The following is a 105,798-nucleotide window of genomic DNA, read 5'->3' as shown; positions in this document are numbered from 1 at the left end:
GTCTCCACACAGGTATGTTTAATTTGAAACGACGCTCGGCCAACCTGCAGCCCCACGCAGCGGGCACACTGCTCGCAGCAGGCTAAGCTCACCCAACAGCCAATCGGCACCACAAGGGAAGTTTTCCCTTGGCTCCCCCCTCCCTGCTCCTGCCCAGGCTCTTCCACAGCTCATCTCATCCTCTGCGATGGGATCCACGATATATACCTGGGGAAGTTCACAGCCGAGGCTCATTTTTCCCTGGACATCTGAAGCTTTATTGATTTTAAGGCTGGATTTGGGGAAATTCCAGTGTGGTTCCAACACAACAGCCAACACCATCCGGTCAGTTAACATTCAAGAGGATTGCTCTGTGCGTCTTCCTTAAAGCAGTTATTTACACACGAGTGCATATGCAAACTCTTAGATGCCGAACAGATGAAAACATCTGATGTTTACTAAGTATTGACTTTTTTTTTTTTTAAGGTAACAGGAGCAGTACTAAGCTATCAGCTTTCAAACAGGAAGTCCTGATCAAGATTGCAACCAGAGTGTTCTACTTGCTACTCCCTGCATTACCACCGTTCTCTTGAAAAAAGTACGTTTTTAACAATATTAAGAACATGATTAAAAATCAAAAACTAGACCACTTAGATCATGAGTGATCGTGAGTTGTCATAGTCAATACAGGAGCTACAGAAACATCCTTTCAAAATCAAGATTTATTTGGCTTTTGTTTGGTGATCACAGACACTATAAACAATTTTACCATTGTTTTTATTCACACATTTTTTTAAATCTAAAAACTATAATTCTGGGTTTTTTTCTAAGACCATTTCAAATATTTTCCGTTTGATCTCTGCAGACAAGCTGTCCTTTAAAACTGGATGTGAAGTTCCAGTATCTCAAATACTGACATAATAAGTTACATCTGCCACGCAGAAACTTTTGCTTAAGTCAGTATTTAAAGATATAATAAAAGCTTCCAATCTTTTGCATCACAGCTACAAAGTTGTTGGAAAAAAATAAAGCTGCAACTACCAAAAATAACTTTGTCACAGATATACATCACCCAGCGAGAAATCCAACACTAGGGAGCAGTTTTATTAGATAAGCAATTCTACTGATGGTACAACCATAGATAAAGATAAATAACTAAAAATGTTAAGACATTCTCAACATATCATTATGAATTCCAAAGTCTGATCTGTGTTATGCTTCATTTAATAGGATAGAAAAAAACGTCCCTCACAGTCTATGGAACGTGAAGCCTAATCAAGGCTTCAAAGCCCTCTCCTTAATGTAACATGCCATTAATTTCTGGTTTCATAGAAAACAGACAACCAGTACATGATTTTACCACTTTAAAAAAGCATTTACACTTATCTAAATATGTAAAAAAATGGGTTGGGTTGGGATTCTCTCCTTTTTAAAAATGTGTTTTCTAGAACTACTAAAAAACTTGCATTTACAAAATAGTTGATAAAAAATATTCCTCTGAATTGTACAAGAAGAAAGGTATAAGGACCACCAATTAAAGACTTCGTACCAGATGTTACTCAGACTTAGCTTCTTTCTCTACTGCTGCATCAGATGCTGGGGTCTGAAAAGGAGAGACAAAACCAGAACACTTCAATGCAGAAAGTTTCTAAGTGACTCAGCCTCTTAGTGTGTAGTATTTTTAATGCACAACTTAGTTAACTTGACATACAGAACAACCATTACTTGTTTCTACACACTATGCTTTACAGTCTTAATAAATTGGTGTCATGATCTGCTTATTTCTCTTGGATAATGACCTACTAAAACCAAGCTGTCTTGAAAAGGCTTCTATCTCCCCAGATGCATCCATATGAATTTCAGAATGTTGCTGTTGTTCCTTCTCAGTACACACTGCAAAGATTTGTTTTTTTTAAGAACAAAGCCCATTTCAATGACTAGTGACTTTACGACAGGAAAAGGGAGCTTTTTAACCTACTAAGTTAAAATCCCTGCATATAGGGTGTTTAGAAAAGACACTATAGATGTACTTCATGCATTTAAATTTCAGCGCAACACTGTTAACATATTCTCAAATCTTACCATGTTTTAAAGTAACCAAGACTTAGAAACACAGTGCTGCATTAAATTAAACATAATTTTGTAAAAATACATCCAGTGAAACTGAACTGTAGGAGCAGAGCTGTACTGTTTTTCAAGTCAAGTCTCTATATGCTGTACCTCAACTTCAGAAAAAGTTCATACAAACTTAATTGATTAAAATCGCAACTCCACTTGTATCGGAAAACTCCCTGCATTTGCAAGGCAGGTTAAAACAAGGAACATACGTATAACAAGGAATAACATACGTATTAACATAAAAAATATCCTTAATTATTCCAAAGCTTTGCAGCAGCAAGAGCAGAACAGATGCTTTAATCTCAGCAGTACCCAAACAGGAACCCCAACACCCGTTCAGTCTTTACCGCCACCTGGGGGAAGCTTTTGAAGGATGAAGGAGGGAAGCCATTTCCATTCGCAGGCATTAAGTCTCAGCGAGTGTCACCAGAAGTCCTCACTACACTTTCACCAGATCATAGATTAACAAAGGCATCCCTGACGCTACCGTCATGATGGAAAACAGTAACGTCCAACAGGACAGACTATACCTCTGCCTTTTCCAGACTTAGGTGTGACATGAAACGCGCAATTTTGGCTGGCGTGACCAACATGAGACCAGCATGAAGATGTGCCACAGCAGTCATCATCCACTCCTCGTGAATTTACATCATCCCTGCACTAGTGTACTAAATAGACCCAGCTGAGAAATATTGCCAAACTTAACTTTCACTGCCATTGATGAAATACTACATGCACAAATTAAAAGACCAAATTATGCGATAAAAAGTTAAGAAACTGATGGAAAGTTAAGCCAACTAAAGAATTCCTGGTTCTAGCACAACTTTTTCACAAAGATCACACTGTAATCTTGCAAATGAAAAAAACATTACTCCAAAGTTGTCTTGTACACTGAAGTGTATCTTGTATCTTCCTCACCCACAAAAACCCATTATCTACCTAAAACCCAAATACTCTTTTCCTCTACTTGAAGATCTACCTGCACACTGATAGATCAGTGTGATAGAATTCAGACAGACATTTTTTCTATCTCAAAAAAAATTACTTTTGAATGCAACAACCAGACAGGAAGCATGAATCACATTTAAATTAAAAAATCATCTGACTATCTGATCAGCAAACTCCGCTGAACTAATTAAAATGAGTGAGGCATTCAATATTGCAGAAACCTGAGATTAATTCTGGGCCTGCTACCACGTGAAAACTTGCGTTTCATCCAGTTGTTCACAGCTGCCCTAGTAAGAGGCACTGCTTCTCCCTACAGATCTTGTCCTAAATTTAAAAATTAATTATGTCCACATCCCAGAAAAAGAATACGGTGTGGAGAATGTTTTAAGCTGGATGATCAGTGACTCCAAAAACTTCATCAACACAACCATTTTAGCACAGTATTACAGCCAAGACTGATTTGGTACCTTCACTTCTTCAGCAACAACAACTGTTAGTAATTCTTGCACTTTCTCTTCCATCCCTGCACCAGCCTGTCCCTTCTACCAGGGGGTAGACTATGATTCCTATAAATGCCATCTCAGCTTTGGTTAAGTCATTTCAACTTTGGGTTTTCAGTGAAAACTGTTTGCAGTCCCATGAAAATTAGTACTGCATTTGTCAAAAAACTTTTGCAGCAAGAAGGAACCTCTCTTCCAGTAACAGCAGACTAAAACCCAAACCAAACCCTCCGAAGGCAGACACATCCCCCTGACACCCAGAGCAATATCGCTTCTGTACACCCTATATGTATTATTTTGCCAAGACCTACCCGCAGGGAAAACAGCCCCTCTCTGAAGGACATTATCCTGTATCGGAACTTTGGTTAAAATTCTCACCTGTTTCCTTATTTTCAGGGATTGTTATCACATCACTGAAACTCTTTTCGGCGCAACTAGAATTTTCCAGGTACATCTACTAACATTTCAATAGCCTACATCCTTCTTCTGGCAGAAATAGATTCTATTATAAGTACTGCTTATGTTTCTGATAGATATTTGGATAGTCCGGTACAGTAAGTTATCTAGCTGCTTTGCCCCAAGGAATACAGACAACTTTACCTCCTCACTTTTAGCTTCCCCATTTTCTGCAGGAACGTTGTCCTTTGTCTGTTCTTGGTTTGTCTCTTCTGTCTGTTTTCCTTTAGGCCCCCTTTTCCCCTTTGATTGAGCTTTCTTGTCCTCAGATTTATCCTACAATGAAATAAATTTCCAGTAAGCGAATTCCTATGACGTATTAGGTAAACTTATAAAATAATAAAACCCACACAAAACCCAAGGTGGACTTGATAAACAGCAAGAGCTACTACCAACAATCAATGAGCTAATACATAGTTCAACTACCAAAAAAGTTTTCCAAACTACATATAGGCAAACAATCAGTTTCAGATAGCGTCTCAAAATGAGAGAATCAAACTGGGATAAGAAGGTAACTAGATTCTAGTGACCAGACAGAGAAATTTGTAATACATGATTTAACCTTGTGGCACATAAAAAAAATAATAATGCAGTCCTTCCACTTTGTAAATACAAAACACTTCAAACTGTTTTTTTCCTCTTCTATTGATAGGTGGGAATTTCAATAACAACCTAAATAAACGTATCACCTAGAAGTAACATTTTCGGTGCTCCTGTGCTAGTATTTCAGTCACATCCTCTGTACCCAAATGATTCCTGTTAAACGGGCAGGGGAAAACTATTTGTTCAAGAGATACTTTCATATGAATATGTAGTACATCCTCCCAGGCATTCCTTACAGCAACCAAATGCTAAAGTTTGCTTGTCCTCCAGCTGATCCCCCTACTTACAAATTTATTCTATCAATTCAGAATTACATAAATGCACTGATTTTGACATCATCCGTCAAACATTACTTAATGATACTAACAAAAATGTTCAATAAATGACAAACTGTAACACTTTTTCTGGGTAGGTAGAATGTGAATAAATGATAAGAGAACGTAATGCATTTATACCTCTAAGCAGAGGAGCAGTACACTGATATGCCTTAAAATGTGTCTAATCTCATCAGAAATATTGTGTGCATTTCATAAGTATATTCTTCATATTGTGTCCTAATTTGTTGTCTCTGACCTAAAATTCACTCCAAGAAATAAAGCTCTCATTTTTCTGTATTTTAAGTACTGTAGAAATGTGTTTACCAGTCAGATCACTATTAGAAACCATTTGATCAGAAGTATTCCATACTATCTTCACTCCAAGCATTCATTCTTCCTTATAAAAACCATGCAACCTCCTTACTTCACACACGCAACTTTTTAATAGCTACGTGAATACATTTCGTATTTTACATGAACGCTCATATAAAATACTGTCTTCATGAAAACACGGTTTTGTCAACCACTTGCACCTATTGAGCAAAAGTTCTAAGTGTTTTACACCAGTGGATACAAACATGCAGTGTTACATTCCACATAAAAGAGATGCAAGGTTAAAAAAATAAAATTCAGTGCTGAAGCATGTTATGTCAGGTAATGAAATCATCAACATCCACAAAACGTTAGAAATTCTTTGCTATTTTTTAGAAAAGACAATTTTTTAAATCCTCAAAAGCACAGAGAAAACAGTTGAAAATGCTAATGGGAAAAAATGAGTCCTTTTAAAAAGTTATAAAAGCTAAACTCAGTAACATAAATTCAGGTAACAGACAACTTTAGAACATGTAGACTTCTATGTTTTGATTGTCAAAATATTTTTCTTCATTAATATTTATTTAAAAAAAACCAAGTTACTCATAATGAGCAAACTTCTCCCAACTACAAGTAATACTGCCAGAGAAGGTTTTAAAAGTTACAAAGTTGATGCAAAGCAACTTTTGATATATTAATACAGAAAAAAAGATAATAGTTTAAAAAAAAAAAACAAACAAAAAATATCTATCATTTGACTGGTATGTAACAGTGAAATATTTCTGCAACCTGTTTAAAAAACGTCCAGAGACAGCTAAAATGAGAAAGTACTGAAGATGGAGAAGTAAAACACAATCAGAACAAAAGAGATTTTTTACAATAACAATGAGAAAGCTTCCAAGTGACAAAAGATTTTAGTGACAGCATGCGTTCCAGAACAAAGAGGATCAAACATAAAACAAGTTATACATTTATTTGAATTGCCAATGGTAACAGTGGTTAAAAAAAAAGAGAAAATGATTGTTCACATATTCACGTTACAGCAGCATTCCATGGGGGCCTCATGCAAGATGTTCTACTTAATATTCTAAGACAACAATTGCTTGTGATGGGCTTGGTTTACATGAATATGTTCCCACCTATGAACTGTGGAAACATTTCTTCCTAGAACTAAATTAGTTATAGGCAGCAAGTCAGTAGTATCATGCGTATCAGTTAGCATCGACTAGCAGCATTAAGAATGAGATGCACCACAAAGACGCTGGAAAAAAAGAAAATCAGAACTGAAGTAAAATTGGAAAGATTCCCCAAATTCTTTAGGCTTACAACCTCGAGAATGGGAATGCGCTGATACCCAAACCATTGGAATGAAGGTGATAAGTAACTGTTCAGTAGGATTAATAAAATGAAAACATCAAAAAGTCTGCAAAGCAGAGCTCTATATTAGTGTATCTGAATTGCTCTTAATCCATGCATTAAAAAGAAAAGCTTATCATCACAAAGGAACACTTAAAAACACATACACCAACAAGCCAACAGATACACAGCCTCTTTTACATCTCCCAAGAACAGAGATTTTGCACTTCAGTTATTGTCACAGTGAAGGCTACACTAAAAAACAGAAAGATCATACTAAACCAAGCTTACTTACACATACACACCTGAAAGCTAGACTGCATGAATGGAAACTCAGATCTTTTTCAGTGGCTACCTAAATAATTCAAATAGTGGGTTTTTTCCTAACACACTGCTTTAAGTTGTGAGCATATTTTATCCCTCTTTGTTAGTGATGAAATACAATCCTACATACAGTCGCTTCGACATTCAAGTACCAAACACAAATCTGTGCCCACAGTTCCAGGCGATACTTTTGAGTGTTTAGCGAGGATATACCCAAACGGTGGTGGAATGCACACAGAGATACTGGCAGAAAGATCCAAAAATGATACTTTGGCTAAATGAGCCTTCCCACAAGGAACAGGTGAAGATGATTAAAACCAATCAGAAGCCATGCATGGGATGCCACCGGGCACCTCCACTGCCTCCTCCCCCCCCCCCCCGCCCCTTTCCCGGCCACTCTCACCTTTGCCGCTAACTTTTTTGGTTTCGGCTCTGCTTTGGCAGGAGCGGGTTTCTGAGGAGAAAGAACAAGTCAGGCAGGCGTTCAGCCCTCGGGAATGGCCCTTTTCGGCACAGGGAGGCGCGCACACACAAGGACACCCCCCCTCCCGCTCCCCTACTCACAGCCGACAGCCGCGCCGACCGCCTCTTGGGCTACAGACGGGGGAAAAAAAAAAAACAGAGAAACGGGGTGAGCGACCGGGCTGAGACGCCCGCCCCTCCCGGGCCCACCCCCGCCCCCCGGTCACCTACCTCCTGAGCGGCCTCCCCGTCCGCCACCGCCACCTGCCAACACAAACGGGCCGCGTCAGGCAGCGCAGGCGCCTCGGGGGGAGGAAGGGGGGGCGGAGGGGGGGCGGGCGAGCGTCGTCGTCGTCATCATGTGCCCGCCCGCGCCCCCGCCGCCCCCCCGCCCCCCGCGCCTTCCCGCCGCCGCTTTCGGATTTCGATCCCCGGCGAGCCCCCGCCGAACCTTCCAGACACCACCCCCCCCACCTCCCCTCAGCGGGGCCCCCCGTCGGGGGGTGCGGGGCTGGCTGCTAAGGGGAAGGCGCCGGCCCCCCTCAGCGCCGCGGCTGTGCCCGCGGAGCGTCCGCTTCCCTCCGAGCCCGCCTGGTCCTTCCCTGCGGTGCGGCGGCCGCGGTTCACCCGCGGGCGGCCCCGCTCCTCTCCTCGAGCCCCGCTTCACCTTTCTCTTCGGCATGGCCAGGCTGCGCGGCGGCGCCTCCCGCCTGCGACCCCCGGTGCTGCTGCTGCTGCTTCTGCGGCGGCTCCTCCCGCCCAGCTGCTGGGTGCCTCACGGCCGGCCACTGCCAGCCAGCCTCGCCGCGCAGGGAAACCGCCCCCCCCCCATCCATCCCAGCAGCGCCAGCGGCACCGCAACAGGATCCAGCCGGATTGGCGGGGGGGTCGGGGGGGGGGGGGGGGGCGCTCCCCACCCGCCCCCGGGGCGCCTCCGCGGGGGCGGCCCCGGCGCGGGGCGGAGCCTCACGATTGGCCAGCCCTCGTCACGTGGCCGCACCTGTCCCCGTTTCCCCTCTCACAGCGCCGCTCGGCGGGAGGGGCTTTAGTGCCGGGGCCGGGGAGGTGGGGGGGGACGGACGTGCCCGCCCGCCCGCCCTCGGAGGGGTGCGGCATGGCGGAGAGCGGCGCCTGGCTGCTGGTGCTGAGCTCTGTCTTCCTCTGCAACGCGCTCAAGATCCTCCTGCCCTCCTGCTCCTCCATCGTAAGTGGCCTCACCGTGCCCGCCCCGCCCCCCTGCCGGCGGCCGTTACCTCACGGCCGGGCTCCCCCCTCGCCTGCCCGCCTCCATCCCCACCCCCCTTCCCCCCGGCTGCGGGCGGGACCTCGCCTCTGCCCGCCCGGGCCCCGCCGCCGGACAAAGCAGGGGCGGCTGAGGAGCGGCGAGGCCGCGGGGCAGGGCGTTACGGCGATGTCATGGCGTCGCCTCCGTCTGACAGCTGAGGGGTGAGGTGAGGCGGAGCGCGGCCCGGCCCTGCGCCTCGCCTGAGGAGGGGGCTGATACTGGGAAGAGCTGGGCGGTGGTGAAACCGCAGGCCGTGACAGGGTGACACTGTGACAGGGTGACACTGTGGCTCCGGTAGCCTCGGTTAAGCAGCGTCTTCAAAGCAAAGTTACGGGGAATGAGTTACCGGTGCCTCCAACGGTACCCCTGAGGCCGCAGCCCTCGGGGCACTGCAGGGAATGCAAAGGGCAGCGTTGCCCAGCCGTCCCCGCCTTCGGCAGAGGGACGTGTCCCTTGCTGAGAAGGGAGATGGGGGGGATACGGGGATCCAGGAGTTCGGTGTCATAGGAGGAAACCTTCAGTCGCAGTCACTGGTCAGGATGCCCCATGGCCTGATCTCAAGCGTTTCTGTGGAAGCGTGGATAACAGAATTACGGACTGATAAACTCTGTGGCTGACAAAGAAGCTTACGTGTGAGCAAGCATGCTAAAATACCTACCGTTCTGCGCTTTCACGTAAATAACTTCACGCTCACACAGATCAGTGAGCACTGTTTGCTAATGGATAAAAATCCTTTAAAAGGTAAATTGCTCTTAGCAATTTAGGAAGCTGAACACGGTGTTACTGTGAGATGACTAATGAAAACCTCCACTCAACTTTCTGCTGTGGTTCGTGACAGAAAGTAGTGTAATATTCTCATTGAGTACAGTACTGAGAACGTCATATGTGGGGAAAAAATTACATGTGTCTTGAGGAAGCTACAAAGATTTGCTAAGGAACAGCAAGAAAAAGATTTTATGCTTTTTGTATTTTCATTTCAAAGGTAAAAGGAGTACATGAACCAGCAAGCAGGTGGTGCCTCATGAAAAGAAAGTGGGAAAGTAAAAGGGGAGAAAACGTTTGCTAACACGACATGCGATTACACTTTTACGTTTCTGTCAGTAGGAAATAATTTTAGCCAAGAAACCAATAAGATGTTATAAGAAAACCACATTTAAACACATGTAAGAAAAATAACAAATGCAAATTTGTGTTTCTGGTTTTGAGGCAGTGGTAAGATACTGCACTGGATGGATCACATCTCTTGGCTGTACAGCAATTCCTGTGTTTCTAACAGCCTGGACTAGGCAATCTGTAATCTAGAGGAGTGATTCCTTGTTGGTGAGCCATGCATTATTGTCAAAGTCTAAAACTGGGCTTCAGTGAATAAAGTTTCCATGTTAATGAGTTTAGGCCCTTGCTGAGGCTGCTGAAGCTGGAAATGGGAACCATGAACGAGTAAGGGGCATTGCTGGAGCTGGAAAGAGAAGTGGTGGAAAAGGAGTGCTTCCCGGTCCTTCCTCTCCTGCACGTATCAGGTGCTTGTCATCCAAGCAGTGGGTGATGAGAATTGCGAGGAGGGAGGACAGCAGTTCAGATCAGGATGCAGTGGCAGGCAGGGCCTGGGAGGTTTGAAAGGTCTTAGAAGGCAGCGTCATCAAGAGTGGGGAGATGAGGAGATGAAGGCAGAAATAGAGAAGGAAAAGGCAGTTAACCATAGTAGAAAGGTTGAGAATCAGTGCTCTACAGGAACAATTTTCAGCCCTTTTTGATTTGCTTCTCAGTCAGAACAAGAAAGTAAAAATTCTTCGGCTTTTTGAATGTGTTGCAGACGTTAAGCCAAGGTTTTTCGGTGACTTGATAAAAGGTGCTTTTTTCATGAGAGGCTTTTGAGTATGTAACAAACAGGATATCATACTTTATACATATTAAAGAAAATCGGTGGAACTCTGGATAAATAACTGATACTCTTTTTTTACTTTTTAGATATCCAGATTGTTACAAAAGGATGCAGAGCAGGAGTCCCAAATGAGAGCTGAAATTCAGAACATGAAACAAGAACTCTCAACTATTAGTATGATGGATGAGTTTGCTAGATATGCCCGTCTGGAAAGAAAAATTAACAAAATGACTGACAAGCTTAAAACTCATGGTAGAGTGCAATGTTTACTCCCTTTTCTAGTTTCTGAAAAACATTTTTCCAAGAAAGTTTTCAATTTTAAGTATACTTATCCTTCAACTTTTTCCCTTCCCCTCTTACCTGTTTCCAGTGTTCCCTTCTTTTTTTCTTTCTTTTTTTTCCTTTAATTTTTCTGTAGACCTTGCTCTTGTCTTTCAATTGTGCATAGTTCTGCATACACTTATAAGGGACTTCACTGTGTAATTATTTACTTTTTCTCAGCGATGCTCATCACTGACTCATATTTTGAATAAGTTGAGGAGGTTCTTTGCCATTAACAAAAGAAGTAACACAGTAAGGCTGCGTATCTTCACTGCAAAAGGATGCTTTGCTTGGTTGGGGCTTTTTGTTTGGTGTACTACAGAATGCTAGGGAGACAGCGTTGATCTATAAGGTAACCAGATGAGACTTTCCTGTCCTTTTGCAATTCTGTCTGACCTTATGCAGCAGATTTTGTGATAAAGCTGTAGTGTTTTGTTCTCAATTAGGATTTTATATTAGTATAATCCATCATCTCGTGGTAGAAAGTACACGTAAACCTTTGGCACCAGAGCTTTTGCTCTTGTCTTTACTCAAACTCACTAACTGATCTTAACAGGGTAGGAGAAAACTTGCTTTATCTGCCTCCCCTGTGCAGAATGGATGGATGTTTATAGGCTCCTTGCTTGGAAAGAGGACTATATTTACAACTGGCAGTATTGTATTGCTTTCAGTAGTATTATTCTTAACCAAATAAGTTCAGTAAAACTAGATTTGAGTAGTTCGCTCAGCAACCAACAATGTTGTTTTAGAGAACTTTAAGCCACTGTTATGTTTGAAGATGTGCTGTCTTCACTGGGCTTCTTTATATTGGTCTGAGCTACAGTAAGAGCAGAACAATAGGCAAGAGGAGTTTTTATAACTGAACCTGACGAAAATTTATTCAGTGAAGGAATAGTCTTAACTGTGTTCCTGAATGAAATAGGGCAAAAAGTGCATCTGCTAAAGCCCCTTTTAGGAAAGGGAAAAATTTACTTTATGCTTCACCTGAAGCAGGTTCTTAAATTTGTAACCACAGCAACTGTTTGCATTTGGGAATAGCGTTCTTGTTTGTGTGTGACATTTCTCTGTCTAGAATATCAGTGTTTTGCAACTTTTCATAGTAGCGTTAATAAGAAACTACAGTGTGATATGTCCCTAGCTTTGAATATAGCTATAAGTCATTTGGAAAGAGATTTTTAAAACAGTGTAAAGTCCTGATTTGAAGAGTGAAATATTAATAAATTACTAGTTTTATGTAAGTATCATTCTCTATTATAAATAATGCAGAGTAATTTTTTTTTTCTTTCAACAGTGAAAGCACGAACTGCCCAATTAGCCAAAATAAAGTGGGTTATAAATATTGTATTCTACATCTTACAAGTAAGTAAATATTTTATTATAAATACAAATTACTAACCAAATCCTCAGTAGTGTTAGAATTCTGTCATGCATCTGTTGGCTGATGATTAGTCATGCAGGTGTTTGACATTCCAGTGATACAGTGCATGCCAAACTGAAAGAGTTTCTTGAAACAGAAGGGAGAGGTGTTGCTGATAAGGTCTGGTAGTTGTGGATGGAAGGAGTTTTCAGTTTTGTTTTAGCTCTGTATTTCTGGTTTGGAGATGAAAAGATAGGAGTTTGTCTTAGCTCTGTCATCACTAAGTGTTTTTTTTTTCATTTACGTATGACACTGGACCCAGGAAAGTTCTGATACCTGTAAATAGATTTTTGCCTATGTTTTTGAAAACAAAATATGCTTTTGATGAGGATGCAAATCTCCACTTAAAGCTGCCACACATTTCACCACGGTGCCCCATCACGTTGTCTCTGTAGTTCAGACTTAATGCCAAAGGATGACAGTGGTCAACCTGCAGATATCTTTAGGGTAATGTTAAAGCTAGTTGGATTCCTAGCGAACAAGGATTGTGTCTAAAAGCAGTCATCAGAATTTAACAGTTACTGTTAATATGTTTGTGTATACTAGACTTGAGCCAGGGTCTCAAAAGAAAGCAGTATTTTCCATTTCTCCCTGCTACCTCTTAATATTGTGTATAAAGTTGAGGTTATACTAAGTTTAAAAATATTTTTGAACTTGTTTAAGAACAATGTAAAATAACAAAGAAACTATTTTCTTTAATTAGAATTTATGATTTACTCCTTCAAAATAGTGGCGGAAATGTACTTTGGTGTGTTATTATCCAAGCTAATAAAAATTCCAATTCTAGGCGGCGTTGATGATCTCTCTGATTTGGAAGTACTATTCTGAGCCAGTTACAGTGCTTCCAAGCAAATGGCTTGCTCCGCTGGAGCGCCTGGTAGCCTTTCCTACGGGGGTGGCAGGTAAGCACTCTACAGTGGAAAAAATACATTTCCCGAGCCCATGCAGATGCTAACAGTGTTGCGATGAGGAGCATACATGGCTTAAAAGCGCTGCTTCTGTATGTTTCTTCTAACTCCTTTAGCACAGAGAGGAGTTTCATTTTTATTTCTTCTCAAACAGCGCAGATTTATCTCAGTATGGAATAGATCCTGGAGAAGATTTCAGGTCAGGAATACTTTTATATTAAGGAGCCCACTAAAATAGTAGAAATGGGTTTAAAAATGGGCAAATGCTTCATAGGTCCATATCAGTTACATGTGTTTCTTATAAACTGCTGGGGTTTCATAGTAGTATAACTCCAGAGTGATTTAGGTATACTCTCTCTTGGTATTTTGCCTTGTCTGTTCCCACCCATTTTCCCATTGGACTTCTGTTGCATTTTTACTTAAATCCTTTTCTTTTAGGTAGTTTAATGAATTAATGATCAGAAGGACATCATAGCTTGTAGATAACTATTTCTGAGTGAAAAGTGTGCTGGCTCTATGCTAACGAGTTAAGTAGGCAGGCAGAATGACAGGATAATGTGCGGAAATTCACCATCAAGCTAAAATGCTGCTGGTGAATCTTCATGTTAGGCTTGTAAGTCCCAACTGCCTTAGAAGGAATTCCAAAATATGTTGTTGGAATCATATGTTGTTGTATCTTTAATCACTGTCTAGGGAATGGTTTTTATCCAGCATGCTTACTGGACAAGAGAAGAGTCTGCTTCTGTGCAGGGTGGGGGAATAGTCCTTGGAAGACATTTATTTAAACAGGATTTGAAGGGATTTAAAAACATTCACATCCATGTCTGCCTTCAAATCTCCTTTTTTGTCTTGGCTGATAATCACTTTACTGTGGAGATCACCTTTGAATTCTAGGTGATAAACACAAAAATGTCTAAAAATCACCAAGGAGGTAGTTTCTTCATGTGTGTGCTATGAACAGCTATGTGTTCTGTGATACTAGGTAGTATGATTCTATGTAGTCTGCAATATGGATGTGCTGTGTATTACAGTCTATTCCATCATACCAATGCAAATTTCTGTGCTGCTAGTTGGAAGGACGGGACCCTTTAAAAAAGCAGCGCAAGGCATATGTGTCAGCAGCAAGCAACAGTCCCTGTAGCGTTTTTTCTATATAACTGTATGGGGAGCAGGGGGAGAGAAGTATGGATTTAATACTTTTAAAAAGATGGATTTAAATTTCAGAAGTTTACTTTTTACCTCTCTCAAATCTTGAGTTTAGGTTCTAGTAAAGTATTCTGTTACATGCCAAGCCTTTAACGTCAGCACCTTAGACATTTTCTGCTAGATACATAGCAAATGTTTTTAGCTGAGAGTTGTATATACCACATTTTGTCTCATATTTGTGTTATTTGGTACTGTTTTTCCCCAGACAGTCTTCAGGTTTTCTCAGGACCAGCATGGTTTTGCAGGACTAGCTGCCATCCCTTGAAGAGAGACATTTGTATATAAAAAGGAAGACGTTTTGTTCCTGTTCACCTCATAAAATTGTTTTCAGATGCTTGTGTGCTTCAGGGTTATTGATGCAATGACTTAAATAATGTTTTATATCTCTTTCAGGTGGTGTTGGAATTACGTGTTGGCTTGTGGTTTGTAATAAAGTTGTAGCTATCATGCTACACCCTTTCAGCTGAAGGAATCCCAGTCATCCGTGGAGTCCTCAAATACATTTTTGTTATCACTGTTTTAAACAAATAAAAACAAAAAAAGGAACAGTTGTCTTCCATGAGACTAGGTCCGAGATAATATTTGTTACTTCATTTGGATATCAGTCAGTATTCCTTTTGATTTATATTATTTTTCCTTCATTTGTATTTCAGTTTGGTGGTCAGTTTTCAAAGAATAGCATTGCTGTTTCAGAACTTTATTTTGTGTCTATTTTGACAAGTATGAACACCGATTCATGGCAGAACCGCAAGGCATAGTCACCAAAATCTAAAAGTGTTGGATTTGCGTTTTTAAGTTGGAAATGCACTGGCATTAGGAATTTTTGTGAGCTTTGCTGTTTCTTTGCTGTATAATATGGAAGTCTCACCCGAAGGTGGGATTATATTTGGTGACAAGTGGTTCTAGAGGACAGAGGTAGGTGTTTTGTTTGGCTTAAAGGGAATTTGTTTCTTCCTTATTATTTTTTTACACTAGAATTGGTATATTCTTGGGCTGTCTTAGAAAATGCATTATTGATATATATGCAGAATGAACCTTTTATCTCTTAAGAGACTCACTCGATTGCCAAATAAAGGATGGCTGGATACTTTTTCTTCCCTGACTTTTAAAATTCATTGAACACTTGATTTTTTTTCCTGCTTTTATTGATAACTGGCCTTTCCTTCCTTGATATTTTCTCTGCTTCACAAACTGAATGAGGATCACTGAAACTATTGCCTTCCATGTTTTGGGAGGAAAGGTCTGGCCATCCTTCTCAAGCTCCACATTAAGAAAGAGGAAGTAGAAGACAGTGCTGTTCCTTCAGAGGACAACATTCCTAGGGCTTTAGCATACATTAATGACAGTCCAGGATAGCCCAAAACAGCTGTGTAAATGTAAAAAGGCAAATTAGTGATTTAAATGTCTGAAATAGTAACAGAACGGTAGCAAGCAGGAAGAAGAGGGAAAACAATTTTCTGTTTTGGCCTAAATCCTTCTTGCTGTATTTAAGTACAGGAAACAGGCACAGTATTTTGAATTTAAAAGCGGACAGAATTCTTCCTAGTACCGTGCCTGTAGACCAGTGACAGTTACATTATTTTCCATGCTACAGTGATATCTGCAACCCTGTCATTGCTGCCCCGTAAAGCAAATGAGTGGGTTTATAAAGTTCTTGTTCCACATCAGCTCTTTTTTTGACCTGAGCCTGAACAAAGCTGTAGGGGACACCTTTCCCTCTTCTGCTGGGCTTTGGCGATTCTGGTTCTGCTTCCCACTCTGTACAGTGGGATGCATTTGTTATGTTATCTCAGGTCCTTTGCCTTCCTGCAGGAATGAAAGAAGGGACTAGGGCCCCTCCATAGTTAGCACTGCCTTTAGAAGGTCATGATACATTGTGTGTATATATGTATGAAATGTTGGGGTTTTTTTTAATGTTAATTTAAAAAAAAATTGCTTTTATATTAAGTGTTCCATTTAGCCAACATGAAAGTGGATGCATTATCATCAAGAAAAAAATGCCGTGACTGAATGTTATGTATAATCATGTTTTTGTTAACAAAATAAAGCTTTTCAACCCATCTCAGGTTTTCTACTTCATTTTTCAATGTTAATTAGTTTTCCTAAAAAAAAAAAAACAACAAAAAAAACCCCCAAAAAACCCCAAACCAACAACACCCCCACCATGTTCTTGCATAAGGAAATACTGCTGGATTCAACAGGCCTATTTATTTTTTTTATTATATCTTTTTAAAAGTATTTGGGACAGATTATTTCACTATGACATTGACATATTTCTGAATCTGAAGATGTGGCTAATGCTATTTCTGCTCAGCTTGTTAGGGAGTTTAACACAGCGAAGTCAAGAAAAGCAGCAGCATTGAAAATCTTCACAGTGGCATTTGCTGTTCATCCGCCCTTAGCATGGGGTCATCAAACCCGCAGTTTGTTTGCTGCTCAGGTCAAACATTTGGTGAGTAAAGGCAAAAAGGCTTTTGGTCACCTAGCGAGTACAAAGAGGAGTGTTGGATTATGTACGCGTGTTTGCTCTTAACTTTGGCACAGCAGTAAAGGCATTGTGGAAGTATTAATAGTTCACAGAGGAGAAACACCTCTTTTGACTGCACAAAATCAATTTTAAGTGCCACTTCAGGAAAAACCTTGGAAATTTTGAAAGGAAATATGCTGCACATAGGTTCAGATCTAAATGTCTTAATTGCCTTTAAAAGCTTTTGCGGTATGATTTTTTTTTTAGGTACTACTGCCTTTTAAAATTAATAGAATACATGTAATTTTCCCTAACTTCACATTTTAGCAAACATTTAATGAATTACTATGAGGAACAAAACATAATCCTACCCTCGCTTACATAACCTTAAACACAGGATTTTTAAAGGCTTTTTGAGAACTGGATATGCCTGATTTCTCCAAAACAATGGTTTACTCTTGCGCATTCATCTTTGGATGTCAGCTGTGGAAGTTACCAGGCAAACTGCTTTGATAAGTTCTAACACTGGAAAAGAATGAAGCTTTAGAGCTTTATAATGCTAGTGAAAACAATGTAATAGCAAATTATTTTTATTATGTGTGAATTCTGGAAGCCATTTCAGGAGTGAAGAAAATTAAAAAATTATTTTCTTTTATTGCATTGTTGGTACTAACCCAATAATGAACCTTTTGAAAGCAGATTGCTCACTTCGGCTAGCTAAAAAATAATCAGCTTCAAAATTCAAGCTGCACAGAGAATGCAGAAAACTGGAAATTACAAACCAAAGACTAACTTGAACACCTGATAACGGGTAAAAATGTTGTAATTGTTAAGGCACTCTTACTAAGATGTGTATGCATGCGCATGGACCAAGAAAAGAAGAATGTTCTTTTGTGACAACTGATTTGACTGTCATTTTGGAAAAATCATTGAAAGAAATCCTCAGTACCTGTAAGATTTTATATGCATTTAATCAAGGTAAAAACATTGTTTTTTAAAAAAAATGTTTTAAATTATCCGTATTTCTAAAGATAAGTTGATGTACCTAACTAAATGTCAAATAAAGTAACTAGTTTGTGGATTCTCATGAGGTTATTCATAACGATTTCATTACTGTTAGATGCTTCACATTATGAACTAGTAGCGGGGGTTTGAACCTTGCCTTGTGTAATCCCGCATCCTTTCACTTCTCGTTCTTCATTCCTCTCATGTTAGAACTTGAATGTCTGTCTCTTCAAACGCCGCCCGGCCCAAAGAGTTCTTTCATAAGAGTGTTTTTGCTTTCAGCAAATGTCGTATGAGCGCAGCTTTCTGCTTCAGTGGAACTGTCCTTCGGCCTTGTTTTGGTAACTTTACCAAAAGACGGTTCATATAGCCCAAAGGAATTTTCCACTTTTGATTCAGCTGTCTCACTGCAGTCCTGACCTGCACACCTATGGTTGCAAAGGCTGCCTTTTTTGGATTTTGTACCTGATGTAGGAAGTCCATGGTGCAAATTCTTAGTGGCTTCTGAGAAGATGTATTTTTTTTTCAGCCTAATGGGTGTTTTGTTTCTTGGACCTGGAGTTACACATTTACTCCTCGCCTTCTCACTGTTATTTAGCCGTTCATCTGGCTTTTTTTCTTCTTTTTCGTATTCTTCCTCTTGCTTGTTTTCTTTTATGCTGTCACTTAGAGGAGTTTGTTCAGTTTTCATCAGTTTTTTCAGCTCCCGTTTAAGCAAATCTGTCTCTTTTTCTTCTTCTTTCATAAATTCCAAACAAGCATATTCTTCCATCAGTAGTCTGCCTTCCCGTAAATACTCTACAATGAAATATTGTGTTTTTTAGGAATGTTCTTAAATTTCCTATGAACTTAAAGAGCTGTGAAGCATTAATGAGAGCAAGTTTTACTTCCTTATTTCATTGCTGAAGTTGCTATTATTGATGGTATTTCAGTCTTGAGGGTTGTGATAATACTGTGTACTAATAAATACAACAGGATGGGGAAAGATTTAAACAAGATCATTGTGCCATTGAATCCAGGTAAATACTTTTACCTTTTTAATTATGTGTAATCTTATTATGTGAAGTAGCATGCAAATATAATCAGTAATGACTAAATATACGGCCAGAAAAGTCATGTACGATACAACAGAGAAACCACATGGGATCTAAACTCTAATTGTTAATTTTTTTGCTTTTAAATGGAACTTAAATATATGTAGGATTTTCTCGCCCTTAACTGACAATACAGGTGCTTGTTGCGTGGAGCAGAATACACTGCAACTCTCTAACCTGTAAATGAGTTGGCTCCATGTAGTAGAAAAAGGTATACGTATACTGAATGCCTACAGTAAATACATTCGTCTGCTCAGGGGTCAAACTATAATAGGTTCTGTGCTTTGGAGAGACTCAGAGTACCTCCAAAATGAGATAGAGTCCAAGCTTAAAGGAGAAGTATGAAGTTGCAATAATTAAAATAGCTAAATAAGACTTCAATAAATAAGCCTAGCATCGGCAGTGGCAGAAAGCCAGAAGAGAGTCTGGCAAACAGTGAGGAGGGAGATTCACAGGCAGATTCAGAAGACCTGTGTTTTCTGTCAATTTTAAAAGGGGATTTCAAAGGCAAACGGTGGCTGCAGTTATCTGGTGGGGACTGGAAAGGCTGTAGGCTGAAAAGGCAGGGTACAAAACACAGGCGTTAACGCATTCCAGACCACTAGCTCTGTTACTCGTCTAGTAAGTGACCTCAGCAACCTGTTTCACCTCTGTGAATGCGTAATGTCTCCTACCATTTGTGAAGTATTTGGCATCATGGTATTCAGATCTTGGTGCTGTCTACAAGACTCACTATAATGAAAATAACATGAATATTTTTAGAAAGAAAAACTCAGATAAAGGAATAGATGCATTGGTTTCTTCTGTTCTATAGAACCTCTTCAAAGTAAAGGTGTTTATCGATGAGTCCCTTGCATATGACCATTATATGAGAACACAGTCAATGGCTAAGATTTACATAAAATCTATTCACAGTGATCGCTGTAATGAGGAGATACCCCCAGACCTTGAAGAAGTCCTTTTCCTTTCTCAGCAATAGATCCTGAGCCAGAAATCTATGTTGACATCAGCTATGATAAAGATTCACAACCAACATTTTGAGATCAGTATGTGATTAGTGTGGAATTAACAAACTATTACTGAAGTATGCTTTCACTGCTAAAGCACTGACTTTTTACCACCGTGAGCAGGAACTCCCTTTAGAAGCAGAGCAGTGCAAAGACGCCTTATACTGTGGAGCTGCTCCGCTGGCAGTGCAGCACCGACGGCAGCTGGATTTCAGTGACGCTTAATATATTATTTTGTTCAACTAGTTCCTGTCAGTCAGGTGCCAGCTAACAGCTGTCAGACCCATGTAAATTACCAGTACCATCGGTTCAGTCAACTTTTAAATACACCAAATGAGTTTCTGAGAAAAATGTTAAAATATACCTCTACGTGTTCTATTAAAACTTTCTGGCTTTGGTATTTTCTTGGTTGATTGCTTTTCTGTTCTACATTGGGCATCTGTATTTGCTTCATTTGCTTTAGCTTTTTGATTTTCATCTTCTGAAGACTTTTTCTCCTATAATTGGCAATTAAAAGCAAAAATAAGGAGGGAATACTTGTTTAGTGACTTTTAAAAGTACACAGTGCAATGTTTATAAAAAGATTACTAATTTCTATTACTATTATTATGCATCACAACATTTGCCCTACATATTTTCTGTAATATAATTATATTCACACAAAATCCGCATCCTAGAAGGTTGATGGATCAGGCTATTCAGGCATATTACTGAAGGAACAATATACAGCTTAGCTGAGAGTTTAAACAAGGGACTGGATCCAGATCTTTCATACCTTTGTTAGCTGAACTGGACTTTTTTCTGTTTCCTGAGTTTGGTACGGTGACAGCAGCAGTGATCTAAAACTCTGTTTATCTACTTGTACTGATCTGTTTTTACTAAGACCTATTGAAAAAGGACAATTGTTAGTAATACAGTAGTTTCTAGAATTACATTGTTGGTATAAACATAAGATATCTTTGATGGTTGATACATAGGCTGGTACATGGCCTAGGATTTAAATATTATTTTTTCTGCATGTCTTAATGCCCTTTAATAAAAAAAATCTTTGTTCTGCTTGATCTATAAATGCTGAAACTGGTACACAAACATAGCTGCCTGGACCTTGGGGCATTTTCATCTGTACGTCAGTACATCATAAATACACTTCGCTTTTAGATTTACAAAGTCCTGTTCAGATAGAACACACAAAGTCAGACAAATGTGTCTACACCCTAGAGCCCACGTGGGCTTAATTTGTGTGGGAACATTCTAATGTAAATTTAAGAGGTCTGGTATGAGGCTTCAGCTTTCAGGTTGCTAAATTCGGATCTTGCAGAGTATAATAAACATACATGCTTTTATGCCTTCCTGGTTACTCACCTTTCTCAACGTTAAGCACTTCTGTAAGGCTTTATAGAACCAAACTCTTCGGAGGAAATGTTTAACACTGTTTGAAATATCTATGGTCTTTGAAAAGAGATTGCAAGGGAGTGACTGACTGAGGCATTTAAAGAAATGGCTGAATAAGGATGGGATGGGGAAGGTGAGTATATTGTTCTTTTATTCTACCTTTAGAATAATTTTGACACGAGTGCAGTAGCTGAGAAAGTTGCTAGCACAGCAGCAGAAACGCGATCTTACCTACATCAACATTCGGCCTTACTCCCAGTTTCGATCACTGAAATCAGAGGAAGACCCTCCATAAAAATGGTGATTTTCAAAATGTTTGCCGTTTGGTGGTAAAAAGGATGTTGATAACCAATTTGAGGATTCCTCTTGAAGGAATGGCTCTGATGATGTGGAGGGAATTAGTTTTCCCTTTCGAAAGGCAACCAGCAAGTAGTTACTCCAGCAGCTTTTCCAACCGAAATCAGCGGAGCGTTCCTCAGATTCAGAACTAGGGGGAGCTGTACCTCTAGATGAGCTGGTGGGACCTTCCCACAACTGAGCAAACTTTGCTCTGGTGGAGAGCTTATGAAATTAATGGCTTCATTCAATAAATCAGTTGTATTTATGTACATAGAGCTTCCCGATAACTTAAGCAAGCCTACCTTCAGCTATTTATCAGCATTGTTAAAAAATGCATCCCTGCGTTTCTTTTTTTCTTTCCTGATGGGTAAAAATTTTTGTAAATGCAGAATAGAAAATAACTACTTGAAGAAGTAGCTGTTTTTAAGTCTGTTATAAGAAAATTCAAGTCAGCAGTGAAAAGGAAAAAAAATTGTCAGTAATTCCAGTTCTATATTTCAAAATCATCTGTTTCTATTAACTGGCACAGAATGAAAACTTTATCAGCCAAAAATACCAAAAGATCAGACAACTTTGCTTGGAACCTTGTCATTACGAAATGTCAGGTAAACAGTGACTTAAGTACTGTAATTTAAGTAACAACATCATACAAGTCCATATGTGAGTAAAATTAAAAAAAACCAAAACACTGCTGGTTATGTGACGTAACTAAAACTGGAATTCAGAGCTTCAGAAAAAAACATGTCTGACTTGGAATGAGAAGTAGGAATTTGTGTTTCTTAATTTCACAACTTGAATCACCAACCTTCTCCCTGTAGTTCACTTGTAGTTAAGGCGGAGTAACGGATTTGCAAAGACAACGAAGAGGAAAGAAATAAGCTACTGAATGCAGTAAGTCTTTGTACTGATACCAGAATTTGAAGAATTCTGTGGGCATGTGCAATATTTCCAGCAGATATGGTTGCTACTATGTAAATTTTAAGTGCTTTTCGTACCCACATGAAGAAAGTTGCAATTCCTCCTTGAGTTTAGGAGCAGGAATATCTAACTAGTATTTTAAAGAGATGCTTAATTCAGGAAAGACAATGTTCAGATCATTATCCAAAATTAAGGGTGCAAGTTTGTGCAGAAAGCTCTCCTTTAGGATATTGACAGAATATTTATGATCCTGAGTAGGAGGCAAAATATTACTTTCAATGTGGGGAAAGTATTTGAAATCTGTTTACCAGTTTTTGCATAAAACACATTTATTAGTAAATTCTAGATATTACATCTAAAGCATATGGCAATTAGAAATCTATGAGTGCTTCAAGAAAACTATCTTCTTCAACATTTTTGTCTTTGATGAATATAGTGAGCACATGGGCAACATAAGCTTTCTTGACTTGTATGATTTGTAATTGTTTTTAGCTGTTGCTCCCTCAGTTCAAGGGGTGGGATCCACTTGTCTGAACACAGGCGCCTCACGCTATTTGAGATGCCCTCGAGTATTCAAGGTATCCACATAAGTCTGGCCAATATTACACAGGACTGATGGGACACCCGTGTCCTTCTGGAACAACAGCTACAGGGCCAAGCAGAATGTGCTAGGACATCTCAAATGGCACTGGATGTCTATAATTAGGCAGTTGAATCTCACACAAGGTAGCTGCTCTTGGAATGTCTGATAGACAAGATTGCATATAACAGACATTTCTCTCCAAGACCCATCTGAGCATCCATGTGAAAGAAATACTCTTTATTAAAGAGCTCCTTCTTCCTTGATAGAATTAACTTTCTATTGTTCTTTTCTATCATTCTACTATAGTCTTCTAAATAACATCAATTCTGTGGATAGAATTAATTGAGAGGCTATACAATAACTGGGTTATTACAATCTCTGTAATATGTAAATTTAAATTTACTTACGCTAAAAACCAAAGGGCTACTTACTAAGGATAAACATTCTCTTCTCTCAGCTAAGCTGACCACATGATCATCAGACTGGCCTTTAAAGTTCCTAAACCTTGTATCTGAAAACCTTGCCTCTCCTTTCACCCCAATAAAATGCAAGTTGCAGGAGCTTCGATAATGCACACTGAAGCATCTCTCCTATTTGTAAGTTACAGGGTCTAAGGATTTTAAATACGAGAAAACGTTTCTTAAAGACCCAATTAAATTCATTATTTTTGCTCCTACAAAAGCACTCTGAAAGTCTGTACTAAAACTAGCAACTTGCTACAGGAGGGTTGTTCGTGAGGTGCTTTGAGTTGGTGAGCCATGTTGGGGGAATTCCAGGTGTGGCCACTTCTCCAGGCCAAGTCAAAGGGAACAGCCTGAATAAAAATTAGTCTTCAAAAGCTTTGTGGACTGATAGCTTCACCATGTTAAAAAGCAAATAGGCAAACAGCTCTTGATGCAAATAGACACATAAAATAGCAGCACTACTTCAGTGTCACTGTTAGTATACTAAACCTATGTATGCTAAACACTATTCATGATGAAAGTTGGGTTAAAAACAGGTCATGAGCACAAAACCAAGCATTTCTCTTTAAATTACATGTGACAGAATATTTTTAGCCCATGTATAGGTACTATATTGGCTTTTGTTTTGGAATATATGCCCCAGTTATAAAACAATGTAAGTGTCACATAACTAAACAACAAAGGAAAATGAGTATACACGTACTTTTTTCATGAGGTACTGAATCACTTTTGTCTTTTAGGATTTTAGACATCCGATTGGCATAGATATTTTTTACATGAAGTTGCCGATCCTTTTCCTACGAAGAAATAAACACTATAAAACATCTAATATGCATTAGGATTTACTTTTTACCAACTTTATTTTCCCACGTTGGGAGAAAACTGTCAGGCATTTTGCTATGTGCCAGGCCATGTAGTGACTTTGTCATTTACATAAATAGGAATCTGTCATTTTCTTTCATGAGCCAAATCAAATTTCTCCCTTTTTAAGCTAAGAACACATCTGTACACCTACATGACCTTCTTCATAACACAATGTTCAGAAGATGAAGTCTTCTCTAATGATTTTTTCATCTGTTGTTATTTTGACTAAGTAATTTTTTGCTTTAGTTCCTTTTTTTTAAAAAAGAACATATTTGTCCCCAAAATATTTGTCTAAAAACAAAGCTGGAATTTAAACAAATTATTGAAACATTTACATAAGCCTTTTTGTTAAACTCCAGTTTTGCAGATTGTAATATTTGCCTCATTTTGATTTGACAGTGTTTCTGTTTGTGACCTCATTCAAATTTAGTAGATGAATATATTGACCTATATTTATCAAAATGGTAACAAGTTGGGGTGGATTATTTGTTCAAATTGTCAGGCATTAATTTCTGTTTCAATTAGTTATTGAACTACTTTGAACTTCTGACAAATAGACACTACAATAATTTCATCATTTGGAATTTTGACATTTTTTGGTAGATACAGATTCAACACGGAAACAGAAATTCCATTACTAAATAATATAAAAGAGGCAAAAGAAACAGGTAACACTAAATGCTTGAATTTTCTTGTAGGAACAGAAACCTGTTTAAAATCTTGAATACCTTAATTTTTTTGTGAAGAGAGTTAATTTCCATTTTCAAGTTCTTTGTAATTATCCCAGCTTCCACAGCATTTTTGTTCTCATTTGCCAGCTGACGACTAAAGGTGCTATTGTTCAACTTCAGCTGCTTTTCTAGGCTCTTAAAAAAATTATATATTTTACATATGGATGTACTCAGTATTACTGTTGAAAAATTTCAGTTCATACCAGATTTAAAAAATAAGCATGCTAATATAATGAAAAGTAAGCTTCTAATAATTATATTCTATTATAAATGATGCATGAAATTATGATGAAGTATCTGAAAAATTACTTTAAAATGAGCAAAAACTGGTTTAAAACCCAATTTTACTAAACAAAAAAAGTATATTTGGCATTCAAACATAAAAAATAAGGCTGTGCATTACCTTTCTGATGGATTAATGAATACAATAATCTTTGAGAAATGTTAAGATGTTTCTATGCACACTGAGATCTATTAACTGCAGTAGCATAAGGAGGCTTAGTGTAAATGAAAACTAGGTAATTTATTGAGTACTTCATCGAATACTTTATCATCAGAACCCAGTGCCTTGCACTGATTTATAGTTAATAAAACTGTGAGGTGTACACCCAAACCTGCATGCTTTTTATAGCTTCTCACTAGGACTTCTGTAAACAGAAAGTTTTCAAAAAAAGAGTTTGAATTCAGCTGTTTATATTTTCATTTTCTTTCCTGTAATAAATTCACTTCAGAGCTAGCTGTTCAGGTGGTGAAATGCCTCTACGATTACCTGGCTCTTTATTTAATTCTATGCATAATATACCCCATAGAAAATAGAAATTCATTCTTGGAGGACAATGAAAGTTTCACTCAAAAACTGTATTCCTGTCTTTTTGTGAAAGGTCCAATGAGAGAAAAGAAGCATGAGGTATTAAAAGAAGATGAATTACCTCCTCTTAAAGTCCCATGAGGCTTTTGCTGCAGTTGCATAATAAATCAACAGTAGAACCAACCCTAAAATCTAAGACACCTGACTACTGCTTAATTCAGCACCCACCCTACAGCTGACTAGTGATCGACAGTAATTAGCGAATAGGAGATGTAGGGATGTCCACACTGCCCACCAGCACCATGTAAAATTAACAGTGCTAGTTCCAGATAAACCAGCTTTGGTTCTTCAAGGAAGCAGATCAGCAGCAGCCTGGTGGCATCCATGTATGACTAATCCTGTGCTTTGCCAAGGTAAATTTGGGTCCGTGCTATTGTGGCGAGGGAGCCCAAGCAAGCCTGGGTACCCCAGGCCGCTGGCAGGGAGCAGCGTAGACACTGCTGAAAATTGCTCTCCAGGATTAAGGCATACGACTTAATTCCTAGAAGATGTCTATTGGCAAACTTAATCTACTCATACATTTATGCCAGATTTTAAAATAGTGGAAGGGGGTACTACTGCCATTTTTAGCACCTTACACTCAGGACAGCACTGATTGAAAAGAATGTTCAATGTTACAGGACTGTATCAGAATCATTAATCTAACAAGAACTTTCCACTCTTCTTGCACAGAAAACTCTGCTATTATTGTTCCACAAATACAATGATATGCGCACATTACCTGTATTCTCTTATCGTTCACTTTTATTTTTTCTGTAAGGACTGATAATCTGTAATCAAGTTCCTCTCTCTCCACAAGAGCTTTGTTTTCTGAAAGCATAAGCAAGGTCTGCAAAGCATCTTTAGCTCTCAGCAGCTCTGCTTCAACTTTTCTGAGCTTCCTGGATGTATTTCTCTCGTCTTCCTGAGACATCCTCAGGAGTTGCCTTAACGTTCTCACCTCATTATAATGACTTGCTAAAAGATCTGGCAAGTTACTTTCTGAATTTTCGTATCTACCTATTGCTTTCGAGTGTCGACCGTGAAGCTGTTTCAAAACGTGGTTTTCTAAGCTTAATGCTTCTAATTGGTGTTGTACATAAAATATTTCATTTTTCAGCTCTTTAATTTCGTGAAGCCTTGCTGATGATATTCGCTGAGCCACTGCATTTTTTTTCTGGGAAATCATACTACTCTGCAGGCTTAAAAATGAAGAATTCTGATGTGGTATCTTCTCAGCTGGCAATTCTTTTTCCTCCTGCATTCAGACAAAAGTAAGCTGGCATTGATTCATAGCAATGATTTGAGACAGCAAAATCACTGTATGTCTTTACTGCTCACATGAGGTTATATACTGCCCATCCGAGCTACTTAACTGTGGTATATTTGAAAAAATGCCCAAGATCTATACTAAGACCAAATGTTCAAGTATTTCACAGATAATTCCCTCCTTTCATTCTCTGAAGCCATTTTCATTCGCAACAGCCATTGCGCTCCCTTTCCATTAATAAGAATACCTACACAGGTGGTGTCTTCTGAGGCAAACAGCAATAATACTCTGGGAATAACTAGTAAAGTATGTTTATGTCAACACATGACTCCAGTATAAATGGAAATAGATTTTCTCTCTGTAAATCATGCAGTTCACTAATGTAGGCGTGACCTGGGGACTGATGAACCAAATTCAACCCATCTAGAAAGATTCCCCAGAGGGAGGACCTACACCTTGAATAGGGGTGTGATAGAAAAGAAAACAACATAGTAAGCTACAGGTCTGTAAGAACTCAAAACCCAAGGTGATCAAAATAGCACATCATTGCATCTCTCTGCAGCTGCAGAATTTTGAAGTCAGCTTTGAATTGAACTCCATTTTTAAACCTTCCATGCTTATTAGTATAGAACAGTTATGCAGTTGTGTGCACCGTTTCTATACAGCAATTGGGAAAAAATATCTTTATGGGCTAACCTTCGGAGTGTATTACTGCTATTTGCCTTTCTTTATGGCCCGCACTCTGAGTGGATTGCTGCCATTTGCCTTTCCTGAAACATAATTTGAATTTGAAAATAGTCAAGTGCAGATCTGAGCGTGTTTCCCTTTTCAGGCATATATTCAATTTCACTATAGCTCTCAAGACATTTCAAGCAGTATTTTGCTAGAAGTTTATTATAATAAATGTATAGATCACATAACATTTTATGGATAAAATAGGCAAGGTCCTAACCTAAAAAACACCAGAGGAAAAGGCCAGATCTTTTCAAGTACTTCTACTGAATCCAATGGGTGTTCTGCACACAAACTTTTTACAGGAGCAGGCCCCACCCAGAACACAGATGGGACACAACATCAAATCAGTGATAGGGCACTGCTTAGGGCACCACCATGCCATGGACTCGCTGCTTCCATGACCAAAGCCAGAACAGAGGAAAGCTACAGAAAGAGTTATCTAGGAAGTCAGAGAGGTGTGGGGCAGCGGCTTCAGCAGGGAAAGGGCTCTTCCCCGCAGCAGCAGCACCTATTGCTCGCTCTCTCCTTCCCTGTTGGCAGCAGCCGCCCCAGCTTTCCTGTTCTCCACAGCTTCAGACCAGCTCTGCTCCCCACCTTCCCATGGCAGGGCCTGGGCCTGACACCCATGTGCCTGGCGTGCGAGGCAGTGAGTTCAGGGAAAGTATGAAGGGGGTCAGTTATACAATTCTGTCTGTCCTTTGCTCTTATTCCTGAAATAGCTGATCCACGCCACTCTTTTGGGATACAAACCGGATGGTCTGTGTTCTGGTGGCCCTGCTGATAGAGGAGAGAAAGTGGGGGCAAGCTGGTGGGACCTCACTCATACAGAGCTACACGGGGACAACAGACAATCAAATTCAACGTGATAGCAAAAGGAAAGGATAGAAAGAATCTTAAATTAGGAATCAAAAGGAGGAGAGACTGTGATTTGGGCAGGGCAGTTATTTTATTTTTAACATATGTATTAAATGGATTAAGAAGGACTGTCACGGAGGCTCATGTAAACAGAGAAGAAATTCTAGCAGTCAGCTGAGGTCAGCCATGTTCAAGACCTTTTGCGGTGAGCAAAATTAAGAGATTCTGTGAGAAAAACTCACCAGAGGTAAAAACCAAAGCAAATGGAAGGTACGCAAGCATCACACCTGCATGTTCTCTGTAATAGGATTCCACTGCAGGAAGCATACACAATGACCACAGATGTTGTCACACAAATATTTGCAAAATGAGAACAACCATTACATTACTATTTTATTTTGCCAGAATGGAATGAGAGGATGTAAAAAAAAATGGGACAGTATCTTCCTGCAAAAGCTGACAAAAATATTGTAAAATCTATAAAAGTCTATACAGGGTGAAAATGTAGGTTATTATTGTGTTCCTGGGAAATTGATCATTTCAAGTAGCCATAACCACTTAAAATATCCAACGCAGCTAGTACCCAATAATGATTCTTCTGCTAAATAGATTTTAAAAATGTGGTTATTCTTTCTGGCCTGCTAGTTTCATGCTAGTATGACTTCTTGACAGCAGCATATCACTTATACAATAGAAGAGACAATCAGTGGTTCCTCTCTCTTTTGGGGGTTGATTTACACCTTGTAGATTTGGTAGATCTAGAAGAAATTTTGAAGCTCAGCAGGAAAAGAGTCATTGATTTTATGCTCATGTTTTGACATGGCATGGTGGGATTTAAGAAAGTATGGATCTAGATATGAAAACATGCAGCCATGAAAAGATTCTTCACTGTTAACATCTATGTAAAGGGAATATATTTGTGCTATATGGTCTTTCCATTGAAGCACAAGCTTAATTTTAGATGATATACCATGACTAAGCTGGACAAAACATCGCTTTTTTGTCAAAACTGATGCTTTTGTGCAGACATATAATTCTTGAGTAACTTTCCTCAGGACAAGCTTTTTCAGACTCATCATGTGATGCACAGTCAAAACCAGAAATTGCAGTATATGTGAGAGAGCCATTTTCAAGTCCTCAGATTAAAACTGAGGAATAAGGATTGCAAAGGTGCTCCCACAACTTAGGTGATTATTCTGCCTTTGGATTGCTGAGTGTTGTGGGATAACACAATAGGGAATCTCTATCTCTCTTCCTTCCCCTTCCTAGTGTTTGAAACATGAGTAGAAGAACAGAGCACTTTATACTCCTGGAAGGATTATTTAAACACTGTGGATCTGCTAAAAATTATTTCTTGGGATATGGTTTAATCCATTTAATTTTTTAAATATAACATGAAGATTACTCAGACCACAGTTTTATAGATGCAGAATTCTACCCGGTAGTAGAGTAAATTGTATATTTGAGGGGGGGTTTAAAAGGGGCATAGCAATTATGTAAAAGAAATTTGATGCGGGTTAAAATGGTATTTTAGTTCAGATGGATTTTAACAAGTAGCCTTCACTAAAAAAAGGAGAAAATATTTTTAGAACATTCTAACTCCTTTGTTGACGTTTTTGCTTTGTGGTAGTATTTTATTTTAAATTAAATTAAATTTCTTAAAGGGGAGAGGGGAATCACATAACTCCCAAAGAAAATTTAAAAGTGTAATTTAGGATTGTCCAGAATGTTCTAGGTTGAATCAAAAACAGTTTCATTACTCTTCACTCCCTTACATGAACAACTCTTCCATATGGAAGACTGAGGAATGCCCAGGGTCCTACTAAATTTGAGCCAGTGCAATAATCCCTAAGAGATGAGAACGCGTGTTTTAAGATGAGGATTATGCATACAGCAGCTTTGTACATAGATTTGTATTTCTGTTTAAATTTAATTTGGCACTGTCAACACTTTCTGGCCAAATTGTTTTTAAATCAAATTAGCTTAAATTAAACTTAAAGCTACTGCTTTAATTTGTTTTGACAAGAAGTGTGGGCTGAACCTCACCATCCAGCTTCAAGAGCAGGTGTTGAGAAGTAAACAAAAAGGAAAAGGAGAAGACAGAAAAAAAAAAGGTGAAGGACAAGAAACAGAAAAATTAAATGAAAGATATTACTATAGAAATGAAGGAAAAAAGCAGTAGCTGAAGGGGGACTGAAATGGACAAACACTAGGAGAATGTATGTTGAAGGAAGAGATGCAGGAACAAAAATAATTAGGGCCAAATCTATCTGTCAAAGATGAAAATGTCATTTCAAATGTCCAGAAACTGCAAAACTGTCATGGGGAAGCATTAGTTGTCGTCTGTGTGCAAAAGCAGAGTAAATAAATGAAGGAGGAGTCCTGCAGAACACTGTCTGACTTCCCAAACCAGCATGGTGCAGCAGTCCCCCAGCCTCACAGCCGAGACCTGAGCCCCAGGGGACCCAAGCTGGGTGCCAGGGTTCACGTGCTCATGGAGAGAGGCCAAGGGCTCATCCAGGGCCCTCAGACCTGCCTCTGGGCTCCTCCAAAGGCCCCAGACAGCTCCCTGGAGCGGTCACCACAAGCCAGAGCTCCTCTATCACCCTCACAGGTGCAGGGTTCCCCGGGGTGCTGGTAGGGTCCAACCTCCACCCCGCTCTCCCCAGCCGCCTGAGAGGCCTCAAAGCCCTGCAGCCCCCTTTGATGCCCTGGCAGTTCCCCTCCAACGCCATGACAGTCATTACCCGCCCCGACAGCCACCTCAACACCCAGCACCATGCCCTGACAGCCAACTCGAGGCCCTGGCACTCAGCCCCACGCCCTGCCACCCGGCCTGACGCCTACCCAGAACGGGAGGGTGGCCTCTCACGACGGGGCACCCCTGCCCCGCCCAGGCAGGGGATCCCACCTTCCCCTCTGCCCTCTCAAGAAATCTCCTCCATCACCTCCGCCCTGCCCCGTTGGCCCCTCGCCCTCCCGGGCGTCTCCCCCGCCCTCGCCGCCATTACCGGCCTCCTCGGCCGACAGGCGCGTCCGCGTCACCGTTGCCATAGGGACGGGCGGCGGCCGCGGGGCACCCTGGGAGCTGTAGTCCAGCCAGCGCGGCGGCCTCCCCCCGCCGGCACCGCCTCCTCCCTCGCCCCCTTCCTATGGTTGCCTGTAGGTTGCCAGCCGCGTGTTTTTGTACCCAACCGGGGTCTTAATGGGAATTTGACAACGCCGTGTGCAGGCAGAGGGTGCCTCTGCACCGGCAGCGTGTCCCTCGGCGCCATGAGCTGTAGGCCACGGGGCCTCATGGTGGCCGTGGAGGCACCTCATGTCATGTCCTGTCATGTCGTGTGGCGTGCTGTGGTGCGCACCCTGAGAGCGCACAGGCCAAACCCAACAGGCTCCAAATGCAGGGTTTGGGTTTGCACGAAAAATTTTTAGGCTGAAAAAGGGGGGGAAATGCCATAGGAGTGAAAGCAGCCGGAGCAGTATTTTTCTTTGAGGCTGGACACAATGGGAATCGTGTCCCAAAGTCCTCACCTGCCAGGCCCCAGGTGGGCAGAGGCTTTGGGACACCTCCTGGTTTTTCCCTGTGTAGTTCAGTGGGCATTTCAGGTGTGAAGTAGAGCAGGAGAGAGCATTAATTGGCAATTAAATTGCATCAAAAGAAGCGTGGCCACCTGGTTGAGGGAGGTCATTCTACCCCTCTACTCCATCCTCAAGAGACCTCACCTGGAGTACTGCATCCAGCGCTGGAGTCCTTAGCACAAGAAGGACTTGGACCTGTTGGAACGGGTCCAGTGGAGGGCCACGAAGATGATGAGAGGGCTGGAGCACCTCCTATGAAGACAGGCTGAGAGAGTTGGGGCTGTTCGCCCTGGAGAAGAGAAGGCTCCAGGGAGACATTATAGCAGCCTTCCAGTATCTGAAGGGGGCCTACAGGAGAGATGGGGAGGGACTCTTTATCAGGGAGTGTAATGATAAGACGAGGGGTAACAGTTTTAAACTGAAAGAGGGGAGATTTAGATTAGATATTAGGAAGAAATTCTTTACTGTGAGGGTGGTGAGGCACTGGAACAGGTTGCCCAGAGCAGCTGTGGATGCCCCATCCCTGGCAGTGTTCAAGGCCAGGCTGGATGGGGCTTTGAGCAGCCTAGTCTAGTGGGAGGTGTCCCTGCCCATGGCAGGGGGGTTGGAACTAGGTGATCTTTAAGGCCCCTTCCAACCCAAACCATTCTGTGACTCTGTGATTCTATGATTTTTGTCCCCGTCCTGACCATGGACATTTGGTGGTGCAAATATTTGCCGCTTTGAGTATTAATTATCAGTATCACTATACTTGCAAGGCTTATCAGTATGCTTTGAAGCCAATGACCAGTGCATCCTTTGTTTGTACTTCTTCAGAGCACTAGTAACCAAATAAATTAATTTGGAACCGATATGTTCCAAACGGCCAGTCATTTCCATTGAATTTACCAGGCTAGACTTACATACAAAATCTCCTGAGAAACAAGCATGTGTAATAACTTCTGGCAATAATTTATGGTTTTGCATTAAGGTGTGGGTTTTTTTATTTTACAGGAAAATACTCTGAAAATACCTGATTCTAACAAGCTTTTCTTTTTGCTGGACCTCCTATTGCATCTCAAAAGAAGGAAGAAATGACAGATGGTGAGCCACAGTAAACAGTGCAAAGTATCCATACTGTTATTTTTAGTTTTCAGTGAGGTTTTTCAGGATCCCTGTTCCATACATGCAGTACTGCATTTCCAGCTTCACATAATGGTTTGCACAGACAAAAAACTTATTTTCAAGAGCATCTTTACTATTGTGCGTTCAGTCCTACCTAATCAATCCTGGAAAGAAAGTATTATATTCCGTTTTAAGTATTTTCAGGGTTGGACATTGCTATATTCAGTCTTAACATTTGAAATGTGTGTAAGCACTTTCTAAAACCAAGCCAGTTTCACCTTTCACATAGGGTCAGCTTTACTGAGCTCAGTGGCATGTTGCTCACTTACAGCAGAAACAAACTTGTCCCTTAAAATTTGAAAGTAGTCTGTTGCCATTTAACATTCTTAAAATACCTCTTATGCTCAGAGACCTCCTTAAGCAAATACGCGCAGGCAGACGCTGAATTGTGACCATCTCGGGGGTAGAAGGCGACAACCAGAAGGAAAAAGAGCATCCTGGATAACACAGTAGAATGGAATATTTTTTTACCAGGTATTCTGGACCTCCTCTTTACAACAGTAGGTTCCAGAAACATACAATCAGCCACATCACCCTCCTCAGTATTAGGAAGTGTACTGACACATTTATTTCAGAGAAGTCCCCGAGCCCTGAAGTGCGGATGATGATCTGAATTCTTTAAAGCTGAGAGCATTTGTAACTGAGGCTTATTTCAATATGATCTCTGCTATAATTACTTTTGCATCTATGCTCCCCTTGCCCTCCCCTTCCTCCATTCCCTTTTATAACGTACAATTTGCAGCTACAACTCCAAAGCCTCCTTGTTGTGGTCAAGGAGAGGGCACAAGCCCTTTTATGCAGGAGGTAGCTGTGACAGTGCCCATGCAACGTTAAACATTACCCAACAGCTTTGCGATCGCCCCCAGCACTAAGTTGCCTGCTCCCTGTCCCTTCTCGCTTGTCCCTTCCCCCTCTCCCAAATATTTCTCCAGCCCTGTCTCATTGGTGCACTACTCTCCTTTGCCTTTTTTGGACTGCCACCCTGTCAATCTAATGCAATAAGGCCAGGGGCAGGTGCAAACCCCTTGCTATGGCTTCTCTTACTAACCAATCCTCTACTGGCCCCTTGTTCCAAAATACTTAAGAGCCAATGGCGTGGGAAAACCCGGGACCCCGGGGAGAGGCCAAAGCTGCTGGATTGCTGGGAGGGGGGGCATCCATTAAGGACCTGGGTTAGCCCAGGAGCTGCTGAACGCTTGGATTCCTCTTGGGACTGTGGTGACTTGTGGATAGCAGGCGTGCTCTGCTGATTCATTTTCATCACTGTCAACATGGTGATCAAAGTCTTTGTAGCCACATCTTCAGGGTCTACAGCGGTAGGTGTCTCATTTAACATACTCTTCTTTCTGCTGGGATCAGGTTGGTAAATCAGCCTAGCAGATCCTGGGACAACCTGAATTTGCATGGAGAACAAAACACTGAATTTCTTCTAGTCTGCATTGCGCACCTTATTCTTGAAAGCTACTCAAGATGTAGAGGATTCCTGTTAATGCAGGCTTGCTTGCATGCGAGGTTTTACTACAGGTATAACATTTACATATAAATTATCGGTCATTTAATAGGTTTACTTCTGTTTGAAAAAGTGTATACAATATATATTCTCTGAAGAAGGAAGTGGATATTGTATTTGCACAAAAGCTAAGGTAGATTGTTTACAGTAGAAATTAATGTATTAGTTTTTAAAAGAGAATTTAGGACACTGCTCCTGAAAAAGGGGAACTCAGTGTAAGAGCGAGCTTGCAGCCAAAGTAAGCTGAATGCAATTATGCAGAAAATAATGCTTCCCCACCTCCCTTCCTTTCCCTAGATTTTTGTGGTTTGGTTTTGTTTTGTTTTGTTTTCCTTGGGTTTTGGGTCTTTTGTAGATTGTTTTGGGTTTTCATGTTTGGGTTTGTTGGGGTTTTTTTGTGTATGTGTGTGTGTGTGTGTCTCTTGAAATGCTATACTGATGATTTTTAGTATTGAGATCTACTGCTGTAGCTGTCAGCATAGTGTATCAGCTGAAGGGAAGGGCATGTGAATAGTAGGGAGCTTGGAAGTCCGTGGGAGGTGGGAACCGGGAAAGGACTGTTTCCTTTTATATCCAATTCCCAGATCAGCTCAGATTGCAGCTTTCCTTTGGCAGTCACTCACTCCCGGTGACATGGCTAAACAAACTGGCTGGTGCTTGCACATAGCTGTAACTACATCTCTCTCTCTCTGACACCAGCTCCATGTCTTTAAGAAGCTTCCAGAGTTGGAAAGCTCCAAAAACCACCCCCTGTTCATGGGGTCATCATCTCTAGAAAATGAATGGGGGGCGGTCATTCACTAAAATTCAAATTGGAATATGGCTGAGGAAGTTTGCAGTTTTCTCATCAGCTTGTCTCACCATCCTATCGCTAAGCCTGATACTCTAAATTTACTATTGACATTTTAGCATTTTTTTTTTTTTTTTTAAATGAGAAATCTCAGATGCAAGGGAAAAAAAGAAGAGGGCGTTGAAAACTGCGGGTTTGATAATTTTTAATCTAGCAGTTATTGCTCAAATAGTGTTATAAATTGCCATACGCTGTGCATTGGCAGTCATCTCGCCCCTGTTTGGTCTCATGTTTTGGTCCCCTTAGGCTGAACCAAAGAGTTGTCCCTTCCTTCTTTGCCGCTCGTCCATTTTCTGGGGAAAGTTGTGGCTGTGACGGAAATCCCTGTGCAGACATTCAGTATGTGCGTGTTGGGGCCATCATCACCGTGTGTGCCTCAGGCACCAACTGAGCCCACTCCTGCTGTGTGGTTGGGGCTGTAGTTCAGCAAGGCTGAGCATTTTGGGTTAAACACTGACATTCAGAGATCACTTACGCAATTAAAACTAAGTGTATTGTATATTGAGCACTAGCTGAACCAAGATCTTTCCTCTGCTATACGTGTTCCTTGTATCTCCTCTCAGCCAGCAGCACTAACTAACCCTCTTGGTCTGCAGTGCAGGGATGTGTGTGCTACACCAAACGCTGAGCAACACGCAAGATTTATCCAGCCTTTTTGAGCTGTTAAGCATTGCTACTGAGGTTTATTACTGCTAAGAATGATGGCTAATGCCAGTGAACTGCAATAGGTTTTAGGCTTATTAATGCCAATCTCCACTGTATGTTAGCTGCCCAAAAGGCTGTTAGTGAAATCCCAGACATATTTTGGAAGGAAGAGTGTGGCATCTTTACGCTGCCTCTGTATTTCCTCCTTTCTGGTGTGCTGGGTGTATGTATAGCTGCAGCAATCTCAGAAGGCAGCGTGTGTTCACATTACTGATACTTAATTGTAATGCCAAGTAAACACAATATTCAGCTGGAGTAGTTTTCCCCATTTACTGATTAAAACGGGTGGAAGGTATCCTTTCAATGAACCTTTCTTTAATAAGTTCTGGTATATATAAAATAAATCTCACTCATGCAAGGAGCCAGCACAAAGCCCAGTATAACACCAAAATCCTATTAAAAACAAATTTTGTATCAGCCTCGTACAACTTTTCCTGAGAAGAATGAATTTAATCCCTGAAGAGCTTAAATTGGAAGTCTAGTCCTGGTAGCACTGGTGCTCTCCTCAATGTGGCTGATCTCCATCAAATGCGTGTTGTTCATTTTGAATGTCAAAATGAGATGGGGCCAGCCTCCTCTGATGTAAATCAGAGCAGAGGATCTGCTCTGTAAAGCAGAGGATCATTGGTAAAGAATGAAAAACATGTCTATTCTATGTACTACACAGTCACACTACTAACTGGTTTTTGTGTTAATAAATACTTTTAAAAAGTGAATGCAGTGAATCCAGTAACGTTCTGGTGCTCTGGATCAGATGCTTGAATGATATAGCTCAGTGTGGCTTTAGAGCAAATCTGCAGTCTGTATTTTTCACCTCAATGATTCAGGAATTTATTTTAAATAACTTCAGCTTTATTATTTTTCTGTTCCAAACTTAGCTGATATTGAACTATTCGTTAAGGCAAGCAGAAGTGGAGACGCTTATTTATAGCTCTAAAAAGTACTAAATGCTTGGATTGAAGCAAGCAGTAAAAAAACCAAAACAGTTTTGTTACTAGCCACAGAGGTGTTTAGAAATGGGTAATATTCTGCAAGGTTTTAAGGTACCACAAATCATGGGAGAAAGGCGGTTTGTGTCTTACACGGAGAAAGTCTTCCAAAGTCTTGCTTACTGCTGCTCATGGTTGGGAGACCTCTAAATCCGTTTATTCCCAGCAGTTTTGGTGACATTTTATGAACTTGCCCACCTTCTACCCAAATCTGTAAGTCTCAAAAAGACTAAGGAATATGTAAACTATTTGAATTATGTCCTCTGAAAAACAAGGTAGGGGATTTGCTATCCGTGGCTGTGAATCTAACCATATATAAACCTGAGCTCAAATTTCAGTTCAATTTCAAGTCAAATCAGAGGTTGCAGTGTGATAAATAAGAATAACTATCAGGAATAAGTTGTCCATGTGGTATTAGAACCAGAAGCGGCAGCAACTCTGCCTACCAACATTAATGTTCCTCTTGCTGTAAGTTGTTGACTACGTACCATTTTTTTCTGCCATAGGCGCTGGTCAACATGAATGCTCTGGATTGTGAGGATATAGATTATAATATTTAATTATCAGGTGAAACAATATTATAGCTCTTACGCTCTGGCTAGGTAGTATTTATTTAAAACATTTTTTCCTTATTTTAAAGGACTAGCAGCTAGGGATGGTGCAACCTAAGCTTTCTTGAAAGGGAAAATGACATTGATGAAACAATGTCCTGCTCACCACCAGTTTCCAGGGAATCTATGCCCAAGTAATCTGAATTCTTCCCATGCCATCAGATACAAGGGAGGGCACAAACAAGCTCCTGCAATCTCATCCATTCAGTGAAAAACTTTTGCATGTCCTCTGTGTTGTTACATCGTGGAAGATTTCTCTCTCTGAGTGGTGTTTGCTGGAGAGATTCTTTTGGTTGCCCAGCTACCTAATGTCAGCCACAGCGGAGGCTGCTTTATGGTTTCATACTTAGTGTGTGTCTTTTGCTCTGCCTAAACCCTAGTAATTGTAAGCCTTAAGACATAGTAGATCTTCCTCATAGTTTATTGTTGTTATCATAATGAGAAACATCTTGCCTTTTCCTTATGCAGGCATAATTGCATGTAATATTTTATTTTTCCTCAGCATTCATTTTCACACAGCCCTCTCTTAATTTTTGCTTTCGGTCCTGGTGCTGTTTGAACCTCCTGTGTATTATGAACGTCGAGCTTAAGAAAAATTGTTTATCCAGGTTTAATTCTAAAAATTGTAGCTACAGCCATAAGCAAGGGAGCGCAGAATCTGTATCTCAGGTCCATTATCTCCTCAGAGGCACTATCCGTCTGGGGCACTAGCTATTCCAGGAGCCATATCTACTTCAGTGCCTATGTCCAAAGAGACAAGCTGACGCTGAAATTGCAGCTGACAGCACTTGAGTACGCTGGCTTTCAGAGCATGTGGTGAAACTCTTAGTACTGGCTCATGCAGATTTTATTAACCATTTGTACAGACATTATCCTGCCACTTCCTCCAATGAAGTGTCCCTCAAGCAATCCTTTCTGCCTCCTGAATGTGTTCTGTAAATAACAGTGCAGCTAAATAGCCATTAACAAAATGACCTCTGTTTAAAAAGTAAAAATAAGAATATAAATAAGCAGCTTTGAGATCTGTCAACTGTATGGCTTTTGAACACTTTGGATTAGTATTTCCATTCAAAGGGATGTACTTTTTTAAGCTCACCATAAACCTCTGGTTTTGCCATAAAAATGTACAGCATTTTATGTTTGCTATTTTTTTATAAGCAAGCATAGCTGTATAGATAGATACTTTCTTATTTAAACAAGAAAAAGACATTTTATCCCTAATCATGAAAATTCCTTCTTCCAATATAATAGTCTATCACTCTACTTCAGCTTTTCAGGTTTATTAGATTATAGAAATACATAATCCATGAATTATTTCTCATCTCATTGCCTGTCTCAGACTGATTTAGACTAGCTTGGTGTCACTTTAAATTCAGTTCTTCAGATGTCTGACTTGTGGACGACATGGTTTCAAATCGTACAATGGCTCGTAGGTAAAAATTACCTTGATACATCATTCTAGCTACCATCTACATAGGACAATAACTTGCTGCATGGAGTAGCATAACTGGGAGGAGAAGAGACTCGCGTCTGGAAGGTGATTGTGCTAGATAGTAATTTAGTTGTCTATGACAGAAGAGCAGCTCAAGAGAAAGTGTACAGATCAGTCCAAGCAGTGCTTGCTTCAAATGCTGCAGTACTTGTAGGGCTAAAGTTTGGCCTTGCAGCTCTTAAGACAAGTTGGACACGTACAAAATGGGGAAGTTCTTTAAACGTTACTTAGGAGTAGTATTCCTTTAGTAGAGAAGTATAGTGAGTATTACACCTTCAAAGTGAAGGGATAGGTTATAAGCTTGTTATAAGCATCCTAGGTCTACACAGAACTAGCTTCAAAGGCAATAAGGGACATAATTGAATTTTAGGTGGCACAGAAGCTGCGTATAGCGTGCTTTATTTGTATGTAATATGTTCTTCATGGTCCAACTAGAACATCATTCTGTAATGTGGGAAATACTCAAGCACAGGAGTTAAGCTGTACTGGATTTTCATTGAGTTTTCACTCATATTTAATTATTCCTAGCATTAAGGAACAGGGACGGAGGGAAACATGTGGCTCATGGAAAGCTAAATGTCATGTGTAATGAGTAGGAAAAAGGAGACTGTTACACGTTGAGGAGAATGTGTCCATTCTCGGACCTGTGGTGACTTTAGGCAGGATTAGTTTAGGTATCTGTACACCACGTTCACAGATCTGAGAACAGAGTAGGAGGCTTCCTGCTGAGCCTTGTTTCTTAGATTGAGTTACCACTGCTTCCAGGGAGGAAAGAAAGAATCAGGGGTGAGGATAGGTAAGTAATGGTAGTGCTCTGGGTGCTGAGAAGCAGTCTTGAATCTCAGCTTCAAAAAGTTTGGGGGCTACTGGAGTAGTGGATCCAACTTGACATACTTGCATTAGTTCCGCTTGCAATAGCGATTGCTTTTAGAAAACAGTTTTCTTTTTAAAGAAGGAATTTTGTTTTTCCTCTTTCCTAACCAGATCAAAAAGAAACAGCAAGAAGTAGTGGGCTTTTTAGAGGCCAACAAGATTGACTTTCAGCAAATGGACATAGCAGGTGATGAAGACAACAGGAAATGGATGAGAGAGAATGTCCCGGGTGAAAAAAAGCCTCAAAATGGAATTCCCCTCCCTCCACAGATCTTCAACGAGGAGCGATACTGTGGGGTAAGAAGCTGTTTGGAAATTTAAATACCTTCAGAGAGTCTTCTTTCATAGAAAATGACTCTTCTCCATTAGTAAGAAGTGTCAAACAAACTCCTTAAGGCAATTTGAGATTCCCTTTGAAAGAACAATTCTTAGAAAGCCTTTTTTAGGCACAGAAAAGCAGTGAAACAAGAGATTATTCCTTTTTAAGAGAAAAATACACACAGAGGGAAAACTGACTAGAGAAGCTCTGCTTAACAGACTGTATGGATTATTGCCTGCAGACCCAGAGCTTGTGCAGGACCCAGAGCTCACTGCAAGGCGTGGAGTTTGCCGCCTATGAGGAGCTCTGTGTTTTCCTGCCTCCTGCTGTGTAGCTCACTCACAAGTTCTCCTGCTGTTGTCTCTCTGCCTGCACCCTCACTTCAGCTCCTGAAGACCAAAAGCAGTACTGTCTAGGTGATGCTATGGCTTCTTTGCGTAATATCTCAGGATAACTAAATGTAGACCATGAGGACAGCTCAGGTGCACTTGGAGTAGTAAATGCTCAATTATGTGCTTTGACAATTCCGAGCTACTCAAGACTAGTGGGGTTCATAGCAAGGCTGATCTGGTATCTCTAGCTGTATTGTACTTTGCTTCTTGGACTTTCAGGTAATTTTGAATGGTGAGTGTTGATATGTTGTTTGTTGGACACAGATTCATCTGGGCTGCTAGGAAGTCAAGAGATCTCTGAGGCACCAGGGGCAGTGAACAGGAATCTTTCTTTTCCATTGTATTATGCAAATAAATAGGAAATATAGTTGACTGGAATAGTACTAGTTTGTGGTTTGAATTATTGAAATTATATTGCTTATTCAATAAGTATCCAGCTCTTCATAACAGGAATTGTAACGCTCATCAGGTGCTTTTCTGTTTTCATATCTGCTTGTAACAGGTTATTTCTCTTGAGAGAGTTTGTTCAAATCAGTGATAGATAATACTGTACTAGCATGAATATTAGGATCGTGAATCAAAAGAAATATCTGAGACAGTTTTTTTCTCATAGTCTGGGTGGAAGTACATAGTCTGGAAAGTACTCTGATGTGATTGCTGAGATGAACTTGCAAAGTACTCTGAAACGCAAATCACATAGTGAGCCCAGTTTTAAGTTACTCCACAAATCCAGTGTGAACTACTGCAAAGGTTGTTTTGAGAGAGAAGGGATTTACATGCCACTAAGTTTTCAGAATTAATTTCAGTGCTCTCAGAGCAGTTGTTTCTTCGTCTTCTCGTAGGAATCTTAAAAGAGAACTTGGTAGGTTAAACTTCATGTGCATTTCAACATCCAATCTGCACCACTAAAATTATAATTTGATATATCTTACTCTGGATTTTGTGGCAGCCAGTGTTGCAATAAATATTTCTGATATTCCCTGGAGAGGTTATACAGTGAATTAAAGAGTAATTGCCTTACAAAGTGTTGCAGCTGGTCAGCCTTACCAGTAAATGTTAAATATACAGTTTTTACTCCATCTCTGAAGCTATTTCAGGAAGCCAAATAATCTACATCCTGAAATAAATTTAAGAAAGAGTCCTTTGCAAAGACACCTCCACATGGAAAGGAGTCCAGAAAGCAGTTGCAGCTACTGATTTAAAAACTAAATCAAGTTTACAATTAGTCTAAAAATCTCCAGAGTTCTAATGTACCCAGCTCTCAAAGCTTATAGATAATGATCTCAGTGGGTTCATAACAAAGATTAATTTATAGCATCATTATTTCCAAATAAATAAGGTGAGGAGATCCATATCAGTACCCTTAAGGGAGCTGAAAAGTGAATGTGAAGTGGGATTATGTTGCCAGGGGATTTGCATTCTGTTTCCCTGCAGACGTGCTTGCCAAGCCACTTTCCATTATCTACCTGAAGTCATGGCTAACTGGGGAGGTCCCAATGGACTGGAGGGTAGCAAATGTAGCTCCCATCTACAAAAACGGCAGAAAGGAGGATCCAGGAAACTATAGGCCTGTCAGTCTGACCTCGGTAGCAGGGAAGGTCATGGAGCAGATCATCTTGAGTGCCATTACAAGTCATATAACGGACAAGCAGGGGATCAGGCCTAGTCAGCATGGGTTTATGAAAGGCAGGTCCTGCCTGACGAACCTGATCTCCTTCTATGACAAGATGACCCGATTATTGGATGAGGGAAAGGCTGTGGACATTGTCTACCTAGACTTTCGAAAAGCATTTGACACTGTCCCCCATGGAATTCTCATGGAAAAACTGGCAGCTCATGGCCTGGATGAGCATGCAATCTGCTGGATCAAGCACTGGCTGGCTGGACAGTCCCAAAGAGTGGTGGTCAATGGAGTTAAATCCAGCTGGCGGCCGGTCACAAGTGGTGTCCCTCAGGGCTCGGTGTTGGGACCATTTCTGTTTAACATCTTTATTGATGACCTTGATAAGGACATAGAGTGTATCATCAGTAAGTTTGCAGATGACACGAAGCTAAGCGGGAGTGTTGATCTCCATGAGGATAGGGAGGCTCTACAGAGAGACTTGGATTACATTGGACCGATAGGCCAATGCTAATGGAATGTGCTTCAACAAGGCCAAGTGCCGGGTCCTGCACTTGGGCCACAACAACCCCATGCAGCGCTACAGGCTTGGGGAAGTGTGGCTGGAGAGCTGCCCGGCAGAAAAGGACCTGGGGGTTCTAATTGACAAGCGGCTGAACATGAGCCAGCAGTGTGCCCAGGTGGCCAAGAAAGCCAATGGCATCCTGGCTTGTATCAGAAATAGTGTGACCAGCAGAAGGAGGGAGGTGATCGTCCCCCTGTACTCAGCACTGGTGAGGCCACACCTTGAGTATTGTGTCCAGTTCTGGGCACCTCAATATGAGAGAGATATCGAGGTGCTGGAGCGAGTGCAGAGGAGGGCAACGAAGCTGGTGAAGGGCCTGGAGAATAAATCTTATGAGGAGCGATTGAAGGAGCTGGGACTGTTAAGTTTGAGGAAGAGGAGGCTGAGGGGAGACCTCATCACTCTCTACAACTACTTGAAAGGACATTGTAGAGAGGTTGGTGCTGGTCTCTTCTCACAGGTAATTAGCAATAGAACAAGAGGGAATGGGTTCAAGCTGCAGCAGGGTAGGTTTAGGCTGGACATTAGGAAAAAATTCTTCACGGAAAGAGTGGTTAGACACTGGAATAGGCTGCCCGGGGAGGTGGTGGAGTCACCATCCCTGGATGTGTTTAAGACTCGTTTAGATGTGGTGTTAAGGGATATGGTGTAAGGGAGAACTTTGTAGAGTGGGGTTGATGGTTGGACTCGATGATCCCAAGGGTCTTTTCCAACCTAAATGATTCTATGATTCTATAACCTGTGCAGGGCCAACAGACCCATCATTCTGAAATTCAGAACTGGTTTACACTGTTTGAGGTTTACATGGTATTTCTTAACTCTTCCCCTGTGTCCCATGTCCTTTGTCCTCAGCTGCTTTATTAAAAACAGGTCTGAGAATTGCAAAGGTCTGTCTGAGTCATGGACTCCAGTCCAGTATCCTGAACTCACGAAAGTCCCTTTAAAATATGTTGCTCTTGTTAGTACAGTCTTCAACGGCCTCAGTCTTGTGGCATCTAGAAACCTTCAAATCTGTAGCCTAGGTATATACCCATTTGCTGGTATGCCAAAGCCACGCTTTAGCTTAAACAGCTCTAGTCCAATGTATTTGTAAATGGGAATGATATCCTTGATTAATCTTCATTTTGCTATGCTAAACAAATCAAGCTCTTTACACCTCTTTTTTTTTTTGTAAGACATTTTCTTTTTCTCTTTCTCCTTCCTATTAATATTTTTCTTTCCTCTTTCCCAGGTAGTCCTTCGTTTTTAGGCCAAACATGTTACATTTCATTTCTGCTCATTCTCCTTTCTGAGATCAGTCTTTTCCCTCACTTCCCTTCCTATCGATTGTTCTGTATATTTGGTTCCCATTCACACATGAGCAGCATGCTGGCCTGGGAGCACTGGCCATGGGAGATGGAAATTCAAGATAAGATTTCCCTCCTCACCCTGAGAAAGAGGGATTTGGAGAGAGACATGACAAACTTTGAATATTTTATGGGCTGCAGCAAAAAGGAATTAATGATTGGTCTGAATCCAGTATTGACCCTACTTTGAGCAGGAGGTTGGACTAGATGGTCTCCTGAGGTCTCTTCCCACCAGAATTATTGTGTGGTTCTAGGATTTTGTAAAATATATTCTGCTCCACACTCACTGGAGGTGGGACAAGATGTAATGACCAAAAAATGCAGGAAAGAAAGTTTAAGTCAGACATCAGAAAAAAAAAAAAAAGTATTTTTCATGAGATGATTGTCTCATTATCTCATTAAAGGTCATTACCAATGGATTGGAGAAGCACCTATCAGGAATAGCGTAGTGCTTCCTGCCTTGGAGAAATGGTCCTTTGAGATCTCCAATCTTGTCTTGTGCAGTTCAGTGACATTTTGGGGGTGGGGGTGAGGAAAGAGAGGGTACTGGGGACAGGCGAGGAGGCTTTCTTTACATGCTGGAATAGACTGACATAATGAACGAGTAAATGCAATCCCGTTGCTAATATCCTTTTCAGCTGATACGTAAAAGTCATCTTCTGACTGACCCTGAAGAGCTGCTTCACTTCTTTTTCTCTTTTGTTTTCACTTGTACTGTAAAATGGAGGTCTCTTACAGATGCACCAGCTGTGAGCAGCTTTTCTGCGAGGTTAGAGAAGCTTAAGACTGTTTTATAAATAGTTTGAATCTTATTTTTCTTTCAGATCTTTGGTATTGCCACTTGAAGAAACAGATTAGAAATTGATTCATTTTGTATGCCTGGCTATAGCACCAATTTCAAGTATCCATTCTAATCCATCAGTGTTGGCAATTATGTTCTTATTTGATCTTTTTCTTAAGCTGCTTCTTTGCTCATGTCTAGACAGACGCCTGCATCTGTGTCACTTTCTAAATATATTGAGCACTCTGTTGCTCTTGTCTTTGATTTGCTTAACAAAAAACCCTAGAAAACTAGGAAAGAAATGGAATGAAAACTTCTGGTTTTCTCTGCAAACTGAAATCTATGCTTTTCTCTGTAAACTGAAATCCATAGAACAAAATACCCATGTACATTTTTTTTTTTAAAGAATCTCTGAATTATTAGGTAAGACTTTTATTTGGTGCTTCATATAACCGCTAAAGTCAAATATATGGAAATCATAGGGCCCTCTGTAGGTATGTAGTCCAGCCTGCTGCTCAAAGCAGGGATAGCTTTAAAGTTAGCTTATGTTACTTTGGGCTTTGGCCATCTGGGTTTCAGAAGTCTCCAAGGATGGCATTTCCATGCCCTCTCTGTGTGCCCTCACCTGGTGCTGTACCACTCATGGGGAAGAACTTTCTGCTGACGTCCCATTGGAGTTTGCTGTTTTGCTATCTGGCTTTTCCACAGTGGTCATGCAAAGGATGATAGCGTAGAGTGTATATGTGTATATGCTCTCATATCATAAAGAAAAACTCATGGAGTTTTGTGTTTTTTTAAAAAAAAAATACATTTAACTATTTTTCAAAGACTAGTTCCAAAGACAAATGACATTGCTACCCTCTGCCTAGACCATTTATGTCTTCTCATACAGCTATAATGCTATTGCTTACCTGAAATAAATTGTTACTGCTCATTTTTCTTACTGCCTGCCTCGGGAACAGTTATCTTTGGTCATTCAGTGAATGGAGATGCAAACAAGTCACTGTTAGGAAAGTAAGAGTGCAAATGTACAATACAAAAGCTATTCCATGATCACTGTAGTCATGCTTTTACCCCACGCTAAACACATAATAGCTTGCTCCTCAGTGTAAGCAAGGTTAAGTGACCTTCCATTTACTGTGAGATGCCACATTTCTGGGGGATGTCATTGTACACTACCAGTTGCGAAAGAATACCTGATATGATAGAAGGTTGTATCCTCTTCTGACAGGGAGTTCATCTGGCCATTCACAGGTCTTGCTTGTGCCTTCAGGTCTGGTTATCTACAAGGCTATGTGTCTCTGGTACACTTAGTACACTTGCCATCTGCTGCTTTTCTTCTGGGAAGGAGCTAACACGACATATGAAATATCGAGTCCACTTCGTGGCCCTTCCTTGTTATAGGCTTCTCTTTGTTTCCCAGCTGTTGACATATTGTGCCATAGTTTGCTTAGTGTATTTTATGAGTATGTGGTATGCAGGAAAACGCAAGTTTCCTGGGTTTGTATGGCCTGTCAAAGGGCCAAGTCAAATTCCAGCCTTTTGAATTGCAGAAAATTTTCGTGGTTTTGTTTGCTGTGTTGTTCCTGAGCTTTTTGGGTTAGACTTCAGACACTGGCTTTCTTAAATACTTTGGCCAGACTTGGGTTAGATAAGAAGGACAACCCCACAACAACATGAAAACTGCAAAGAGATGGTTTGAGAAATGTATGGCCTGGAGCAGCAGCGCATATTCTGCCTGTTCAGGGCAAAATGTGCCCTGGGGCCTCCTCAGACTGGGCGGTTCCCGCTGCCTGTAGCTTGGTCTGTGTGAGAGCTCATCTGTCCCTTAGATAAATCAGTGAAATGGGCTGTCATGTATCCTGTCTGTTAAGCTATGTTGCCTCTTCCAAAGTGGATTGAAATGTCATTGATTCCAGTCTTGTTGACATTAAGGTGACTTCTAAACCATCCACTCCAGCCTTACCCTAGAATTACTCTTGGCCAATAATTTAGTCTCTGGAAATACTAAAAAACCCAGTAAAAAAAGTCAGGTTCTAACTCAGCTTTACAAACAAGTCTCAATGATGAGTCAGCACCTTATTATTTACAGACTTCTATTTTTAGAGTTATTTGGGATGAGAGGGAGGATGATAACATGGTCAAGGCGGTAGTCTACGACTCAGCAGACATGCTCAGTTCAGTCCCCTGTCCTGCACAGAGCTGTGATGTGATTGTGGGCCGGTCACTTACGACCAGAGTTTCTGTTGTGATCTTAAATACATGTTGATTTTTACCTGTGTCAGATGTGAGTTACGAACTTCCCAGTAACAACCTAGTGATAGTAGAGCTTCCTTAATTGATAGGAAAGTTGTACAAGTGAGTATAGTAAAGACCATGCAAGTTCTAGATGGTAGGATAGGAGCCATCCCTCAAGTCTTCGCAGTTATATCAGCGCTGAAGAGGAAACAGGCATTTAGCATAATGATTTATAACTTCACTTCACATGTGGACAAGACATATTGGCTGGCACATATATGTCAGAGGGAACAACACAGTCCTTTGCTAAATTTGTTTGAAAAGTAACTGCATTTTCTAACCAGAATGCCTTTCTTTAAAATAAACAGTTTCCTCATTATCATTTCACTCATGCTATTATGTTGACTGTTGCCTTTTATTTGCCATAAAGCTGTCCAGGGTTTTGAGGGCCTATTTTGTGTTCTTACTCACAGCAAGTTTTATTTTAACATTTAAATGGGAATAGCTTTGCTTTGGTGTGTACAGCTGAGGCACATTAAAATGAGACACTTAATTTTATCTGATTCTGACAGAGATGTGATATAATTAAAGTGTAAGTCTCTGGAGACATTTGCCCATTTGTTCATTTTGTCAGCCAGTGTGAAACTCCCTTTATCTGAGTTTTCTTCCTGGTGCTTAGATAATGCAGGCTCTTGTACAAATGCATAGTCATTCTCATGAATATAAGAAAGATTTACCTGGTCTAGTCTCTTCCTCCTGTGCGTTTTGTTTGATTTTTGTTACCAATTCTCTGTTGTTTGTTTCTTCCTTTTTTAGGATTTTGAATCCTTTTTTTCTGCCAAAGAAGAAAACATTATTTATTCATTCCTGGGTCTTGCTCCTCCTCCAGGCACAAAGGTATGCACTGCTGTCCTTCCACAGGGGACATTTATTTGATTTTAATAAAAGATGAAGGTAGTCAGTGACTCAGCATGTCAAATAAGGGACAGTCACAAACACTACATTAGATGCTAGTGCAGCAAACTGTTACTAAGGCAAAAAAAAAAGTCGCTGCTTCAGTAAATATCAGAAAATACTTCTCTCTTCCCTTCTTTCACTGAAGGCTTGTTACCATGCCTCCAGCTGATGATTTTTTTTGTTGTTGTTGTTAACACAAAGCAGTATTTTATCATGTCCAGCTTTTCAACGATGCAGAATTCCCTAATGCAATTTACAGGTAGTGTTAATTACAAGAAACCTTCACTTCCCCCTGACTGCATCAGACCTTGAGCAAACAGGGTTTGTGCTGGCCCCACAGAGGGGCTGGGCTGTGGACCCATTCCATCCTCTGTGTGTACACACAGGCTGGCACTATGAGGTTCGCTCCCTCTGCCTTGAGGAGGTAACTTAAAGTCTCACCCAGGACTTTATGAAGTCATTCTGGCAAGTCTACCCTTTGTTCTCCATCCACTGTGTTTTGAAAATGTTCTCATTTATTTCTGGAAAAAGAAAAAGATGTTTCTTTGGGTTTCTTTCCTTTTTTTTTTTTTCCTTTTTACAAAAAGCAATGTGTTTTATCTTTCACAGAGCCTTCTTCTAATTATAAGTTTTATAACTGAGAGCATTACAGCTCTCTTATCCTAAGATCATGTTAGATGATAATCAAATGTTGCCATCTTTAACATGGATGATTCAACGAAAGAAATGAATCAAGAGAGTGATGAGCCAGAGTGATAGCAGAGAACTCTGCTGCATTATGGTGGCCTGGCTGAAGAACTAACTGCCCTGGAGCATGAGATCTGCTTTCTGGTCCAACTCTGCTGCCAATTGTGTAGCAGCTCTGAGTGAAACGCTGTTGTAAATGTCCCTGGTTTTCCACTTCTGTAAAATCAGAGAGAAAAATAAGCCTTTGCTAAGTGCTTTGAGAACTACAGATGAGGAGATACCCAGGGGAGTGCCACAGTTGCTATAAATGTCTTTGACACTGAGTCCCTGTGTGATAAGGAGCAAGTGATTTAAACTTTCTGCTTTAGCTGTGCCATCTCCCATCAAGGGAAATAAAAATTACTTGCCTACTTCATAAGGGTCTTGTGAGAATTCATTTAATTAATATCCACAAAGGCATGAAAGGCTTAAAGGACTGCAGGTATTACATATTATAATCATTATAAAAGATATTTGGAGAATCAATGAGGTAAATAAAATTTTTCCATCTTGCCACTTCTTATATTATCTGCGCCTTCATGCAAGGTTCTGTTAGATAGCATGTCTGTGAAGCTAAGTAACAATTTCTTAGAATTCATTCATTCCCAGGTGTCATCAGAGGCTATTACAGTTTTTACTTTGTGACAACCTTGTAAATGTTGAAAATAATATGTTCGGTATGTTCTGCTGGGCAGATAAGTGTTAGTGCTATTGATAGCAAGCACGTATGGTTTACGCTGATTAATTGCTGCATTGGTGGTGGTGGTGATTGTTTCAGTCCAGAGAGTGGAAATAAGTGAGAAGTGTTTTTAAAAAATCCATGTAAAGAGTGGAAGTATATTTACATTGTCTCCCTTTTAGAATCTGTTCCTGAATTTGAGAGAGACATATACAAGCGTTTTAGCGTTTATTGCAGAGATGTTTCTCAGCACCTTCACCGCATGACAGTCTGGCTGTGCTTTGTCATACAAATAACCTTACTGCACTGCTTCTACTTTCCTTTCATTAAGCTGTCAATTCAACCTTAGCATGAAGTACAATGGATGGCTCATGACATTGATTTCCAGCAGCATGAATCTGGAATAATAAGTCAGGTGTGGAAGAGAAGGCGATGATGACACATATGACAGTGTTTCCTACTAATCCCTTCTTAAATAATTGTGTTTTTTTTTCTGGAATATGGTGATAAGTTATAAAAGAAGCAAACTATAAAGCATGGAAACACCACAAAACAGTCAGTTAGCATTTGCTTTCTAGGGGTTTTGACCTCACTGAGACATTACAATGATTAATGTGAAGCTCATACACATTTTATAATCTTGCCTCAGAAGATTCTCTTTGCTTTTCCATCCATCTTTTTTCTCCTATTGCACCGGCAGCAGGGAAGCTCTTTAATGACCTTGATGCCATTTTACAGCATAGTCCACTAGAATCCTGACCCAGGACTGTTTTGAGCCTATTTCCTTGAGGAAGCAGGGGAACTTTTTGCTACTTCCTCAATAAATTGTAACTTCCCAACAAAATACTTGTAGTTAAATTAGTTGCCATGTCAGCCTGCTGAATGCAAAATACATGTTCCAGTTCTGCAGATTCTCATTTTTGTAGCCCTGACTTCTCTCTGGCGTAGGTGGCTACAACTTGGCACCAGACCTACTTGTCCAGTGTCTACATTGAACTGTTACTGCTAGGTATTGGAGCTGTGATGGTGCCAGAGCCTAATGTGCAAGCTGATCTACACTTACAGGGTGAGTCTGATATGTCTAGGACACATCAAAGTTGTCACCAAGGTGTAGATTGACTCTAAGACACATGTAAAGAAGCTCTGAATACACACAGACATAAAGGAGATCCTTCTCAGATCTGCAGCACACATGCAAAGGAGTCTTTACACACTTGTTTATTTAAGTATCCTCTTACTTACAAAAATAACTGCAATTGTTTCAGTAGGAAATAGCAAATCAACATCAAAGTTAACCAGACTGGCTGGAAAACAGCCTTAAGTAGGCACCTACCCCTCCCTGCAGCCAGCCGTCTTCAGACCTCTACTAAGGGTTCTGGTCAGGTACCACTGTACAAATGGCCAGTTGCTGTGTCCGTCATTGTGTTTCTGGATCCAGTACAATGAAGCATTTAATACCTGGATGGCACATGGAAACTTCTGCACATCTTGGTGGAAAGGCTGAAGCTCTAAATGCTATTTGCTTAGATCACTGTGGGAGTCAGGCAAAGATCTTCACACTTTTTTTTCCTATATACCAAGTACATCTTTATCCTTAAAGTGTGCTATGTGGTCATAAAACTCAGTGACATTACAGGAAATCAATACATGGGTTTGGTACTTCAAAAAGGATCAATTAGCTCACATCCGCCTCTCTCTCCTGTTGCCTCCCCATCACACTGGTTGTCCTGTTTTCTAAAGCATCATTTAACAGGGATGAGTAGCACAGTTTTGTGTGCCTAAGAGAAGAAGCAGACATAGTATTTGTGTTAATAAGTTCCTTAGTCTATTAATATGAAATACTTTCTCGTTTGAAGGAAATACCTGGTCTAGAATACTTCTAATTTCAAAACACGTTTCATGGCAGACTGGGATTTAGAGGACAGCTGTGCTTTACGTCCGACCCAAAGATCACGCAAGTTAGTGATAGATTTCTGGATGATCCCATTTAATCTTGGATTACTGGCATGCACAGTGATGTGCCAATAGTATACTTGTGTACATTTGAGCTATAATCAATGTGGTTTGTATGTCTGGGGTCAGGTGTGTCAGTCTCAGCTGCCCTCAAAGTTGGGCATGTTTCTTTTTAAAGGCCAATCACTTTTATGCTTTGTCTGAGACTGTTCTCAATATTCTTGAAAATGCTCTGAAATATTGTTAATGTGCGAACGGCCCATTAAAAGCTCTGGCTGCACCGCTTGTTTTCTAAAATGGCACAGGTGAATTGTTTTGTCAATGAGACGCCTATTACTTAAACTAAGATGACAAACAGTATGCTCTATTACTGCACCTTCCAGGTAATTAATTGCTTTTTATTTTCAGGGACAGTCAGTTTTTTTGAGAACTTTATTAACTGACATGGAATACTGATTACATTTCCCAGAAGTCCAGAGAGCCATCAGCTTGTAGCAAGATCATTTAGGTTTGCAATTGCCCTGTGAACTCAGTGAAGCTGATTTACTTGAGCTGAGTGTCTGTTTTCAAATCTTGTATATACTTAAATCCTTAATCTTAGTATTCTTGGTTTTAATATCCATAATCTTGATATCCCAAAATCCATAGATACTTGAGCTTTAGTCTTTTAGTTGAAGAAGATTTCTGCTAAGGCTGCTTTGAATTACAAATTTACAGTATGTGCTTTTTATTTAAAGAGTAAATGACCTGTCAGCCAGTCTTCATAAATGGTACTTCATTTTGAATTAGTTAAAAATTAAATTTTGTGTTTCTATGGAGAGCTAGTATAATAATGATATTCCAAACATCACAGTTCTCCATATAATTAACAAGAACTCTGTATGTGTCTCTGCATGCACGTGCGTTGTGGCTGATAGCGCGCTGCTTCTAGAGTTCAGTTCTTTCAGTTACACCTTTTTTTTTGCCTTATGCTCTGAGTAAGTATATGATTCATCTGAGATAGTTTTACACAATAAGTTCATTTTAATTAGAATGCCATCTTTAGTCTTTATGTATTTATGTATCTGCCAAAAAACACTGAGTACATATATTTTAAAATGAAATGTTAATATACAAGCTGAAAGTAAATCTCTAATCAATTTAGTTTTCATTAACATTATGTTTTTCATTTTAGGAACTGCTACAAAGAAAGTATCTGTAAGGAAGTTATCATTTGCTTAAGAAAACAATGTATTAACACAGTGTTGCACAAGAGAATTTAAATATATGTCTGTGTTACTACATATTTTAATCTTCAAATATTATTTTAGCTTGTAGGGGAAAAGCAAAAGGCAAATTAAGCCAAACAAATTTCTCTGTAGATCTGTTTTTAATAACAATGCCACCAGCATCAGAGTGTAGTGAGCCCACAGTTTTATGTGTACTTGAAATGAGACAATATTGCTAGAAAAAGAAGTAGTCTTTTCTCATTCCTTCTTCCTCTGGCACCTTCTGCTTGCTCCCAGCTGCTTATTCCTCTCCCCAAGCATCCCCCACGGGCTGGCAAAAACATTCATGCAGCTGTGTAACGGAGTGCGCAAATTGTGTGAGATATAGAATTATTTTTCTTTTTAAAGCTTTAATCTCGATCAGCCTCCTGCTCCAGACCACCATGCAGCGCTGGAAAGGCTCTTTTTTGCTGCCAGGAGGGCAGGGGCAGTGCAGAGCTGGGAGGGACTGCAGGGAGGGAGATGCTTGCTGCTGATAGGGGTTTTTTTGCTGCCGTTTTTTTTCTGGGCAGAGAGAAAGAGGAACTTATGAGCCTATGTGCCTACTCTCTTTTCATTACAAGCCCCTTACATATAAAACAGATTTTCCATTATTGAGGAGAAAATTGCCAAAAGGGCACCAAATGTTACAGACAGTGAAGTTTCAGGAAAAAGATAAAACTGCAGAAGTATTTTGTCCATCTTCGCTCTGTCATCATATCTGCTTGAAACATTCCTAACCTCCTTTCCGTCATTTTTGTCCCCATCCAGCAGAGCATCTCAGCAGGAGGACGTGTCTTACGTTGCACACCGCATCATGGGACAAAGGTCTCTAAGTCAGCACTCACCCAAGTATGCTCTGGGGCTAAAAGCCAGATAGCTGTGCTAGTGTCATGCTTCTATAGGTTAAGCACACTGGCTGAAGAAATCATATGTGATGGGGACACAGGAGGAGGACTTGTGAAGATTAAAAACAAGGGATCGTGACTCGGGGCTTTTGTTTAACTGTAGAGACAAATGAAATTATGGGAAACCAGGAAAACCCAAACCAACCAGGTGCATGAGTTGTAAGGGCTTGGTCACAAGGATGAGAATGGAACTTGTCTTCTATCAGGGACATGCTGCTCTGCCCAAAGCGTGTAGGATTTAGGATGACACAGGAAAGGACCTCCCCTGAGTCCAGTTCTCTGTTGCTGGAAGCAACCACACCAGATACACCGCTCAGAAGTGGACAAATTCCCTTTTAATGAATTAAGTCCTTTGCCTCTGCCTCTCTACTACAAAGCTCTTCCAAAATTTCACATTGCTGATAATTAGAATTGCTATTTACAGCTGGGTTGTGCTCATTTTGCATCTTCCACAGTGCTCGTCCTTATCCTGTCCCTCCCTGATGTTTACTCTGATCTATTTTTAGAGAGCCATCATATCCCCTCACAGCATTACTTTCAATAGATTAAAGTAATGAAGCTTTTTTTGTCACCCTTTCATGAGGCAGGCTCTCCACTCCCTCAAATATTCTGTAGCCCCCCTCTGCACCTGTTCCAGTCTGAATTTCTCTTTCTTGAGCCTGAGGGACTGGAATGGTACAGAGCGATCCAGAGGAGCTTTCGCCTTGGCCTTACACAATGACATTAATATTCGCTTTCAGCTGCACCAGCTATACCTTGCCTCCTGCAGCTGAGAATCACATTTATTACCTCTTTCACTATCGCATCACATTTGTGTCTCAGTCATTCTGTGGTTATTTAAATACGTCCATCTTTTTCTCCTTTGATGATCGTCAGCTAACAAGCTCCCAAAGTGCAGTAGAAATGTCTGTTTCTAATCTTTGTCCCAGAACTACCTGTTCCAAATAATGTGACTTTACACTTCATGCTCTTGCATTTCATTCTATTTCTGTTGTTCCACTCGAGGCCATACAGGTCTCCTTTTGTCTGACACAGTGTGTGATCCAGTGTGACCTTTCACAGCTACCTAGCTGCAAGTACAACGGGACATAAAATAAAGAGCCTTCTAGGAGGTGCTTGTTCACGGTGCTGGAATAAATAGATTTGAGAGATTGGTGTGTGAATGGAGGAACAGTTTCCTCATGATTTTAAACAAGAAAGTTAAGAGACTGCATACAAAATCCTTTATTACTTGTGGTTTTCTGTAGCTTCTTGGTAAAGTTTAATTGTAGTGCATGCTGGTGAAAAAGGCTTTCTTTCTGAAGCTAGAATGTGTCATCAGGGTGAGCACTGGTTTCTATTAAGCTTTCCACAGAAAAGTTAGAGAATCTCCTGTGCTCTGAAGAGGAAGAAGTGCTTGAATTGATGTTTTCCCTACATGAATCCCATGCCTTTACCAACAGATCAACATGCCAACAAGTGTTCCTTTCACAGGAAAATGTCCAAAAGGGTATATTTTCATTCGAGTGCTGAAACAAAATTAGAAAAACACCTCGCAAAACTGTAAAGTTAAGAGTTTTATAGAAATGAAGTGTTGGTTATGTGCCCTGAAGCTAACAGTTACTTCTCCTCTGATGCCAGGAGAGTGAAAAGCCTGATGCCACGGATGAAACTGAGGCACACACGGAAGACAAGGCAGATGAAGGGGCTCATGAAGAGGCTCAGTCTGCTCAATCACCATCAGAGGCTCAACAGGTAATTTTTCCTTTTTGTGATATGAGGGTTTTACCTGTGCTAAGTGCATGAAACATAAATCCACAGGCCTTCCTAGTGTGCCACAGGGTGGGAATACAGATTGAAGAGTGGTCCTGCTTGTCTTTTGGATGCATTTTCTTTGACATCATGGTGATACGAAAACTAGATCAAACCCTTGGTAACTTTGCTCTGAGTCTTGAATAACAGCAGTTATCTGTCTTTAACAGTTTCCTTTTGCCTCTTGTTACCATCAGCTTTTTTTTAATGCTCATTTGGAAGCAGACTCTAGTTATGGAGAATAATTTAGGACTAGACATCTGAGTCCTATCTGTGTGGAAAAATTTGCTGCTATCGATGGCCAGCATCTGCACTGCTCGTAAATCTAGTTGTTAATGCTTGTTGTCATGTACCAGCATTGACTGCTGTTGCAGCAAGCCACATCTGACAATGTCTTCTCCAGGCCATGCAGAAAGCCCTGGGCAGTGCAGAAATGGAGACCATTTTTATCCTTTCTGCCTGCATCGGGGTCTGATGTTACAGTCACATGGGCAGATCTTGAATGGGAGTGCTAAGGGTTCTTGGAGAAGCCATCTGAGTTCCTTCAATTCCCTAGTATAATATCCTGCAGTTAGCTAACGTCAGTAAAGTACTTGTGGTTGAAAGGTAGATGAATCTCATAAAAAGGGACCATTCTGTTGTGTGCCTGTGTCTTCCTCAGTGGAGTGTTTATGTACCGGCCAGGTTCTAGACCCAGTGGAGACTAAGCAGAAATGGATCCTGTGTCTGGAGACGGGGATCCAGCTGCTTTATTTCTCTTGCTGCTCTGACAGTTTGGCATTTAAGGACGGGTTTATTTTGATGTTGCAGTGTCAGGTGACTCTCTTCCCAAAGAGGCAGCCCTACTGCTGGATCAAGCACTTACACTTGATGGGTATTTTTGTGGTTTGGAGATCAGACAGTCCCAGTGGAATATCTGTCACAAATGCATCGTCTCTTTCACTAAAGACCAAAACAAATGTGTTTTGTTTTTTTTCCATCTAGCTGCAATGTTTTTCCAGAGGAAGCACCTCTCTGTAAGCCTTTCCCCATTACCCTTTTTAACAGTGACTGAATCAGTCATTGCTAGTCCGGAAAAGCACCCTTTTGCACAGCCTCATGCAAGTCTCGGGCCCTGGGAAGTCCCATTTAAAATTTCAGAATGGCAATGAGGAGAGACAGTCCTCAGTGGGAACTGAAATTTCTCTTTAAATTATATCCAAGCACTTTTTATGTCTCTATGAATTTCAGATGGCACATGAGTGCTATCAAATACCTTTTTCCTCAGCTCTTAAGGGAAGTGCAGCATAAAACTGCAGTGCATCCCCTGGCTGGATTAGATTACTTGCCATTCTGGCTGGCAGTCTACTCTAATGTTTTTCAAATGGGAACAGAATGCTGGAACATGTCTGCAAATGTGTCAAGCAGCTGTGTATGAGAGGTTTTGTAATGACATAATGCAATACCACTCCTATACAACAAGCACCTTGCTCCATTTCTCACAGAGTGGATTGGAGCTGTAAGTGGAAAAAATATTCTCCTTTAGTTTTACAGGGAGGGGAGTGGCAGAAGAGAGAGCACCAGGCGAGAGAGTGTGTTTGAACAGATCTTTCTGTGGTTATGAGGGCATGAAATAAGATTAGTCTTACAAATCCTCCCCTTTCACCTGTGCAGTCTTGGCAGTGTCAAAATGTTCTTACATAAGGAGGAGGAAAAGTCTTCCTGAAATTGCCCAACTCTGATACCCACCTTCATCATGCCAGGTGTATATTAGCTCCTAGAGGAAGAAAAAAAGCACTGTTTCTGTTCCTGTCTCACTCGCTTTTAGAGAGGGTACTCATCACTGGAGGCAGCAAGATACCAGGGGTTCCTGCTGGGGACACACAAACCCCATTTTTCAGTTTGTTCCACCACCCGCTTCCCATGTCACCTTGGACAAATCACTTCAGTGACATGACATCTCTCCGCCTTGCCATAGTTCATTCCAATTATCACTTCTGTTAGGATGGCATGAATCATCTGTAGAAATTCTGGTATTCTCTTTCACTACAGACAGCACACAGAGGACGAGTTTAGATGAGAAGAATGACTTTGAGGCAGCTACAATGAGATGAATTCCGCCTTTTGTCTCTGTATCTCATTCTACCCTTATAAAAGAAAGCTAGAATAACATTTCCTTACCTGGCCAGGGTTTTATGAGTTTAAATACATTTAAAGACTATCAGATTACCATTGGAATATCCTCGCTGGATGTTATGTCCTGAAGGATACATGTAGTATCAACACAGTATTTTCAGTATTTCCCTCTCTTCCTCTCATTCTGCAGCCCAGCACATCTTGTTTGACTGCTTGACCCCACTGAATAGATGTTTTCCAGGTACTCTCCCCACCCGTGTCTTTTTTTCCTTCTCACTTGTTAAAAGCTGGTCTCTGTATACTGAGTTCTGAAAGGGTGACCTTTTTATCAGCAGTGCACCGTGTTTTGCAGCCAAACAGTTGCATCTTTTGAACAGTAGTCAGATCCCTTTTAGAGTGTCACCCTACTCTTTTGACAAACGCTCAAATCAAAATGCCATAATTTAAACATCGCAGTTTTATGTTCTGCTCCTGAATTATTACACCATTGGGGATCTAGTATTGGCATTTTGGCCTGATTTAGCACTCAGTTTCAAACCAGCTTAAAAATGCCTCTCTCATGCGGGGTGTAACCCAGCTGGCTTTTCTCCAGTGACTTTGCAGGAGAAATGCCAGTGCTATGGAAAAATTCTAGAAGAGTCTCGGTGAGGTAAAGATATCTCAGTTTTTGCCAATGAGTATAAGACAGATAACAAAATAAGCTGTGACTGTCTCAACTGTGGAGCTGCATGGAGGGTCCTGGATTTCAGAAGGCTCCTCCAATGCCTCAGTCACAGGAATGGCAGCCGACATTCAGTGTGGGTACGTGTGGAGGCTGCAGCCCTCCCCTACTACTTCTGCTGCCCTGGCTGGGAGATGCAGGAGTCCAGAAGATCCAGCTTTTTATCTCAGGCCTGGTGTGACCCTGAGGAAACCAGCAAGAGACCCCAGTACTCTGAAAAACAAAACTCTTGAGTCAGCAGCTGCCTCCTGAAAGCGGCAGGGATAAGTACTCAGTGTGACAGGTTGTTCTTCACACACCTCACGTTAGACTGCCAAGGCTTCCAGCCCCTCCTTCACACAAGCATCCAGGATAGTCCGGAGCAGATGTTGCAATAAAAAGTACCTTACACAGACCCAGCAGTAAGAGGAAGAGCTTTCAGCCTGGGTCACCAAGGGACAGCTGCACTAGGATTTCTTTAGATTATGACATTTTTTTTCACCTTAAACCTATTGTGTACTTTCCTTCCCTAATCACTTCATCAAGCTTATCCTTGACTTCTTCCTAATCTTTTTTTCATACCTAATCCCCATCCTCTGATTGAGAACGTTGAGGAACCATTTTGTTTGGATATGGTTTCCCTTTTTCTTGTGTTGTCTGTCCCTTGGTTTTTTAAATTTTTGAGGAAAAGACTGTGACCTCCTATGCGCATGGCACAGCGAGGGCTTTGCTGGTGACTGGATGCGGTGGTAATAATTTTTCTTTCTTTTCACTATCTGATTTTAACTTTAGATTTTAGCTCGGGTGTTAGAATATTTTTTAAGTGGTGTCCCAGTTAAATCAGTTTGCAGTACAGATTAGGCTCGCTTCAGGGCAGAATTATTTTAGAAACGTGTTCAAAAATCATATTATAATGCAAGTCTGTATTCTGTCTCAGCAATTCCCCAGGTCATATATAAACCCTGGCACTGCAGCTCACTTCCTTATCTCAACTCATTCTATGCAAACTCGTATCAGCCCCTCATGCCTTCTGCATGGTACTGTTCCATTTGCCCTTTCTCTTTGGGATTTTGTGTAAGATTAGCTCTTCTCTCCAATAACCAGCTTGGTATCTAAAATTAAATTCTATTCACTGTACATTTATATTTTTTTCTCTTTTATCTCTCTTCCCTTCATCACTTTTGCTCTATCTGCAGTCTAAAACCAACTTATATTATTTTTATTCCCCAGTACTGTTGAGCCAAGGCATCTGTTCCAGCCTACAACAGTTAACAGAATTGCAAGCCAGATTCTGAGTGATGATATATAACATAGATAAGACTCTGTACAATTCTGATTTAAATTTCATTTTTAAGACCAGCTAATTACCAAAAAAACCAAAACCAAACCCACCTCAAAAAGCAAACAAAACCCCAGCTCTAATGCTTTGCTTGTCAATGAAGCAGATTTGATTGGAAGTAACTGAGAAAAAAAGGAGCTGTATTTAATGATTTTTATATCCCCTTTTCAAAGTAAAAGCTTAGCTTAAATGTGCTTTGTGAGTTAATCTGGAGGACATTATCTCAAAGCAAATCCACTGAATTCCACATCATTTTCCTAAATTCAGTTTTTAATTTCTGCTGTCTTTTGTCTGTGTGACCTCTGATATTCTTTCTTTGGTCTATCTTTTAAACATTTTCTTTTGTGTCTCTTATCTAGGAAAGCAAGGAAGAACATGCAGCATCAGGGGTATAGTATATTTGGACATTTTGCTTTCATCTTTTGTTTGTGTGCATTTAATTCCTTTTCAGTCCCATTGCTTCACTCAAAAGTAAATTCTTATTCATGAAACTAAATATACTAGTATTATATTCTGCTAGAGATAATTATTGGTCATATCAAAGTCTTATTGTTTGGGAACAAAGATAGGCCTTTAATCATTAAAATCTGTAAATAGGAGAGAAATTGTCTTTCACAGATTCTTTAATAAAATTTGCCAGGGACTCCCAAGACAACTATATCTTTGACAATTGCCAACTGACATCATGCTGATTACATTTTCAGTGCTGTGAGTGTGAAAGAGTCATTTTGACAATTTAGGCAGTTCTGCCTATAAAGGATATATTTTCCTTGACAGAATTTCTAAGACGCAGATGCAAATCCTTATACACTTTTCTGTTTTGCCCCGCATTGCACGTTTATGCCTTGAATATTTCTTTATTTCGGTAAAACTAGTGATTACTTCAGGCTGTTTTCCACTACAAACCTGCAATTAATAAGAGGACACCTTCACATCTTCCCACTTCCAAACTGCAGTACATGCACGTATACTTGTGTATAGTTACTCCCACATCCCCGCTGTCAAGAGTTATGCATTGTGGCCCTGGCAGCTGAAATGGAGCTCCTGGGACCATGGGCAAAGTGCGGGGGCTCCTGGTGGGGCTGGCAAGGGCTGTTAAGGCTGGTTAGTGCACCCTGGCACCACTAACTAATGCGTCAAGCAAGGAAAATACCCATTTTTTTTTTCTGTAAAAGGTAATTGACTTGAATTTTGAACTGAAGTTGTGAATATCTGAAAGATGTTGCGTGTCTGTGGGCTTGCCTGGCCCTGTGTCAAAGAGAAAGGCACCTTTCCTGGGGGAAGATGCTGAAAGAGGCAATATTCCTTTGGCACAAGGACTTCTAATCCAGCTGACCTTTGCGGATGTTCATATTATGTTTTTGGTTTTACTGGAATGATCCCTTAGTGCAGTGGTTTTCCCTAAAATGCAGTGATTCAGACCGGGAATCTGATTACAACAGGTCCATTCCCAAGCACATGTTTAAACAGGATTTTACTTAGCGACTCCAGACAGTATGTGTCTGAGATGAACACCGAAGGTCTGTGCTGCTTATATGCTACCCGCAGCCCTGACTGAAAACTAATTGAGTATTCTTCCATTGGTTGATTACGCCAGGAGGAAATTCCCATAATTTTTGTAGTCTAAGTAATATATGAAGGTATGACATTTTGAGATAAAGCTTGTTTATACACACAGAAGGAGTGCCTTTGAACAAGAGTTTGCTGGAAGAGAAGGAGCAGAGAAGCCTACAATGCAATTCTCAGTTGTTTTTCAGAGTAGGGCTCCACTTTAAAGCTTCATTTACTAGCTCTTAAAAGACGACAAACACAGATTTTTGTCCGTCTTACATAAATGCTAGCTTTCAGATGACTGTTCGTTTGGGTGACTGAAGCGAAGGGCTATTGCCTTTAAATTGTGCTATTTCTCCTATATAAAAGAGAGAAATAAGAACTTTTGAAACAGAAACAAGGCTGTATTATCTGACCCTGAATGACTTTTAGATTATTCAGGAGTCTAGTTGACTGTGAATCTTGACTTGTTTACTGCTCCAAGAAAGCATATAATTAAAAATACAAAACTTTTGGTCATATTTACATGTATTTCACATTCTCATTTTGATCGTGAACATTTATTTACAGCTTAACCATGTACTGTGTTCTAACCTCTGTAAGAAGAGGGTTCTTGTGTTCCAGCAGTTTCCTATTAACTCCACAAAGCTAAAGCCCTGGCATGTTAAGATTAAAAATTACTTCTCTGTTCTATTTTTGTAAGCTCAAATGATATTACATTTACTAGAAACAGAACAGTTGCAGAAGCAGAGGTCTGCATTTCAAGGCTGTTTATTTTTCCTTCAATTCCTATATGATAACTACAACTATTTTCTATAAAAAAGGAAGAAAAAGAAAAGCAGGAAGAGGGAGAAGAAAAAGAAGAGGTGGAGGAGCAAGAAGAGTCTTAGTACACTTCCTTATGATACATTCTTTCTTGAACAGGTTTTCAGGTAACTATTACGATATCCAGCACAGTTTCTAAATGTTCTTAAAGTAACGTAAACTTGACAAATTTGTACATAATGTTGTTATATGCAATGACAAGACTGGAAAGAACGTACCAAAACCAAAAAGGGCATTATGCATTTGACATGTAACAGTTAGTCAGAACTACTGCCTTTAATGAGTCTGTTCGTTTTTGCCGTTTCTGTGGCACCAATGAATCAGACTTTTCTACACAGCTGTCTCTGTGATCCCTAATAATCACCGAATACTGCAGGCCCTTCGGTCCATTCCCCATCACTCTTATAACCTTCACCTCCGGGCCAGGCTTCTGGTATCTGCTTTGGGCATGTTCCTTAGCATCTTCCTGCGGTAACCCCCATCTCTCTGCTGTGTCCCCTAAATATGAGCAATGCAAAGTGCAGCGTGCTAGGTGTGTACTGCTTGAGCAGTCAGTATATATGCACGAAGGGCCCAAACGCTGGGCCAAAAGTACATTTAATTGCTGGTCTCATTGCAGCTTCTCTTTTATCTGGGATAAGAGTTCATTCCTCTCCTCTCTTACTCAGCTACTGATTTCACTGAAACTTTTAGGAGCTTCATGTCTCAAATGAAGCCCTCTCTCAAATTTAGTTGAAATGTTAAAAAAAAACCCCACTACTAGGGAAGGGAGAGGAGCCTGACCAGAAATATGACACACTATAAAATTACTCTGATTGCCTTAGAAACTAGGCCAAATGTGACTTTAAAACGTCAAAACAGGAAGTATCTGGGAGGCAGAATTTATGCCTGTATATATGTATGAGCATTCAGCATTGCTTAAGTTTTGTCAGCATGTGGTTTCAAATTGAATTTTCAGGTTTTCTTCTTCCTCCTACTGTCTCTTCTCCTCTGCACAGAAATAAAGATCAGACAATCACTTAATAGGGAAAAACCATTAACCTACAAGAAAGTTGGAATTTCCAGCAGATTTGCCTTTGGGAGGTGGGACACCCTCCTGATTGGAGACATAGAACATGATATGCACTTTCTAGAGTTAGTGGGATTCCCACATAACTCTGCCTGTGGGGTAGTTGACATAGGTTTCACCAACTGGACATCGGTGTGGAGACCCAGTGCCTCAACAGGACAAAAAATCTGTCCCTTCTGTCACGCTACCCCTCCCAAATCTGGGTTCCTCTATTGCATGGGAATTAACTCATCCCAATGTTGTCCAGCGTTCAGACATACAAAATCACAGAAGGAGTGCTAAGGTCTAATCTAATCTAATTTTCCTTATTTTTGTTCAGGAAGCACAAGCTGGAGCAGCCCTGCCAAAGAAAATAAAATCACTCTTTCAAGCAAGCCATCACTACCTTTCATGCCTGTAGACTTATGAACATATGAATACATAACAGAACAAAGACACCCGCTCTGTCCTACCTGTGGCCTTTATATATATATTTGGTATTCCAATTGCTTGTTAAAATGGGTCTTCTTATATCTGACTGATGGTATTTCAGTTGATTGTTACATGTTGGAATAGTATCGTCCATGTCACATTTTAGATTGTAAGCTCCTCAGGGCAGGAACCATGTCTTTCTCCATGTCTATATACTGCCAAACACATTGCTGCCACTCAGCAGATAACTGCGCTCGCACAAGTGACGTATTCAGAGAAAAAGAATTTCAGCACTGAAAACTGCAAAGAGGCTTCCCATATACAAGCTATGTGAGTCACTTCTCCCCCAGCTGGCTTTTGAAAATGATTGAGATTTCCATTGTACAGCAGTTTAAATAAATGCGTTTTCTGTCATATCTGTTCTTTGTCTGCAAAAGTGTTAACTTAACCCTAGCAAGCTGTGCTAAGATCTGTACAGTTACATTTTCTCCATTGTTAACGGTTGTAGGCGATGCAAAGTTCCTCCCTTCTTCTTGGCTGCCCAGGGAAGTGGTTGAGGCACCATCCCTGGAGGTATTTAAAAGACGGGTAGACATAGTGCTTGGAGATAGGGTATAGTGATGGTTTCTGTCAGAGTTAGGTTGACGGTTGGACTAGATGATATGAAAGGTCCCTTCCAACCTAGGCGAGTCTATGATTCCACCTTGCCTTATGTTCCCACTGATGTTTCTGGTGGTGTGTGTAAGACCCCGACCACAAGGATACACAGTCTTCATTGAAGGAAAGAGATGTCCCAGTCCCTTCTACTGAAGCCCTGTCAGTCTTCTTGGGTTCATCTCTATTCACGGGGCCAGGGAGGCAATGAAAATTGATCCATGTTCACGCTGTAACTGTTGGTTAGAAGTTCACTGTGGAGGAAGGATCATGGATTTCGGTCCCTTGTCCAATTACGTTTTATGAGATTTATAAAACCTGCTTACAGAGGAAGGGAGGGGATGAGAAATGCTTATTGCCAAAGCAGCCCAAAGCTTAAAAACAATCTCCAAAGGAACCCTGAGTTTATGTTTTATCTCTGATCAAGAAGAGGCTGGTTTTCAAGCTGAGATCTCCTATACTGCAAGTGCTTGAACAGTGACTGAACAAATGAAATGGACGAAAAATTTGTGGAGGTTTCCTGAATATCCCGAGTGGGTTCATTTTTGTGTTCAGGATACATCAAAAGTTGCATTTGTTGGGAGGGGGTGGGTGGGGAAGCAGCGCTCTCTGTCTGCGCTCCTCTTACACTCGTAGGTGATGCTGAGTCCAGAGCCAGCAGCTCCAGCTGAGGGAAGGACCTCGAAGTTCTCACAGCTCACCATAATCATCAGCTCAACGTGCTGCAGCTGCCAGGACCCAGGAAAATGCTGGGCACTGTCAGGAGGACGGCGTGACTTTGCTGCCATATATAAGGCCTTGGTGGGGCGACACCTTGAGCACTTTGTACAGTCTGGTCTCTGCCTTTCAGGGAAGACGTAGCAGTGTGAGAAGAGGTACAGAGAAAACACAAAAATTAGAGAGGATGCAACAGCTGCTCCATGAGGAGACTGAAAAGACTCTTCAATTTGCAGAGGAAGCCAAGGCATTTACAAAAATTATAAAGGCGGTGAATAAGATGAATGCAGAACTGTTAGTCAAAAGATCCTGCAATGCTATAATGAAAATTAGTATACACAGTTCATATACACAATGAAATTAGTAGATCAGCTTAAAAGAGAGTACTTTTTCATGCGGTGAGTTGGGAACTTCTGGAATTTGTTGTCATGGGATGTTATGGAGTCTGACAATGTCAACAGACCCAAGAAGGTATTGGGCAATGGCAGGAACAGGAGGCTCATAAGTGGATACTGCAGCCTGGGATGTGTCCACCAATATCCCTAATCCAATGAATCGTGGATGCTGGGGACCGAGGGCAGAAGAAATTGAATACAGTGGACTCGTTGTGCCTAAATAGCATTGCCCATTTCCATTTTCAAAGACTGAGTACCAGGTTAGCTGAGTGTCGTGGTTTAACCCCATCTGGCAGCTAGGACCACGCAGCCGCTCTCTCACTTCTCCCCTTCGCCAGTGGGATGGGGAGAAGAATCAGAAAAAATAAGGAAAACTTGTGGGTTGAGATAATGACAGTTTAATAGGTAGAGCAAAAGCTGCGCACACAAGCGAAATAAAACAAGGAATTCATTCCCTGCTTCCTATCGGCGGGCAGGTGTTCAGCCGCCTCCAGGAAAGCAGGGCTCCATCATGCGTAATGGTTACTTGGGAAGACAAACGCCATCACTGCGAATGTGTCCCCCTTCCTTCTTCTTCCCTCAGCTCTATGTACTGAGCATCACGTCACATGGTATGGAATATCCCTTTGGTCAGTTGGGGTCAGCTGTCCCACCTGTGTCCCCTCCACACTTTTTGTGCCCTCCCAGCCTGCTTGCTGGGGGGCGGTGTGAGGAGCAGAAAAGGCCTGGACTGCTCAGCAACAACTAAAAACATTATTCTCATCCCAAATCCAAAACATAGCACTATACCAGCTGCTATCAAGAAAGTCAACTCCGTCCCAGCTGAAACCGTGAGCCACTGATCTGACCTTTTCAGTGTTCCTGGAGGTGATTACTCTTCCTGGGGAAAATGTACCCCATCTCGCCGGTAGCCGAATTGGGGTGCCAGTCGTTGCTGCAGTAGTTTTGAGCAAAAGGCTGGACTTCTAGGGGTTTGGTAAAGAAAATGAAAACAGAAATCTCTCTCTGGAAATGTGGTAAATCCAAGGCAGTGAGTGCACGTTGTGCAACAGCCAGCGAGTTCCTGGCAGCCTTGGCGTGTCCCTGGGCTGCCTGAGCTTTGCACGGCTGGTGAACCACGGGCTACACTTTTCCACCCACTGATGGGCAGAGCAAAGAGCCTGGGTGTACTCGGTCCATCAGGCAGAGCCACAGGCTTTGGAAGAAAACCACCACACTTTGCATAATCAAGCATTGCTCGTTAAGGCAGAAATATGGCAACCAGCTTCTCGAGAGGGTCTAATCTGGAAAGCCCGTCAGGGAACGCGAGGAATGCTAAGCCTCCCGTACGGGAGTGACGCACTGCCTTGGTCCTCAGCCTGTGGCTGAGGTTGGGCTCAGCGTGTGGTGAGGGAGCAAAGGGGACATCGGAGGGTGGTACTCGCAGCACAGCTCTGTGGTGCCTTCCGTGGGATAACGCTCTCTGTCCCATGCTGATCGTCGTTGGCTGCCGGACGGAAAGGAGGTTGTGAGTATGCAAAGGATAAACCGAAAGCTGACTGCTGCTCGGTGATTTTAGCTGTAACGCTAATTCTGCTTACATAAGCTTAATACTTTCTGCGGTAATTTAGTGCGACCAGGCAAAGAATTAAGTCTTTTCTAACTACAGCTGAATGAAAAATCTGTGGCACAAAGATGTGAGCTATTGACTAAAATGCATTTGAAAACATACCGTCTGCATTTTTATATCATTTATATTTTACTGGGAGAAAGCAACTGCAGGTGGTTGACAGGGCACACTCCGTACCTGGTGTTTCACGTGCTTCGGGAAACCGTGGATGCAAAATCCCCCAGTTAAACACAAACTGGGATGCCCCCCGTTAAACACAACAGGACGCTGCTTTTTGTGACACTATGGTATGTAGGGTGTTTTCCTTGGATGATTGATGCCAGAAACTTCTAGTATACCAAAACAAGCTAAAATTAGAAAGGCTTCAAGCTATGCTTCCTACATATCCATGTATGTCAGAGGGTGGTGGCTGTTTGCACTTTAAAACAATTAACTGCCAAGTTCATCAGACTGCTGAAGTGTAAAAGAAGTGACTACAAGTATCATCGCAAAGCAACTAAGTAGATAGGGGTAGTCGATGGTTTGTTTTCTAGGAAAATGAGTTTTAGGAACTTCATTCTGTTGCTAGTAATACAGGGTTTTGAATAACAGGTCCTGAAGGCAACCTGGGCCGTGCTGTCTCTTGCATGAGAGCACTTTTGAGCCAACAAATTTTGTAAGAGGTTTTCTTCGAAGAGAACTCTAAGGGAAATTAATTGAGGAGAAATTAAACTGTTCAGTAGTTTTGTCAGTACGGCACTTGCCCCCAGTCAGTGTTTCTGGCCACCTTTCCAGAACCACATCTGTTCACCTGCCTTCCAAATAATAATAATACTTGCTGTTTACTGCAAGAATATCAGTGTTAAAGGAGATAAGACTGTTTATCTGCATCCTTCGACAACTTCAGAAGGTAGGAAATACGCTTGACAAACAATCAGGGAAGCTGAAAATGCGAGATAGTAATTTCTTCAGAAGGCAGGCTGGAAGTTTGGGATTGGATGTCAAATATCGTGAAGAATGCTTGCCGTTCCTCCAGTTGCAAAGTCATTGCCGTGCATAAAGCAAACAGAGGGAACAACAATTCTCAGCCGGGACTCATTCTTAATGAGTTACCGTCTCCCTTTTGCTCATGGGGAACTAAGGTACAGAGGTGGGATGACATGCTTAATATCACAAATCAAGGGCACTAGAGTCCAAATTAGACATGGAAGTACCTGCTGTGCATTCCCCTGCTTCAGACCATACCAACCATGGTTTTGCATGTGGCCATGACTTTCTGTCACTGAATGTTTTCAGTCATTCAGGTTGGAAAAGACCCAACCATAAACCATAAACTCATTGAGTCCAACCATAAAGCTAACACTGCCAATTCCACCACTAAACCATGTTCTGAAGCACCACATTTACGTGTCTTTTGAATACCTCCAGGGATAAAGAACTATCCTTATCTCAGAATGATGAAGGTTGAATCTCTGAGAACACCTGGAACTGCTTTACACTGATCACAATTTCTTTAAGGAACAATACCTTTCTCTTTCAGGATGTTTGATTTGTGAGGAATAAAGTTGTCACCAGGTTTAAGAGAAGCTGAGTTTTGATACCAGCTCATCCAAAGCCATTTTTGACCGCAGACTAGTCAGTTAACTTCCTTGCACCTTACTTTCCTTATGAAAGTGAGAAAATACTTGTAGAATATTTAAGGGAATAAAATCGAAGAATCAATGCACTGATCAAAAGATGAAAATATAACTGCATCTTCCTTTGATAAGGTTTTTTGCTTCTGAGTTGTCCATTCCACATGAAAAATGTTAATTTGTACTTTTTTTTCCATAGTATTGATATTTGACAACTATCAAAACCACCTTCTCCTTTACATTATATCTTCACTGCTTTCTCACCTAACTCTTCTATTAAGCAGCCTGCAGAAGAAATGGCTGAAAGAAATGGTCACCTTTCTCTCTTTGTTGCTCACTGGCCTAGATCAGAATTGAACCTGCAAAAAGGCTCTTTGGGGATTCCTCTTAGAAAATACCAAGTGTGGCAGTGTCTCCATTCTCTCATAGTTTAACAAGCATGTATCTACACACACCTATGTCACAAGCTGTCCTCCAAAATACGCATCTGTTTATAGTTGTTTGAATCTAGTCAGATTCATATGGCTTACATCTTGACTAAGCAGTACATTTTGAAGCTGAACAGAACTCATCTGGGTTTCCTACATCACTGAAAAAGTTTAGAACGTATTTCTGAAATTGCAGAAGCTACTTTTTTATGTATGTAGGAAAGGATGTCACACGGAGTTCCTTCCTGTTAGCTAGCTGTGATTTTGCTGATAGGAGTGGAAAAAAGCCGTTAGCATCTCGTGAGGCTCAGCAGACCAAAGACTGAAGAGAAACCTGTCGTCAACCCACCTCACTCCGGGGTACACCCCGTGCAGAAGCCCCGTAGCTGCGTGCTGCTGTGGGTGTTTTCCCCTCTCCCGAGTCACTAGCTCAGAGCCCAGCTGACGAGATGGAGGAAGTCCCCATGCACCCCCCACTTCTGCTCTCCCCACCTTGGCGCAGCAGAGAGGGACCCCTGGGGAGGGTCAACCTCCTCGGTCCCGTCAGACGGCTGGGAGGTACCCACAGCTGGAGGGTGGCCCGAGGAAACCATCCTCCCATCGCGGACACGACGTGCTGGCAGCTGGTAAGCACGCTGCTTCCAGAGTTAGGATAAAAACTATCCTGTCGCTGCTGCAAGCAGCTCTGGACGGCAACGCTCGGTAGTTTAAGCTGAGTTGGTGGTGGCCCAAGCTGGGCACTCGAGAGCCATTCTCCTCTTTGGGCTGGGAGGACTTCATCTCTCCTGCTGCCATCACGTGCCGCCTGTCCTGCAGCAGAGTCCCGGTGAGCACAGGAGGTGACTTCAAGATAGGTGCAGGGACACATTGGGGGTGGGAGCGGATAGAGGTGGGGGAGAGAGCAGGCAGAGCAATCTCAGCTGGTGGCCCACGCGGAGCGATGGCTGCGGAGCTGGTAGCAAAGCACGGCGGCTTCTGCTCCCCTGACTTTAAGGACGGGATGCTGGATGGAGGCCATTTTTCTGTCAGTTCCAATTTCCAGCTTTCTGGGAATTTTTTTCTTCTTCTCTTTTTTTTTTTTCTTTTTTTTTGACCTTCAAGCTTTACGAAGTTTGACCAGTAAAGGCTAGAAGAGAGTTTAAATAGTTTTTCTTAATTAGTGGCTTACTGTGCCAGAGGAACATTTGTGTGTGAGTGTGCGACTAAATCCACCCCCCAGCCCCCCCCCCAGCCCCTGGTGGGGCAGAGCAGAGGCGGCTGGCGAAGCTCAGAGCCAGAGCAGCTGCTGAGCAGTGGTGACGCCTGCTATTGCCGGCTTTAGCCTTCAAAATTGCATTACCCTGATAAAGTTAGCAGTCCCGGGGCTTGCTGGGCAGCACAAAGCACACGAGCCGCCTTTTTTCTTGCTGCCCAGCCTGTGTTTCCCCTCCCCCCCCGCCCCACCGTGGGGATTTTTCTTTCTTTCTTTTTATTTTAATGGAAGTTAATTGCCTTCGCAATAAGCTCCAAAGAAATAAATAAAGCAGGTGCATCTTCTTTCGGCATCCCTCTTGCTGGGGAGACGATAATCATAGAATCATAGAACGGTTTGGGTTGAAAGGGACCTTAAAGATCATCTTGTTCCAAACCCCAGTCCATAATCCCCGCCGCAGCAGCCCCGCGGGGTGGCAGCTGGAAAGGGCCAGGCTGCTGACGGCTGCTTCTCCTGGGCTCCCCCCAAAAAAGGGTGCTCCTGCAGTCCCTATAGCTAACTCAGCAGCAGCAGCTCGGGTGGGAAAGCTTGGCACTAACTCAGTGATGTTTCTCACCTCGTCTGGGGTGGAGGGAAGGAAAAGCAGGAAAAATGAGAGAGAAAATGGGGGCGAAAATCCAGGGAACATCTTTTGGTCATTGCATGTGAGCCATTCCCAGCAGTCAACAATGGAGCATGGAGTTTTTAGAGGCATTTTGGCTTTCTATGTCCTCCAGTACTTTTCCATAAGGATTAAAGCATTGCTGTATTTTAATGATGTGGCATGCTGCATTAATATTGGCTGCATTCAACTTAAATGGGTCTGATACCGGCGTCCATGTGCTCCTAATCAGATTTTGATGCGAGCTAGAGGCAATAAAAGAAAATTATACTCAGCTTCTGGCCAGCCTCGGGCTGGTTTCAGAGCAGCTGCTGGTGTGGCCCATCGTGGACAGACGCAGGAGCTGGAGGAAGGGGGTCTGGCAGGACCTTGGGGGCCTGAGTGGCCAAAATCTGGATGGGGAGTCACCCAGCCATGCCATCTGTGGTGGGGTGGGTGATGTATCTCCCAGCTGTGGCTGGAGGTGGTGAGGGCACCTTCACCTTGACGCCCAGCACGGCGAGAGGAGGATGCGGTGGGGAAGGAGGGGAAGGACAGACACCCGTGGGCTGACAGGGATGTGCCCAAGGTAGCGAAGACCTCCAAGGATGGGTCCTGGGCACCGTGTTTAACCAATGGCTCCAGCACAGGGTGCGTGTGCTGGTGAAGTTGGGCACTGGTGGGGGGCTGGGGAGCATTGCCAGTAGGACAGTGGCACAGAAAGAAGTGAAAGACCCCAAAGTACAGAAGCGAGATAAAATTTGGCGGTATGGAGTACCAGCACCATGTGCTTTGGAGGCAAATAAGAATGTCTGCTGCAAGATGGGAGCCTGTCCTCCCGGGATTGGCACAGGAGGAGAAAGGTTTCTGTGCACAGGTTCGTCTCCAAGCCACAGGGAGCTGTAATGTGATGCAGCGGCGGCAAAGAGAAATATGACAAGTAGATGCACTAAGGAGCTATTTTCAGAAGCGAAGGGAATACCGAATAACGTTGCAAAGGACTGCAGTGGCACCTCCTTTGAGGCAGCTACTGTGTAATGTTTGAACCTCTAATCAAAAAGGCTAAATTCACACTGAGAGATTGGGGAAAAGCTATCTATCTATCTCAGGTGTCAAGGTCTTGCCCTGTCCAGTTTATGAGAGGAGGCCACAGGACCTTGGTTGATGTAGTCCAGCAAAATTTCAAAATTTTCAAATTTGGAATACCCCAAAATGATGGCTATTGAAAGTTGTTTTGTGCTCAGGAATAGAGGTAATGTAAATCTGGAGAAGAAACTTACTCCGGAGGAAGGCGAAATAATCTCTTCAGCAGATGCACGCTGCACATCGTACGTTATATATCATGAGAAACTGCATGAAAAATGAAACAAGGAGAAAGTCTGACTGTACAACAGCATATCCTGAACGTACAGGACAGGCTGCCCGGCACACTGAGAAATGGGATCACAGCAGGAATACTTTCAGGATCTGGAAACGTCTCTCACCTGAAGGGGGGAAGCAGCTGGTGAGCCAGGGAAGGACAGGTGCCCTTCACGCGCCTGTGTGGCTCTTCCCTGTGGTGACACAGCTGAGACTTTGCAGGACTTTGCAAAGAAACTGGCTGCTGTTAGCAACCGGGATTTCACTGGTGGAATTCTGGTACCTAGGGATGCCTGGACTACCTAAGAGGTAGCTGAAGAGAGTGAATTCAACCGGTGCTATATATGCTTAGCAAAGTGTTCTGCGCTCCTGTTCTTAGCAGGACATTTTTAACCTCTAGTGACCTTTGCCTGACTGTTACTATTCCTAATGTCAGCATCAACATCTTTTCTCAAGTGACACATGCTACAAACACAGGAATTTTGGTGCATGGTATCTTAAGGGTTCATGTTGGAGTCCTGTCCGCTACTATTCAAACATCACGAGACCCTGGCGGACACTTGATCCCCGTCGGCGTCAGCAAGCGGGACTCAGAAATGTGCGCCGAGATAATCCCCCGGGAGGCGACAAAGCCTCTTTGGGTTACAGACAGGCCCACCCGACGGTCACCCGCGGGGTGCGTCCCAGTCCCAAAAGCCGGCAGCAGGGCTTAGCGACATGCCACGGGTGAAGGTCAGAGACTTCTAAAGGGTGGCCTGTCAGGCTGTATTTTTCATTTCCAAATTAGATGCGAAGCCAACTTGCAGCAGAAACGCAGCAAGTGCTTCTTCCTGGCTTGGTGCTACCACCCAGTGGGGTGGCACCTGGGCAGCAGGTCCTGCCCTGGAAGGGGGAGAAGCATCTCCAGGGGCAAGAGCTGCCACGTCCCTTTCTCAGTCTCCTGCACTGAAACAGCGAGAGCCTCTGCGAGTGTAAAGCCCTCTTCTGCTTGCTAGCAAGAAGTCAACGGTGACTGCTATAAACCAAGGTTTTGTGCTTATTTGTCTATAGTTTACCCAGTGAGGGGTCATGGGGTGTAACGGGAAGGAAGCCGGCTCGTTCATCACCTGTTGCAATTAGGCGCTGTTGCAGATGTGTGCGTGGAAGGAAGCAGCCTTGGGAATAGTGGTGCAACGCGACATTAAGAGATGACTTACCGGAGAGGTGGCTTCACGCTTTGACAGTGACTTGTCCCCTTTGTTTGGTTAAAATACCTTTTGCAGGATGGAGCTGGGGGCTCGTGACGGTTCGTTTTCGCAAGACGCTGCCTTGTCTTGCGAAATCAGTCCGATACTGCTCATTCAGAGGTACCCATTTCTATTGGGCATCCACCACGTACTGTTACTCTGCCATACGTTTTTGTTGCGTTTTATTAGTTTTTAATTTCTCTGTGAGGACTGCTGTCGCGCTTTCGTTCTGTTCTACCTCAAACCGGGGCAACTGGGCAGACCCCGGGGCGTGGAGGCAGCGAGGCTGTGGGTTCTCCCGGCACGTGTGTGGGTTCGGCTGTGGTTCTGCGGCTTTTCTGTGCGCGAGTGGGTGCTGGAGGCTGGTGGCAACGCTAGGGCTGGCAAATATTTGATCCCGGGGACCAGAAGAGGAAAACTTGAGTTTGGCATCCTTAATTATGCTGAGACTTTTAAATCGTACTGGCAGAAGGGATCTGTGCCCTCGGCGGCTGCGCGCGGGAGAATGCCCTCTTTGGGCTGAGCAGCCCTTTGTGGAGCTGCGGCAGAACCAACTGGACAACGTTAATTTTCTCCGTAAAATGCTGTGGGGTGTGTTTTGCTGTGGTTAACGTGAGGACTGCTTCCAGACAGAAATAATTTTTCCTTTCTTAATTACAATTCCATTTCCTGAATCCCGAAAAGCAGGGAGTTGATTTAATGGGCAAGAGGAAACAAGGACAGGTACATTTATTGCTCTTCTATGTTTTACTGCGCTGTATGAAAGATTAATAAGCTTTGAACTTGTGGGCAGCCAGTTTTCCTGGCCTGACTCATGCAAAAGAGGAGCTCCTGGGGGGTGCTGACACCCCCGCGTCTGGGTACATGCAACACCTCCTGATCCGGGGCAGATCAGGGTTTCGTTCTATTGGAGAAAGGAATGTTGAGAAGGGGAATATAAACTAGAGATAAGACAAAATACGTATAAGAAAAGCAAGTTGAAAATATCTGCAATTTTTTTTCGTGACTAAAAGAATGCCATTCATAAAAAGTCACCTGGCAAGCAAGCAATCAGAAATAAATATATAAATACTCAGCTGGACACTGTGTACACTCCCATGATGTCCACATCTTCAGGCTTGTCTTTCATGGGGCAGAGTGGAAGAGGGCTAAAGCTAAACACGCAAGTCGTGACATCCCCGGCTGCGAAGAGACCTGAGCTCTGTGGCTGCCATCGGGCAGCCGAGAGGACAGAGGACAAAGATCAGGGCTTTTCAGCTCGGCAGGGTCTGCTTCCTGTCCCAGCAGCTACTTATTCTATTTAGTGACTCTTACATACTCTGAGGGTGCCTCTTATTAAGAGCAAGTGCTGCGAGTGCCAGCCCAGCATACAAAAATAAGGGAGATCCCCACCCCAACTGGGCATGTCTTCGGAGAAAGGAATGTCTTAGTGGCAGGTGAAGGACAGACCGAAGGCACCCGTTGGGATGGGGGTCTTCAGTACTGGAGCTCCCGGCGGTCCCCGGGGAGCCGCCTCCCACTGGCCGGGAGCAGGGAGTCACACCCCCTGCTCCGCAGGCTGGGTCCTCATCCACGATTTCCCTGCTTCGTGTGTTGGACAAGCCCTCAAGCAACAAAGAAAAAAAAAAAAAGTTGGAAGCTGTCCATGTAGGAAATGTCAAGTGTGAATTAGGTACCTGGGAAATCACGGGAAGATGGACATCTGGCTACCAATATTCACTGTCACTCACCTTAAAAAAAAAAAACGACCTAAAAACCCAACACAGAAAAAAAACCTGTACATTTTTTAAAGTATAAATATTTAAAAGGCATTGATAAATACTTGTGGAACCAGCGGTTTTGCTCAATTTACTAAATCATTGCAAATAATACTCTTAGGTAACAGAAAGTAGTGGAGTAGAGCAGGGTTGCGGGCAGGTGGATGGAGGACTGTACCGATAAACCATGTTTCCCTGAGAAAAAAAAGGTAAAGTTGTTATCATTTTATTTCAGATGCTGACACGGCAAAGCATTATATATCAGTTACAGGTTTTTAACGAAATAAATGTTCACTGACCAGCCTTTTTTCCTTTTGTGAAAAACGTATTTTGCCCCTTGGAATTCATCTTGAAACCAAGAGGAAACATTGCAGAGAGGAATGAAGTAAAAAATTATTTAATTTCTGTTGAGAAGTTTTTTTGAATTTTCAACCTCTTTGAAAGTAATATTGCGTGAGATTTCCCTTGCGTCCCATTTTATACCAATGCCATGCCCGACAGCAGATTGGCTTGTTGTGTTCAGCTGGATTTGGAGCCGCCTGCTCCAGGAAAAAATGGTGTAGGAGCCGTTCCTGCTGGTGTTGTAGTGCCCCAAGTGCTTCTTTAGAAATCATGGGTACGGGCTAGAGCCACAGCCCGTATCAGCCATGATGCGCTTGTGCTGATGCAGCTCTGCTGCCTTCAGCACCGGGTGAAAAGTCTGAAGATTTAAACTGGGCTTGATTTTAGTTTCTGTGGCGTTGGTGCAGTTCTGCTGGCAGGTGTGGCCTCACGAGGGCTGGTGGAATCAGGCCGTCCCTCATAGCGGCAACGAGCAACCCCAGGCTTGAGTCAAACCTGTCTGCTAAGGCAAAAGCCCCGCTTCATCCATCAGGGTGAGCATTTAACAACACGCCTCATGTCTCAGTGAAATTTTAACGTGATGGACAACATTATGTGCCTTTGCTGGGCTCTTTACGGGACTCATCAGGACACGGGCAGGGTAGAGTTGGCAATTGCCCAGGAGATCGCGGGCTCATCTCGCCTCCCAGGCTGTTGCCAACAGCTGTGTTTGCAAGCAGGACCTCCCGTTCCTCCTCATGGTGCGTCTGCCAGCCCGAGCCCTGCTGAGGTGGGGTGCAGCTCTGCTGCGGACACGTGCTGCCACGCAGGGTGGCATGTCACCGTCCCTTGCTCTGGTCCTCGCTAGCCGTGCAGAGGTGGCACCCTGGCTGAGCGCTCGCTGGTAAATTCAGGTCGGTTGTTCTGGCTCTCTCCTTTGCTGGTGCTCTGGTGAAAAGCATCCTGCGAGCTTTCTAGAAATGTGCTGGAATTATTTTGGGAACTATTTTCCCTCTGACAAATACTGGTGTTTCTTTTAAATGCAGCAAAGAGACAAAATAAGGAGAAGATAGTACTTTGTTTTTTGAATTTGGAAGCTTTGGTGTGGTTTTAACCCAAATGACCTGCAACTTTCCTGTTGACAGCCCTTGTTTTGAGCCAGATCAAAAATACACTATTTGGATACCTTCCCCTTGGCATTTGCTCTCTCACCGGCCCAGAACAGGAACATACTGATAATAAATAAAAAACCAACACATTAAACTCAGCAGCTCAGAGGGATCCATTTGTCAGAGCCATAACTGAGTGAGCAGTTTTCTGGCGCTCCAGTCAAGCTCCATCAAAACCTTCATCTCAAGCTACGTACCAGATAACGACGCTCAGATGCTGGGAAAATATTTGCAGGCAGATAAGGCTGGAAGGGAAGGAGTGGGAGTTATGTTAAACATGGTTTTCAACCGTTATTTCCCAGGGACTGCATCCTTGTCTGGGTGGTGCCGTTCCTTCAGGAGGGAAGGAGATGTGATCTGTGCCATCGCTCACCTCATCCATAGCACGTCCCCACGGGGAGACTGTAGATGCTTTCCATCCAACGAGGGCTTCCAGGCACCAGCTGCCCCACGCTGAGCCTACAACGAGCATCCCAACAGCCAGGTTCCCTCCCTTGGACTCACACAGGTCCATGGTGACTCCTGTCCATCTCCTCGGCTTTCCATGACTGCCTCACTACTACAGGTGGAAGATAACACGGTGCCACGCAGGGAGAAGAAAGGTTGACATTAGGCATCCAGCCTGTGTGCATGCCTTTTTGCAAGGCTCCATAGAGTGGATGTGCCCTGCAAGCTGCTGTTTGGTTTCTTGTGCAAGGGGGGAATAATGAGCTGCTCAGGATGGGACCACTGCAGATGGGGCCAGAAGGCAGGTGGTGGGCACACAGAAGGTCAGGTGGCCAAGACATAACCCATGGTGCAGGACAAAAGCAAATCTTTTGTGTCTGCCCCATCCGTTCCCTGCCCCCCACGTCAGGCCGTGGGGTTGGGGGCAGAAACCCCTTCCTGAAGGGAAATGAGGGCATACGAGCGGGCACACACTTTATGGCTTTGCGGCTGTTGTGGCTCAGGGTTCTGCACCCAACTGTGAGGGTTTTTCTTTTTTTTTTTTTTTTGTTTCTTGAAAAGGGAGGACAAGGAAAAGAGACACAAACGAATGAAAAGCCTCTGCTTACTTCCAGTTAATTGTGTGGTGGACAGTAGCCAACCCCCCTGCTTTCCTTATTCCTGCAGGGCGAAGCCCTGGAGCATATGATTTGATTATCATCATGGTCGTAAGGCAGTGCTCGGTGCCTGCTGTGAGAAAAGACATTTGTGGGGGGGGCTCGGGGAGCCACTGGTTCCTGGGGCAGACGTAGTGACGCCTGGTAGTGTCCAGCCCTTGCCACTCCAGACTCCTCCTCACAGAGATGTGCTGAAGGCTCCGTCCAGGAGAGACCCGAAACAGCACAGGCAGGGAGGGGGAGGCTGTGCTGTACCTTTCCGATGGCTCCAGCGTTTCATAACCTGCCCTGTTCACTGAAATAAGCCATGTGTCTTAGCTAAAGCCTAAATGGCTTGAAGCCCAGCTACCAGATGCTGTACCAGGAGGGATGTGGGAAGGTTCGGTGGCACTTGAGAGCACCAGTGGTACCTTTTTGTCCAGGGTACTCTGTCGGACCTTGGTCTCATGCTCAAGGAGGGATGCGGAAGTGATGGGAAGAGTTAACAGGGCCCAGACCCTGCAAAACAGCCCGGCAAACAGGGACGTAATCAGCTCAGATCGCTCAGCCTAGCAAGGAGGGGACCAAGGAGCGAGCCGGCAGCTCTATGTAGGTCACCTTTGTAGGTGAAACTTTTGAGCCCTGGCCAGCTGTGAGGCCAGCAGGGAACAGTGGCCGAACCCCACAGTGCTGTGGCTGGCAGAGCTGGGTCCATCCTTGGAGGGCACAGAGGGCTGAGCGCCATGCGGAGCTGGGGTTCACCTAGTGGTCATGGTGGAGAGAAGGCTTCAGGGTCTTCAGGAAGAAACCTGGGAGTGATGGAAAGAGCACAGGAGACAAATGCAGCACCGTGTTAATGGAGGTTATGGCTAATGAGTCCTCGCAGCAGCGGCGAGGAAACCTCTGGTTCCCAAAGCCACCACGCCACAGTCAGCATCAGGCAGCCTCCTGTGCTGCACTGGCACTGAAGATGTGGGGGCCTTGTCTTCACTCACTCGCAGTTTAAGATAACTGCAGGGAAATTTTTGTCCAGCTTATTCATAAGAAACTCAAAAGGCAGCTCGATAGCAATCTGTGTCTGCTGACAGAGAGACAAGGCAACTCCCCTGGGCAGGACACCAAAAGCATAGCAAGAAATAAGGCAAACCACCCCTGCAGTCCGAATGGTTAGCTATTCAGGCAGCTTATCAGTAGAAGCACAAAGTTTTTGTGTCGCTCACAGGCCCTAAGTCAAGCTGGGGTTCCATTCTGAAAGGCAAACTGCCGTTCAGCCGAACCCCACCAAGTGCTGGTGAGAGCTGTGGGATGGTGCCCAGGGCCATGTGCCAGCCGGACGGTGGGTGACAGCCAGAGCTGGCCACATGGCACCGGGCACAGCCAGCATCCACCCGGCCTGCAGCGTCAACTCACTGAGGAAGATGCTATGAGCACGTTTCTGCTCCCATCCTCAGGAGACCGCGCCGTAAGGCGCAGCATCGGCTCTTCTCGGCAGATTGGATTGCTCCAGGCTCCACTAGTAATTAGCAGTGGAAATAATAATGACAAGAATGACAAAAGGATGAGGAGAGATTGAAGTTTTTGTACAGGATGAAATGAAAAGTCACACTCCACACGTCTAAGGTCTTCCGTTGAGTCAGTGCTGTAATTGGTTAAGAAATAAATTCACAGCTTCAGCAGGAGGTGGAGACACTCCTGGACCCACTGAAGTTTTTCTTCATACTTTGCAAGGCCTATTCATAGTCACATACAGAAATAATTAGACTGTAAGAGTTTGGCTTAGCTAGCAGAAAATCGTTACTGATGTATGTTAAAGGAAATCAGAACACTTTGCTTCTCATTTCTGAATAAAATTTTTTTCATGTATTACTAGCATGCTTTCTTACAAATAAAGGGTAGAACCTGATATTAGGCATGCACGAACAAAACTGACATTAAGAACTCCATATCCTTTGTGAAGATCAGTTAAAGAAACTTTTAAAGCCCAATAAGTATATTTAAGCAGTTCCATTAACCCACTTTTTAATATCCTTTTACTGATTAGCTTTACTCATGTATGCAAAGTTAGGGTGTGAACAGCTATGAGCAGCTTCAGATCTTTCCCTACAAACGCGAAACTATTTTGTTAAAGAGTCTTGTGTGTATTTGGTCTCCAGCCTTTTCATGAGTGGCTTCCTGTTGGGATGTAGCGTGCTACAACTGGAACCAAGCAGGCGCAATCTGCTGTACAAAAGACTACAAAGCCACCGAATGAGTATAACACTTAGTCATATGAACAGTGTGCATGAGTTTTTTCAATGGGAGCCTTGCTCTCTGTAAACTTCCTTTAGAATGCACTTGATACTTCTTGTTTTCACTGGCGTGCTGTAGCCTGGTAGTGCTGTTGTTGCTGTAGCACTGAACCCAGCCCTGCCAAGGAGGGAAACAGTCTTCTCCCTCCCTGACCTCATCCCTGTCCCTGTCCCAACCCTCTCCATGTGCCACCACGCATGACTGCACCCAGCAGCAGCTGTACCCATCACCGCGCTGCAGAAGCGAGTGGAAACAGGACGCGAAAACAGAAAAATTCAGCTTCCTTTGCTCTTTAGGCAGCGGTTAGACAAGCATACCTAGATCTAGAAATGTTAATAAGTTTACCTGCACACAGCTTAAAAGCCCACCTGCTGATTCATTTAAGCCCAACAGAGAGGATAGGGCAAGGTAAGGTTTCAAAGGGAAGGGGAAAAGAAGGGGAAAGGAAAAGAGGAAACACAGGACCCAGGGTGGGTGCAGGTCAGCAGGAGAAACCTCTCTGTGCTCTGAAGGATTAAAGTAGGGTGAGATGCAGCCCCAGGAGCATTGACCGGCGCAGGAGTCAGCTGTGGGGAATGGCATACAGCACTAGCTACCCACTTACTTTGATAGCTACTGGTGCTGGGAGGTATTGAAGCCTTGTTTGTACACATTTGTAGCTGTTTGGGCCGGGCTGGCCGCTAAAACGAATGGCAGATGCTCTCTTTTACTTCTCTCCCCTTCAGAGAATGGAGAGCATCTCCCTTCAGGAAGAGAATGATGAGAGAGGAAGAGACTTATGAGTCTAAAAGAAACTAAACTACTTCAATGAAATATTAATAACAAAAAGAAAATATAATAATACCCCAAAAGAAAATAATTAAATAGACACAAAACCAGTATCAAGTTCCCAGGATGATGATCGTGTCAGCAGCAGACACTGGGAAAATCCCAGGCTGGACTCAGCAATGGAGGGGAACTGGATTTTGGACCTGGATTCAGGAATACATAGATCAGGATCGAAGGCAGATGAACAGACAGAGTCCTCCTCTGATGCTGACCATTGAAGAGAGAGACTGACCCTTTGATCCCTCAGCTTTTATACTGAGCATGGTGCAGACGGGATGGAATACCCCGAGAGGGAGTTTTGGGTCACCTGTCCTGTCTGCTCCTCCCCACAGGTGCGACCCCACATGCTTTTCCGCTTCTGACCCTCCAGCGGGGCAACTAACAAAGTGAGCTGACCTTGGTTGTTATAGCAATAAGTACAAGCTGGAGCCTCTCTGCGTACCTTTCCTTGGCATAAATTATAAACATCAGGATTTATCGCTCTGGAAGCGCACTACTGTCTGAAAAATACGCCGTTAATTTCAAGGAGTTCAGTTAGTTAGAAAAGGCTTAGCAGAAAAGTAAAATTAGTGAAAGCAAATTAGTTCTGTTTTACCTCAGACCAGGACAATGTTATTGTAGAATTTTACATATTTTGTTAGAATGAAGTGATCACTGTTCCCGCCTTCCCCCTAGCAGAGGTGCTGTCATACAGATAAAGCTTCGTGCGTAGTGAGGTATCTGGTGTGCCTAGGTTACCAATGGAGCTTGCACTGTCTGCCCAAGGTATGGTTTTGCATCGGTAGAATGATAATACTGTAAATCTGAGGGTAGGCACCATTTTGCTGCTACACAAGCAGGTTTTATTGGTAACAAATTTCCTCATATTAGATTGATCTGCACTGCTATTAATGCCTTTATAGCATAAACTGTGCTTATTGAAGGGATGGTGCTGTTGTTTCCACAAAAGTCCTCCTCCCGACTGAAGTAAATCTGTGTAGATTCGGTGTGGAAAAATCTTGAAAACTCCTATACGAAAATTGGATTTAATTTTGCATTAAAGTGAATAGCCTTGAAACTTCCCGTCAGGTAACAAAGCCGTTAAAACAACCCATACCCACACGGAGTATACACCCTGTAAATCACTTACCCTCTTCAGCTGCAAGTGCTTCTCTGCCGCACCCACAGCTGTCTTATCAGCACAAGCGTTCAGAAAAACCCAAGGACAGAGCTCCTATTCACATTTTTCTTACTGCTGCAAAACAAAGCCCAGCAAACCTAAACCCAAACCAAACAGCGGCATCATCTGAAGGGTGTTTGCAGTTCTGACCTTATCTCTGCCTGCTGCCTTCCGCTTGAACGAGCTCGTATGTGGAAATATGCACTGTCACTTAGCGAGGCCACGTCCAACAAACGTTACTTGTCAGGGGAGATGACAATATAGAGCCACCAACGCAATCGGGGTTTCAGGCTGCCAGTTTCCTGCTCGAAGGAGAAAGGAGCGATATGGATGGGGGTGCTGGAGGAGCTGAGTTTGGGGGTGGCTCCGGTTTGGAAGGCAGAAATACCTCTTGGTTCAAGCCGAATATCCATGAACCCCACCTCCTCCTCACCCAGCTAAGCGGCATCCATGCCCTCTTGTTTTTTAATTTGATCTAGCCTCTTTTGATGACTAAGGGAACAGGAAGATTATAGTTTAAGTATATAATTTTCATTTGATGTGACAGGTTAAAGCTATGTGCTTTTAGAGAAGGCTTAGATTATTTTAGTTCAATTACAACACTGATTTAAGCCCTGACTCACTCTCTGAGGCCTGACTCCATGTAGACATATTGTTGACTTAAATTTACTGGTAATGAAATATAGGCATATGTTTACATTACTCTGCTTAAATCCTTTCCTGGAGTAGAGGTGGACTTACACAGCAAACGCAATCCTGAATCAGAGGTATAGAGAAGTAGATTTTGCTTGTTGGCTTGTTGGTTTTTCCCACAGCGCAAAGACTAGATATTTTAGAGTTTAATTTTCTCCCTCTTCTGCCCCTCCCAGACATTACCCTGTGTAATCTCCGAGCGCAGTGTGTACTTAGCAGCGCACAGTCCTGCCAGAGAGCGAACGCCCTCGAGTCTCCCTGGCTTTAACGACAGCTGGGCAGGTTAAAAGCCGCGGAGAAGCAAACGGCTAAAACTCACGTGGCGAGCTGGGAGCACTAGCTGTCACGGGCATAGCTGAAGGGAATGGAAACAGGTTTGATATGAAACACGCATTCCCTTTTCAGCAAGCTCCTTGGACAGGACCAGCCCCGAGGGCAGCTGGGGAGCGATGTGATGTGCAGGAGCTCTGCGAGCAGAGCTGTGAGCCCTAGCCCTCTGCCGGATTCCCATTTTCCATGGGAAAATGTCCCTCGTCCAGGCGCAGCACTCTCTGCAGCAAATCTGGCATTGGATCTGAACCTCTGTTCTTGTATTCCTCCTGCAAACTAGAATAAGCAAACTATGTCTCCTTCACGACATCTATCCATCTCTAGCCTTGGAGCGGAGGGGGAGAAGAAAGGGAGCTGCCAGCAGCCCATAGTGATTGATTCGTCTCTCGTTTTTCATGCTGCGCTAGAACAACCTGTTTCAAAAATGACAATGACAAATCAAGGCAAATATTTCTTGCTAGAAATTCCAACTCCTGAAATTGTTAGCGGGTGTGTTGCTATTAAATGGGCTGCTTTATCTATAACATTTATTTGGAAGTACTCTTTCCTGCTTGAGCTTGCAGCACTTAGGAGAGAAATGTAGTTCCTTGAAGCCATGTTCTTCAATAATCGTTGTCATGTGAAACTTCCCGTTATTGATTGCTATCACCAGGTGACAGTTTGCATATAGGCAAAGGTAAAAATGCTGCACTTCTCCACTTGCATCCAGATGTATTGAAAGTGGCCCTGGACGGGGGTGAGACGTCTCCCCTGGAGTTGGGCCAAGCCCTAGAGCAAAGGCTTGGCTCTGCCTGGGGCGGAGCGCTGCCCTGAACCCGAACTGGTGCCCAAACAGCAAAGTGTCGGGGTCGAGCAAACACGGGGATCCGAGGAAAGGGGTGAGGAAGCGACCAGGCAGAGAGTGGGGACCGAGGACTGCGAGTCGGGGTGCTGCCACCCCACTGATGCTGCCCGGGGGTGCGCGCAGGGTGGTGTTTGCTCCCTTTTGCCCTTTTCACCAGGTTGTCATTCCTCATCAGGGAAAATCCCGTGACTCTGAGGTGCCTCAATGCAGCCTTTTTAGCAGAGGGAGATTTCTCTCCCACTGTGCAAATCAAGGCAGTATCGCTCCTAATTGGGAGCGCGGAGCTGAACTTTCCCAGCGCTGGCAAGGGCTGGCTCTGCTCTGACATGATTTCCAGCTCCGTGAGCACCGCTCCGGCGCCTGGGAGGCCATCGCCTCCCCCCTCCCATCCAAAATATGCAAAATAAAAACATCTGTAGACAGTTCCTAACTTTCCCTTCCCTGCCGATGGAGCTGCAGCTGTACAGTTGGTCTGCTACCTACGGGAGAGCGGGAGGGAGGGAGGCAGGGAGAGGGAGGGAGAGAGGGAGGGAAGGAGGAGGGAGAGAGGGAAGAGACAGGCAGGGAGCTCAGGTTACCGCTGCCGCTGCCGCATCGCTGCCTTCTCGCTCCGGAGACACAGACAGATCATGCACCGCCTGGCCGGGGATGGCTGGGCTGCCGGGGGATCAGGGGAGACTTCCCAAACTGGAGCCAGCACTTCCCAGTAGGAAGCTGCTCTTCCCTCGCTGCAGCAATATGGCCAGAGCCGCCGGAGGATGCTCTGCAGGCGTCTGAGGTGAGGAGCTGCCCATTTCTTTCCCGAACTCCAACTGCAGGTATGACCGTGGGTGGGAGAGTCTGTTTGCCTATGGATGTGTCCTTGGACATGAGTCACCCACTTTCCCAAACTCTCTGACCTCCGCGGCTGGGTTAGGAGAGCAAGATAAGAGAGGTGGCAGGTGCAAACCCGCTTCGAAGACTGGGATCAAAGTCCAGACCTCCCTACCCGGGGAAGCCACTTGCCTGAGCTGAGCAGCGTGTGGCCCCATGGTGGCCCGGGGCTCGGCCGAGGTCTCTGGACTGCAATGCCCATCCTGGTAAAAGGGATGATGAGGTGCATCACGCTAATTGGCATGAGGAGTATACTTATTTGACGGTGAGAAGGTAGTGTGTGTTTTGAGACGGGAAAATGTTTTGGCAGCCTGTGAGCCTGTCCCCAGATAAAGACCAGGATCAGTTAGGACAAACGCAGGGCAATGTTTTCCTCGCTGTCCTGCGTGTTTGCTGAGACCCTGGATAAAATGCCTAAAAAGAGGAAGATCTGTGAGGTACAGGTAAGTAATTAAAAAAGCAGCCATTGGGCCGGACCCTGAAAACATTACTGTGAATAATCAGCACTTTTAGAGCCAAGTAGTTGTTTACAAAGTGTTTGCCAGCGTTAAGGCCCCGCAGTGGGATTTCTGTTCCTCTGCTTTCTGCCTTATCTCTGCTAATCAGAAGAGGAGCTGGACGCCGTCCCTTCTGGTGAGTGTTTGGTGCAGGGCTGGGGTGGGGAGGGGAGCCCGAATGGCTGTTCCTGGGTTATCCCTGCCCTGGGTGGAAACTAAAGGATGCCCAGGAACGTTACCCTCCAAAAGTACCAGACTGCCTCTTTAATAGACATGTAAATGTAAAGACTTAGGTCGACCAAGGTATCGATGGGGGAAGAGCAAAGCTCCAAGCAATAAAAAACAACTGTGCCAAGAGTCAGCATGAAACGAAAGGGCACAGAACGGCACGAGCACCGGGCTCGCCTACTCCGAGCAATTGCTGCCCCAGCTTAAAATAGGGGAAAAAACCAACCATCTGAAAGGTAGCATCCTGATAAGTCCTAACCCTACAGTGATATTGGCAGGGCTGAGCAGCACTCGTTTATGAAAGGTCTAAGAGTGAGGTTGGAATGTCTTCACTGGGAATTTTTCCTGTTTTGAACATTTTTTTGTACAAACTCCTTAGCTCTTTCTTCTCTGCAGTGCTCTTTTCCTGCTTCCTTCATGCAGCTTGAGATTGCTTGCAAGGGAGAGCAAGACCCTCATCCTGTCTGAAAGACTTTTTTTTTTTTTTTTAAGATGAAAAATCCAACTTCTAGCACTACTTGTAAATGAGGGTAAAATAAATTATTTGTTTTGGAGGACAAAAACACCGTACATACAATTTTTGAAGCACAGTGCTCCTATAGCTCAGAGAATCAGGCTTTTGGAGTCATAGCATTGGCAGCAAGAGCTTAAAGAACAATTTTTCTCATTGCTTGATTTCTTTATGAAGATAAGAGAGTGGCTGTGAGCTGGATTTTGTTCCTGTGCAACACAACAAACCACATGCGTTTATATTGGTTAAGGCTGCTCTGATTCATCCCATCGTGGACAATTGCTTATCTTTGATGAGCTCTGGAGTTTGGAATATAGCAAGTTAAGTAGTAATTGTAGTAAAATTGCTGATTCATGAGGCAATTCTTAAAAAAGTTAAATATGCTCATTAGCATCAGTGATAAACGGAAGATTGTAGGAATAGAGGGAGCCTTAGAAGAAGCAAATCTGTTAGCATTGAAGAGAAACTTGGAAAGGGATATTTGGTACCCAGTGGGTGAAGGGAAGACAGAGAGTGAAAGAGAAGATTTTTCAGCTGAATGTTTGGAAAAAATGACTACCAAGATGAGAAAAGGTCCTTCAGGGAGAACAAGGAGGAAGCACCCCAGAGACACTGCTGTTTTCTCCACTTGCGAGAGTGGGTGCCTCTTTGCTGGTTGCGTGCCAGCTGTGTTTGGATCGCCTGCAGAAGTGGAATAAGTCAAAACCGTCCGAATATGCTCCTAAAAAGGACAAAAAGCACCCACACCAGGGGCTGGGCTGTAATGGCTGTCCTGTACAGTTTCTCTGCATTGATAGTATGAACTTTGCAACAGGTTGCCTAGCAGCCCATATTGCAGCCTCCACTGCAACCTCTTTCTCCTTCCTGGAAAAGGGATCTGGGCTTACTAAATACCCAAGCTGACATTTTGGTGGGCTTTTTAGGGCCAGGATTCATCAAGAGAATTTTGCAGGCAGCTTAGAAAAACAAAATGATATTTTAAAGTAGAAGTAAGCTTTCTTGACTTGGCTAAAGTCCCTGGAAATACACTTCTTTTTGACTCTTCAGATGCAGCACATCTTTCCTGTGACATTACGAGAACATCCTGCCAAACATTTTGCTGGTTTTGAGAGCAAAACTGCATTTTGGTCTGAGGATGCTGTTTGACTTTTTCAAATGAATGTCATGAGCAAGTGGTCACGGTTGGGTGGATGAGATCAAGGTGCACCAAGAGCTAATGGTTCTTGATGAATTTTTTAATAAAGAGGAAGGTGCAACCTCTGATTCAGAAGATCCCTGTGCCACAGATGCCTTCCCTCTGCCAGGATACATTCGCTGTGGTCTTTATTCTCCTTTAGGCATTGGCTGCCTGGGTAGTCTCAGAGGCAGAACCCAGAGGCTGCGCAACCATTGTAACCATTTTAGTAACGTAAATCTCCACACCCAAGCTGACACTTCCATATCTGAACCAGAAAGACTGTGTTTTCAAGTGGATGAGACCTGCGAATGTTTGTTCTTTCCCTTGTAATAATAAAGACGCACCTTTTTAACGGGTGAATGTTGCATGAAAAACTCCTCCTGTGCCTGTGCGTTGACTCTGAGGGAGCTGCTGTGTTAAGGTTATGTAGTTAACCACCAGTACATTACCCTCTGTAGTACAGAAAACACGATTCGGAGGAGGAAATGGTGGAATTTCTTCTTTGAAGGCATAAGGAGTTACAGCAGGTCAGGTGGCTCTTCAGCAAGCCATCTGTGTCGTAGCACGATGGGAGGAGATCTAGGGCAAGGAGGTGAATCTTTAAGGAACTCTTACTCCGTTACTGGATTGCAAGTAATTTTATATTTTAAAGTCTCTTTTTTTTTTGTCATGGTTTTTCTTTGCTGAGAAAAAAGTTTCTTTGCTTTTTATAACTATACCGGTGTTTAGGCTGTGTTGGTCACACTGCTAAAAACAATATGGTTGTATGTATATATCTGTATACACCTATGTTATGTATATATGCATGGCACTTCATTGGGATTAATATTAATCTAGAATTTAACATATCACTCTAATATTTTTCCTCCTACAATGATTAAATTCAAAACTTGACTTGTTTCTACTCTTCATCTTTTTTTTTTTTAATTATTATTATTTTTTCTTTTCTTATTAAAACCCAACATGGTAAATAAAACCAGCTCAACCTTCCACAAAGAAGATTCAATCTGCTGTTAAAATTACAGGGTCAATCAGCTAAATGGGTATTAGTAACGTAATGACAGAGCATAAGCCAGGCAACATGGTAGGATTTGCAAATCAGTAACAATAATGCTCCTTTTCTGTCTGTTGCCTAACTGATTGCTTCGGGTTTGGAGATGGGGACTCCTGCTGGGGGTCTGTCACCGCAGGTGGATGGCTCACCCGCTCCCCAGAGTCAGCTCCCCGACCGTAAAACATCGAGGCCTTTCTGGAGAGCCACAGGCTTATTTTAAGCATTAAAAGCACCCCCCCACTCGGAGCCACTCTCCCCGTGCACACCCGGTCATGACAGGGCTGGGGTAGTGCAGAGGTGCCTGGGGAGGAGCTAGAAAGCTAATTCCCCCAGGAGCAAAAAAAAAAAAAGACAAAGAAATCAAACAGATAAAAGAATGACCAAAAAAAAAAAAAAAAAACCACCACCAAGAAAAAAGAGGAAAGGAAAAAAAAAGAAAAAAAAAGGAACGAAAAAAAAGGAAGAGGATTTAGCTGTAAATAAAGCGCCTAGCAACTCAGTGTTTAAATGATAGAAACTGGCACGTATGAAATAGATGAACAGTGTCTTGCTGTGACTTGCTGACAGGCTGACAAGGAGAGAGAATCAGGATAGCAGAGACTGGTGATAGGCAGCAGAGGGAAAAAGGTTTTCTGTGTGAGGGCACCAGAAAAAGTTTTTCCCTTGTCCTGTACCCTTTTCAGGTTTACATCCTTCTTCCCTGTCGGTCTTGACATTTGGTTTGGGAGAGGACATTGTTAATACACGTTGCCGTAAAAACCTCCCTCTGAAAAGTGGCATTTTAAAGTGCCAGGAAGGAGACATTTAGCCTCATCGCTTTGGTGGCTGTTCGCGTGCAGTTCTTTTGGTTGGAAACAGGACCACCGGCTCGGGAGGTTCCACAGGATGCTGCGACCGAGCGCATAGGGCAGGAGGAGCCAGCCAGGGCTCCCAGGGGATGAAGCAGGGTAGTCTGACCCCTTGAGACCCTTTATTTCGAGTAGAGGTTCACCACCACTGTTTTCGGTAGTCCGGCGTGGGACCTGAGCGTGCACTGCTGCTCCTGACGAGGTCTGGTAGGCACCGGGCAGCGTCCTGCTTCAGGAGCGGGGGGACAACTGAAAGCTGCTGGGCCAGAGGCACTGTGCCACCCCTCCCTGACTTCTGAGCTTGGGCTAAGGGGGAAACCCGGCTACCCACCTGTCTTTCCATAAAAACAGTGGCTCAGCCACTGCTGAACCCACTGCCTCACCAGAGACGTCATCTTTGAAAGCCCCAAGTTGGTCTCTGCTCCTCTGAAATGCTTGCATTTAGGAAAAAAAAAAGAAGTTTCCTGCTGTACTTCACATTTTCTTATTATCCATGCGTGTTTAATCCCTCTTCGTGTCCCGCTGAGCTTCTGAGAAAGCAATTTAGAGGCTTTATTCTGAGGAAAATCGAAAGTTAGCAGGCATTATTAGTACTTACACCAGGGCACACGTTACTTTTGATTATTAGGAAAGAAAAAAGGGAACTTTGCTGCCAACTTTAACTGTGCAGTATTTGAGGTCGTAACTCCTGTTTATGCACTGAAATCAAGCCTCTGCTCTTGGGACAGCCTTGTCGCAGCTGCTTGTGTCTCTGTTTACGAAGCGGCGACTCTTGCAGATGGTCGAAAGCACGTTGGTCATTTGAGCTTTGGGTCATTCCCTGGCTGATGTGTGAGACCTCAGTGCAGAGCCAATGCCGATAGTTCACTGAACTCAGTGGATGACTGTAGCTTTGCCCCAGAAAAATTAAGATGACTATTTCTTTAAATTGGTATTTTGAATCTGTTTCTCAGGGGGACTCTAGACCTACTTACCTGTCTCTGCCTTGGGCCAGATTGCTTTTCTTGACCTATATGGCACATAGTCTTGATCTCTTGGTGCCGTTTAGATAATTATACTCATTAACACACCTGAAGGAGGTGTCAGATTAATTTTGGTGGAACAGCTAGGCTTTGTCACAAGAGTTACCACACTCCTGTCACTGTGAAACATGAAGAAGTTACACCAGGGTCAGTGGTGCGAACAGAGAGACCCTATAGCCAACCTGCTTACCATGGCAGAACACAGGAGGAAGTTCATGCCACTGGTGGGAACAGGTACTTGCGAAGTAGAGGGCTGCAGTTCTGCTGATTTGGATCATAGATCTTGACTACCTTTTTTTCTTCATGTGTTCGTTTCAGGCATGTGCTAGAAGAGCACCGGGCTGCAGGTTTCTGTAGCCCACATCGCTTGGGTCCCAGGCTCTAGTGCAAACCTCGTTTGGATCGGCGCAGAGCCACGAAACACCGCACCAGTCAGTTTAAACAAACCACTCTCTGGGACACAAAGAAGGTAATTTTTTTGGCAATACCCTCCACAAAATATTTTGCAGTTGGAACAATAGGAGATGGGAAAAGCTTTGAGATAGCTACAAACTGCACTTTCTGACTCAGATCAGAGAGAAAACTCAAGTATAACTTCATGCAAAAGGATTTTTTATAAAACCAGAAAGATTTGTTTTGATACTAAAATACTGGAGGCTGTTCAAAATGACCTCTAGAAAAGAGATTGGTTGCTAATAAGTCTCCATTGCTTTCTGGACCACCTCCTGTAGATAGACCCAATGTTCACTTCATACTAACATCTCCAGGACTGTTCCATGGAGATATATGGAAGCAGGCTCGAAATCTTGAATCACAGACTGCATTGTTTGTCAGATGCAGGCAACAGAGGAAAAATATAGTGACGGATAATTTAGAAACCACAGGCTTTATCACACCTAACCTATTCTCATATCCCTGCTGTAGAGCAAGACACTTTAGGTTGGATGGTGGTGGATTTGCTAGATGCAGTCACAGCCATGTTGACCTGTTGAAACATAATAGAAGCCATTGTTTTCCATACGTTCTTCATATATAGCAGTTCTACCAGGCAGATGGGAAGACAGAGCATTTGCTTCACTCAGGAAGCTAAACCTGCTGTGTGCAGGTGGGGTGAGAGATGGGACAGGGGCTCAGCATCCCAGAAGGATGAAGCCAATACCAGGGTGATTTAATTCCTTGATATGCCAGTTTAAGCAGCCCAAGGAACCGTCCTGCCTATGTTAGTAAAAAGTGGTTTTTAACTTTCAAAATTTTCCCTATTCACCTGAAAACAAGAAGGAAATTGATGGTTTTAAGAGAAAAATGGCCTCAGCGAGAAGAAGTCGGTTGTCTCTGTTGTCACCCTTTCCCTTGGTGTTCTTTCAGTAAATGCCAACCCTGTAACGTACTGCCAAGCTTGGGTCCTTGGGACACCAAGGCAGTACCTCTGCAAATGCATCTTTTCCAACAGCCTCCCCCATTGCACCATGGGCTCCCACTGGCCTCGGGGGCATCTGGGGCAACTCTTCGCTTCTTGAGTTCCAAGGGGGAAAAATTTAAGGCAGGGCTGTCAGGTGAGGCACCTGTGTGCACTCCCACATGTTTGCTGAGTTTACCTGGAGAGGGCAGTTTGGGGAACTGGTGCTGTACTGGGGAAAGACTATTGAGAGAGTGAAACAGGGAAGAAATGGGATTGCAACAGAAGATGGGGCGCAGCCCTGTATGGACAGAGAGGCTGATTCCTCCACTGCACCTGGTCCGGGGGCTTGCCTGGCTCTGAAGGGCTGGGGGTTGTGGTGGGGAGCTGCAGCTGGGGCATGTTGTCTGGATGGCTCCCTCCTATATGCGGCTGGGGAGGCAGAGACAGCTGGGACACCAAACTGGGAGAGCTCAAGGGGCTACTGGTGCAATACGGGTCCTTGCAAACCCTCCGTCCACTCCCCTCCACAAGTACATCTGTGGGTAATTGCAAATGTTTGATTTGAGAAAAAAAGAACACAATTCCTACCAGCTCCAGATAAATCAGAATTTGCTTTTGCTTATTAAACCGATGACAAAAGATAGTATTTTCCACCTTTCACGCAGTAAGAACCAAAGGAGACTTTGCTCTGGGAAGTATGCATTTCTTATCGAGGGCACTGCCTACCTGTTGGCAGTAGGCAGGGCCCTGCTGTGAAATGATATGTGTGGGCATATGTGATTTGCAAAATTTATAAAATATATTTTACAATTTTCATAAATTTACAAATGCTTGCAGTGTGTGTTTATATGTCTGTATAGGGTTTGTATTTCCGTTTAAGGTATGCTGCAAAAGGTAAAACATCCAAATAATCTGACCCACTGTTGTTTTTTTTCTGAGCAGCTGCCTCAACGTCAAATACGTGACTCATGGCCTCTCCAGCAAAAAGATCGGTAACAGTTTCTGCGCTGGTGCAAGAGTCCCACAGGACGCAAAGAAGATGAAGATGGGAGGAACCTGTCTGTGTCTGCCAGTTGGGCAGCACCTGCGGGCGCTGGGACACAGGCTCTTTTCAAACAAATGGAGAAACATGGTATTTAAACAAAAACACTATTTTTATTCTCTCTCATCTGGCATGGGCACCTATCTGCTACTTTGCTTCTCCACTCTCTGTCTTGTGAGGGTCCTGGTGGGTCTAAGTCACGCTTTGTAAGGTGCTGAAAATGGGGAGGAGCATTCCCTGAAGCCTCAGCCAGGATAAGCTGGTATCAGTGGACATGCTTGTGTGGATTTCTGAGGATATGCTAGTTTGGGGGGGGAAGAGTCAAGGAGTGTGAATTTGATTGCCAGCAGAACATCTTGTGGGAATGAGACTAAGAGAAATGTGTGTGGGTGAGTGCCCTGAAATAGGTAGATTTCAATTAGAGATGACCTGGCTTTAAATCCCTATGCAGGGAGTTTGGAATACAGCGCTGAAAGGAACTAGATACTAGTTTTTTTAATGTACTGTTCCTTCTTGTTTCTTTCAGAAGGATTTCAGAAAACCCAGGCTGCTTTTTGGCCTCGTGGGCCTCAGCTGTCTTAGCTTCTGGGTTTTTTACAACAATTTGACCGAATTCTGTATATTCTGTGAAAACAGCCAAGACTACATATTTCCTGTGGAGACTTTCAGGAGAATCAGAGGAAACTTCTCTCAGCTCCCAGATATAGACTGTCATAAGAACCCGCCTTTTCTCGTCCTGCTTGTGACATCCTCGTACCACCACATCGAAGCCAGGATGGCCATCCGGCAAACCTGGGGGCAGGAGAGAACAGTTGCCGGCAAGCGTCTGGTGACATATTTCCTCCTAGGAGCCACTGTGAATCTCAGCCAGCAGGCTGATATCACTGCTGAAAGCCAAAAGTACAAAGACATCATTCAAAAGAATTTTACAGACACGTATTATAATTTGACTTTGAAGACCATGATGGGAATGGAATGGATTCACCGATTTTGTTACCAGTCCAGCTTTGTGATGAAAACCGACACAGATGTGTTTGTTAATGTTTTTTATCTCACTGAGCTCCTTCTAAGGAAAAAGAGGACCACTAGATTCTTCACAGGCTTTTTAAAACTGCACGAGTACCCCATACGGGAAAGAGAGAGCAAGTGGTATGTGAGTAGAGAAGAGTATCCAGGAAAGACCTACCCGCCGTTTTGTTCCGGGACTGGCTATGTTTTATCCACCGACGTTGCTAGTCAGATCTATAATGTTTCAGAGAGCGTTTCATTCATTAAATTGGAGGATGTGTTCATAGGACTGTGCCTTGCCAAATTAAAAATTCGGCTGGAGGAGCTTCATTCAAAGCAGACGTTTTTTCCAGAAAGGATTACGTTCTCTGTTTCTCTCCTTAAGAAAATCGTGATGTGCCATGAAGTAGACCCATATGAGCAGCTGAGCTACTGGAATTACTTAGTGACAGAAAATCGTGGAGGAGTGCTCTAGCACCTTCCCTTCTCGAATTAACAAACTGAAATGTTCCGTATTTACAGGGCTGCTCTTGACTCTGGCAAAACTCCCAATTAACTCCGTCACGTTAAAGATTTTTTTAATGGTTATTTTAATCTCTATTTCTGCCCAAACCTCTTTCTCTCCCATTCACTCCTACCTCTTTGCATCCCTTCTCTACACAAGCTGCAAGTATTATTTTTTTCTGAAAGACGCAGCCTGCAAACCTGCCCTCCAAATCTTACTGCTACAGGACTGGGAACATTTCTGCAGTGCCAAACCGAAAGTCAAAGCACTTTTTTTCACGGAAGAAAATCCGCACCTTCTTCCTGGTGCCCTTTGACAGGTTACTGCACTTGCACCCATCTGTGCAGGCATTTAAGAAAAGGTGTTTGTAGCTGTCAGGACGTTCACCTCCTGGTCCAGGGAACTGCAGCTCTGCCCTTGCAGCCAGCTCTGTGTGGGCAGAACTGCATGCTGGCACAGATCCCTCCTTCACTCTACGCACATTTTTTGCAGAGGCGGAAGAATTTGCCCATGCAGTGCTCTTGGGACAACCTCAGGTACTGTAGGTCACGTGGTGAATGTGTAAGGCTACCGCATCTGTTTCCTTATACATGCCTCCTGCTGAAAATGATATGTGGTAGAGCCGGATCCACGCTCAGTGGGGAGTGTCCCGGTCTTTCTATTAAAATAGAACCCGGAGACATCTTTTACATTTGTGTCTCGCTTTGATTGCTTGAAAGCCACTGTAAATGGTTTGCCAAGGCTAAACTAGAGTTACTTACAGTGAGCTAAACAGTACATCTGATTTAGACATTTTTCCATGAGGAACTGGGTGTGTAAGGCAGAGAAGACAGGCGGATTTTTCTCATTTAATCAAGACCTAGTGGGAAAACGTGCCCAAGTAATCGTTCAGGCTGGGAGACTCATTTCTTGTTTCATTACTAAGAAAAGACTTATGAAACCACTGAGATGTTTGTAGGTTTCAGAGATAAGGAATTGAGTCTTTACAGTAGATGCTGTGAAAAATACATTTGGGCTATGAGGAGGGAGTTGATAAAAAACATGCCTTATGCAATACTCCTATTTGATGTGCTTTCATGCAAAGAAAAGGTCAGTTTACTCGCAAGGTGGTATTGAATGCCTATATTATGTATGAAAAGTTTTTTTTTAGAGAGCAGTAAAAGTGGGATGTAGACCGAGTGTGGTAAAAAACATGGAGGAAAGACAGGGAAGATATTTTATCACTTTGGGATTATTTATTTTTATTGTTTCTTTTCTTTTTATTGAAGTTTGTGAGGACTGTCCAAGTGTCTCTTTTTACTTGCCCATGTCTGAAGAGCGGGATAAATATTTTCAGCAGGTATATGCCCCATCCTGAAAAGTGTTTCATAACAGTAATATTATATTATTTATTTTCTTCTGATGTACAGAAACCTGAGTTCATGCACTTATTTTTGACAACTAATGATGAAAGAAATAATATTAACCTGTTTGGTAGAAGAAAAATCTTCTTTAAGTTTCCCATTCAGAAAATGGCTGCATATATGGTGTTTGCAGGGATATATCTATCCAGGTGGTCAGATGGGTGACCAAGGAGGTGTTTGCCTTTCCCTAGTGCGAACCCTGTGCCAGGGGATGAGCAGCCCACCTCTGGGTTGAACTGCATCTCTCCACCTCCCACCCCAACTTTGCAGATGTGTTTGCCCTTGGATTTAAAGCTCTGCTGTAGCACATCTGCTTTTGCTGTTGCCTCCAGTAGGTGCGATGGGTCAGACGGATAAAGCCTGGCAACAGCATTTTAATCACGATTCTTTCCATGTAACCTGCAGAAATGTCTTTTTGCCATTCATTGCTCTTGTACGCAAGGTGCGAGCTGGCTATTGCTTTAATTTATGGAAAAATATTGAGCATTAAGGAATGCTTCCTGGCCTCTCCTAGTTCCCTGTCTTGTCAGGGGGAGGGTCTGAGAGCTGGGACAGCATAGTGCAGCCTAAGTTCATCCTGGCCTCTTCCTGTTTGCAGGGAATTAATCCTGCAGTCCCTTGTGGGTCTTGCTTCCACCTCTGTGCCTGGTGCCAACCTTATCCCAGCTGGCAGGGCCAGTCCAACCATGCAGTCCCAGGGAGCCTGTTATCTCGGCAGAATAGCTATTCATTTACATATGGATCTGTTGACTTGATCACCTCCACTAGGTGTTGAGATCCAAGAAGTACGGTGGCACCTGGCTTCTGGGATGGTACAGCTGCTGGGCTTCTGTCGGGTTGAGTTTGTGGCCAAAGGGTGAAGTCTCCCATTAGGAGACAGTATTTTGGGTTGCTTCCCTGAATGATGGCTGCTTGTGAGTGGCATTAAAATATGTCTTACCTGAACATTAGCATTCCTAATTACTTGAATATAGCTACTACCTGGGAAGATGGTGCTATTCTCTGTTAATCACATTTGTAGATGTTACCACTATATTTTTGGGGCTAAATTCATAGCTACCGTGCCATTGGGAATAAGGTCTTTAGTCATGTTTTAAGAAACCATCCCATTTTGGATACTGTTTCCAGGGAGTCTATTTGTAATTTCAAGTGACCTATGTAAGATGCCTCTCTTCAGTACTGTGTTCAAAATATTTTGTTCTCACTGAATATATGTTGTTAAGCATCTAATGGCCTGCTTATCTGAAGCATTTGGCTTATCACTGCTAAATCTCTGATAAGGAGAAAATGGGTACAGGTTGAAATGTTAGGGATTCAGACAGCCTGTTTCTCTCCTTTTTGCAAGTTAGCTTCCCAAGTGAACGCTTTAGGTTGCGGCACATCAAATAATTAATTAAATAAATAATAAAAAACAACACATAAATATTTCCTTTGTGCTCACATAACTTAGAAACTGATTTCATAATTCTCTCCATTCAGTAGGCTACTTTGAATAAGAATATAGAAAATGAATAATTAATTACGTAAAATATAAGATTATCCTGCTGGAAAAGGTCATTTAAGAAAAGTAGACGATTGTATGTAAGGCAAATTAATTTATTTAAACAAAGCCACTGTGCTAGTCAGTTTATATGTATCAGCTAAATGAAATTAACTTTTGCAGCTTAGGCCTCATGACTTTTAACACAATCAAAACAGTATTAGGAGCCCTTTTGCCAAATTATCTGTATCTTCCTATGAAAGACCGTCACAAAGAGATCAGAAATATAACTAGATCTGTAAATACGATACTGCACTGTAGATATACTTATTTTTAAAACTTTGTAGAGGATAATAAAAGAATTTAGGCAATTTTGGAGCAGTTTATCTGTAAAAGTAGTGCACTATCCTAACATTTTTATGCTTTTGGGGTAAGATGATCATTAAATCATTTTTTTATGAATGGCTTTGAAAAGTTACTCTGAAAATTTACTCCATTGCTTCTCATTTAGTAGTAAGTAATGTAAAAGTCAACAGAGCTAACAGTGTCTTAGAGGTGGTTAGGGCTGTGCATTTCAGCATACTCTGTTTCTTCCAACACAAGATCAGTTTTTGAATACAGAAAAATGAATAAATTTTTCACAACTCTAACTCATCAACTAACATATTCTTAGTTTTCAAAAATGTCCATGATGGATTTGGTAACACATCTCATCTAATTCAGTATTATTGAGGAGGTATAACCCTTCTAGGCACTTTTGAGAATATAGAGTAGATTTTTGTAATGAAACACTTGCCTTACGAAAAAGCCGAACGGAACACAAGGGCTAACTGTCTGTAATGGATCTGACAGGAATACCGCTCTTCTTGGATTTCTGCGGGTTACTATATAGTGTTAAGATAAAATGCGTGACAATGTTTGCATTATTTGCGTAGAACATGAGAACGTTGAGCTAACTATTCAATGTATGATATTTTAGTAAAGTATTTTGTTACCACAGTTTTGTGTGTTCGCTTATCTTTTCGGTTGTGAGTGTGTTAACACTTTGGGATGTAGTCAAGTAATGAGGCTTGCTCTTTTTCCAGTTAAAATGAATGGAATAGTAGAAGCATAGATTCATTTAGGTTGGAAAAGACCTTTAAGATCATCAAGTGCAACTAACACTGCAAAGTCCACCACTAAACCATATCCCTAAGCACCACATCTACATGTCTTATAAATACCTCCAGGGATGGTGACTCAACCACTTCCCTGGGCAGCCTGTTCCAACACTTGACAATGCTTTCGGTGAAGAAATTTTTCCAAATATCCAGTCTAAACCTCCCCTGGTGCAACTTGAGGCCATTTCCTCTTGTTCTATCACTTTTCATTTGGGAGGAGAGACTGACCCCCACCTCTCTACAACCTCCTTTCAGGTAGTTGTAGAGAGCAATAAGGTCTCCCCTCAGCCTCCTTATCTCCAGGCTAAACCACCCCAGTTCCCTCAGACGCTCCTCATAAGACTTGCTCTCCAGACCCTTCATGAGCTTTGTTGCTGTTCTCTGGACCCGCTCCAGCACCTCAGTGTCTTTCCTGTAGTGAGGGGCCAAAAACTGAACACAGTATTCAAGGTGTGACTTCACCAGTGCCAAGTACAGGTAGACGATCACTTCCCTAGTCCTGCTGGCCATATTAGTTCTGATACAAGCCAGGATGCTGTTGGCCTTCTTGGCCACCTGGGCTCTCTACTGGCTCATAGTCAGCCAGCTGTTGACCAACACCCTCAGGTCCTTTTCTGCCATGCATCTTTCCAGCCACTCTCGCTCAAGCCTGTACGTTGCATGGGGTTATTGTCACCCAAGTGCAGAACTTGGCACTTGGCCTTGATGAACCTGAATCTGTTGAATTTTCTCCCCTTCTCTAAAATGCCTTCTCAAATGACTGGTCGATTCCTCTTCCTAAAGCAAATACATAATTCCCATAAAAGAGAAAGACATCAAGAACGGGAGTGCTTTCCCAAGTATTAAGCACGCAATCCTGCCACAGTAGCCACTCTTGCCCTTACCGGTCTACTCATGGTATACCTTTATGTCAAAGGCACCTTAAACCAAAACCTTATAAATACACTGTGATTTGAGTTCAGAATGCTTTTTACAAATGACAAGAGTGTCAAATGCAAGATTGTTAAAACCATAGCAAAGGAATGGATAAAAGGCAATTTTAACCACAATTGATACCTTTTGGAAGATCCTGAAATGGTTTTGCCTGTGTCACCTTAGCCAGCACTGTTTGACTGTGGCTGACTGGCTTGCTCCTTGGGGCCTGGAAGCACAGTACTGTTCCCCTATCACTTAAAAGGGAACTGTCAAATGACTGAAGCCCATCAGATTGTTTGCCAAACACAAGCAGTTATGAATTGAAAACCATAACTAGAAAAGGTTTCCCTTACTACCTTTATTTTTTGTTTTATCTTTTTTCTTTGCTTACCTTTCTGGTGTATTTTGCTTGTTTCACTTTGCAGCTGGACTTAAACTCATTAGTTCATTCCACCAATATATTTCCAGAAGTGTCACACTGGACAGAGGAAAGCATCTGAGTCATGAGCCTTAGATATATGCAGTACATAGGAGATCCAGTCTGAAAAGCAGACTTGAATTTGCACACGTTCTGGCTGTCCAAATAGAGATTTTGCCAAAGCCTAGTAATAAAGTGGTTTTAAGGTCATCCTTCTAAAAAGTCCACTCAAGTACATTTTCACTGAAAAATATAATTGGACAATTTCAGTGGTTGAGAAATAATGTTGTTGTTGCCTTACGTTTCACAAATTCAAAAATACATTATTTTTGTGAGGAAAAAAAAATCCAAGTCCCTCCCAACTGAACCATATACACAAGATCCCTTGTGTTCAGCGACTGACCTAACCTGACCTCATTTAATTTATGAGGTTGGATGCAGGGATAGAGGCCCATGTAATCAGCTTCCTATTCTTCTGTCATCAAAAGCACTTAGAAATCACAGCCTCCCTTACACTTACAAGCCGTCAGCGTACAGCTGTAGGCACAGAATGTCATAAATTAGTTATGTGGTGTGATTTACACCTCCAGCTTGTAGATCTTCCAGGCGGCTCTATTCCCTTCATGTTTAATTTAATTGTTATTGCTGGAACAGCAGTTGTAAGTAAATGTTTGACTCCAGTACATAAAGGGACCTGAAGCTTTTACATGTGCTTCTGCTGGTAAAGTTTCAACGAGGGAATTAAAAAGAAGAGTGAGCTGAGCCGTGAGGCAGGAGTGGGAGTGAGCTGTGGTGTGCGTGAGTAGTGTAGCGTGCTCCTGCCGGGAGTGAGGAGGTGGCAGAACAGCAGCGCTTGCTGCTGGCGGGGAGAGCTCAGTGCTGAGGATGTGGGTGTCCCCATTTTGGGCATGCCATGCCCTTATGCTGAGGCCAGACCCATCATGCCTTGCAGGTATAAGTCAAGTGGCAGCAGGTTTGCTGCCAGAGGCCACGGTAACTGAGCAGTACTGCCTTCTCCAGCTTTGCTGAAGGAAGTGCTGCATGAAAAAGGGAGAAGAGGGGACTGGATACTTTAGCTTATAAACATATCAGTCTTTACTATATTCTTGAGATCTTTTCAGTACTCACCAGTTCTCTAAGCTTTTAAGGAATCTTATTTTGTATACAAGAGTTGCAAAGGAAATGGCTGAATATAAAACTAAAGTTTACTGCCCTTCTATAAGAGAAAGCCAAAACGCAGCAGCGCTCATGAGCACTTCCATCACTCTGCTATATAAAGAGAAATTGAATATCTGAAACCATCTCTGCCAGGGACTTAGGTTCCCTTACTGCAAAAGGGCAGCTTTCAGTCACAGACTCCGTATCACAGATATAGAGCATAAGAGACATTTATTTCTAAGAAAAAACACCTGCCATTTCTACTCGGTGATCTTAACTGAATGCCCAAAGGGAGCAGTAAGATGTCAGTCATAAGGATGCATTTCATGAAAATGCAAAAAACCCACAGCTTTTCCAATATAGTGCCTACTTTTATGGTGATAACCTGCTCTCTCATCATTGCAGTGTCAGTTTGGATCATGCCTGCAGGTCACTTAGAGAGTATTCATGAATATTCTGTTTTCAGAGGTGTAAGTATTAACATTCCTCATAACTGGCAACCTAGCAAAATCATCAGGAAAGAAAGAAAAGGGGTATAATTTCATAGTCCCATGGTGGTTTTCCTGGCTTTATCAGGGAAGTCCTGTGGGATTTGGAGCCCTGGGCATAGTGCTTGTGTGTGCATATCACTGACAAGGCTTGTTCACTGCTCATCTGACATGTCCAGAGCTGGACTTGCCATGCACTGGCTGATAGGTGTTGAGCACACCAGTTGTAAAGGAGCTCTGGATAGATTTGGGCTTTGCCTGGACTCCTTGAAGAATCTGGCTGTGCATATAAAGCTCAGAAGGGAATCTAAAAATCATGACCCTAAGCAATAATGAAAAATGTAATAGTGATTATAATGAGTGTAGAGAATGATGTTTACATTTTCTTGGCATGCTATCATACATTGAAAAGTTCCTTAGAATAAACTGAATGATAACCAGGGCAATTAAGCTAACTGTTTGGACCAGAGACAAAACATTTCTAAAGCTAAAGAAAACGTTGCCAGGGGAACTGATGTATTAGAGAGCACTAAAAATTTCCTTCCTAGATTTACACTCCTCCCAACAGCACCAAAGCTGCATCTTCTTTCATTCTGTGACAAACTTTTCTACTTACTTATTGTTGCCTGGACTCCATGATGAATGTCTTCATCTATGTTCCCTGAATTATGACGTTTTCATTTTACCAGCTACAACTCATCACCGATTTCAGTGCTGGAGAGGAGGAACGCACCTGCCAAAGGGGAAACATGGAATGCAGTTCAGAAGGAGTGCTGGCAGGAAAGTATTGGAGAACTACATTCCAGTTGTGCAGATTTATTAAGGCCAAATTAAAACTGCAAGGATATTTACGCGAATAAAGTGTTTAATCCTGTGGCCTCCTGTGTGCGAAAGTTTGGAAGAAGACTATATCCAAAGCTTTCCTCATTAAGGGCCCACAGCAATTCTACACAGAGCTATGGCTTTGTAATAATCATCAAAAAAAAAAAATAAAAAAAGCTGAGCGAAAAAATCAGATGAGCTATATTGGTGTTATGAGGTTTTTGAGGATTTACCCAGGCCTAGATTCATGGAAGCATCACTTCATGAGTCTTCAGGTCAAGACAAAGACGACCTGCCTTCCTAGGAAAGAGATAAAACAGGATTCCTCAAATCAATGGGAAGCATCTTCTGTTGGTGGGATTGGTCTCAGCCAACTTTTGCAGCCAAAACCAGGATGTCCAGTCTAACCTAGTCTTTCAGACTGCTCTGTAGTGAAAATAATGATGCGGGCCTCACCAAAGGGTGACATATCTTGCCTGGCTTAGACTCCTGTATCAGGATAGGTGAAGCGTCATCTGGTAGTGCTTTTACACATTTTAATGACTACAGAAAAAATCCTTGATAAGTGGGTAAGGATTGATGCCTGTGTCTTAGCTGGCGCGCAGTAGCTGAGAAGGGGGTCCTGCATGCTGGTATTGTAGCTCCTCTGTAAGTGCACCCACAGCCCCACGTTGTAGCACATCAACTATTCAATGGGGAAGTCACAGGAAACAGTCAGTATCTTTCAGATACTAATAGATCTGTCCGGTAATTCTTGTTTGTTCACTCAGCAAACCATCTTTTACAAACTGAGGTTTCATTTAAAATGGATACAAATGTTAGGACACTGTTGTGTAGGAACGTTTGAAGTATCCTAATTTTTCTCATAAAAATATATGCAGTAGATGGCAAGCACTGGGTCTTTGCTGTGCTTGATGTTGAAAGCAGAAAGAGTTTTTCAGAGCTGTCATACCCTACGAAGCGGAAACTACACGGGGAAAATTGTATCTCAACATTCACATAGGTAATACAAAGAGGAAATGGCACAGCTCTGTTATTTCTGGAGCTTTTCATCTAGGGTTCTGATTAAAGAAAAATGTGAATCAAAGCATAAAACTGTGACGAGTCTTCAATATATTAACAGACTAATTAAAAGATTTTTAAAACTAAAGCTTGTGAGAGAAGGAGAGGGGTCTACGTGACTCACTTAGACTTCTATAGCTAACACTAATAAATTTGGTTTTGAATGAGAAACATGCCCTTCCGAGTACCAAATATTTTGTTAAACAGTAGAGGAAAGGAATAAGAGCACAGAAAGAAGAAAAAAAAAAGGGAGGCAGAGCTGGAAAAGTTATGGCTTAGCATCTCTTTGGCTTGATTGGCTACTAGAGAGAAGTGTCCTGTAGGCGTCAAGACAGAGACAGCTAATTCAGTCACTAGGTCAACTTGTCTCCTGCCTCAGTCTTTTCTAGATGTTTAAATTCTCCTGTTTTTCACTAGAGAAAAGAAAATTTATTTTTTAATAGGGAGCCGTTTCTCAAAATCTTTGCAATGTTCAAACCCCTTTTCAAGCCAGTTTTCATGGGGAAATGGAGAATTTTATTCCTGTTTCTCAGCCTGACCTCAAATAAGCTTTAATGTTGTATTCGTAAGTGCCTCTTCTCTGTTATTTTAGTGCTCGCATTCTCTGATCATATTTTCTTTGACTGAGCTAAATAAGCTAACATGCAGCATGGAAGTCTAGGGACTGGTGATTGCCCCTGCTGCATTCTCACTCCTTACATGTAATTTACAAGTGAAGGTGTCTAAATGCTCTTCCATTTTCCATCATGACATTTTTTCCAATTCTCCTGTGATTAAAAAAAAAAAAAAAGACACTTAAGGCCATAATGACAATGACAGACAGCTTCACTAAGAGATTCTGAGAAAGTCCATTTCACTTGGAGCTTCTTGCGTAGATTTGCACAGCAAGCTGTATAGACGTATATTTCAGACTAACACACGCCAGAACAGAAAACGTTGAGGGTTGCTCCAGCAGTTTACACAGTCTACACACCATGTAGAAGAAATGATATGGTGTGCAAAATAGAGTTTGCAAAGGTTGGGGAAAAAAAAAATAAAACGGTAAATATCCTCCTACTCACAAGCAGAAGAAAAGGGGAGAATTGGAAAGAAGAGTCTAGAGAAACTGGAGTGGGAGGTAGGAATCTGCCTGGTATGCAGGCCGATGATTCACAAAATGATTTTCCATTTGCATCAGACCAGCAAACTTAGGACCTGATCTTTTGAACAGTCATGAGCATGGGTAACCTTGTACGCGCACGTTGTTCTCAGACGTTGGGGATTTGGACACTTTAGCATGCCGTGTAATGTCATATCCCACGCACATTCTAACTGATGCCAACGGTTGTATTCATCACAATATCACAGTTCATTAGGAAAGTCAAAGTACGAAGGAACTAACAAGGGCGGTAATAAATAATTAATAAAATATTAATACATGTGTTGGTTGCCTAAGCAGCCCCAGGGAAAACAAAGGACATTTGAATCCAGTCACTGTGCACCAGATTCACCCAGGAGGATGTAAGCTGATGAAGGCAAACCAGCAAGTGTGTGGGTGGAGATGACAGGTGCTCTCCTGATGATTCCCACTGGGGTCAGATCCAGAGACAGAAACACGGTGGATGCTCTAGGCCACAACGCAGCCAGTTCCTGCTGCGGGCTTCAACCTGTCCTCTCTACGTTGAGGAGATGGGAGTGAAATGGCTGTGATGGGGGCCAGCAGAGTGGTGTATGCATCTCTGTGTGTGTACATGTTTAAGGATATGGCTAATCTACAGATTGTGACAGACTGTGGTGTGGTAAAGTGATAGATAATCAGCCTGTGATTAGCTAGTGTTAGAACAGCTGTAGCACAGGTGCAGCAACATGACATCCAAGTGGACCTTGATAGGCTTGAGGACTGGGCCAACAGAAATGTCATGAAATCCAGCATGAAGAAACACAAAGTTCTGCACATCAGCTGCAACAACCTCGCAGTATAGGCTGAAGTGCTACTGCCTAAGAGACAGTGGGTAGAAATCTTGATGAAGAGACCTGGGTGAAAGGAATACCAGGGTGAATACAAGCCAACAATGTCCTTTCATTGGAAATATGGCAAACCATGTATTTGAGAATATTCAGAGAACTGTTGCCAGCAAATTCAAACAAACTGTTCTCCTCACTAGACACATCTGAA

At 42.7% G+C, this 105,798-nt stretch overlaps 5 protein-coding genes across 8 annotated transcripts; 3 read left to right on the top strand and 2 right to left on the bottom strand.

Moving 5' to 3' along the window:
* Positions 1-683: 683 nt before the first annotated feature.
* HMGN1 (high mobility group nucleosome binding domain 1) lies at positions 684-8,247 on the bottom strand. Its single transcript, XM_063345363.1, has 6 exons — positions 8,043-8,247; positions 7,607-7,639; positions 7,478-7,507; positions 7,317-7,367; positions 4,146-4,277; positions 684-1,582 (listed from the first exon to the last, which is right to left on the bottom strand). Exons 1-6 carry the CDS (start codon positions 8,055-8,057, stop codon positions 1,535-1,537), a joined length of 309 nt encoding a protein of 102 aa, XP_063201433.1. The 5' UTR covers positions 8,058-8,247; the 3' UTR covers positions 684-1,534.
* Positions 8,248-8,423: 176 nt separating this feature from the next.
* On the top strand, positions 8,424-16,468 carry GET1 (guided entry of tail-anchored proteins factor 1). Its single transcript, XM_063345362.1, has 5 exons — positions 8,424-8,579; positions 10,626-10,791; positions 12,152-12,219; positions 13,065-13,179; positions 14,785-16,468. The coding sequence occupies exons 1-5, from the start codon at positions 8,490-8,492 to the stop codon at positions 14,856-14,858; spliced, it is 513 nt and encodes a 170-aa protein (XP_063201432.1). The 5' UTR covers positions 8,424-8,489; the 3' UTR covers positions 14,859-16,468.
* A 1,624-nt stretch (positions 16,469-18,092) lies between these two features.
* On the bottom strand, positions 18,093-27,291 carry LCA5L (lebercilin LCA5 like). Its single transcript, XM_063355554.1, has 6 exons — positions 26,845-27,291; positions 25,253-25,390; positions 24,364-24,457; positions 20,740-20,849; positions 20,329-20,461; positions 18,093-18,661 (listed from the first exon to the last, which is right to left on the bottom strand). The coding sequence occupies exons 1-6, from the start codon at positions 27,289-27,291 to the stop codon at positions 18,093-18,095; spliced, it is 1,491 nt and encodes a 496-aa protein (XP_063211624.1).
* Positions 27,292-34,812: 7,521 nt separating this feature from the next.
* On the top strand, positions 34,813-64,684 carry SH3BGR (SH3 domain binding glutamate rich protein). The gene is made up of 7 exons (XM_063345352.1): positions 34,813-35,021; positions 40,847-41,032; positions 48,814-48,894; positions 56,088-56,201; positions 60,772-60,801; positions 62,788-62,895; positions 64,177-64,684. The coding sequence occupies exons 1-6, from the start codon at positions 34,977-34,979 to the stop codon at positions 62,851-62,853; spliced, it is 522 nt and encodes a 173-aa protein (XP_063201422.1). The 5' UTR covers positions 34,813-34,976; the 3' UTR covers positions 62,854-62,895; positions 64,177-64,684.
* Positions 64,685-67,395: 2,711 nt separating this feature from the next.
* B3GALT5 (beta-1,3-galactosyltransferase 5) lies at positions 67,396-98,612 on the top strand. Of its 4 annotated transcripts, none has more exons than XM_063345319.1 (4): positions 67,396-67,541; positions 91,102-91,252; positions 93,125-93,314; positions 93,751-98,612. In XM_063345319.1, the coding sequence occupies exons 3-4, from the start codon at positions 93,222-93,224 to the stop codon at positions 94,705-94,707; spliced, it is 1,050 nt and encodes a 349-aa protein (XP_063201389.1). In that variant the 5' UTR covers positions 67,396-67,541; positions 91,102-91,252; positions 93,125-93,221; the 3' UTR covers positions 94,708-98,612. The 4 variants fall into 4 exon arrangements, with proteins under 4 accessions (XP_063201389.1, XP_063201409.1, XP_063201379.1 ...); XM_063345339.1 differs by lacking the exon at positions 67,396-67,541 and adding an exon at positions 85,122-85,351 and having other exon boundaries at positions 93,754-98,612; XM_063345309.1 differs by lacking the exon at positions 67,396-67,541 and adding an exon at positions 85,122-85,351.
* The last annotated feature ends 7,186 nt before the right edge of the window (positions 98,613-105,798 follow it).

This window comes from Chroicocephalus ridibundus, chromosome 1, assembly GCF_963924245.1.
Source record: "Chroicocephalus ridibundus chromosome 1, bChrRid1.1, whole genome shotgun sequence".
NCBI lineage: Eukaryota > Metazoa > Chordata > Aves > Charadriiformes > Laridae > Chroicocephalus > Chroicocephalus ridibundus.
Note: the sequence above shows the minus strand (reverse complement) of the source record. Positions and strands in the feature narration are given on the sequence as shown.

What these genes read in the sequence shown, in the direction of transcription:
- HMGN1 (XM_063345363.1), bottom strand. An exon ending in ACGGGGAGGCCGCTCAGGAG is followed by an intron (nt 7,508 to 7,606) that starts GTAGGTGACCGG and finishes CCCCGTCTGTAG; the next exon opens with CCCAAGAGGCGGTCGGCGCG. An exon ending in GGTCGGCGCGGCTGTCGGCT is followed by an intron (nt 7,368 to 7,477) that starts GTGAGTAGGGGA and finishes CTTTCTCCTCAG; the next exon opens with AAACCCGCTCCTGCCAAAGC.
- GET1 (XM_063345362.1), top strand. Translation starts at nt 8,490, where the DNA reads ATGGCGGAGAGCGGCGCCTGGCTGCTGGTGCTGAGCTCTGTCTTCCTC. An exon ending in TGCCCTCCTGCTCCTCCATC is followed by an intron (nt 8,580 to 10,625) that starts GTAAGTGGCCTC and finishes TTTACTTTTTAG; the next exon opens with ATATCCAGATTGTTACAAAA. An exon ending in TGACAAGCTTAAAACTCATG is followed by an intron (nt 10,792 to 12,151) that starts GTAGAGTGCAAT and finishes TTCTTTCAACAG; the next exon opens with TGAAAGCACGAACTGCCCAA.
- LCA5L (XM_063355554.1), bottom strand. Translation starts at nt 27,291, where the DNA reads ATGATTTCCCAGAAAAAAAATGCAGTGGCTCAGCGAATATCATCAGCA. An exon ending in TTCAGTACCTCATGAAAAAA is followed by an intron (nt 20,850 to 24,363) that starts GTACGTGTATAC and finishes CTTTTTCAATAG; the next exon opens with GTCTTAGTAAAAACAGATCA. An exon ending in GTCCAGTTCAGCTAACAAAG is followed by an intron (nt 20,462 to 20,739) that starts GTATGAAAGATC and finishes TGCCAATTATAG; the next exon opens with GAGAAAAAGTCTTCAGAAGA.
- SH3BGR (XM_063345352.1), top strand. Translation starts at nt 34,977, where the DNA reads ATGGTGATCAAAGTCTTTGTAGCCACATCTTCAGGGTCTACAGCG. An exon ending in CACCATCAGAGGCTCAACAG is followed by an intron (nt 56,202 to 60,771) that starts GTAATTTTTCCT and finishes TCTCTTATCTAG; the next exon opens with GAAAGCAAGGAAGAACATGC. An exon ending in AAGAACATGCAGCATCAGGG is followed by an intron (nt 60,802 to 62,787) that starts GTATAGTATATT and finishes TCTATAAAAAAG; the next exon opens with GAAGAAAAAGAAAAGCAGGA.
- B3GALT5 (XM_063345319.1), top strand. Translation starts at nt 93,222, where the DNA reads ATGAAGATGGGAGGAACCTGTCTGTGTCTGCCAGTTGGGCAGCACCTG. An exon ending in CAAACAAATGGAGAAACATG is followed by an intron (nt 93,315 to 93,750) that starts GTATTTAAACAA and finishes TGTTTCTTTCAG; the next exon opens with AAGGATTTCAGAAAACCCAG.